At 37.4% G+C, this 121,896-nt stretch overlaps 3 protein-coding genes and 1 long non-coding RNA gene across 4 annotated transcripts; 3 read left to right on the forward strand and 1 right to left on the reverse strand.

Moving 5' to 3' along the window:
- Positions 1 to 3,940: 3,940 nt before the first annotated feature.
- On the forward strand, positions 3,941 to 4,520 carry LOC307056876 (programmed cell death protein 5). Its single transcript, XM_079709861.1, has one exon. It carries the CDS (start codon positions 4,003 to 4,005, stop codon positions 4,378 to 4,380), a length of 378 nt encoding a protein of 125 aa, XP_079565987.1. The 5' UTR covers positions 3,941 to 4,002; the 3' UTR covers positions 4,381 to 4,520.
- A 22,737-nt stretch (positions 4,521 to 27,257) lies between these two features.
- TNFAIP6 (TNF alpha induced protein 6) lies at positions 27,258 to 44,880 on the forward strand (the record flags this gene model as incomplete). Its single annotated transcript, XM_079709950.1, has 6 exons — positions 27,258 to 27,351; positions 32,092 to 32,229; positions 33,870 to 34,031; positions 38,390 to 38,618; positions 41,361 to 41,401; positions 44,711 to 44,880. The coding sequence occupies 6 exons, from the start codon at positions 27,258 to 27,260 to the stop codon at positions 44,878 to 44,880; spliced, it is 834 nt and encodes a 277-aa protein (XP_079566076.1).
- LOC307056976 lies at positions 34,203 to 70,675 on the reverse strand. Its single transcript, XR_013811035.1, has 3 exons — positions 70,598 to 70,675; positions 34,836 to 34,881; positions 34,203 to 34,265 (listed from the first exon to the last, which is right to left on the reverse strand). It is a non-coding gene; the product is annotated as an uncharacterized lncRNA (long non-coding RNA).
- On the forward strand, positions 70,676 to 121,584 carry RIF1 (replication timing regulatory factor 1; the record flags this gene model as incomplete). Its single annotated transcript, XM_079709948.1, has 35 exons — positions 70,676 to 70,779; positions 71,526 to 71,604; positions 74,084 to 74,180; positions 75,499 to 75,626; positions 75,720 to 75,814; positions 76,689 to 76,878; positions 78,629 to 78,721; positions 81,216 to 81,354; positions 83,592 to 83,743; positions 86,949 to 87,066; positions 87,704 to 87,868; positions 88,359 to 88,469; positions 89,148 to 89,210; positions 89,698 to 89,798; positions 91,285 to 91,386; positions 94,271 to 94,344; positions 94,569 to 94,749; positions 96,083 to 96,190; positions 96,555 to 96,704; positions 100,144 to 100,243; positions 104,661 to 104,925; positions 106,063 to 106,105; positions 106,659 to 106,861; positions 107,447 to 107,546; positions 108,691 to 108,810; positions 110,213 to 110,364; positions 110,732 to 110,812; positions 110,894 to 110,948; positions 111,321 to 114,545; positions 116,888 to 117,034; positions 117,357 to 117,434; positions 117,524 to 117,639; positions 118,160 to 118,313; positions 120,097 to 120,205; positions 120,688 to 121,584. 35 exons carry the CDS (start codon positions 70,676 to 70,678, stop codon positions 120,900 to 120,902), a joined length of 7,413 nt encoding a protein of 2,470 aa, XP_079566074.1. The 3' UTR covers positions 120,903 to 121,584.
- Between the last annotated feature and the right edge of the window lie 312 nt (positions 121,585 to 121,896).

Consider the following 121,896-nt stretch of genomic DNA (forward strand, 5'->3'; position numbering starts at 1 on the left):
GGGTTTTGTGACTGGCTTCTTTCACTGAGCATATTTTCAAGGCTCATTCATGTTCTAACAAGTATCAGTACTTTGTTCCTTTTATGGCTGAATAATATTCCATTATATAGATACAGCACATTTTGTTGATCCACTCATCAGCTGATGGACATTTGGCTTGTCCCTATCTTTTGCTATATGGATAATGCTGCTATGAACATCCATGTACAAGTTTTTGCATGAGCATATATATGCATTTCTCTTGGGCATATACCTGGGAGTGGAATTGCGGGGTCATATGGTAACTCCATGTTTAAATTTTTGAGGAACTTCAAATGGTGCAGCCACCTTGTTTTCCAAGGTGGCTGCACCATTTGTCATTCTCACCAGCAGTGTTATAAAGGTTCTGATTTCTCCACATCCTCATCAACACTTGTTATTATCTGACTTTTTAATTCTAGCCATCCTAGTAGGTATGAAGTGGTATCTCATCGTGGTTTTGATTTGCATTTCTCTGATCACTAGTGATATTGAGCATCTTTTCATGTGCTTATTGGCCATTTGTATATCTTCTTTGGAGAAATGTCTGTTCAGATGCTTTTCTCATATTTTAAATTGGGTTGCCTTTTTATTGATGAGTTGTAAGAGTTCTTTATATATTTTGGATACTAGATCCTTATCAGACTTTGCAAATATTTTCTCCCATTCTGAGGGTTGTCTTTGCATGTTTAATTTTATAAGATACCACCAATCTGTTTTCAGAATGGGCTTACCATTTTATATTCCTACCAGCAACGTATGAGCATTCCAGTTTATATGCATTCTCATCAGCATTTGGTGTTGTCATTATTTTTAATTATAGTCATTCTGATAGATGTATAGTGATATTTCATTGCAGTTTTAAATTTGTATTTTCTTTTTTTTATATATAAATTTATTTATTTATTTATTTTTGGCTGTGTTGGGTCTTTGTTGCTGTGCGCGGGCTTTCTCTAGTTGCAGTGAGCGGGGGCTACTCTTTGTTGCAGTGCCCGGGCTTCTCATTGTCATGGCTCCTCTTGTTTCAGAGGACGGGCTCTAGGCGCAGGGCTTCAGTAGTTGTGGCACGTGGGCTCAGTAGTTGTGGCTCGTGGGCTCTAGAGCTCAGGCTCAGTAGTTATGGCACATGGGTTTAGTTGCTCCGCGGCATGTGGGATCTTCCCCAGCCAGGGCTCAAACCTGTGTCCCTTGCTTTGGCAGGCAGATTCTTAACCACTGTGCCACCAGGGAAGCCCATAAATTTGTATTTTCTAATGGCTAATGATGTTGAACATCTAAATGTGCTTATTTGCCAACTATCTACTTCCTTCAGTGAGTTATACATTCTGTTCATAAGTTTGCCTATTTTTCTAATTGGATTATTTGGGTTTTTACTATTGAGTTTTGAGAGTTCTTTATCTATTCTAGATACTAGTCCTTTGTCAGATATATGAATTCCAAAGTTTTCTCCCAGTTTGTAGCTTGCCTTTTCATCCTGTTAACAGCATTTTTCCTAGAGCAAAGGAAAAAATTTTTTCATTTTGATGAGGGCCAATTTACTAGTTTTTCATTTTTACACATAGTGTTTTAGGGTCCAATCTAAGACCTAGTCCTTTGATTCTAAAGTCTCTGCCTAGTCTTAGATTCTGAAGGTTTTCTCATGTTTTTGTTTTTGTTTTGTTTTTTCCCTAAAAGTTTGGTTTTACATTTTGCCTTTGAGTACATAATCCATTTGAGTTAATTTTTAATAAGATGTGAGGTTTAAGTCTCGGTTCCTTTTTTGACCTATGGATATCCAGTTGCTCTAGCACCATTTTGGGGATAGTCATTAGTTAAATCCATTTCCCCTATAACATGCCTTCACTAATCAAGGGATTTTAATTGTTGCTACAAAAGACTTGCATGTCCTCCAAGCTGCACATAGCCTGAACAGAAAGATGTTTGCCTGAGTAATCATTCCACAAACTTGGAGTCAGCTGCAGGTAGTTTGAGTCAAGCCAAGAGTCAGCTGTGTCTAGTTCCAGCTGAGCTGGTTAAGACTGGATGGGACCACCAACCCTTCAACTGGGCCCACAAAAGTGTCCACTCGGTGACCTCTGGGATGTGCAGAGGCCTATAGCTTAGTCATGCTTGTACAGAACCACGATTATTACACCTTTTCCCAGTCACCTTTCCTCACACTCCCCACGCTCCCTATACCTCAGACTACCCTGTTTCTTTATTCTTTACCCTATAAATGCTCCAAGCCCCCGGCCTTCGGGCAGGTGGATTTGAGATTTGTCCTCCTGTCTCTCCTCCCTCGGTCTGCCTTGCAAATAAACCCTCTCTTTGCTGCAAACCTTGTTGTGCATCAGGCAAAACAAGCCTGGTTCAGTAACAAAAGTCTATTCCTGTTTTTCCTCAATTGAATTACTGTTTCATGTTTGTCAAAAATTAGTTGGACAGGGCTTCCCTGGTGGCACAGTGGTTAAGAATCTGCCTGCCAATGCAGGGGACGTGGGTTTGAGCCCTGGTCCAGGAAGATCCCACATGCTGCAGAGCAACTAAGCCCATGCACCACAACTACTGAGCCTGCGCTCTAGAACCCGTAAGCCACAAGTACTGAAGCCTGTGCACCTAGAGCCCATGCTCCGCAACAAGAGAAACCACTGCAATGAGAAGCCCACGCACCGCAACTAGAGAAAGCCTGCGCACAGCAACGAAGACTCAATGCAGCCAAAAATAAAATAAATAAATTTATTTAAAAAAAATTAGTTGGACATATTTCTGTGAGTCTATTTCTGGCTTCTATTTATCTGTGTGTCTACCCCTCGGCTAGTACCACATTGCCTTGATCACTATAGCTACTTGGTAGGCCATAATATCAGATAGAGTGATTCCTCCCACTTTATTCATCTTCCTCAAGATGCTTTTAGTTATTTTGGGACTGTGCCTTTCCATATAAATTTTAGAATAAATTTATCTAGGTCTCCAAATACCCTAATTTTTAAATTAATTAAATGTATATAATTTAAAAGAGCTATCTAGACAATACTATTTCAGTCATATTTTTGTCTTTTTAAATTACTTTGTGACATATAGTACAAGTTGGACTGATGCCTATGGCTGGCACTGATTGACTCCTTGACATTGCAGTTTAAAAAGTTGAGTAAGCCATTAGGCTTTTATATTGCTTCAATTAAGGCAAATGTGGGTAAGGAGGTAAAACTGCCATTTGTTTACAGACTTCTACTGCACAGAATGAACATGGTTCATTATAAATATGTTTTTCAATCAAATCAACAAGAAAGAGATAACCAAGCCAACAGGAAAGTGCACAAATAGTATAAACAGTTAATTTCACAAACAAAGACATGAATGAAGATGCTCAAACCCACTAGTAAACATAGAAATGCAAATTAAAGTCATAGCAGATCTTTTGGGGGGGCAGGATCTTTCAAAGTGTTAAACATGCACAGCCTTTAACCAACAATTCTACTGCTGGGAATAGTTTATCATACAGAAAACTTAAATGCATATAGAAATATAAAACACAGGATATCCATGTTAGCGTTGTTTGTATAGAGAAAAATCAAAACAACAAAAGTTCATAAATGTGGGACTCACCAAGTTAATTGTGTTTAGCCATATTATTATTATTATTATTATTATTGTGGTACGCAGGCCTCTCACTGTTGTGGCCTCTCCCATTGCGGAGGACAGGCTCCGGACGCACAGGCTCAGTGGCCATGGCTCACGGGCCCAGCCGCTCCGCAGCATGTGGGATCTTCCCGGACCGGGGCACGAACCCGTATTCCCTGCATCGGCAGGCGGACTCTCAACCACTGCACCACCAGGGAAGCCCTAGACATATTATTTATACTCTGTAATCATTAAAAAGAATGGAGGAGTGGGGAGGGCGGCGGGCGCGCTGAGGGGCTGCCGGCGGGCGCGCTGAGGGGCTGCCAGCGGTCTCTTGAGTGGGCTGGAGCGTGGCCGCGGCTGCTCTCTCCGGACGGCCGCACCATGGCGGAGGAGGAGCTCGAGGCGCTGAGGAAGCACAGGCTGGCCGAGCTGCAGGCGAAGCACGGGGACCCTGGCGATGTAGCACAACAGGAAGCAAAGCAAAGGGAAGCAGAAATGAGGAACAGTATCTTAGCCCAAGTTCTGGATCAGTCAGCCCGGGCCCGATTAAGTAACTTAGCACTTGTAAAGCCTGAGAAAACTAAAGCAGTAGAGAATTACCTTATACAGATGGCACGGTATGGACAACTAAGTGGGAAGGTATCAGAACAAGGTTTAATAGAAATCCTCGAAAAAGTAAGCCAACAAACAGAAAAGAAAACAACAGTTAAATTCAGCAGAAGAAAAGTAATGGACTCTGATGAAGATGACGATTATTGAATTTAAGACGTCTAGAGACTGGAACTTAATGGAGCAATTCTAGGACAGATAACACTTGGCTGAAGTTTAAGATCTCGATGGGATGTTTACTTTGTTTACTGTCTATATGCCTTTTAAAAATAAACTTGTTATGCAAAAAAAAAAAAAAAAAGAAGAATGGAGGAGATCTATATGTATTTACATGAAAAGATCACTAAGATGTATTGGATAAATGAAAACATGTCACAGAGTAACACGTATAATAAGGTTACAAACATGTAAAAATGTGTAGATCTACCAAGGTGTGTAGAGGTATGTAGGAATAACATATATATTACGTATGGCAAGGGAATGGGATTGGAGGTAGATTGGGGAGAATGAGGATTAGGGAAGAGGCCTTTCTGGTTTCACTTTATATATTTCTGTATTGTTCAAATTGTTTTTACATTAAGCTCGTTTCATGCATTTCTTTAGTACTTGTAATATTTTAAGATGTTGTGTGTGCGTTTTAGATTGCTGCCAACCTCAAGTAACTCTTATAAGTCAAATTGAACGTATTTAACTGAATGTATAGGAGTAATATAATATTGGCCGACCAAAAATGACTTTTGTTTCCCACCTAATTTATTACGGACTCTTTTAGATTTATACTATTTTTCAGGGATTATTCCCACATATCACTAAACAACTCTCTTGGCGTTTTAGACAAAGGCAAATCTGGTGCTCATTAGTGAGTCATTTTCTTTGGCTCTGATAAAACTAACATGGGGTTTTAGAGGCACAGAAGTGAGCATTGATCTACTCTTAGACTGTAAGCAGCAGAGATTGTAAAAAGTCGACCATCATTTTCATAGGCAGGGGATACTGGCCATCCATTCCTAATGGGGCAAGAATTTTCAATTTATTTTCTGAAGACTTGTTGAACTTGTGTCTATCCATCCCAGCATCCAGCCTCCAGTGGCACTTGCAAATAGCCTTCCTTTTGTTGCCATGTTTATCAGTCAAGGGTTTTGTCTGCAAGTGACTGAATCATGGCTGGCTATCTTAAGCAAAAAAGAAATTTATTAGAAGGTCATCAGGGCTGACCGAATTGATGAGAGGCCAGATGGCCCCACTTGAGAAATGGGAATAATCTCAGGGTGGACAGTATGACCAGGCTGAGCAACAGAAACCATGGCAATGGTCACCTAAGAGGACAACAAGGCCTCGGCCTCTGTGATAGATCTGACCTCACAACCTTGCATGACAAAGTGCAGGACAGTGTCCAATAGGAAGATCCAAAGCCATATGTCCCCTGAATCTGTCAAGGCCAAGTTGGCTACTGTCTCCCACTGAAAATACATGTATTGGGAGATTTCTCAAAAGGTAGATGAGAGTGCTAGAACAAAATGCCACAGTTTGCATGGTGGCCATGGCTAAGGGCAAAATTGTGGACTATTATTAACTTGTTAATATGATATTCTCACAGTGATATCAGAGCACAGTTCTTGAGTTACCTTGCTTTTTCAGAAGATCACTCGTTTTCATATAAGAATAATATATCTTACCAGTATCAACAATTGTAAAGTGGTCTTGTTTCATTAGCAATCAATAAACAGCCACATATTGGGGAAGGAAGTGTTTTAAAGTATATAGAAGGCAAACAACAGGTTATTATGGATCTCTTTTTTTTCAGCAATAGAAAGTTATAATTAGGTTTAAATAGGTAAACATGGTGGATTTAACAAATGCATTACTATTCTCTCCTTCCTGAAATCCCACTAAAATGACACTAAATGGGTATATTTTAAAAGATCTTTATCTAATATGAAGATTTTGGATGCTAGAAAACAGACGTGAGTGGCAACTACCTTAGCAGAACAAGGAAGCTTGATCCTGTCTTAGTAGTGAGGGAATCTGAGAAGTAACCATTACACTGTAGAGAAAAAGAAAAATGCTCAAAAATTGATAGTGTCATATACTTGCATAAGTGGTAAAAAATGTGCGAATTGGTTGAAAGTGTGTCGAGTAATCATCATAACTCCCAGATCCATACCCCAACTCTGATCAGCTTAATCACTGCTCTTCTCCTCCTATAGAAGACTCAAGGGTTGTTTTCCCCCTTTGAAGAGGGCAAAATAGAGGATCTCTGGACAGGACAAGATCAGTTACAATAGAGAGTAGAAGTAATGTACTCAAAACAGAGGTATTAAGTGGATATTTTCATAATGAATGATGAGGCCCTGGTTTCTTTCCCCACTCGGCTTCCAGGTAATGGCAGCCAGACTATCTCTTCCAAGCAAGTTATTGGAAGATTCTTATCTGGGGAATAGGACCAGTCTAAGAGCTCAGACTTAAGCTACCTTTCACAACAACACAGCCCGGCCAAATCACCCTAAAATGAAGATCCCGGCCAACAAGACTCACCTGTGTACTCTGGGTCTTCCTTTTTTTACTTCCAATTCTTAAGTATGAGCAAACACTCAAGGGTCACCAGAAATTGAGAAAGCATCTAATACAAAAAACAGTGATGAAAACAAATGAACAAAAGGGACTTGGAGGCAACAGAGACTAAGTAGAGAGAAGAAAATTTCAAAATCCAACAAACCAATATCCTTATACAGTCAAAAGGACTGTACATCCATGAAATATAAATATCTACTTTTAAAAGGGTTCATTCCAGGAGAATAAGAGCAATCTCAGGGGGTTGGAGGGTGGAGCAGGGAGAGGAATGATGGCAGAAATGAAAAACTGAATAGAAGTGTTGGAAGATAAAGTTAGGTAAATCTCTCAAAAAGTAAACAAAAAAGACAAGTGTGAAAGACAGAAGAAGAGATCAGGAAAACTAGAGGATAAGACAATAAGTTCCAACATCTAATATACAGTAATATGAATGCTAGAAAGAGAGAACTTGAGAAACAGAGAGGAGAAAACAGCAAATAAATCAAGAAAAATTCCCAAGGGACTTCCCTGATGGTCCAGTGATTAGGACTCCACGTTTCCACTGCAGGGGACATTGTTCGATCCCTGCCTGGTTGGGGAACTAAGATCCCGCAAGCTGCACAGCATGGCCAAAAAAAAAGAGAAAAAAGAAAAATTCCCAATATTTGAGTATTCCAGATGCTAGGAGCCCACCATCCAAAACAATGGTGGGGAAAGTCTCTCGAAGAACATACAACTTCATGAAATTTCACAGCACCAGGGACAAAGAGAAGATTTAACAAGATTCTGGGGTTGGGGAGAAAGAAATTCAGGAATCAAAATATCATCAGACTTCTCAACAGCAACACTGGAAAGCTTGATGCAATGAAGCTTTGATGTCATTAAAATTCTGAGGAGGATAATTTCTAACTGAGAATTCTATAAATTATCAGTCAAGCATATCAGCCAGGATCCTGGCCGGAAAAGAGAGAGTGCACTCCAGGAGAAGCTTTAATAAAGGAACTGGCTGTGAAGGTTTTTGTTTTGTTTTTTTTTTTTTGCGGTATGCGGGCCTCTCACTGTTGTGGCCTCTCTTGTTGCGGAGCACAGGCTCACGGACGCGCAGGCCCAGCGGCCATGGCTCACGGGCCCAGCCGCTCCACGGCACATGGGATATTCCCGGACCGGGGCACGAACCCGCGTCCCCTGCATCGGCAGGCGGACTCTCAACCACTGCGCCACCAGGGAAGCCCAGCTATGTAGGTTTGAGCGGAGCCTATTACCACCAGGGCACAAAGGGAAGAATGAATTCCTAGCATGCAGAGGGTAGATTCTCGCAAATGGTTACAAGACAAGAGCTGCATCCTTTAGCAGAGGATGCGGATAATTGCCTCAAGCTGAGGGAAGGAGGCCAGGAAATATAGGCCCCAATCTCCCTCCTCTTGCCTCCCTCCAATCTCCTACCTGTTTCCCACTGGCCAGACACCCTAAAGGCCAGATGGCAAGTGACTCCAACAATGTTGTTTGTAAACCTCAGCTCTCAGGAAACTGAGTAGGCTGGAGATGGGTAGATTAAGTTATAAAGACTAAATCTGCTAAAATGTGTAAAGCCTTTAGAATAATGTCCATCATTTTTTTTTTTTTTTTTTGCCCACGCTGCTAGGCTTGGAATCTTAGTTCCCCAACCAGGGATGGAACCTGAACCCTTGGCAGGGCAAGTGCAGAGTCCTAACCACTGGACCGCCTGGGAATTCCCAATGCCCATCACCTTTTAAACACTCAATATATCTTAGTTATTATTGTTGTTGCTGTTATTGTTAGTCCACTATCACTAATGCCATTAACAGGGAACTATTAAAATTCACGTGAAATCAAATACTGACAAACTTTCTAACCATTTTCTAAATCCACTTCCTCTTTCCCTGATAAGGTTCTTCAACACAAATACATAAAATATATTATAAAATTTTATTAGCATAAAAAATATTTCCACTGATTCCAGGGACTTTTCAAATTATTTCCAGATTTATTAGTGATACTTCATTTGGAATAAATTTTTATTGGACTTACTGGTAGTGATGTGTAATTCAGAAGTAGTGTGACTGGGCAGAGATAACCACAAAGAATTAAGTCAGCACTGCTGTTTTCCAGGAAAATATTATGGCCTTAATAGTACTTTCCCATGAAGTAACTTAATCAGATCACCATAGTGCGATGTTTTGCAAATAAGTACTATAATCCCCAGAAGGGCTAAACAGAATGGGGTAAGAGGTTGGGGTGGGTGGAGTGCTTAATAATAAAATAACAGAATTGAATTGAGCTCAAAATATGACTAGTTCAAAACACAAATAGCCATTATTACACAAAACATATTGTTCAGTGTTTCACCACATGTGATGTAAGTTTGAATAATAATGAGATGCCAGTTTTGGTCTACCAAATTAGCAAAACTTTAAAAAATTATTCTATCTAGTGTTTGTTGGAGTGGAAGAAAAATGGTACTCATACTGATGGTGGAGTGTTTATTAGTGCATACCTTTCTAGAGAGCAAGCTGGTATTATGTATTAAAAGTCCTTAAAACATTCAGACCCATCACAGTCTACATGGAGGAGACAGAAATGAAAAGGATACCATAGTATGCATGGTAGAAATGTGTTCCGTGCACTATGGGAACAGAGAAGTAGAAATGATTCAAGAAATAAACTGCTCAAAAGAAGCAAAGATCATTTCACAAGAGATGGCATTTGGATAGGATTTTGAAGAGTAATAAAAGTTCATCTGTCAGAGAGAAAAATTTCAGAAGTTAGTCACAGTTCTCCAGAGTTACATATCACTATGCAAAAACACAGCAGCGTGGAAAGGCATACTCATCAATAGTGAGACCTTTGATGTGTCTGGAGAGGTGGGAGACAGTTCCTGACATTGCTTTTAAAATCGTAACATAGAGACAAGTTAAACAATTGCCTATCTGCAGCACTCCCTCCCCCCAACCACCAAAACCCCCTAATCTGGCAAAAAAGAAGATGAAACAAGAAGGCTGACATAGAGACAAATATTTAGGAAGCTAAAGTGGAATTTGTTCCAAGCAAAAGGGCAGCCAGGTTAGCAAGGAGTGGGCATGAGCTGGTAGTGGCAAGTAGCCTGAGATGTCACACTACCACTTATAATTGTATTAAATATTTAAGAATAAAATAACTCTATTTTATAATATATTGACTATTTTGAAAAAAAATCAATTTTAATAAAGAAGTCATGTTTGCCGCTTTTACTAATGAACTTCTATAACCACAAGCACGCCAGGAAGGATGACAGAAATAAGGAAAATTTGAGATACGTTTTAAAAAAATATTTATTTATTATTTATTTTTGGCTGTGCTGGGTCTTAGTTGCGGCATCCAGGATCTTCATTGTGGCGTGTGGGCTTCTTAGTTGAGGCATGTGGACTCTTAGTTGTGGCTTGCATGTGGAATCTAGTTCCCTGACCAGAGATCGAACCCGGGCCCCCTGCACTGGGAGTGCAGAGTCTTACCCACGGGACCACCAGGGAAGTCCCTGAGATACACTTTTTAAAAACCCAGGAAGATCTGAATGCAGCAGTAACAGCTGGCAGTAACTGTTATTAACTAAAAGAAAAGAGAGCAGTAGACGTCTGCCTGCATTCTGAGTCTCCCTGCTTCCTTTTCCCTGGTTTAGAGTAACCTTCTCTGTCCTCCCTTAAAAATTTCTTCTTCCATCTCCTCATCGCTTCTTAATTGGGAAATCCCAGGCAGAGGAGGGGATGGGCCAGCAGTCAGAGTATACAGGACTCCCCCGCCTCTCACATCCAGCTGTGCACATTTTCTTTGACTAGCTGAGAGGGATAAAAGCCAAGAAGGGAAAGAGAGGAAATTCCACTTGCAGAGTCCTAAATGTACACTATTTCTTGAAATGTCTTTCTTCTCTTTATTTCCTCAAGCCGTGTGTGTGTGTGTGTGTGTGTGTGTGTGTGTGTGTGTGTGTGTGTCAGACAGAGGAAGAGAAGAAGAAGGAGGAGGAAGGGAGGGAGAGTGGGAGGGAGAGGGAATTTGAAGTTATTCAGTTGCCAGTTGGTTTGCACCTCTGCTGCCATCTCCACCCTGCTCTATTGGTGAGGGGGAGAGATATAAGGATAATGACAATTTAAATGGAAGACCTTTTAAAATACAGATTTATGTTTTATTCTAATTTGCAAATTATATATTCTGGGACCGGTAGTCATGTACCATAACTAATTTTCCAAAATTAAGAATGTCACCTGGATTGTGATACTCCAATGGAATAATCAATGTGGACTTCTTTGAAAAATATGCTATAAAGCACCAAGGGAATTGGCATTTACTGAGTGCCTGTTATATGCCTGGTACTTCCCATGTGTTAGCTCACAGAAATCTCACAGGAACCCTGCAACCTATTTACCCACATATTACAGACAAGTAAACTGAAGTTCAGTGAGATAAAACATGCTCAGAAAAAAAAGAAAAAAACAAAAAACATGCTCAGGGTCATAGAGCTAATCCATCTGATTTCAAATCTGTTCTCTTCTCAGTACCACACTGTCTCTCTCTTACAAGTTATCATTATTATTATGATGGGTACGCTTCTGAGGTTGAAGGTGAATTCAATGGAATAACTATGTTTGTGGCAGGGCTTTACCAAAACAGGGCTGTTTTCAAGAATATATTTGTTCATTTGCTCAACAAACCTTACTGATGTGCCAATGATATGTCCTGAATTGACTCTTGATTCAGAAAATGTTATCATAAAAATGAACTCTTAAGATAGTCTGAGAGAAATTCATTCTACCTGTGGCGGATAAAGGAAGGTTTCATGAGGGAGAGGGAACAAAATTTTGAATAGATTGTTTTCTGGTGGAGGAAGGGGAAACATAGATGTATGTGGTACATTTAGAAATGGCAAATATCAACGCCCAATGAAAGATGGCAAAAGTTGTGTGAAAAGCAATGTGCAGGTCTCTGGCACTGAAACTCTGAGCAGATCCAATGGCACAGCAAAAATGAAACATGGAAATATGTCCTTGTAGTACTTGAAATGACCATAAAGTAGACTCATGAGTGCTGATGTTCCTGACTTTCATTTCTTCCTCTCCAAGCCAAAAAGGGATAACAAGCCCACAGTTCTGGGACCTCCTGATCTGAGGAATTCCACATTCTTACAGGTAGCAGAGATGACCAAACTTTAGACACACTTTCATGATAACTATGAGGTGCATTAGAAAGGAGCATCCCTACAGTATCGTATCCTTGATCTCAGACAAGTCTGAGTCACCATTCTTGCCAATCCTTAAAATCCACCTGGTTTTAGTAGTTCAGCCTAGCATAAAAAGAGAGTCCCAGAGTTAGAAATACAAATGATCAATAAGCATACAAGAATATATTCAACCTCATTGTTTTAGGATCTACCTAAGTAAATGTGAAATCTAGGGGGCTATAAGACACTTCTCAATGTTTCTCATACTTTTCATGTTTCTGTCCTTTTGCATTATTAGGCTTCGAGATAATTTCTCTTTTCTATATCCCAGGTCTTATTCAGTCTTCAGTTGTCTCCATTCTGCTATTCAGCTCATCTGTTGAGGTTTTGTTTCAATTATCATATTTTTCATTACCATCATTGTTCATTGGATCTCTTTCATAATATTCTGTTCTTGTTTCATGGTTACAACCCACTCTTACCTCTTGCTCTATAAATTCAACTTCCACAGATGTTAGCTGAGTTAAGTACTTCCCTTTCACGGTTGTGATTATTCCTTTAATGGTTGGTGATGCTTGCTTTTCAGTTCCTCCATGTCTTTGAGATACCACATTTGCCTGTCTGAGAATTCTGCTTCTGTTCAACAGAGTCTGCACCAGTTATTGCTGGGAAAGAGTTGAATCTGATGCCTATTGGGAATGTTACAGTAGCTTATCTTCTGGAAATACCAGCTCCTTTCTGAGGGTAAAAAGTCACCCAGGGAGCTTCCCTGGTGGCCCAGTGGTTGAGAGTCCGCCTGCCGATGCAGGGGACGCGGGTTCGTGCCCCGGTCCAGGAGGATCCCACGTGCTGCGGAGCGGCTGGGCCCATGGGCCATGGCCGCTGGGCCTGCGCGTCCGGAGCCTGTGCTCCGCAGCGGGAGAGGCCACAGCAGTGAGAGGCCCGCGTACCGCAAAAAAAAAAAAAAAAAAAAAAAAGTCACCCAGCGTAGTGCCCTGCCTCTGGCCCAAGTGCTTACCCTCACTGTTCTAGTTAGGAGGGAACAGTTCTGCTGTCTCCCTCTTGCCTGGCCAGGGCTGATCTGGTTGACCACTCTGGATGCTTCCCCAATCATACTAATGATTGCTGAAGGGACACTTTCTATTCCTTACAGTCACTGCTATGTGTTCAGAGCAATCCCGAAGCCAATCCCACCTTTAGCAGAAGCACTTTCCTGCTTATGTATTTTCCTCTACTTAGCTAACCATATCTGTTTCTCTTTGGAATTTTTCAAAATTTCTGCTTGATGATGGCGTTTTCCTGATTTTTAGTCCTTCTATGAATGCATTTTTCTCTTAAATTTTTTAATTTTGTGGCTGCTGTGGAATTTCTATAAAGAAGAGAGTTAAGGGCTACAATCTGTTCCTTATGGAGGAGACTTTTTTAACTTTTTATTTCATATTGGAGTATAGGTGATTAACAATGTCATAATTAGTTTCAGGTATACAGCAAAGTGATTCAGTTATACATATATATGTATCTATTCTTTTTCAAACTCTTTTCCCATTTAGATTGTTACATAATATTGAGCAGAGTTCCCTGTGGTATACAGTAGGTCCTTGTTGGTTATCCATTTTAAATATAGCAGTGTGTACATGTCAATCCCAAACTCCCTAACTATCCCTCCCTCCCATCCTTCCCCCCTGGTAACCATAAGTTCGTGCTCTAAGTCTCTGAGACTGTTTCTGTATTGTAAATAAGTTCATTTGTATGTGTTTTGTTTTTTGGTTTCATGGATTCCACATATAAGCGATACCATACGATATTTGTCTTTGTCTGACTTACTTCATGGAGGAGACTTTTAAATCTAATGTTATGCATTGAGTGCTATTGAAACATAGGTAAATAAATAATTATTTCAAAAATGTGTATATATGTGTGTGGTCTTGTATATATTTATTTCTATTTATTTATTCTCCCAATAGCACCTAATGGCAAGGTATACTAAATATATGGTAATACAAACACACACACACACACACACACACACACACGCTTTGCCATTAAATTAAAAAGTCTCTTCCTTCAGAACAGATTGCAGGGACTTCCCTGGTGGTGCAGTGGTTAAGAATCTGCCTGCCAGTGCAGGGGACACAGGTTCGAGCCCTGGTCCAGGAAGATCCCACATGTCGCAGAGCAACTAAGCCCGTGAGCCACAACTACTGAGCCCATGTGCCACAACTACTGAAGCCTGTGCGCCTAGAGCCCGTGCTCCACAACAAGAGAAGCCACTGCAATGAGAAGCCCTCGCACCGCAATGAAGAGTAGCCCCTGCTTGCCTCAACTAGAGAAAGCCCGTATGCAGCAACGGAGACCCAATGCAGCCATAAATAAATTTATTTTAAAAAATAGATTGCAGTCCTTAATTCTCTCAAATAAATGAATTTATTTGGACCAAGGAGTCATAGAAGTTCATGAACTAGAGGACTCCTGAAAAGAGCCATGAAAGTTGAAGTAATTATGGAAAGAAACATGCTGTAGACAGTTTCTTGGCCCTTAAGAGGTGCCCTCTAACTTCAGGATAAAAATTCAAACTCCTTAGGTTTGCAAAGAAGACTTGGCTCGTGCCTCCCTCTGGTCTCATTTCTGATCACTTCCCCATCTCCTACCATGCCCCTTTCCCCTGCTAAACTGAAGAACGTGCTGTTCTCCAAAGGAATCAGCTGTTTCAGTTTCTGAATTTCCACATGTGTATTTTCCTCTGCTTAGAACATTTTGGCCTTGGCAAGATTATCACATCCAAATATTAACACTGTTTAAAGATAATTCCTTGTTTAAAGACTCCAACTGATAATGTGTTTATTGCGATTAGCTACCATGTTTCATCCCATTATATGCAAAATTATCTTCCTTTTCAAGGATGCCACAGCATGATTTATGTGTGTCAGCCTCCCCTTGACCCTAAGGCCATCAATATCTCTAAGCATTGGCCGTGCAGTGCCAGGGTATTAGATAGGTATAAAGGTTCAGAAAACACCATATTTCCCTTCTCTGGGAGAAAACATGTTGGCTTTATTAATGATGTGTGAACAAGAATCAACAGACTTGGGTCTTAATCCAGATTCTGATAAATATGACCTTGACAAGCCAAGACAGTTTATTGGGTTGGCCAAAAAGTGCTTTCAATTTTTAAGTAAAAATAAAAGACACATTTTCACCAAGAACTTTACTGAACAACGTATTCTCCCTTCTGTTCCACTACACTCTGACATTTTTCAGGCAACTTCATAATTCCATCTTCCCAAAATTTTTACCTTTTTGAGCAAAGAACTGTTCCAGGTGCCTTTTACAGTCTTCCAGGGAATTAAAATTTTTTCCATTAAGAGAATTTTGTAAAGACTGAAATAAATGGAAATCTGAAGGTGCAGTGTCTAGCGAATATGGCAGATGAATCAGAACTTCCTAGCCAAGCTGTAACAGTTTTTGCTCCGTCATCAAGGAAACATGTGGTCTTGTGTTATCCTGATGGAAGATTATGTGTTTTCTGTTGACTAATTCTGGACTCTTTTCATCTAGTGCTGCTTTCAGTTGATCTAATTGGGAGCAGTACTTGTTGGAATTAATCGTTTGGTTTTCCAGAAGGAGCTCTTAATAGAGGACTCCCTTCCAATACCACCATATACACAACATCACCTTCTTTGGATGAAGACCAACCTTTGGTGTGGTTGGTGGTGGTTCATTTTGTTTGCCCCACAATCTTTTCCATTCCCCATTATTATACAGTATCCACTTTTCATTGCCTGTCACAATTTGTTTTAAAAACAGAACGTTTTCATTATGTTTCAATAGAGAATCGCATGTGGAAATAGGGTCAAGAAGGTTTTCTTCGCTTAACTTATGTGGAACCCAAACATCAAAGCGATTAACATAACCAAGTTGCTGCAAATGATTTTCAATGCTTGATTTGGATATTTTGAGTATGTCAGCTATCTCCCTCATGGTATAAGGCTGATTGTTCTTAATGAATGTCTCAATTTGATCATTATCAACTTCAAATGGTCTACCCAACTGTGGAGCATTGTCCAGCAAGAAATCTCCAGCATGAAACTTCGCAAACCATTTCTGACACATTCTGTCAGCCAGAGCACTTTCTCCGTATACTGCACAAATCTTTTTGCATTTCAGTTGTGTTTTTAACCTTTCTTGAAATAATAAAGCATACTATGCCGGAAATGTTGCTTTTTTCCTTCCATCTTCAATATTAAAATGGCTATACAAAAATTCACCAATTTTGATTTTTTTAAATGCATTTTGATATGACAGCTGTCACAATACAAACTAATAAAATTGTTTCAAATGAAATTAAAGACAACTAAGTGCTACTAGAGCCATCTTACAGGAAAAACCGAACGAACCTCTTGGCCAACACAATAATTTCTCTGGGCCTCTGTTCCTACATTGAGGATACACTCTCCACAAGAGGGTGTTAAAAAGGTGCTCCTCCACCTCTCTCCCAGGTTTCAAATTTGGTAAGAGATCAAATAAATTTTAAAAATTTTTTCTGAATTAATTTAATTACTCAGTAACCAACATTATTATTATTTTATTTATTTATTTATTTTGCGGTACGTGGGCCTCTCACTGTTGTGGCCTCTCCCGTTGCGGAGCACAGGCTCAGGACATGCAGGCTCAGCGGCCATGGCTCACAGGCCGAGCTGCTCCGCGGCATGTGGGATCCTCCCGGACCGGGGCACGAACCCGTATCCCCTGCATCGGCAGGCGGATTCTCAAATGCTACGCCACCAGGGAAGCCCACCAACATTATTATTTAAATACTCGAATAATAATACTAATGAAAAATGTTTCCCATCAGTCTTGGAATTCTTCCTTCTCATTCTTTACACTGTTGCACAGTATTCCAAGATATGGCCAAACCATCATGTATTTAATCATTCCTTTGTCGATTTACATCACAGTTGCTTCTAATTTGTCTTATTATACACGGTGTTAGAGGGAACATCCTAGTAAGAAGTTGTATAGTTTCTAATGTATCTGCTTTACTTACAGCAAAAAGTCTGTGCTCTGAGCTTTGTTCCCACCATACGTTGGCTAAGAAGCATTAAAACAAAGGTCTCCAGTGTATGCAGATAAAAGCCCCCTTGAGATGGAAGCTAGGGAATAGTGACAAAGCATTTTCACTTGAAATCTCACAACTGTAACCTGGAGCTAGATGAACATCAGCTGTGGGCAGTGGTCCCTTGGATAAGTATGTCAGGGCTGACATGTAGGGTGCTGACTCTCTTGAGGTTTTGAGCACTAAAGGGGGCTCAGAGTGGGGAATAAATCCTTGAGAGAGCCCAGAGCCTCACAGTAAGGTGAGCTACTCAATTTGCTGAGTCACTGGAACCATAAAGACAGGAGACCACAGAGAATCCCTTATCTTGCTCCTCATAATAGCACTGTGGGTCTTGTGAAAGAAACACGTGTAATTACTGGCCAGAGCAGGAAGAAATCTGGAAGCTTCTTCTCTCTTCTGCTAGTATGGAGGCTATTGAGGGAGGTCACTGATCACCCTGACCTGAAGAGTTGACACTAGTGAGAGAGAAGCCCTGGACCCGTGGAGGGCAGCACCGCAGAACAAAATAGCAAAAGTAAAAATAAGACCAGTCTAACTGAAAGTGCCAAACAGGCCAAGGAAGGCTGATGAACTGACTTCACAGGAACTCTAGGTACTGAACACTACTAAATGCCAGCATGATGCTAGGGGCTCTTAGAGTCAACATCTCCTCTCCTCCTCTCCTCACGAGTACTCTAAAAGGGATGTTATTACATACCCCCATTGGACATACAAAAACATATGTCAAGCAAGACCCAAAGAGGTTCTTCCTTCCTCCCTCCTTCCCTCCCTCCCTTCCTTCCTTCCTTCCTTTCACAAATATTTGTTCAGAATCTGTGATGTAACAGGTACTATTCTCGGCACAGCATACAGAGGTAAACCAGGAAGATAAGGTCCCTGCTTTCATGGATCTATATCCTTGCAGAAGATGACAAATAATAAAACAAACAAATGAGTTAAAATATAAACAAATATGTAAATAAACAAGAAAAATATTAGATCGCAATAAGTGTATTTAAGAATATTAGGTTGTGATAGATCTAAAGTAGGGTGATACTGGGGAAATTTCTGGGGTGATGGAGATGCTCTACATCTTTTTTTAAATTTTTATTGGAGTATAGTTGATTTACAATGTTGTGTTAGTTTCAGGTGTACAGCAAAGTGAATCAGTTATACCTATACATGTATCCACTCTTTGAGATCCCCTACATCTTGATTATGGTGGTTACACAATTGTATATGTTTGTCAGAATTCATAGAATGGTACACCTTATAAAGGGTGACTCGCCCTATGTAAATTAAATCTTGAAAAACTTGACCTTTAAAAAATAGGATCCTAGGGCTTCCCTGGTGGCACAGTGGTTGAGAATCTGCCTGCCAATGCAGGGGACATGGGTTCCAGCCCTGGTCCAGGAAGATCCCACATGCCACGGAGCAACTAAGCCCATGTGCTACAACTACTAAGCCTGCACTCTAGAGCCTGCAAGCCACAACTACTGAAGCCCGCAGGCCTACAGCCCAAGCTCCGCAACAAGAGAAGCCACTGCAGTGAGAAGCCTGCACACCGCAATGAAGAGTAGCCCCCGCTCGCTACAACTAGAGAAAGCCGCATGCAGCAACAAAGACTCAATGCAGCTAAAAAATAAATAAATAAATTTATTTATTTTAAAAAAATAGGATCCTACAATAAAAAGCTATAGGAGGCTGCTTTAGATTGGGTAACAAAGTCCTCACTGAGAGGGTCATAATTAAGTTGAGATTTGAATGTAAGGAAGAAGATGAAGAGAAAGGCGTGCCTTTTTGAAAAATCTCTATGGTGGGAATAAGCTTGGCATGTTCAAGTTAGAGCAGGGCGTGTGAGGTTGGAAATGTGAACAAGAACCAGAACATGGGGGAGGTTAGAAACCAAGATCAGGAGACTGACGTTATTTTCGTGCCACAGGAGTACTTAAGTTTTTAAGCAGGGGAATTACAAGTTCTGATTTATGCTTTTGAAAGATCACTCAGGCTGCTATGCAGAGAATGACTTGTAGAAAGCAAACATGGAAGGACACAGGAGTCTATTGCAATAGTCCAAGCAAGAGATTATGGTGTCACGGACTAGGGTGGAAGCATAGAGACAGAAAAAGGCAGATATAATACAATATAACTGTATTATATGAGTTAAGGTAACAAGTAAATCCCAATCTCAGTGGTTTAACAGAGTAGAATTTTCTTTGGTCTTCCTGACTGGTGTGCTTCTTTCTATCTGGTACAGAGAGAATGGGGCTCCTTTTACCTTTTGACTGCACTCTCCTCCAGGGCCATGAAAGTCCTCCTCATTCAGTCATGAGATGGCAAATGCATGACCACCTGTGGGAAATTGTTATGGGCCTGGTCTGAAACTGCTATACATCAAGTTAACCCACACTCTATTAACTAGAAACTAGCCACATTCTCCATGCACCTAACTGCAAAGGAGGCAGAGAAATGTAGTCTATGACTATGCCCAGGTAGAAAGGGAACCTGGTTTGGTAATCATCTAACAATCTCTGCTGCCATTTTGTTTTGGACGTAGAGATCACAGGTTGTGGGAATGGATGGGGTGAAACTGATGAAAGGAAGAGAGGAATCAAGAAGGAAGCCTCAGCTGTACACCTGAACAACACAACATTGCAAATCAACTATACTCCAATAAAAATTGAAAAAAAAAAAAAAGAAGGAAGCCTCAGAATCTCTCACTAGTGATGCTTGGTAACAGGGGTCAAAGAAGATTTAGGATATATGCTTGATCCCTCACCTTTCTTTGAGGGAGGATGAATGGAAGGAGACAAGAAGATTTTGCCCATAGCAATTGAGCAAAACATAAAGGCAGAAAGGGAGGAAGTTACCCTAAAGGGAAGCTGTCCCTGATGATATAAAGTATTTCTTTGAAGAAGGGTGTACTCACCTAATTATACCTAATACTTAGTGAGCAGAGCCACCAATCTTGGTGGCAGCAAGCAGCAGCTAGTCTTGCCAGCATTATCAGTACTGAAGATGCTAAGACCAAAAATCTTCCTGGTAGATCCTCCCTTCACTGGGTTAGAGAATGTGCAAAGACAACGGGCATAGTATTACCTTTAACTACACCCCTTCCAAAAACTCCCAGGTAAAGAATCAAGCCTGGGGCTTCCCTGGTGGCACAACGGTTAAGAATCCGCCTGGTCCGGGAAGATCCCACATGCCGCGGAGCAACTAAGCCCATACGCCACAACTACTGAGCCTGCGCTCTAGAGCCCGTGAGCCACAACTACTGAAACCCGCACGCCTAGAGCCCGTGCTCTGCAACAAGAGAAGCCACTGCAATGAGAAGCCCACGCACTGTAACGAAGAGTAGCCCCCGCTCGCCCCAACTAGAGAAAGCCCGCGTGCAGCAATGAAGACCCAACTCAGCCAAAAATAAATAAATTAATTAATTTAAAAAAAGAATCAAGCCTACTTCATAACTTTTTAAATAGGAAATTGTGAACTCTTTGAGATCATCTCTTATTAATCTTTATATCCCCACATAGTACACAGTATAATGCTTAACATAAACTATGCCCTCTGTAAACATTTGTAAAAAATTAAATATTTATGGGTTGGCTAAGGTCCAGATTGATTTTATACATAACAAGTTACCTGAAAGCAAGCACGTATGCCATGTGACCTCAGTACAAATTTATGAACTATGGTTTGGCTTCAGTTTTGATACCATTATGACTAAACTCATTCTCCTTGGAAAGACTGTTTAATCCTTTCACCCATTTACCTGGTTAGATGCACGATACTCAATTTTCTTAGAATTTATATTCTTTTCCAGTCATGATTTTCTTGGTATTCTTTATCAGTTTTCATTGCCATGTCAATTAAGTTAATGCCTTTAAATATATGTATATGAATCAACTTTTTTCATTATACAAATGATACATATTTATTGAACAAAAATTTACAAAATACAAAACGAAAAACAAAAAGAAGAAAATAGAAAATAGCCATAACCCAACCATGCAGAGATATCTGGCATTTGTATGTATAGCTTTCTGGACTTTTCATTTCATATATATTTATACATATCTCTCCTTTATCAAGATAGGATCACTCTGAACTTAATATTTCTGGATCTACTTTTTTTTAAATTTATTTATTTTATTTATTTTTGGCTGTGTTGGGTCTTGATTGCTGTGTGTGGGTTTTCTCTAGTTGCAGTGAGTGGGGGCTACTCTTCGTTGCGGTGTGCAGGTCTCTCATTGCAGTGGTTTCTCTTGTTGTGGAGTACGGGCTCTAGGTGTGTGGGCTTCCGTAGTTGTGGCTCACAAGCTCTAGAGCACAGGCTCAGTAGTTGTGGCGCATGGGCTTAGTTGCCCCTCAGCATGTGGGATCTTCCAGGACCAGGGCTCGAACCTGTGTCCCCATTGGCAGTTGGATTCTTAAACACCGCGCCACCAGGGAAGCCCTCTGGACCTACTTTAAAAAAATATTTAGAAAGCAAATTCTAAGTGAGTATATTTTAAATTTGTTTTCAAATTTGTATTCTTTGTTCCAGCTTCATAGATCATGGCAATTTTTCCTGAAAGCAGATATAGGTAAGACTTATTCCGTGAACCTCGAGAACACAAATGAGTCAAAGTTTAACTAAAAGGATTTCAGGTCAACATAAGTAAGGACAGCATAGCAGGGATTCACAACACAGGTAGAATTCGAACCAGTTGGTCTCTAAGTCCCCAGCAATGAGTTCTGTGATTCTCTAACTAGAATAAGGGAAGAGAAGAGGTAGGGAGGAGGAGGCAAGAGTTTTCAAGATTTATCAGAGGTATAGGGAATTGTTTGATTGGAATGAATGCATAAATAAATTTGGAAGGCAGATCATAGGCAAACTGGGGAGTTGTGTGTTATAAGGAGGTGGGGTGGGGAGAATAAGGATATTAAGTACATTAATCATTATCTCCTTCTCTTTGCTCTTCTCTTTCTCCTTCTCGTCCTGGCTTCAGCTTTGGCATCTGAATGTCCCTAGACTCCCAGACTTCTGAAGTCATCCTTTGCTTTAAGTACCCATACACACTCACTTCTTCCTATAAATCAGGACAGATTAAGTTATGCTAACAGTAATGAACAACTCCCAAATCTCAATGACTTAAAACAATAAAGGTTTATATTTCATTCATGCTGCATAACATCAGGCTCAATCAGGGATCCAAGTGATAGAGCAGCCACCATCTCAAATAGTTCCCTCCATACAGGAGGGAAAGAGAGTTCTGGAGAATCAGCAATCAAATGCTCATCTCTGAGATAACATATCTAATTTCTGCTTACATCTCATTGGCCAGAATTAGTCACATGATCCCACCAAACCACAGAGGGTCACAGGGTACAATGTTACCAAAGTGCTGCTGGAAGGTGGAGAACCAGAAATACTTGGTGGGTATTACTAATGAATGTCACACCATATACCTACGGGAAATCCAATGTCAGTTTCAGATCTCTTTCTGACTTCTGTTTTCCCATAAACTTGAAAGCCCATTGTTCTGTTCAGTGCCATATTCACTTTCTAAAAACTTCTTGATATAAAATAACTAAATGTTTCACTTTTCCATATATTTCCCATTGTTCTACATAGGCTCTATCCAGACTACTGGCCCTGTAAAAGTTTGCAGCATTCCATGTGAAGATTAAGTATTTATTGAATGAATGAGTGGAATGCCACACATTTCTTAAAACTTGCTCTATGCCATGCATTAGAATTTCTCTCCAATTGTTTTAAATCATGCACTAGGGAAGTGAGCTTTATTTCCTTTTATACCTTTATTCATACCATAGTGAGCTTTTATTACCTTTATTCATACCATAGTCCATATGGAGCTCTTGGGGTGGGTAGGGCATTCCTGTATTGTAATTTTTTTTTTTTTTTTTGCGGTACGCGGGCCTCTCACTGTTGTGGCCTCTCCCGTTGCAGAGCACAGGCTCCGGACGCGCAGGCTCAGCGGCCACGGCTCAAAGGCCCAGCCGCTCCGCGGCATGTGGGATCTTCCCGGACCGGGGCACGAACCCGTGTCCCCTGCATCGGCAGGCGGACTCCCAACCACTGTGCCACCAGGGAAGCCCCCTGTATTGTTATTTAATGGCCTTACTGGCAGTGTTCTTAAAGATGTTCTCTACTGACATATTTCGTAATTCACTGAGCTCCACACTTTTCTTTTCTTACATTCTCCTCTCTTTCCTTCACTTTCCAAGATTACAAAATATATGATATAATCAATAAATGATATAATTTATGTTTTAGTTTTCATACTGTATGCCAAAGAATTGCATTTTCCCACAATGTCTTGCTGGGAAATTGAAATCCAGTCTTTTTAAAGTATAATCAGACGTGAGATCTCTTAGAACGTGTTTCTCTTTCCTCTCTTCCTTTTTCTCCCCCTCGGTCCACATCCACCTGACACTTCTCCATACCTTTTCCCGGTCAGCTGAGGCTAAGCATATTGAAAGGATTTTAAATGTCTTCTTCTTCCTCTGACAGATATTTGAAACTCCACCCTAGAGTCTCTTTTTTTTACTTTAAAGTTGTGGAATAGTGACATCACTAAACCACTGTGCCAGCTTAGGAGATCTTAAAGCTTGTTCAGTGCAGTCTTAGCCCAAATCAAGTGTAGAGTTGTCCCTACCTTGTCTTTAGGTGTCTAGTAGCTGCTTAGACTTATGGGCATTGGAACACTGTGGGGAAGCAGCTGAAAGGGGAGGTACTTCTGCATAAAAGCAGTCCTGCTGGGTTTTCAGCCAGTGACTGGTGGGTGCAATCAAGAGATTGGGGGCAGGGGGTGTTGGTGGTGACATCTATCCCTGAAGACAGAGCATTGGACTGGCCAAGTCTTCTGAGCCCTTGAAAGGAATTTTCATCCGTGTATCTTCTCTCAGCTCCTTAGACACATCCTGGGTAGTGTGTACTGGGGGGTGGGCAGGGAGTGCTTATTATCTTGGGCGACTTCCAAGGTAAGTTCACAAACAAAACTCCCACTGCTCTCCTCTCTCCTCCCTCTGGTTCTCCTCTGAATTCCCACCCACATCCCCTGCATCTTTTCCATACAAAACCCTCATTCTCCTCTTTTCTGAACACCCCCTCAAAACCAGAGCCCACACGATTAGGCACTGTTTTCTCTTTGCTGAATGATAGGGTTTCCAAACATTGCACAGAGGTGGGGGGAATTGCATGGGGAAATGAGAGGGGGAGGAAGAAATCCTCCACCCTAGATGGGGTTAATCCATCAAAGTAATCATTAAATGTTATGTTAAAACAAGTTGAACATTTACACCCTGTTATACTTGGAGCTTTGTTAAAATGCAGATGAACAAAGAAGGGTATCTCTTGTTCATTATTTGACCTAAGTAAAGATTAATTTCCAACCCCTTGGGCTTCCCTGGTGGTGCAGTGGTTGAGAATCTGCCTGCTAATGCAGGGGACACGGGTTCGAGCCCTGGGCTGGGAGGATCCCACATGCCGCGGAGCAACTAGGCCCGTGAGCCACAACTACTGAGCCTGCGCGTCTGGAGCCTGTGCTCCGCAACAAGAGAGGCCACGATAGTGAGAGGCCCGCGCACCGCGATGAAGAGTGGCCCCCACTTGCCACAACTAGAGAAAGCCCTCGCACAGAAACGAAGACCCAACACAGCAAAAAAAAAAATTAATTAATTAATAAACTCCTATCCCCAACATCTTAAAAAAAAATTTTTTTTCCAACCCTTTCCTGAGAGTAATTTTTGATAAATGTGACCTAGAGGGAACTGAGTACTTTAGAGAGATGCAGAAAGCACATGGGCAGAGAATACGACCAGGAAAAGAATGGGGAAGGCTGTGATGGTTCTGCTGTAGGCTTGCACAAGTAAAGTTATATTTACTTCCTAAACCACGAACTTAAAATACTCATATAGGGCCTCCCTGGTGGCGCAGTGATTAAGAATCCACCTGCCAATGCAGGGGACACGGGTTCTAGCCCTGGTCCGGGAAGATCCCACTTGCCGCAGAGCAACAAAGTCCGTGCGCCATGACTACTGACCCTGCGCTCTAGAGCCCGCGAGCCACAGCTATGAGCCCGTGAGCCACAACTACTGAAGCCTGCGCGCCTAGAGCCCGTGCTCCATAACAAGAGAAGCCACTGCAATGAGAAGCCCGTGTACTGCAACGAAGAGTAGCCCCTGCTCGCTGCAGTTAGAGAAAGCCCGCACGCAGCAACGAAGATCCAACGTAGCCAAAAATAAATAAGTAAACTAATTAATTAAAAAAATACTCATATAATTCCACTTTCCAGAGAAATATGGTTTGTTCCTTCCAACTCTCTATTTATCCTATTCCCGCTGACCATGCCTATCTTCTTCATAGTCATGCCTACCTGGTCTAGACTAGATCCTCTTTTGCACCAAACTTAAACCCTCTAATTCTGTCAGTGAACTGGGATATTATAATCCCCTCATCTCTCATCTGCTGTGGGTCCAAAATAGAGAGGTTTTTTTTTTTTTTTTTTTTTTTTTTTTTTTTTTTTAATTAATTAATTAATTAATTTATTATTTTTGGCTGTGCTAGGTCTTGTTTCTGTGCGAGGGCTTTCTCTAGTTGTGACAAGCGGGGGCCACTCTTCATCGCGGTGCGCGGGCCTCTCACTGTCACGGCCTCTCTTGCTGCGGAGCACAGGCTCCAGACGCGCAGGCTCAGTAGTTGTGGCTCACGGGCCCAGTTGCTCCGCGGCATGTGGGATCCTCCCAGACCAGGGCTCGAACCCGTGTGCCCTGCATTGGCAGGCAGATTCTCAACCACTGCGCCACCAGGGAAGCCCCCAAAATAGAGAGTTTTGAACGCTAACAGCTTTATGCGCATCTCATTGAGTATCCAGTAAATTCTGCACCTTCAGCCTACCCCCCGCAACTGCTCTTTCCAGGAGAGATAAGATCAGTCTAAGCCTTTGATGTGCAACACAAAGATGCCTAAGGGATTCAAGGCTAACTTTAGATCAGAGCAAATCCAGATTCCAATATCAATGGCGGAACTAAGAAAGCACGAGAGAAATGAATATAATGGGAGCAAATGGGAAGTAGTTTGGTAGCAAGAGTAGAGACGCTAAGTAGCGAAGAACGACAAATGAGAAAGAGAAGCCAAAGCTGCCAAAAAAAAATGGCTGTCAATCAACAGGAAATGCCACTAGCATCAGAGCAGTGGGGTATTACCAGACAGGTTCCCCAAGGACCCTGCACAGAAGGAGAGGAAATTTGGGGGTATTTCAAGGCATGGTGACTCTTCTATGATAACTGTTACCTATGATTTCGATCATCTTCAAAGTTAGAGTGGTTCGGGGAACCTAAGGCCATATTTTAATTAACTTTATGACTATCTACCCACCCACCTTCCTCCCAAAAAATCAAGGATTTGTGGCCTGGAAAAATTTGTATTATAAGATAGCCCCAAAATGCTGGAACGTCCTAAGTCTCTGAAACTGAACTACTTTTCTGGAAGCTGACGTATTTACCTACTGACCACAATAAACCAAGGACTGCAACAGACCCCACCCAGGACAAAAGCAGACAGAGGAGAGGGTAAAGAAATGCTACATCACTGGAGACAGTTTAGAGTTTGCCAGCTGTGCACACTTTTTGGTTCAAACTTTCTGTACAAGCTTGGCAATGTTTAAGGAAAACTAAAGTAACATTACCAGGGTCAAGTTCAAGTGTTTAACCCCAAACCCCATACCACATAATTGACTTACTGCAAATAAGATATTCAGGGTTTCTCTTAAAATTCCTACTGGTGTCTTTCTTTTGTTGTTTTGAAACCACTGCTGTATCTGCACCAAGTTAAACAAACTTCCTAAGAGAAAAGTGTCCATGACAGATAGAATAAATGATCCCCTTTCAAAGTAAGTGAATTTTAAAATGTAGATGATCATTCTATATCCTTAGTTTTGGTTGCCAATGCAAATGAGTCAGAGAATTTGCCTCAGACAGTGAGTTAATTGTATAACTCTACAGAGGAAAATGTCATTGGAGAGTACTTGCTGACCTCACAGCTAAAAAAAAAAAAAAAGAAAAACCATTTAAAGATGTGGAAACCAGATGTTTCAGACACATTTCAGCCTCTGCTCTGGGGATTTATCCTGAGCAGCCCCTAACAGGCTATTCCTTCTCTACAACTGAGATATGATCATCTTAATTTACTTATTTGTCTTGCTGTGGGAAGAGGCTCACGGATGGGGATTCAAGAATGGAATTTTTCATAACTCCATATGGCTTGGTAAGAAACTTCACTCATGAGCTTCTTGTTGGGAAAGTCGCTTCTTTGAATTCATGGAGAAGTGAATCAAAGCTGTAAATTTTTCTCTTCTGTTCAAGGCTGATGTTTTCAAAGAAAATGCTTGGGAAAGATAGCTACTGGAATGCATATATCATTTTTTAAAAAGTGTTTCTGCCTTCTAAAATTTTAAAATAGCTTTTTATAAAGTGAACAGCTCAGTAGAAAATAGAGGTTAATATTTATATTCCATATGAAAATATGCTTTAAAAATTTCAAAGAAGATGTGGTGGTATAGTGCAGAATGTTTCCTTAACAAAATAAAACCACCAGTATATTATTTTGTTTGCATTTCAATGCATTTCTAGTCAGATTTCATAGCAGGTAACCATAAGAGAATTACAACAGGTAAATTGGAATATACAATAATTTTATAATCATTGCTCCATGTACTCTGACCTGTAGTGTATATCATGCTTTTTCCAAACATCTTTTGACAAATTTGACAAAGCCAGCTTGTAATATAGAAAAAAATGAAAAAAGCTTGTATTTCTGGATGCATTCTTACCACTTGATTTCCTTTGTTTGAGCTATCCATTTAAATACTTTTCTACCTCTTTTGTTAGACAAGGAAAGTCTCTTTTGTTGTTTTGTTTTGTTAAATGTAAGGAATGACATAGACCTAACTGTGAATATAAACAACAGACCAAAAAAGGCTAAATAGAGAAAACCCAAAATACCCCATATAGTACTCTAAACAATGCTTTAATTCTCATGATACAAATTAATACTGCTTTATGTTCACTGTTGTGTTTGATAGTGAAAAAAATTTGAATTGCTCAAGAAGAAAACTGACAGATCCTTGTATAAAATAGAGAAATAAAGAGAAAGCAAAATTAACCTAGATCTTGATGTTATGCTTGCTAAGCAGCACATAGTTATAGAATATTTTCCCTTTCAGCATGTTTCTCTCTGGTAATAACTGCAGCCATGCGGATTTCATTAGAAAGCTCGATTGCAATGCACAGCCTTGCAGCCTCTTTTTTCAGTTTGAGCCAGTGAACAGCTTTCATGCTGAACAGTGCAATCCATTTGGCCAAGATGGGGTCTGGAATTTACTAGAGGAATGAGCAAGTCTCTTTATTTTCATTGCACACCATCAAACTTGGGAAATATACACCTATTTGTCAGAAATGACAAAGATGATCATAAAGCTAGTAAGAGTTAAACCCACATGGATAAACTTTGAAATGCTGTCAAATTTGCTAATGATCAAGTAATTTGGAGTTTTTTTTTTGTTTTTTTTTTTAGGTGATGTTGTATATCACCAAAATATAAACCTAGACAATAGGAGTTCTGTCCTAGAGATAGAGAGGAACAAACCCAAATGTTTGTTAATAGCATACTGCACATTTGAGGCCCGGAGTGATTGCACAGTGCTTCATGCTTCAATGTGAGAAAAATTATTGATCAGTCAGCCTAGCATAAATTGTTTACAGTTGGTTAGGCCAATGTAGTATTAGAAAACTATTTAGGGAGGGAAGAGAGTTGAATTAGAAGGCAGGAATCTGCTAGCAACTATCAAGAACAAGGCACTTTAAATTCTTGGTCTCAGTCCCATACTGGTAAAATGAGAAGTCTGAAGTAAGGGACCCCTAAGGTTTATTTTTAACTCTTGTATCCTCTAATTCCTTAGATAGTAATTTTTTAAAAGACACTTAAGGACAAGAGACTTCAACTAGTTTAAATGGATTATGAAAATCAAAAAATGTACAGATAAGCAATTCTTTTTAGCCATTGTATTGAATCCAAAAAAGGAGAAGGGAAAAGCAACATTATCATGAGCTCCTACTAGGATACAGAAGCTATGCTTATGGGTCTTATGGTTTATATATTCCAAAAAATAGCTGTCATTATTCTCATTGGATAGATGAAGAAACTGAAGCTCAGGCAGTGATTTATACAAGGTCACACAACTGGTCCACTGTAAAACCAGAAATAGAAATCAGAGCCAACATAGTATTGTGTCACCACTTACTAAAAGGAAAAGGAAGTTACTGGTTAAATAGATTTTTAATTTCAGTGAATGACAGCTAGAAAAATTAATAAATTATTACTTCCTCTGAAAGGTGAAATTTTTTAGATTAGGACTCCTTGTACAAAGGACCATCTTAGTAGTTTAAAATTCTGAATTGAGAAATACTTTAAAATAAATGTGTGCTTAAAACTGTCAAGTACACATGCCAAGGGTTCTCAACTTGTTCATAAGGCAAAATAATGGGAAGTTTGGGTCTCTTTCAGGAAGTGTGGAATATTAATATTATTTAATAAACTAAAAATTATAGCATAGACATTTCTGCTATTTAAGTTACTATCTTATTACTAGACAAGTTTAAGAGGTGCCAAAAGTTTAAGAAACACTACCAGGAAGAAAACTTAAAATTATTTAAAAATTTTTTTCTGTTAATTAATTTTTTTCCTGCAAACATCTGTTAAAAGAAAAACTGAAGCACACTTAAAATTTTGAGTTTATCTGAGCAAAAATCCATTTGAATTTGGCAGCATCCAATCTAACAGATAGAAAGGAGCTCCGAGGAGTGGTACAAAATGCAAGACTTTCATAGGCAGAAGGGAGCAGGCAGAAGGAAGTTTTACTAGGTGAAAAAGCAGGTTGGTTATGGCAAGGTTACTTTCCTTCAGGGGATGGCAGGGGTCTATCAGGCAGATGACCTAACTGGTGGTGATCAGGAGATTTCTGACTGACTGGTTTAAGATTCCATTTCTGGGTGAGCCGAAACCATACTTAAGTCTTGGTTTGGTGATGTGGGGCTTAGCATAAGGGACTCCATTTGGAGCTTGCTGTCATGTTTTTAGTACATCATATTTTTATTTCTGGAGTAAAATATCACGGAAATCTTAGTTTGAGAAACCTTGGCAGACAAAATAATTCCTACAAAATTTTTTTCAAATAAAGATCTTTTAGAGAACAGATACAGTTTTAACATTTTTAAAAAGTAACAATAATCTCCATCACAATACACTAGTAAGCACTACATGTCTCCTTCTCTGCTAAAAGCCTTAGTACCCCTGTACTTCAAAATATATGTACCTGCATTGCCCACTAGTGCTTGAGTTGCTTGAGAATAGGGCTTGATCCCCAGCACCTATCAAAGTACCTCATGGTATATTCTTTTTTTTTTTTTTTTTAAAGAAGATGTTGTGGGTAGGAGTTTATTAATTTATTTATTTATTTTTGCTGTGTTGTGCCTTCGTTTCTGTGCGAGGGCTTTCTCTAGTTGTGGCAAGCGGGGGCCACTCTTCATCGCGGTGCGCGGGCCTCTCACTATCGCGGCCTCTCTTGTTGCGGAGCACAGGCTCCAGACACGCAGGCTCAGTAGTTGTGGCTCATGGGCCCAGCTGCTCCGCGGCATGTGGGATCCTCCCAGACCACGGCTCAAACCCGTGTCCCCTGCATTAGCAGGCAGATTCTCAACCACTGCGCCACCAGGGAAGCCCATGGTATATTCTTAAAACAGCCAAATTGGAAACGAGTAAAAGTTTAGTTAATGAGGCTTTACCCTATGAAGGACACTTGGGAAGTAGGTGACTCTCAAAGGGGAAAATGACTTTGATGTTCCTTGTGTTCTCTGACCTATAAGTATCAGATGCACTAAGGTACTGTGTATTAATGACAGGCTTTTTCCATATAAGGTATAAGAGCAGTATTCCTTGGGAGTCCAGAAAAATGCCAAGCAGCATCTCCTATTGAATTGTGGCATTGTCAACTTCAGCTTGGGGAAGAGAGTAAAGAACAGTATTTCTAATACTGCTGGATTCATATCTTGCTGCATGCCAAGAAACATACGTTCTCGTTGGAAATGGTCTTGATGGTGGCTGATTGCACAGGTCAGGGGACAAAGACTTAACAATAATCTGACAGTCAACATAGGACTATTAGAGCTATGTTATGATTATTGTCTTGGGAATCTTTTCACATTGTTTCTATGGCAAAATGCACTCCAAACTTAAAACAATCATTTTAAACAGTGATCTATTGGGAGACAGCTCATGTATGACTTAACACTATCTGAAATACGTTGGGAACAAATGTGAACTGAAAAAGACAAACCAGATAAAGAACTTAGGAACTGGTAGTTAGGTGTGTCCCACTTTTTCTCTGCTGTATTTAAATCTATTTTTCTTTTCTTCAATGTAATATTTGCTTGCTTTGGATTCCTTTAAACTTTTCCTCAGTTTTTGATTTGTTTACTAAATTCTCAATTATATTGCATTAGTCATTTCCCTCAAATGGATATTTTGGCTTACTTTTCTCCTTCATTGTAAGCCAATTTTCATTGGTTTCTTTTGCCTTCAACTCCTTTTCTTTTCCTATTGCTTACCTTTCCAAGTTTTTAAAACAAAGCCCCCCCCCAAAAAAAGTCAAAACTCTATCACCTTTGGATAATGCAGAAATACAATGTTGTGTTAAAACTTTCTTTCAGGTTATCAGTTCAAAAAATAATTTAGCCTCAAGTTTCTATCTATGTCCCCCCAAATTCCCCTCATTCATATTTTTTTTCCAAAGCTTTCTAACAATGAAAACTTAGCCACTCAAGGCAGCTGACCCAGGGAACCCTTTGGCAGGAACAATAGCTGATGTAATCTTCCAGCTGAGGCCACAAAATTTCCCTTGTTCCACAAGAATGGATAATAGTGCATTGACGACATTTTGTGAATTCACAGAACAAGCAGCAGGCGTGTACCACAGAGAAGCGCGGTCTGGCAAGTACAAGCTCACCTACGCAGAAGCGAAGGCGGTGTGTGAATATGAAGGTGGCCGTCTTGCCACCTACAAGCAGTTAGAGGCAGCCAGAAAAATTGGTAACAGCTTTGACAATAATCTTCTTCTTTTTCACCCTTGGAAAAAAATTTTTCCACCTTTCCTGCAACCCCTTATTAAGACTTTTCTCTCCACCCCTGCTAATAGTTCCTCCAGCTCCTCCCATCTTCTCTGCGTAGAGCTGGTAGACAATTCCTACTACTAGTAACTTAGTTGGGGTCACACCCCATTGGGAGCTCATAAATAAACATCAAAAGAAAATGAAGACATCATTATCTCGATATCATTTAAACCCCTCATTAATTTTAATGCCATGGCTATTCATTTTTAATATCATTCTATCTCTGCTTGACGTCTGTGTGTCATTTTCCTCAGCTGTTAAATGATGCTACTATGTTGTGTCTTACAAAGAAATTTACTTGGTAGAAGAAATAGTGAACTTAGTGGATTTTTTTTCCAATTATTTTCAATTTTTTCCTTTTCTTTTTTTTACATTAAGTGGGAGAATGCATTTGTACTTTAGGATCAAAAGCCATGAGAAAAGGAGGATAGGCAAGTTGTAAGGTGGCAGATGAAAGAAACTGGGAAGATGATGTCAGGACACCTGGTGAAAACCCAGTAATTAACAAATGCTGTTTGCTTCTTTATATTAAAAAAACCGGGTTGCTACTGTCTCTTCTGGACTTTCAGGAGAATCCAAAAGGCCACCCTAATTCAGAATTTTCTTCTCCACTGAAGATATCCCTTTGCTGATAGGAACATACCTGGCAAAGCTCATACTATTATTATACATTACCCAAGACAAAAATAAAGGTGTTCTCGAAAATGCCCCAAAGTCTCCCCAGATGACTGCTCAGTCTATACCCTTAGGGCTGTGTGTGACGCAGTAAATGGAATGAGGTATACAAAGGCCAGAGACATTACTAGCCATGGGGGACTTGTAGTCAAATCGTTCTTGGGTGGCATTGGCAAATATTAAAACAGCCTCCAAAGTTGAGTAAGGAAAACAAGGCTGAGGCTTTGTTTGAAATGTATGAGTACTTTTATCCCTATTCAAATTTTTTAAATATTAGTGATATCCTGATTGATCCTGAAGGAGAAATTATCATCTGAAAAAAATTTTTTCAGTATTGATGGTAATTCCAGAAATTAACTCATGGCACTAGCTCGGTCATTTGTGAAAAGAAGCCAGCTCTGAAATTGGATTGTTTTCATATCCATGGTATTATTATTTCCTAATCCATCTGCTTTTTTTTGTTTTCCAAGTAAGATGTCATTTTCTAGTAAAAGTCAGATGTTACAAGAACTTTTTTTTTTTTTTTTTGCGGTACACGGGCCTCTCACTGTTGTGGCCTCTCCTGTTGCGGAGCAGGCTCAGCAGCCATGGCTCACGGGCCCAGCCGCTCCGCGGCATGTGGGATCTTCCCAGACCAGGGCACGAACCCGCGTCCCCTGCAACGGCAGGCGGACTCTCAACCACTGTGCCACCAGGGAAGCCCACAAGAACTTTTATATATGTTCAAACTTTATTTTTTAAGAAAACAGTTCTTCCCCTTTTATATGAAGTGGATTTGGTCAGTTAAGACACTGTCCCTGTTGCAAGGGGCCATCTTGGTTGAGATGACATTCGCTCAGCTGAGGGAATAACCAGTTAAGCCATTACCCTTCCATTCTCTTGCAGGATTTCACATCTGTGCTGCTGGGTGGATGGCCAAGGGCAGAGTTGGATACCCCATTGTGAAGCCAGGGCCCAACTGTGGATTTGGAAAAACTGGTATTATTGATTACGGAGTCCGTCTGAACAGAAGTGAAAGATGGGATGCTTATTGCTACAACCCACATGGTTTGTCAAAAACAATAATTTTATACTATATAAAAACAGGTACAGGGGGCTTCCCTGGTGGCGCAGCGGTTGAGAGTCCGCCTGCCGATGCAGGGGACACAGGTTCGTGCCCCGGACCAGGAAGATCCCACATGCCACAGAGCTGCTGGGCCTGTGAGCCATGGCCGCTGAGCCTGCGCATCCGGAGCCTATGCTCTGCAATGGGAGAGGCCACAACAGTGAGAGACCCGCGTACTGCAAAAAACAAAAACAAACAAACAAAAAAATAGGTACAGGTTGTTAAGAGGTTAGTAAAAGAAATGACTTCTTCTTCCAGAGAGAGAGCAATTTAGTAACGATAATTATTAATAACAACTACCATTCATAGAATGATTATGCTGTGCCACACACTGACTTATGTCTCTTCATCCACACTGTCACTTTATTGTTATACCCTTTTTAGAATTCAGGAAACTAAAGTTCAAGAGCTTAAGTAACTTTCAGACAGCCAGTAATTAGCAGGCAGGTGAGATCACGACTTAATTCTTTTCTGTGCCAGGGAACTTCCTGATTACAAAGGACAAAAAAAAAAAAAAGATTATAAACTTGTCACCGTTAATTAGCTAAAACTATGAAGTAGTACTACCAAATGTTAACTGTTCAAAATTATCCCTTTAATAGAATGAGAAAAAGGAGACAATAAACAAAGTTTTTCCCTAATTTCTTCTTGGGCATAAATTCTTAAACTTCCAAACTAAGCAACCCTCACTCTGTGGTTTGTTTTAACAAATATATACTGGATATGCTAGTTATTATTGTAAGTACCTGTTTATTCATATTCTTTTTCCATGGTTGATTGCAGCTAGGAAAACTTTAAAGAGAAAATTAACACATTATAATTATTATAAACAGTAATTCTTGGTCAATGCTGTTGGAGAAAAAAGTAGACTGTTGTTCTGGGATGTATTTCCCCCAGGATAATATTGCAAAGTGTTACAACATGTTACAAAGTATTTCCCACATATATGATCATAAACATCCTCAGGTGGTATCCCATTTGGATCTACCTTAGAGAATGTCCATGACAAAGTAGGAGATTACAGTGAAGTTCTAGCATATTATTATAGAATTTATTATTTAATAATATTAACCATTGGAGAACAGTTTCTCACATTTGCAACCAACCTATACCTCACAATAATGTATACTCCAAGTAGTAAAGAATTTTTCCTAGAGCTGTTACCTATTCCCACTTGAGACAAAATATGAATAAATGGGGGGGTGGGATGAATTGGGAGATTGGGATTGACATATATATACTAATATGCATAAAATAGATAACTAAGAAGAACCTGCTGTATAAAGAAAATAAATAAAATTCAAAAAATATGAATAACATGTGCATTCATATAGACTATAACTTTCAAATCACTTTGACATACTTTAAGCCTACAGTATACTATATTTAGTCCTATATTTAGTCATTGTTAATAATTCATATATCTTCTTTTCTTCTCTTTCTCTCTTCCTCTCTTCCTTTTTCTTAAATATATTTATACAGGCAACTCTCTTTTTATTCTTAAGAGTAACTTCTATTTCCAAATATATTATCTGATTCTTTTGATTGATAAACTTCAGGATCTCTGAGCATCTACTCAATCATTTCCAAAGGTCAAAGTCTAAGGAAGATGTAGAAGTATAAATGGAAAGATTCTTACAGTATTTCATTGCCCTTTTATAAGAATGCCACCTTAACTTACACATTTTTATAAGCTGCTTTTGTTTCTCATAGAGGCTGAATGCTTTTTACTCTGGGAATGTGTGTACAGAATCCTGGGAGACTTGTGCTTACTCAAGTCTCAGCTTACTTTTGGATTCAGTGATATACTGATTATTTAGGATGTGGTCAACCTGAAGGGGACTGGGGGCCCCCTGAACTAGCACTGGGAGAACAGTTCATTGAAAAATAATTGGAATGAAAAAAATCATAATGGTATCAGAAAAATAAAGCAATGATTATTAATTAATCAATACCACCAAGTTAGAGTTGATTGAAGCAAGGAAGAATAGGGTCATTCAGAAGTGTTCAGAAGTCAACTTGCTCATTCAAGTTCCGAATGTGTGGCATGATGCCGACTGCCTCCTGCATGAATACTTCTTAACCAATTAGCTGTCAGTCCTCAGGGACCCAGCCTGCTTTATAAATCTGTCATTTTCTAAATAAGCAAGAGATGAGGCAATAATTATATGTAACATGAAGTATAGAGTTGAACAGATACAGCTAAATATAAAAAAAGTTAGTTCAATATTTGAATATTTTTCCTAATCTAATGATATATACATCAAAGGTAAGATGTTATGGGACAGAGAAAATCACTCCCAAAGAGGGCACTGTATATGCTTATGTGCACATATAAACTATGTATTATATAATATTTAATAATACAATAAGAATAGCTTACACTTTGCATAATACTCTTAAGCTATCCTTTATATTTTATTCTCAGAATAGTCCTGTGAGGGAGGTAACAGGGGAGGCATGACTATATTTATTTTACCAATGAAGAAACTGAGGTATAGACTGGACGCAGAGCTCAGACTAGATCCCTGACCCTCTTTTGTCACTTCCTTACCTTTCTAAGAGCCTGTTCTGCCCTGGGGTGATAAGCTTCCTTTACTTCTATGGTGTTAAGGATTCTAACACAATTTTTTATTGTAATAGTTATTATAAAGGAGAATATTCTTGTAAAAAAACTTCTAATTGGGGAATTCTCTGGCGGTCCAGTGGTTAGGACTCGGCACTTTCACTGCCAAGGGCACAGGTTGGATCCCTGGTCAGGGAACTAAGATCCTGCGAGCTGCGTGGCACAGCCAAAAAAAAAAAAACCCTCTAATTGATATAATAAAAAATACTTTTGAATGCTATCCAGAGTCACCACTACGATCACCACCACTCAGATTATTTTTGAGTTTCCAGTTTGTATCTTTTTTTCAAGACACTAGACATTTAGGTGATATGGAATTAAAATTAACTGGGGCCCTTCCACAGCTTTCTCTCTAGGAATACTGTAAAATCACTGTTCTGGTAGAGATTGTTTGTTCTTATAACAGGTTATGGGACAGGACAGAAATCTATGAAATGGTAAAAGACTTGAAAAAACCAACATGGATATCTCCACCAAATCCTCAAATAGTATTAGGATTAAGGTGCTAATTTAAACCAGTAAAAGGAGTACAGGGTGATTATAAATTATTCCCTTTAACTGGATTAGAGTGACCTTCAAATTCCCTAAGTGACCTTCATATTCTATACTGATTTTCCAAACAGAATTTACTGGACTCATTATTCTAAGTGTCTGAGTCCCTGAAGACACAGTGGTGACACCACAGAACAAAATCCCTGTCATCTTGATTGGGCTGTTGGTAATATGGGCATATGTATTTGTCAAAACACATTTAAGTGTACACATAAGACATGCATCCTATGCTTAAAATGTAAACAGAGCAAAAGTGTCAACAGGAGCAAAATTATTATTCTTTCTTGCTGTTTTACTTTTTAAAAAACTCACAAGTGGGGACTTCCCTGGTGGCACAGTGGTTAAGAATCTCCCTGCCAATGCAGGGGACACAGGTTCGAGCCCTGGTCCTCGAAGATCCCACATGCCACGAAGCAATTAAGCCCACGCGCCACAACTACTGAGCCTGTGCTCTGGAGCCCACCTGCCATAACTACTGAAGCCCACGTGCCTAGAGCCCGTGCTCCGCAACAAGAGAAGCCACCCCAAGGAGAAGCCCACGCACCGAAACAAAGAGTAGCCCCCACTCGCTGCAACTAAAGAAAGCCCGCGCGCAGCAACGAAGACCCAACGCAGCCAAAAATGAATTAATTTTTAAAAAGTTAGAACAAAAAAAATTAACAAGTGGTCTATGTTCATTTTAGAGAATTTAGCAACTATTAATGAAAAAACATTTATTCTTTAGCTACAGTTACACACAATATACTATGGATGCTATATATTAAATCATTTTATTTTTATTTCATAAGAAGTACTAAATAGATGGACACTAAGAAATGAATATCATGGGGCTTCCCTGGTGGCACAGTGGTTGAGAGTCCTCCTGCCGATGCAGGGGACACGGGTTCGTGCCCCAGTCCCGGAGGATCCCACATGCCGCGGAGCAGCTAGGCCCGTGAGCCATGGCCGCTGAGCCTGCGCGTCCGGAGCCTGTGCTCCGCAACGGGAGAGGCCACAATAGTGAGAGGTCCGCATACCGCAAAAAAAAAAAAAAAAAAAGAAAGAAAAGAAATGAATATCTTTTTTAAAGTAGGAATCATTTTTTAAAAATGCTTTCTTATCATTTTTTTTTTCTCTTTTCAGCAAAGGAGTGTGGTGGTGTCTTCACAGATCCAAAGCAAATTTTTAAAACTCCAGGCTTCCCAAATGAGTATGATGATAACCAAATCTGCTACTGGCATATTAGACTCAAGTATGGTCAGCGTATTCACCTGAGTTTTTTGGACTTTGACCTTGAAGATGACCCAGCTTGCTTGGCTGACTATGTTGAAATATATGACAGTTATGATGATGTCCATGGCTTTGTGGGAAGGTATGTATTGTTTCTCCATACAGGAAGCTAAAGAACATCCAATATTTTGAATGATGTTTCTTTTATTTCTCTCCAACTGTCCCTACAACACTGATTTTCCAGTTTATCTATTCTCCTGCAACAGAGTATCCTTTTTTAAAAAATTAATTTATTCATCTATTTCTTTTTGGCTGAGTTGGGTCTTCGTTGCTGCATGTGGGCTTTCTCTAGTTGTGGCAAGCTGGGCTACTCTTTGTTGTGGTGCGCGGGCTTCTTATTGGGGTGGCTTCTCTTTGTTGCAGACCACAGGCTCTAGGCATGTGGGCTTCAGTAGTTGTGGCTCACGGGCTCTAGAGCGCAGGCTCAGTAGTTGTGGCGCATGGGCTTAGCTGTTCCGCGGCATGTGGGATCTTCCTGGACCAGGGCTCGAACCCGTGTCCCCTGCATTGGCAGGTGAATTCTTAATCACTGCGCCACCAGGGAAGCCCAAGAGTATCCTTTTTTTTTTTTAATTTTATTTATTTATTTATGGCTGTGTTGGGTCTTCGTTTCTGCGCGAGGGCTCTCTCCAGTTGCGGCAAGCGGGGGCCACTCCTCATCGCGGTGCGCGGGCCTCTCACCATCGCGGCCTCTCCCGTTGCGGAGCACAGGCTCCAGACGCGCAGGCTCAGCAATTGTGGCTCACGGGGCCAGCCGCTCCGCGGCATGTGGGATCCTCCCAGACCAGGGCTCGAACCCATGTCCCCTGCACTGGCAGGCAGACTCCCAACCACTGCACCACCAGGGAAGCCCAGAGTATCCTTTTTTAACCACAAATTTTTTTTGCTCCGTTACTCATAACAAGCCATAGTCAGCTGCTATGTCTACTTATTAAAATAGTTATAGCTGCTTTTTGATTTGTTAAGTTGTAACAATTAGTTACATATTCTATTTATAAACCCCTCAAGATTTGACTAACAGGAGAAAGAAGATATATGAGTTGGGAAATTTTGGGGGGGGGTTTAAATGTTCTGATTTCTGTCAACCTCCTAAAAATAATTATAAATTAAATAATTGTTGCCTTTCTTCTGTGTACAAAGCAGTGTACTAAGCATTATGGATATAAGGCAAATAAGTAAACTATAGCCCCTTCTCTCATATAGTTTAGCTAAATATACAATGGATATCTTTTTTTTTTAGTTCTTTTTTTTTTTTTTTTTTTTAGTTTCTGCTTTATAACAAAGTGAATCAGTCATACATATACATCTGTTCCCACATCCTTTCTGGATATCTTTTTAAAAATAACTTTCTTTGCCATAAAAAACAAGTATTTCTTTCCTCAGTATTTTTCCCTGGGTTTTTTTAACATGCTGGGACACATTTTTTTTGTGTTCCCATCCATATCTTTAACATAGTTTAAATTTTACAATACAAAAATTTGCAATATTTTACAAAATATTGTAAATTAAAGAGTGTACAGTTAAGGTGTTTTATGTATTCAGGTCCCCACTTAATAATGTATATTTTAGACTATCCATTATCAATAGATTATCAGTTATCAATTCTCTATTATCCATAATAGTAATTTAATGAAAGAAAATAGTAGTGGGGATAATTAAAAATGACAGACAATATCTTTTTTTTTGACAATATCTTTTTATTGACTTTGAAATCTGTAACTTAAATACAAAGAAAAACAAAGGCATTTGTTGCATAAATGAACAGCAATTTTTGGATGGAAAGTGGTTTTTGTTTTGTTTTGTTCTTTAGCTGAGACTACTACTATAGAAAAAATATATAGTTTTTTAAAATAGTTTGAAGAAGACTAGAAGTAGGGTTGGAGGAATTAAGAACAAAGTCTTTTTCGAAAGAATGGACCTCCTACCTTGGGAATTAAGGTAACATTTTTATTCTAAACCTAGTTTCAGAAATCAATTACATCTCTAGACAAAATCACAAATGGGGCTTCCCTGGTGGCGCAGTGGTTGAGAGTCCGCCTGCTGATGCAGGGGACACGGGTTCGTGCCCCGGTCCGGGAGGATCCCACAGGCCGCGGAGTGGCTGGGCCCGTGAGCCATGGCCGCTGAGCCTGCGCGTCCGGAGCCTGTGCTCCGCAACGGGAGAGGCCACAACGGTGAGAGGCCCGCGCACCGCAAAAAAAAAAAAAATCATAAATGATTTTTTAATCTACAGGCTAATTTGTTATTTATTGGATTATATTGTGTGATTTACCTTTAGAATAGACTTTCTCCTTCTCAGGAATAAATTACATTGTTTTAGAAACTGATAAAAACCCTTACTTTTTATATTATCATGTGCAAGGGAATTCCTTTCAAGCCATGATTCAGATAAAAATCACACCTTCTTATGTCTATAAGGTCCAACGTAATTCTTTCCCTTTTAAATCAGTCATACACCCATTCTTCTCTAACTGTGAAGAAAACTTTATGAGATTTATCAGAAACAAATTTTTTAAATTTCCAAATAGATTCAAATTGTCTATCACACAAAAAGCTTTGTAGACACACAGTAATGCCACAAATTCTTTCTTAAGAATCTCATTAATACTGTGAGAAGGATATTTCAAACAATGTTTTAACCTCTCTTCTCTCTTACAAATTCAAGTAAAAATAAATAAATATAACAATAAAATGTTGTAAAATAATAGAAAAATGAGCCATTACTTAGGGGAAATAAAGTACGTCAATTATCAGTAAGAGCCACTTGCAATAGCTATATAATAATCATTCATGTGACCTCTCTTTTTAAAAAATTCTCTTTCAGATACTGTGGAGATGAGCTTCCAGAAGACATCATTAGTACAGGTAATGCCTCTAAATTGAAGAACAAAACTATGATTTGCTTTCTCAGTATCAGTGAAAATGAAGGACCCAGTAGTTATTACTATATACTTTATAAAGTTGAGAGAGCTGAAGACAGATATAGCTTGCTAGCTTGTGAAAGGCAAAGAAGTGCTTATTTATACTTAAAGACTTTTACCAACTCCTTGCACTAAAAATGTGTACTCTGGTTATTTGCAGGAAATGCAGTCTGAGATAGTCTTGAATCTGCAAATCCATAAATACTGCTGTAGCTTATAATTCCCATAAAATGTGGTAATAAAAGGTCCAAACTTTTCATTGATAAAGGATTGAAGTAATTTGTAAAGTTGTTAAAAATACCTTCTATCACTGAAAAAATTTTTACATCATACGTATTGCATTTTCACATTAGTACAGCAATCCCCAGAGAGTCTTGTGAAGAACACAGTTCTGTTAGATGTTTTTAATAGATATTACATGAGAAAAGGGCTCTAAGGTCAAGTAAATTTGGGAAATATTGGATTAAACAATGTGAAACAGGTTTCTTTATTAGAAGATGTCAGAGAATTTTTACTATGCTAATTATGCATAGTAAATCTAAAAAGGCTAGCTATAGTAGGCAATGTTTTCCAAATCTTTTTCCTCTTGCTAATTATTTTGTGTGACTTTGTTCCTTGAAATGTACCCCAAGATATGTCCCTGTAGCAGCATACATTTATCTCAATAAGCAATACCATTGTTATTGCCTCAAACTGCTACTTTCTATGAACTTTTACTTTCTTAGATGTCTTCATTTCATTTTTATTTTCATCACCAGCACCAGTAATTGGCATTCTTTTTTTGTTTTTAATTTTTTGAATTAATTAATTTATTTATTTTTGGCTGCGTTGGGTCTTCGTTGCTGCACGTGGGCTATCTCTAGTTGCCGCGAGCTGGGCTACTCTTTGTTGTGGTGTGGGGGCTTCTCATTGCAGTGGCTTCTCTTGTTGCAGAGCACGGGCTCTAGGCACGCTGGCTTCAGTAGTTGTGGCACATGGGCTCAGTAGTTGTGGCTCGCGGGCTCTAGAGCACAAGCTCAGTAGCTGTGGCGCATGGGCTTAGCTGCTCCGCGACATGTGGGATCTTCCCGGACCAAGGCCTGAACCTATGTCCCCTGCATGGCAGGCAGATTCTTAACCACTGCACCACCAGGGAAGTCCCTGGCATTCTGACTTGCTCTATTTTTCCTCCACATCATAAAATATTATCACAATACTTCTCCAACTAAAAACAACAAACCTACATTGAGTTGCAATTTCTAAGCAGTCCTTAAGCTGAGATACTACTAGCTAAAATTAGTCCCACACCCTAGCTTTGCAGTGCACGCAATTCTCATTTATGAATCATTACAAGAGATGGAAATTCTTGTTCAGTCTTGGAATGCTTAAAATTTATGAATTCATTACTCTGTTACAGCCTCCCTAGGAAGAGTAATCTGTTAAACTTTTTATTTATCTTTTATTCTTTACTTGAGAACATATTTTATGTTAACAGAAAACTAAAAGAAGACATTTTATGAGATGTAGGAGGTAGTTGGGGGGTGAGAATCCTATTTTTAAAATAAAAACAAAATGAAACAGAGGAAGAGTCAAAAAGAAGCTTGAAACTTAATATTTTTCTTGTTTTGTTCAAAACAGACAAAACTTACTCCAAATGTAACACCAAATCAGTGTTTTTCTTGAACAACTGCAAGGAACTAAAAAAAGAAAAACCCACACAATTTATTATTCAAAGAGAAACAAATCAACAGAAAAGAGCATAGTTAAATAAAAAGCCAAAGATTTAGCAAAACAGCAGGAAGAATACATTGATACAAAGTAATAGAAAAAGAAGATATAAAATATGTTTAAAGTATTATCGTATCAGTCAAGCGTAATGCTGTTAACATTTTGATTTAGTTTTCTTCTTAAATATATACTTACTCACCCCTGGATATTTATATTAAAAAACAAAAACAGAAAATAAATAAACTAAAAATTACCCATTACTGTACCACTTTAAAAAAAGGTATATAAAGAAAGAATCTCTTCTCATCTCTCCCCACCCAAGAAAGGCATTGTATAACTATGTGGTGACCGTCCTTCCAGATGTCTTCCTGTATTATACAAACATTATATATCAATACATGGAGACCATGGAGCTATTTTCAAGTCAGGGTATAATATTTAGATCATTCTAATTCTTTTTAATGACTACCTTATAGGTACCATAATTTGTCATATACCAATATTTAACATCCTGAAGGTGGTTGTTTTTGATTTTTTTTCTTTTGCTATTGAACATTTCACTAGCCATTTTTAAACCTCTATTTTGTAGTGCTATTTTATTTTTAAAAAGTAAATTTCTAGAAGTGAAATTTTGGGATCATAGGTGATGTGCACTTAGATGTGGATAGATGTCACCAAATTAGCACTAGCCCTACAGTGCCAATTTGTATTTTAACCAGTTGAGTAATCTGAAAAAAAAAATTTTTTTTTTTTAAATTTAAACAACTCTTTCAAGTTTGAGAAAAGTACAGTGAACCGCAGGATGAACTCTGAACTCAAACCTGGTTCTGCCATTTATAACCCTGTGGCCTTGGGCAAGCTACTCACGTTTTCTGTGCCTCAATTTCATCTATAAAAATGACTATTTTAATAGTATCCACCTCATAGTGTTGCTTTGGAAAATAAGATGAAAGGCACTTAAAGCTGTGCCTTTCATCTTATATATATGGGGTTTTTGTAATGAATTCTGGATTTGTGATCTGGATTAAGAAGGTCTTTCCCTCCTGAAAAAGAAAAATATTCCTATATTTATTTTATACAATAACATTTTTCCTTTTTGTTTTTGGTACATTTTGGTCTTTAATGCAGGTAAAATGTAGTTAGGTGCTTTGTGTAAAAGGATCTAGCTTTGTGGGCTTTTTTTTTTTTTAAGAAATGCAAGGCTTGTTGCCATCATTTAGTAAATAATCCATGCATATCTTAATGGTTTGAACTGCCTGCCATTCTCCTGTAATTCTATGGATGTACCTTCTACAAAGAATACCTTTGAAAACAGAATAGACAAAATTTCCTCTAGGACAGATTGGAGAGCCACAGGAAAAAATATGACAGTCCTGGTCCCAGTTGGCAGTGAAACTACAGACTCTACAGCTTGAGAATCTAGTTCTGAATTCTGGGAGTCTTGTTCATGAATTTTTATATTCTCCTATGAGAATGAGTCTTTGAATTGTCAGCCAAATTGAAGGAGAGTAACATCTTGGTTCTTTTGCATCCTCCTCCTCCCCAGGAAATGTCATGACCCTGAAGTTTCTAAGTGATGCTTCAGTGACAGCAGGAGGTTTCCAAATCAAATATGTTGCAGTGGATCCTCTATCCAAATCCAGTCAAGGAAAGAATACAAGTACTACTTCTCCTGGAAATAAAAACTTTTTAGCTGGAAGATTTAGCCATTTATAAAGCAAAGAAAGACATTCCGCATTTATGTTTCTATCTTTTGGAGCCCCTTTGATCTCACTTTTATATTATTATTAACATTTATTTATTATTTTTCTAAATGTGAAAGCAATACCTGATAATTTGGGGAAAATTGGAAAATACAGAAAACTTTAAATGAGAGAATAAAATCTCCCATAATCCCATTGCATAAAAATAACAAGCACTAACATTCATATATTTTTCTTTTAGTCATTTTTTGATGTGTGGTATATGTATATATGTATCTATATGTATTTGTATTTCAAATTTTGGAATGCTGCTTATGTACAATTTGATATCTTGGATTTTTTACCATTGAACTTTACGGTGTACACGTTTTCCCCTATCATTGAGTATTCTGCAAAAACATGATTTCATTTACAGTATTCTGTAAACTGTCCATGCTATGATTGTTCCATACTTTATGTAAGCCTGTCTTTATTGTGGGAATTATAGGTAGTTTTCATAAATATTGCTTCAATAAACATCCTTGGACATATATGTATTTGTATAGCTCTCTAATTATTTGGGATAGGGTCCTAGAGGTAGAATTACTGAGTCAGAGATTAATTAAAATAAAAAAATGTTTTTGAGGGAGATAAGCTGGACTTTACGGCACTAATGGGGTGGGGTGGGCTGGATGGCTGGTGGGCTGCACTACTCACTCAGCCTACAAAGACATCCTCTAGGGGAGTGAGAAAGTGAATGGACTAGGAAAATAGCAGGTCATTAACCAGCAGCATTAAGGGTCCATTTGACCTTTGTGGTATGGACTTTAACAGGAGATTGGTCAGCGAGTCTCTTTTCCTCTGGCCATGTTCAGCTACAGGGGGCAAAGACAGATTAGTGAGAGAGCAGGAGTCAGCAGGGTCAGTTTTGCCAAGTGAGTATAAGACAGGGGCAAGGCAGTAGAGGATATGGGTAAGAAGGGACTGCAATGATAACCCAAGGAATTTAGTGCGATAAGGGGTGAAGAGAGGACAGTAAGGAAATGAGAGACAGTAGAAAAGCGGTGGGCTCAAAGAATTGTCAAATCAGAGTATGAAAGGGGACGCACTGGAGAGATAGTAGGTAGTGGTCAGAGAATGAGATATTAAATATAACCTTTTGTGGCAGGCAGAACAGTGTTCCTTCCCAGGATGTTTGCATCCTAATCCCCAAAACCTGTGAATATGTTACCTTAGGTGACAAAAGGGACTTTGCACAAGTAATTAAGTTAAGGACCTTAAAATGGGATATTGTCCTGGATTGTCCAGGTGGGCCCAATGTGATCACAGGGGTCCTTAAAAGTGGATGAGGGAGGCTTAAGAAAAAGAGAGTCAGAAAAAAGATGTGACAAGAGAAGCAAAGTCAGAAAGATGGAACATTGATGGCTTTGAAGATGGAGGAAATGTGCCATGAGCCAAGGATTGTGGGTGGCTTTTGGAAGCTGGAAAAGGCAAAGAGATTCTCCCCTAGAACTTCCAGGTGGAATGCATCCCTGCTGACTCATTGATCTTAGCTCAAAGAGTCCCATTGGACTTCTGAACTACAGAACTGTAAGATAATAAATTCATGTTGTTTTAAGCTACTATGTATGTTACAATTTGGGGGGAGCAGTGATATAAAGGTGATACACCTTTTAATCAGTTTCATGCAGGGTTAGACTTAGAAATAAAAGTCTAATTCTAGATGACAAAGCATAAACAATAAGAAGCTGTAAACAGAAGATAGCTATTTTCTAAACTCAGAGAAATTAATTTAGGGGAATATTATTTAAGGCTAGTATAACATTTCTCTGTTCATACGTTTTCCTGCCTACATGTAAACTTTTTTTACTTCCTTGATCATGAATTTTTTTTTCCACTATTTTTTTTACTCTTTTCCTCCCACCCATAGTCTTTTTGGTCTTCCCCCCCCCCCACCCCAGTTTTTTAAAATTGAAGTGTAATTGACTTACAATATTATATTAGTTTCAGGTGTACAATATTGTGATTTGATATTTTTATACATTACAAAATGATCACCATTTTAAGTCTAGTTACCACCTGTCACCATACAAAGTTATTACAATATTATTGACTATCCACAGGCTTTTTGGTCTTTATCAGAATTAACTTTTTTTTTTCCTTTGGAAATTTTGATAATGGAATTTAAATAGTAAATTGAAGAATGTGTATTAACTTGAAAATTACAATGCACTCTAGGATATAAGGTATTATTATTGATGATAATGAATATAAATCCTCTAAGATTTTCCTGAAAATAATATTCAGATGTATGAAATATTTAGAATGATGTTAAATGTTATCTGTTACCACTGACCCAGATTCCCCTATATCTCAATGGTGTAGTGAGAGTATTATATGAGAATATTATACACAGGATCAGAGATGGGTTATAATGACTTCTAGAGATTTGACTGAATTATTTACAAGCCTTCCTACTGAGATTTAGGGTACATTATGATCATATTCTAAGATCTATAGAAATACTTGGAAAGGAAGAATTATAATATATATATAGATAATCTTTAATAATAATTTTAGTAAAAAAAAAAGTGACCTTGGGCTTCCCTGGTGGTGCAGTGGTTGAGAGTCCGCCTGCCAATGAAGGGTACACGGGTTCGTGCCCCAGTCCGGGAAGATCCCACATGCTGCAGAGTGGCTAGGCCCGTGAGCCATGGCAGCTGAGCCTGCGTTTCCAGAGCCTGTGCTCCACAATGGGAGAGGCCACAATAGTGAGAGGCCTGCGTACCGAGAAAAAAAAAAAAAGTGACCTTGTAGAACATTTTTTAAAACTTGATTTTCTTTATTCAATTTAGCATCTTTTGCATGTCTACTCTAGTATTCTTTATGTCTCAGCAATTCCACTTCATTTGAATGTTTTCAGTTTAATACCTGCTTAGATGTATCTGTAGGTTTTTTTCTCTATTTTTTTTTTCTTTGTCATGTTTATGTGTGGGTTTGGGAGGTTTCTTTTTTTTAAGTTTTACTTACTTTCAATTGAATGTGATCTTGATATCAATATCATTCTCTGAAAATAAAACAAATTGACTAATTCTTATACATGTACATACGTACATATTCAATACTTTATTTAATATAACATTTGAGTTCAGATTTTTTTGAAGAAAATTTTTTGGAAAGGAAGTTTTTTCAGAATATGTTTTACAACTCATTCCCCTCAAAAAAAATTTATTTTGAAGGCAAATTGTTTTCATGTCTTGTGCTGTTTTTAAATGTCTAAAATATATATCCACAGCTATTTAATTTCCTTCTGAACAAATCCCCAGCAAAGAAAACCACAAGAAGAAATCACATCCCTCAAAACCTCAATATATAAAAGTAAACTCCCTAAAAACACAGGCTCTTGGGCCTCCACTGAGAAAGCCACATCCTTAGCAGTATTCATAAAATATAAAACAGTTTTTGAGCACTTATTTGACTGTCAAACAATTATAAATAGGACTATTACTTGCCTAAGTATTAGTAACCTCACAGTAGTTCTCATGATGTCAAAAGAAAAGTTACATGGTATTAGATTTAACTGAGTCAAGATGTTCATTTAAAATAAAATTACATGTACAATACAGTACAAAAACTAATTTTCATATTGCTTTTTGCAGTTCTATCCCTGCTACAGTGAATAGGAATCACTTAGAGGTATGTTTATATACCTGATAAGTATGCCTCATCAACAGTTTATTCACATATTGTAGGCAGAAGTAGGAAAAATTGCTTCAGTATATGAGCTGTTTCTTGCAAAACCAGAAAGAGCAATGTTAGAAGGTAAAAATGATTAGAATTGTAATGAGTTGGGTTTTTTTTTTCAATTTAAAAGTTACAGGTAATCAAGTTTAAAAGTGCTAAAGAGGACAATGCAGTGCTAGATAAACATCAGTGTTCCAGCTAAAGTGTTATTGCTATGGGGAAAAGCAACATGTATGCTCTGCCTAAACGGCAGTATCTTCAGCACTGTTGATCATCTACTTAATACAGCTCTTCATCTAGTCAACTAAGATTTTTCTTTTTCTCTTTTTGCTTTCAATTTAATTTAATTTTGGGCTAGTTTATCTGCTCATATTAACAAAACTTAAGAATTTACAGATGATGTATTATGAATATTCTTCCTCCTATCCTGTTTCTCCATCTACCCATTTCTGGTCCTCAAGAGCTATTTCCAGTGTCTTCAATATCCTTCAAAAGACAGTGTATGTAAATGCATATTTTTTCCCTTCCCCACTCAACTTTTTTTGTAGCATATTATACACACTCCTCTCTATCTTAATTTTATTTATATTATACATAAAATACAATTCATCAAATTTATGTGTATAATTCAACAATCCTTGATAAATATATATACTCATATAACCACCACAATAAACATGATATAGAATATGTCTACCTTTTAAAATTGTGACCTTGTGCCTCTTTGTAGTCAATCCTCTCCTGCCATCCCTTGGCCCCTGACAATAACTGAGTTTTTTCTTTTTGTCACTACAGTTCTGTCTTTCCTAGAATTTCAATGACATGGAATCATAGAGTATGTAGTCTTTTGTGCCTGGCTTCTTTCATTTAGCACAACGATTTTGAGATTATTTCATGTTGTTGTTTGTATCATTCCTTTTTATTGCTGAGTACTGTTCCACTGCATACCACAAATTGTTGGTATTCACCAGTTGATGGACATGTGCTTTTTCCAGTTTTTGGCTACTATGAATGAAGCTGTTATGAACATTCATATACAAGTTTTCATGTTGACAGATATTTTCATTTCTCTTAGGTAAATACTTAGGACTGAAATTCCAGGGTTGTATGGTAAATTTACATTTAACTTTTTAAGAATCTACCTACTGTCTTCTAAAATGTCTACTATTTTGCATTCCCACCAGCAATGAATAAAATTCTAGCTGGTCATATCATCATCAAAACTTGGTGTGGTGGGACTTCCCTGGTGGTCCAGTTGGTAAGAATCCACACTCCCAGTGCAGGGGGCCTGGGTTTGATCCCTGGTCAGGGAACTAGATCCCACATGCCGCACCTAAAGATCCCACATGCCTCAACTAAGACCTGATGCAGCCAAATAAATAAATATTAAAACAAACAAACAAACTTGGTGTGGTGGGGGTTTTTTCTTTCTTTTTTTAAATTTTAGCTATTCTAGCAAATATTGAGTGGTATTAATTTGCATTTCCCTAATGGCTAACAATGTTGAGCACCTTTTCATGTGTTTATTTGCCATCCATACACCTTTTTTTAGTGAAGTGCCCAATTCTTTTGCCCATTTAAAATTTTTATTTCTTTGTCTTTTTTATTATTGAGTTTTAAGAGTTCTTTGTTCTGGATATAAGTCCTTTGGTATATGTTCTGCAAATATTTCTATCAGTCTGTTCTTTCATTCTCTTAACAGTATTTTTGGAAGAGCAAAGTTTTATATTTTAATGAGGTCTAATGTATCATTTTCCTTTTATAGTTTATGTTTTTTAAGTCCTATTTAGGAAATATTTGCTTATTCCATAGTTACTAAGATTTTCTCCTATATTTTCTTCCAGAAATTTCATAGGTTTTATTTTGACCTTTAGGTCAGTTAATATGAGCTAATTTTCTAAATGGTATAAGGTAATGGTCTTCCTTCCTTCCTTCCTTCCTTCCTTCCTTTTTTCTTTCTTTCTTTTGCATATGGATATCCAATTGTTCTAGCATCACTCTTTAAAAGAGTATCCTTTCTCCCACTGAATTGCATAGGCATCTTTGTGGAAATTCAATTGACTATACATGGGTAGGTCTATTTTTGAACTCTGTTCCATTGATCTATAGGTCTATCTTTATACCAATACCACATTCACTTGGTTACTGAAGCTTTATTTTTTTTTTAATATTTATTTATTTATTTGGCTGTACTGGGTCTCAGTTGTGGCATGCAGGCTCTTCGTTGCGGCACACGTGATCTTTAGTTGCAGCGTGCGACCTCTTAGTTGTGGCATGTGGGATCTAGTTCCCTGACCAGGGATTGAACCTGGGCCCCCTGCATTGGGAGTGCGGAATCTTAGCCACTGGACCACCAGGGAAGTCCCATGAAACTTTATAGTAAGTTTTGAAATCAGAAAGTTTTACAAATTTCTGCTTATTTTTCAAAGTTGTTTTGGCTATTCTCGTTTTCCCTTTGATTTGGCCGTGTTTCCCTGTTTCTTTGTATGTCTTGTGCTCATCTGTTGAGATCTGGGCATCTGAAAAATGAATCAGCTTAGCTAGAGATTTGGGAACCTCTCAAACCTCTTCTGGGTATGCATCTTCTCTGGACTTGTGCAAGTGATTTCCCAGTTAAAGTTTGCCTCTGCTGCCTAGAAGCCCATAATCTCCTTCTCTCCCTAGTGTCTGTCTGCAGTACTGCAGTCTCTCTAGTGTAACAAGCTATTGTGCTGGCCATTGTTCTCAGCTGCCCCCAACCTGGTATTCAAAGTACACATCCATTCTTTTCCCATCAGCACAATGAGTCAGGCAAGACAGAAACCAGTCCCTTGGGCAGCCCTCTGAAAAGCCAGAACATTGGATGCACATTCCACTTTTCTGTTTCCCTCCCAAGGGAGAATCTGAGAGTTGGGAGTGCCTGGTGCTTTACTGGGGGTGGGGGTGGGGTGGGGGGGGGAGGAACTAGGACAGGCAAATAAGAACTTTCCTACCTGCTTCCTTATGTCTATTCTTGGCTTGCATTCACTTGGCATGTTGCAACCTCTTACCTGGTTTCTGGAATTCTCATAAAGGCAATTTGGCACCTATGTTGTTGTTAAGTCAGTGTCTCCATGGGGAACAAAGGCCTGGAATTTCCTATTCCACCATTCTGCTGATGTCACTGCTCTTGTTTACATTTTTTAATTTTGAAAAATTAAACTTATATAACAGGGAAGAGCTAAATTGGACTCCATGTTTGGTCTGTTTCTTCTACTTTAACCTTTGCTTTTCATTGCTTTTGTTATTATAATCATACATAATGGCCTGCCTCAGGGAACCCTGCCCCTCTGCCTCAATGTTAAACTAAAGTGCCTCTGTTCAGCTCCCAGGGAGAAAATCTGACCCTGCCCACCTGTGAATGGCTGCTAGAAAGAAGAAATTAACACATCCCCTCATCTAGGCTGGTCATTCCAGATGTTTTGTAAGAATGATGACCCTTTTTACTTTACTTTCCCACCACCTCTCCCTCTCTATTCTGCCTTTTTACTTTACTTCCTCACCACCTCTCCCTCTCTCATTCTATAAAAGAAACTGGCATCCAGACCCCGATAGGATGGTTTATAGGAGACACTAGTCTGCCATCTTGTCAGTCTGCCAGCTTTACGAATAAAGTCGTCTTCCTTGCCTCAACACCTCGTCTCTGACTCATTGGCCTGTTGGGTGGCGAGCAGGGCGAGGTTGGACTCGGTAACACTTACAGAAGAGTTACAGGCTACTATAATGAATGCTCACCTAGATGTACTCAGAAAATATTGTTAGTATTTTCACCACATTTGCTTTACCTCTCTGTCTCTGATATAAACAAATATACTGAACCATCTGAAGTTAAATTGCAGACATCACGTGTTTTACTCTAAAATCCTTTAAAACAGCGTGATATTTGTCCAATGATGATACGACCAACACTCGATATAATAGTGTTGAATTTCTTGCTTACTACAGGAAGAGATTTTTTTTAGGATGTTTGGGATTGGCAGGCTTTCAGAAGCGTACGTGCATAAACGTCAGCAATTGAAGTGTGGTGACTTAGCGAGGCTGTTGTTGACTGGCGCTATAAGTTATGTTTACTGGACTGAGCTCATACCTGGCTGGCTGACTGTCAGAAGTGAGGACCTGACATTGATCAGTTTGTTGTTCACTGAGGTGAGTAGCTGATCAATTGAACAGGTTTAAGACCAGTTCTGATGGTTACTTAGTATCATGGCTTCTGAGTAAGCAGTGTTTTCCTGCATTTGTGGGGACTCCTTTATTCTCAGTCTTCACTTTTCGTCCTCATTCAGCCAAAGCTGAAAGAAGGACCAAAAGTCCAGATTTTCACCATTGTTGTTCATGGTTCTTGAATATCGAGGTTCCCTTTATGGAGATATGATTTTCAATTTGCACATTCATCATTGTGATTTTATCTTGTTTTTGTCTTTGAATCATTTGTTGAATCACTGTTAGCCCAGTGGCTGTGTGGAATCATTTTAAAGTTTGGACAACAGACACTGAACAACAGTGAGACAAACAAGTAAAACTATAAGTACCTGTAATATTGGTAATAAAAGGGAAAGGAAGATACTCCATAACTGTGAACCAAGATTTTACAAGCCCGAGGAATAAAACAAAGCCTAACAACTCCCTGAGTCTACCTTAGTCAGTTTGTTTTTTCTTTTAACTTGGCTATAGATTGTTTTATCTCACCCAAAGTGTTATTCCCTGTATGAGAAGTCTTAGTAATGGCACAGACTCCCTCCTGGCTGACCAAAAAAAATTAAGGCTATGTTGTTCTATTGCCTGTCGGGCTAGTGTGAAGGGACAAATTTTTAATTACCATCTCAAGTTGTGCTTGTGGGTGGGGGGAAAATATTTAGGGGAATCTTTTGCTACAAAGGGTTTTATCTTTCAGATTCTTTTTTAAGAAATGTAGTTCATTGAGAGTGTTGGGGAGTTAAACTCATGGAATGATCTCACAAAAAGCCCCACAGAACACTTGTACAGACTTGGTTCTGGGTCAGCACTGAAGAGACTGATTTTCACATAGGAAAAAGAATCCAGGAGGTGCCCAAAAGGTACAATCAATCTTGAAGTTATAGATATACTGTCTTTGGGTGTAGTGATGAGAAACAGTTACTGCTACAGCCCAAGAATAGTTATATCCCTCTCTTGCAGCAAAAGAATATGTTTCTTCATTACTATATTATAGATAATATTGTAATATAATTTAATATAATATACTATCTTAAATATTGTTAACTGATATATAGTTATTACTTTAATATAATTATTGATATATAAAATATATTTTATGGGCCTCCCTGGTGGCGCAGTGGTTGAGAGTCCGCCTGCCGATGCAGGGGATACGGGTTCGTGCCCCGGTCTGGGAGGATCCCATATGCCGCGGAGCGGCTGGGCCCGTGAGCCATGGCTGCTGAGCCTGCGCATCCGGAGCCTGTGCTCCGCAACGGGAGAGGCCACAACAGTGAGAGGCCCGCATACCACAAAAAAAAAAAAAAAAAAAAAAAAAAAATATATATTTTATAATCTATAATATAAATTATTATAGTTTTATTATGTAACATACCTTCAATTATTTTCAAACTGGCTGTATTAGCCAAGCTTAGGAGAGCTCAATTACAGAATTAGAAAAGTGATCGTTTTTATTTTTAATTTTTTTCTTTTCCAGCATTAAAAAAATATTTATTTATTTATTTAATTTGATTCTTTTCCAGCTTTATTGAGGAGAGGTGGTGACTGTTTTTGGTAAAGCTTACATATAAGCACATCATTATTATTGGTTAGGGTAACATAACAGACTGAGTCAAAAGCACACAACTTTAAATCACTAAAGAACAAAAAGCATAATTATATAAAAGTACTTTTCTTAAGTGTGTTATATAGAAGAATATTGTCCCAGAAGTTTGGGGAATTATTATTATTATTATTTTTTAGCCATGTGGCTCACAGGATCTCAGTTCCCCAACCAGCGACTGAACTTGGGCCACGGCAGTGAAAGCCCAAAATCCTAACTGCTAGGCCACCAGGGAACTCCCCCAATGGTCTTGTGAAAACACATTTCACAGTGTGTAGTTACCAGCTTATTCTTAATATCTTGAAACAGCAGTCCACTTTCAGGAACCATCAATTTCTGGAGGGTCTCTGGAGAATGTCAGTTTAGGATCTCCAATAGATGTAACTTTTCAGTTGTGTCAAGGTCCTTTATATTTTTCTAGAGGATTGTCAGTGATACAGACAATAAGGTTTTGGAGTAAGCAAAATCCTGTGTTACTAAAAAATCATGAATAACTTCTAATTAAATGTATCCCCATACTGCTGGATAAACAAGACGAAATGTTCTACACAGGAAATACAAGATCTAATGGTAAATATTTTAACCATGGTGAATGCTGTGGCTTTTCAACAAGCAAATGTTTTAACCTACCCAGGAAACAAATGTACTATTAATAGTATACATTCATAAATGATAGAGGGAAGCAATTGCTACAATTCATTCAGTGATCTCAAAGGATCTTTTAGGGCATGATCTTAGTCTTTGCCTTATCTTTACAACTTTTCCAGGTTAATTGGTTTTCAGATAGGGCATGAACTGGCTAAATCCTCTGTTCCTGGAAGTGTTCTCATAATGGTTTGATTCTGTGGCCAATTTATCCCAACTGTGGATGGGTTGTTTGAGGGAAGATTTCCACAAGTGTTCATTTGGGGTGTTACTGGGTGCTTATCAGGTGGCCATTGTGGATTTGCCAGATTTTATCCTCATAGATCTTGTAACTTAATCATTCCCAGTGTTTATCTTCAGAATTCGGGTATCCAGATTTTGCCCATCTGTGATGAAATCTTTGAACTTCTACATCAATTTATTGTTACTATTTTTGTTTTTGATGTTTTAATGATGTCCCTGCATAATGATTTTAATCAGAGAAATCTGCTTAGCATGACAATCTGTTAATGTATTTCTGTATATGCAAAATATTTCCATAATGATTATAGTATAGTATACTAACTTCTGTAATATCTCTTCTACTATGAGTGTCTGGCTTTATGACAACAATTGTTTTAACATGAAGACACCAGGTAATTGATGTGTTTGTTATTCAATTTTACAGGATACCTTAGAAATCTTTGCATTTGTATATCCTTTTAAAGAAGTGAATTATTCTAAAAGCTACTAATCTTAGTGTAATATATATATATATATATATATATATATATATATATATATATATATACACATTTATACTAACCATTTAATACACCCTAGAAAGAACCATGGTTCAGATATGTGAACAATTTGGCTTTTGGTAAGAAATTTTATAAGAGAAACAGGACTATTTTTTGTATATTAGCCTGATATTTTTTCATATTTTTAACATAAAACCCTTCAACAAACAATACTGAGTAAGGATTTGATACTATAGTGTCAAAAATTCTGTTCTGATCATGGTTGTCTTCTTGATTTACAGGAACACAAGTACGGGATTCTCCTTCACAGGATTATGGAGTTGCTGGATTAAGAGTGCTACACCAGTATTTGGTTACATGAGAAGGAGAAAGTGATGATAATTCATAATTAGTTAATCAATAAGTAAAAAACGAGTGGTTTCTGCTAGCAATAGTGATTGAGTACGTGAGCCACCATTAGACTAAAAGGTCTAGTAGAAGATCTGAGGCTATTTTGACTTATTAGTTGAGGCCTGTAATTACTCAGCGGGACAGAGAATTATTTATTTTGCTTCTTTAAGAGATAGGTTTTGGGTTTCACTGGTGGCGCAGTGGTTGAGAGTCCGCCTGCCGATCCAGGGGACGCAGGTTTGTGCCCCGGTCAGGAAGATCCCACATGCCGCGGAGCAGCTGGGCCCGTGAGCTATGGCCGCTGAGCCTGCGCGTCCGGAGCCTGTGCTCCAAAACGGGAGAGGCCACAACAGAGAGAGGCCCACGTACCGCAAAAAAAAAAAAAAAAAAAAAAAAGAGATAGGTTTTATAGGCAATGGTGTTTTAGTGAGTTAAAATCCATAGAGCATGGCCTAACATTTTCATGTTTGTACAAAATAAATAAATAAATAAATAATGCAATTAAGGGAAAAAAATCAATCTGTAATCTTATGGACTCTGCTCCAAGTTAATCTGCCTATATCAGTGGAATCTTTCATCCATAAGAATTCTGGTACCATAGCTATCTTTTTGGTACTTTCTAGAACCACATACATTCCCATATCTAGATGAACTATAATCCAATCAAGTATAAGAGCTGCAGTATATTTTTGTCTAAAAGTAGATCTTACTTACTACATTTATAGATGTTTGGGTTAGAGATCCCCAAGACCACCCCAGGTAAAATGATTCACTAGGACTGAGAGGACTCAGCATATAGTTGTATTCATGGCTAAGGGATATAGACAATCTAGAACAAAATCAGCAAAGGGAAAAGGCACTTAGACATAGTCTGTGGGAAACCAGATGTAAGCTTTCAAGGGTCCTCTCCCAATGGAGTCATACAGGACATGCTTAATTTCCCTAGTGATGAGCTGTGACAACACGTATGAAATGTTGTGTGAAATGTCACTAACCACAGAAGCTGGAGACTCAGTACCCTGGGTTTCTATTGGGGGCTAATCACATAGGCCCCACTGTCTGGCATGTACCCAAATTCCAGACACCCAGAAGGAAAAGCAAGGTTCAGCAGAAACCATATTGTTTGTACAAACAGTTTAGTGAGTCATTCTCATCAGTTGATGTTGGGAACCCTCCTGAAATTTAAGTTCCTGGATGCCAGTCAAGGCTCAACCTTGCAAAAAGGCTTTTCCAAGGATAGCAGTTCAGGCTTGCTCTGTTGATTATTTTCTTCACAATGTTGTATCACAGAGAATAAAGAATATCCCTCTGATAATGATCTCAAAATATCAGTTATAGTTGAGACACTGAATTGTTAGAGATTTTGACTACCTGAGTGGTTCTATTAAACCAAGGTAAATAAAGTTTATTTCTTCTCAAGTCCTCCACAATTTACTATATACATTCAAATTTTTCTTGTCTTCTTTTAAAAAGACCAACATGGCACTATCATTTTTACTTTAATACAAATTTTTTTGTTTTCTTTTTTCATGAGAAGTCAATTTGCCTTTCTTCTTGCTTTTTAGATAATCTTTTACTCTGATATAGAGGTGGAACTAATGATAAAGTGATAACTATATAAAATATAGGGAAATAGAAAAAGGATTGCTAATTGTTGGGTGCTCTTGTTTACGCTGGAGCCATATCACTGGATAGATTTTTGAATAGCTGTCCTATTTCTTACCTGGCATGGTACATAGTTTCTTTAATGGTCCTTCTATTCACTATATTTACACGTATCCTTATCTGTAGGCTCTCACATCTTAGAGAACAGAGACACTTTGGGGTATTTCATCTATAGAGCCATACGATATATTGATTTCTAGCCTGTTTACTTTTTAAAGCTATCTGGAAACATTGAGCCGCATATTAGATATTTTCTAAACTAGCAATTTTACATTTTAATTAATTTATTTTTTATTAAATCTACAAAAAAGAGAAGACAAGGCTTCTTTAATTCCAGATACTGAATGTAACCCAGAATACTTTTTGAAAGTTTCCTGAAGTCTGTTTAAGTTACAACATTGAATCTTTGTCCAGTCTACCCTTAAAATAGAGGCTTCTATTAATTGCTTTATATTTTTTCTTTTTATATTTAAAAATTTTTCACAGCTGAGTTTTAAAAAATCTCCTCTTTCATGCCTTGATGATTTTAGACATTTTTCCCTTCGGAAGGGCTTATAAGTAATTAAATTAGTTGGTACAGATCTGTAGCCCATGATAATAAGTATCTTTAAGAGTTCCAGATTCTATAGCAAAAATTTGCCTGTACTGCTGGAGATTAGGAAATTCTTTAATTACAGGCATACCTCATTTTTTTGCACTTCACTTTATTCAGCTTTGCAGATACTGCATTTTTTACAAATTGAAGGTTTGTGGCAATCCTGCAGTGAGCAAGCCTATTGGCACCATTCTTTCAACAGCATTGATTTTTAATTAAGGATGTGCATTTTTAAAAGGTATAATGCTATTGCACACTTAATAGACTAGTATAGTGTAATTATAACCTTAAATGGACTGGGAAACCAAAAAATTCATGTGACTTGCTTTATTGCAATATTCAGTCTACTGTGGTGTCTGGAACCAAACCTGTGATATCTCCAAGGCATGCCTGTATGGCCCTTAATTTAGCTCTAGACCAGGATTTTTTAACTGAGATGTAACTGATACACTAGGATTTTAATTTAACTTCAAATATGTATCAACTGATAAATGCATAAGCAAAATGTGGTATATCCGTCCAATGGAATATTATTTGGCCATAAAAGGGAATGAAGTACTAACACATGCTATATAATATGGATGAACCTAGAAAACAAAATGCTAAGTGCCAGAAGCCAGTCACAAAAGGTCATGTATTATGTGATTCCATTTAAATAAAATGTCCAGAATAGACAAATCTATGGAGACAGAAATTATATTAGTGGTTGTTTGGGAGTGAGAGGGGAGTGTTTGGGGGAGAGTGGGGTGATAGTTAAAAAGTATAGAGTTTTTTGGGGGGTGATGAAATGTTCTAAAATGGATTTTGGTGATGGTTGCACAAATTTGTGAATATACTAAAACCACTGAATTGTACCTTTCAAATGGGTAAATTGTAAGGAACGTAAATTATCTCAATAAAGCTGTTAGAAAAAAAAGGGAGAAATGAAAGGCACGACATCTATTTCACAAAATAGAATAAATATGAAAAGTTGCTCAAATTCATTTTCAGAAAAATGCAGGGGCTTCCCTGGTGGTACAGTGGTTAAGAATCCGCCTGCCAATGCAGGGGATATGGGTTTGACCCCTGGTCTAGGAAGGCCCCACATGCCATGGAGCAAATAAGCCTGTGCACGCAACTACTGAGCCTGCACTCTAGAGCCCGTGAGCCACAACTACTGAGCCCGTGTGCCACAACTACTGAAGCCCACATGCCTAGAGCCCATGCTCCACAACAAGAGAAGCCACCACAACGAGAAGCCCGCGCACTGCAAAGAATAGTAGCCCCCGCTGACCACAACTAGAGAAAGCCTGTGTGCAGCAACGAAGACCCAACGGAGCCAAAAATAAATAAATAAATTTATTTTTATAAAAAAGAAAGAAAAATGCAGATCAAGACCACCACAAGTTACTCTTTTATGCCAATGTTCAAAACTATCAAATGATGGAAAAAATGTTGAGCTCTCCTATAAGATTGCTTGTAGGATTGTAAATTAGGAATAGTACTTTGGAAAATAAGTTGTCATAGCCTTATAAAGTGAAATGTTCTCATTTCCTGTGACCCAGGAATTCCACTAAGTATATACCAATAGAAAGAACTTTCTGATGAGATTAGTAGTGATATTAACAAAGGTGATATTTGGTAACGTATAACGAAATGTGTCAACATTTGGAAAGATGCACATTATTCAATGACAATATTTTTCAAGTGACCAATGCATACTAACATAAAATCATGCATGGGTAAAAGATCCATTCAAAATTCAAGATACACCAAAGTATTTTAATGTAACAGAGTATAAAAAGTTCACTGGTATGATTTCAGATTCCGCATTGCAATTAATCTTTGAGAAACTACTGCTTGTCAAATTTTGGTGTTACATAAAAGGAGAATATCCACAATTATCTGAAAAGGCTATTAAAATACTGCTTCTTCTTCCAACTACATACCTATGCCAGGTTGGATTTTCTTCCTACTCTTCAACAAAACTACACAGCACAATAAATTAAAGGTAGAAGCCTTTCGGAGAACTTAGCAGTCTTCTATTAAACCAGACAAAAAAGTAAAACATAATGTCATGCTTCTAATTTTTTTCATAAAATCTTGTTGTAATTAAAACATAATATTTACATTAACATATAGTGGGCTGATTATTGTTTTTAAATGAATTCTAAAAGTAAATATTTAAAAATTTCTGAAAAACAAAACAAAACCAAAGTAAGCAGCAGGAGAATATGCAGGTTAATGGCAAACATTTTTAAATGGTAGACCTCCAAAGCAAAAGGTCTATTAACCTTATTAAACTTCTCAGTGTAACTACCAAATGGCTCTATTCCAAACCAAAAGGTCTAATTACTTAGAACAAAGACCTAAGTGTAATGATCTTATGCAAAAAAACTACTTGGTTATACATCCCAGGCTAAAAGAATACACACAGTAATGAGAATTCAATGAAAGGAGAGCTCAGGTGGTTAAGACTGACTCATCTGGCAGCTGACCTAATGGCAAAGTTTGGACCAGTAAGTGTACCTGTTGGCCCAGAGCTTACCTGGAATACTGTCAAACGAGTTTTGGAAACAACCTAAGTGTCCATCATCAGATGAATGGATAAAGAAGATGTGGCATATATATACAATGGAATATTACTCAGCCATAAAAAGAAATGAAATTGAGCTATTTGTAATGAGGTGGATAGACCTAGAGTCTGTCATACAGAGTGAAGTAAGTCAGAAAGAGAAAGACAAATACCGTATGCTAACACATTTATATGGAATTTAAGAAAAAAAAAAAAGTCATGAAGATCCTAGGGGTAAAACAGGAATAAAGACACAGACCTACTTGAGAATGGACTTGAGGATATGGGGAGGGGGAAGGGTAAGCTGTGACAAAGCGAGAGAGGCATGGACATATATACACTACCAAACGTAAGGTAGATAGATAGTAGGAAGCAGCCGCATAGCACGGGGAGATCAGCTTGGTGCTTTGTGACCGCCTGGAGGGGTGGGATAGGGAGGGTGGGAGGGAGGGAAGGGATATGGGAACAGATGTATATGTATAACTGATTCACTTTGTTATAAAGCAGAAACTAATAAAAAAAAAAAACCTTGGTGGAAATTCCAGAATTACCAAAGGATAATGAGACTGCCATTCATATCTGAAATAAAAAGACAAAGCTGAAATTTACTGCTTACTATAGTAATCTAGAGCTATGCTGGTCAGACAGAGTCTGAGCAAAGCCAACTACTGGACTCATAGGGTTTTTGGAAGGCGTGGAGTTCAGGATGGGTGGGCTTTGAGAGGCATAAAAGGGTTGGCATGATCCTTAAAAGCTTGGTTACTTGAGTGACAATTGTTGACTGGTTGGTACTCAAAGGCATCTTTTCTGGAGTGAATTCATGCCTGATCAGCTGACTGTAATACGCAAGAGGCTAATGATGATCAGTTGGCTTACAAAAGCAGGTTCATGGAGATGAGTTGTGCTTATCAACTGAATGGGTTCTGATTGTGACTTTTGTTCTATGGCTACAGAAAAATCGATCTTTCCCTAAATTTGTGAGAATTTCTCATTCTGATTTTCTTACATAACTACAATACAGTTATCAAACGTATTTGTTGGGGCTTCCCTGGTGGCGCAGTGGTTGAGAGTCCACCTGCCGATGCAGGGGACATGGGTTCATGCCCCAGTCCAGAAAGATCCCACATGCCGCGGAGCGGCTGCGCCCGTGAGCCATGGCCACTGGGCCTGCGCGTCCAGAGCCTGTGCTCCGCAACGGGAGAGGCCACAACAGGGAGAGGCCCGCATCCCGCAAAAAAAAAACAACAAAAAACAAACAAAAAAACATATTTGTTGTAACAAATCTTTGTTCAAATTTCACTACTCCTTTAAAGCAAAAAAAATTTTTTAATTGAAGTATAGTTGATTTACAATATAATATTAGTTTCAGGTGTACAGCATAGTGATTCAATATTTTTATAGATTATACTCCATTTAAAGTTATTACAAAATAATGGTTATATTTTGCTGTGCTGTACATCTTTGCTGCTTATTTATTTTATACATAGTGGTTTGTATCTCTTAATCCCATACCCCTATCTTGCCCCTTCCCTTTTCCCTCTCCCCACTAGTAACCACTTTAAGCACTTTGTTCTCTATATCTGTGGATCTGTTTCTGTTTTGTTATATATATTTGTGTTATTTTTTAGATTCCTCATATAAATGATAACATAAAGTATTGTCTTGCTGTCTGACATTTCACTAAGCATAATACCCTCTAGGTCCATCTATGTTATTGCAAATGGCACAATTTCATTCTTTTTAATGACTAATATTGCATTGTGTATATGTATATGTATATATATATATTACATCTTATATACTACATCTTCTTTATCCATTCATCTGTTGATGGACACTTGGGTTACTTCCATATCTTGGCTATTGTAAATAATACTGCTATGAATGTTGGAGTGCATGTATCTTTTTGAGTTAGTATTTTTGGGTTTTTTTGGATACACACCCAGAAGTGGAATTGCTGGACCACGTGGTAGTTCTATTTTTAGTTTTTTGAGAAACCTCCATACTGTTTTCCATAGTGTCTACACCAAATTACATTTCCACCAACAGTATACAAGGGTACCCTTTTCCCCACTTCCTCGCCAACCTCTGTACACTTTTTTTTTTTCTGTAGACTTTTTGATGGTAGCCATTCTGATGAGTGTGAGGTCATATCTCATTGTGGCTTTGATTTGCATTTCACTAATAATTATTCAATGCTGAAAATGTTTTCATGTGCCTGTTAGCCATCTATATGTCTTCTTTAGAAAAATGTATTTTCAAGTCTTCTTTTAATCAAGTTGTTTGTGTTTTTGATATTGAGTTGTATGAGTTAAAGCAAAATTTATTGTTTCCAAAATGTACTGATCCATGATCGTGCATGCATTTAGTTGTCATGGCTCTTGTATCTTCTTTATTCTGAAATGGTTCCTCTGCTTTCCTTTGTTCCTCATGACCTTGTCATTTGAAGAATATAGGCCAGTTTGTTGTTTGACTTTTTTTTTTTAATTAATTAATTTATTTTTGGCTGCATTGGGTCTTCCTTGCTGCGCACGGGCTTTCTCTAGTTGCGGTGAGTGGGGGCTACTCTTCGTTGTGGTGCACAGGCTTCTCATTGCAGTGGCTCCTCTTGTGACAGAGCACAGGCTCTAGGCGTGCGGGCTTCAGTAGTTGTGGCGCACGGGCTTAGTTGCTCCACGGCATATGGGATCTTCCCAGACAAGGGCTCGAACCCGTGTCCCCTGCAATGGCATGCCGATTCTTAACCACTGTACCACCAGGGAAGTCCCTGACTTTTGTTTTTATTGGACATCCTTCAATATGTATTTTTCTGATTCTTTCTTCATGGAGAGATTCAGGTTATGAATTTTTGGTAGGCACACTGTAGAAGTGATGTTGCTTCCCCAGTGACTTGCCTCAGGGAATCTCAGTGATACTAGTTTGTGCAAGTTTTGGTGATTTTCATAGGTGTCTCCATTGTAAAGCTGCCATTTATCTCTTCTTATTTGCTTATGAGGAGATACTTTGAGACTGTGCCCCCCATGAGACTTTTGCTCAATGGTTTTAACACTTACTGATGATTATTGCCTTAATCAATTATTACTATCATGGTTGCAAAATCGCAATTTCCTAACTCTGTCATTCCTTCTCCTCTCTTTATTTATTTATATTTTAAGTATCAGTATGGGCTCACGGATTCTTTTTTTATTCAATGGTTTATAAGCCACTGTTCCAGATTCAGCCAGTGGGAGCCTTTCAAGCTGGCTCCTGAGTCCTTTAAACGTGTTCCCAACATTTTTAAGCACTGTATACTTTCTGGCACAAAAAAGATATTCCAGGCTTTTCTTATACTTTCTCATCCCCAGCCCTCGTGTTAGTCATTTCTCTAAGGATGTCTGATTCCTTTTAGTGAAACATTTTTTTCCATTAAAATATTTTGGATTTCACTACATATTAGTAAGTATATAGTTAGCTGACTAGTATTATACAATATAGATGGACCATAATCTATTTAACATGTCCTCATTGGTTGTTTCTAATCTCTTTTTTTTTTCAAATCAAACAATTCTGCAATGAAATGTCTCCAAACTTTATTTTGTTTATGAATGAGCATATTTGTAGGATAATCGCTTAGAAGTGGAATTTTTGCATCAAAAACTCTGGAAATTTGTAATTTTGATAAATACTGCAAATTGTCCTTCCAAGAGATTGTACCAATTTACATTTCTACCAGTATCATATGAGGGCTGACAAGGAAGCTTACAAATTTAGGTCAAAATTCTGTTTTATCCATAGTATACTTCGAGGATTTAAATTTTTCAGTTATATTAGCTTACTAGAATAGGCAGTTTAAGAAAAATTTCCTTAATCCAGTGATCAAGAAAAGTAGAGCATTTAATCATGCCCATGAATAGCCCTGGTGATGAATTTGAACTGGATTAATTTTCTAAATTTGTGATTATGTTCCTTCTCCAAAAGGGCCTAAAGCATAACAATCAGTCATATCCCTTTTGGCTCCTCAAGGCTGTCAGTTTCAATTATCTTTGTAGCTCTTGAGCTTCTAAAGACTTGTTTTCTCTCCATGAATCTGCTTTGAAATATAGGCAAACAATTTCTGCCATACATGGGTGGGTTTTTTCAAAAATAGATTTTTGTATTCCAATTACAAATAATAGTTAAGAGCTGTCCTACAAAAGTTAAAGAAAACTTGTGCCTTGAACACAGTAGCAATCTCAGACTTCGGTATTGAAAAGAATCATTCAGGTGCATATTAAAAATGCAGATTACTGGACTTGTCTAAGAACTTCTGATTCAGTAGGTCTGAGAGGTATAGACCAGATATTTGCATATAGAGAAGATTTCCAGTGATTTTGATGCAATGATCTTGGAACCACACTTTGAGAAATATAACATTAAATTATTGCTGATGGACTGTAGTCTCATACTTCTAATGTGGGCTAGGAAACCCATTTCAGTGAAAAAGTGGTGGTTTTTTTTGGAGGGGATGGGAAGTATTCATGGTTTTATAACATGTTGTTTTACTTAAACCTGAGGAACCAATGTTTCTATGGCTAACATTTTCTGAATATTTATAGTATGTACACACTCATTGTTTAAGCAGTTTCCATGAATTGATATTAACTTACATATGCCTCACAAGTCCATGAGGCAAGTACAATTACTCTCATTTTGCAGCAAAGGAAACTGAGGCACAGAGGTTGAGTGACTTGCCAGTCACACAGCTAAGAAGTTGTAGGGTCAGGATTCAAACTGTAGCAATCAGCCTCTGTTATACTATGTTGACCCTCTCTTTTCATTTTAACTTGAAGGGGCTCAATTTTCTCATCTGAAAAGGAGTTGGCTTGGTCCTAAATGGTAGGAACTCTGCACAGCTCACTGGAAAGCATGTATCTATATGTACAGATAAAGCCTTTGGTCTGTTAAAGGATTAAAAGCACCTCTTAGTTAATACAATTGTATAATTTTGTGGGGTAGGTCTGAATGCAAAGGTAGTAGATTTCGTGATGGTCATGGGGTATGTTATTAGCTATATATTTTTATTGTATCTGAACTAATGATGGGATGAAATAATCTTAAAAAATTTTTTCTTTTACCATCTATTAACTGTTGAAAGGTCCATCATGGGATCTTTTAGCAACACAGGACTAAAAAGCTAAAACAATCTCAAAGACTACCTTTCTTTAAATGAATCCAGTAAAATAGTTATCATGTTGGGTAATGTTTCAAATGTCTCTCAGAACCCTCATACTCCACAATTTTTAAATGACAAACTTTAAACTAGCTCAGGTATTTCAGAAAAAAAACTGATTTTTCAATTAATGTAATGTATTCATGTAATAAACACCAATTAAATACTTACTATGTGCCAGGATTTGTGCTAGGCACTAGGTAATAATGTTTATCATTTATTGGACTTTGATGTTGCTGTTTTTCTTCTCATTTTACTGATGTAGACATGGCAAAGTTAAGCATTTTGGGGGGCAGATCTTAAATTGCACAGTGGCAAAGCAGTATTTCAATCCTCACCAATTTGACTCCAAAACTGGGTGCACTGCATTAACTTTAGTAATTTGGATTACAGATGGATACTTTATTTTACTAAATGATTACTATAGTAAATAGTGAGTTTTCATAGGACTCTTTATATTGAATTTTTCTTACAATGTTCAAGAATAAATCTACCAATGAAAACCATACCCCACAGGGCAGAGCTCATTAAATGTTGATGAATGAATGCAGCTTAAATAGGTTAGTTTTGGGTTACACATGACTACAGTAAAGTTCCCTAGTTTACTCTTTAAGCTTCACATTGCTTATTTGTAAATCCAGGAAAAGTACTTCATCTTAGAACCACTGGGAGGAATATATCTAGCACTCAGTAAAAACAGTTAAAAAAAAAGCAATATTATAATCCTGAAATGATATGTTTAGGCTATAAACTGGGATCCTAGTTGGACAGATCTAAGAATTATGAGGTAAGAAGAATTATTAGGACCACTGGGGCAAGTAGGAGAAAGGAGTCATTGATAGATATGAGATTATAGGCTTGATCTTTGTTGAAAAATGTGTGATTAAAGACAAGAATGGGGAAATTAGGCAGGAATATGGGACTGAGGTTGCAAAACTTTTCATCCCGAGGGAGATGTTCTGAAGAGAAACAAAGATATAGGATTGGGAGAGGCAAAGCAGATAGATATTAGTTGAGTGAATATATGAAAGGATAGATGAATTAATGCATGGACAAATAAACAAATTAACTCAAAATATTCATTGAGTGTCAGGTAGTACAAATTTATTGCTCAGTGGGAGCAGGTCCATGGTGGTGGCTTCAGAATTCCTATAAAAGAGAAGCTTGGGAGTATCAATCTGGTTGGAAGGGTGTCTGGAGAAGGGTCTAGGTGGTGAATGAGATTTGTCTAGACTTTATAATCTCTTAGTACTTTAGATCAGAAAATACTAAAGAACAGGGAAGGGGCCCTGATTGAGACAATGGCTGGAACTAATTTCCCTCAGGCTAACCCTCAACTCTGCCACTGCAGACGCATAAAACCAAATCAATGGGCTACTCATTTTAACAGGTCTATGTACAAAGCGCTATGTCAGCATGGAGGCAGAAACATTTAATTCTCCATTGGGATAGAGTAGATGAGGGAAGGATTTCATTAAAAGGTGTGATTTTAGTTGACTCATTTATCACACTTGAAAAATTGACTTAATATTCTAAACACAAGGAACGACATAGACCTTCAAAGACATAGAAAAGTTAGAGATCCTGGCAGACTGTTCAGAACCTGGCTGAAGTGGGGGTCAGGCTGGAGATGAAGCAGTGGCCCAATAATAATAGGCTTGCATGTTATGCCAACAGTTTTGAAATTCATCCTCTGATTGATGGCAACTGCTAAAGAATCTCAGGCATGGGAGTGACAATGATAAAATATTACATAACATTTTAGGAAGATCACTGTTCTACACATTTGAAAGAGGATCAAGATGACCACTCCAACCTCTTCTTTATAAATGAGAAATTAGAAAAAAAAATGAATAGAACAAAGGCCCTATACACAAGGAATTTACATTACAGTGGGGAGAGGCAGACAATAAAAAATAGATATACAATGTAATATCAGATTGTGATAAGTGCTAGAAAAAGAGTAAAGCCGGGTAAGGCACACAAGGATTGAGTGGAGGTACTTGTCTAAAGGCAAACTCAATGTTCTTTCCACTTATCTCATAGCCACCATAAAAAATAATAGGGTTTCAAGATCCTCTCTCACTTTCCAACACAACAGCTCCACTATACTGAAATCGCAATGTTGCAAACCTGTCCATGTATTTCATTCATTGTTTAATAACCTCTTTACCTTCTTAAGTATTGTCTTGCCAAAGTCCAGAAAATGAGGAGCAAATTCCCCTCCGAAGGTTAAAGAACTTGTTATCAGGCTAAACTGAAAAGCTGTGTCTGCCATTACTTCTACAGTGTCTCTACACCTCACCCAGACACAGCTCTTCACCATTTCTTGAGTCTTTAATTTCCAGAGGTAAGCTCTGGAAAAACAAAAACAAAAACTTGCAGGTCTCCTTCCCTCTCTTCCTTCATCTTTTTATTTGATACATGTTCTGTGTTGAGTGCTTGGTTTTGCAGACATTTTGCTAGATGCAGATAACACAGAGGTGGGCAAACCACAGCCTGAATTCTGGAACTGTGTTGATAAGCAGTTGTACTGTGTGTGGATAAGTAGAGGCTCAAGCCAGGTGCCTGGAACCTGTGAGGCCACAGTGGAAGGACCAGTTGCTGTTGGGCCTTAAATGCCTGGTTTAAAGTTGATACAATTCTGTGTGCTGTGGAAAGTGCTCAGAGGTCTATAAAAAGGTAAGAATTGACTTTCATTAAGGGTATACTGTATTATTTCATTAAGGGTATACTGTATGTATTATTTTCTTCTGACAATTTCAAAGGACTTTTACAGGCCATTTAGGAGGGGATTATTCAGCGTTCCTGTTCACTTTGTTGTCTTCACTCAGAGTCATGCACATTAGATACTGAAAAAAACATAACAGCATCATTTTGGTTCTAACACTTTCGTTATCGCTTGCTTGCTTTACTTGTCATTTGCCACGAGCTTCATTAGCACCGCGGGTTAAGCCCACGGCGGCAAATGCATTTTGAGAGGTGGAGTATCGATGTGCAAGGTTTTATCTGCCTAGAAGTCCAGTGCCCTCCAATCTAATTGCACAAGATTCAATCTGTATCTTTCCGTATTAACCATAATCAGATTTTCATAGAGTAAATAGTTATCGCACTCACTGTTATGAATTAAGTCACACGTATACAACTGATGGAAAACTTGTTCCCTATGAGTACTCAATTTCCAATTCGTTCAAAACACCAGAAATTTTATACAAATCTTTTCGTGTATTTTCTGCATTAAAGTTCTCTGAAAAACAAACGACAACAAAAAACAAAAACAAAAACAAAACGGGTATACTGCAGTTTCTCCAAGTGTTAACTGTTAGCCAAGTCCCACCCTTCAACATCTGAGGCCAATTAAAAGAATGCAGATCCTAAATCTATGGAATCACAATGTCTAAAGGCGGGGCCCAGAAGCCAGCAGTTTAATCATGAATATCCCCAGACCATTGTTATGTATACTTAAAACTTGAGAGCCTCTGGACTCTCCAAACTTTTTTCAGTTAGCTTTCACCTGAACCTGAAGTAGGTACTATTATCATCCCTATTTTACAGAGGAGGAAGTTGAGGCATAAAAAGGTTGACTAACTTGCTAAGGTCACACAGAACTAGGGTTGGAATCTAGACCAATCTAAACGCAACTCTTAAACATCACAGTACAGTTATCTCCTGTTGCTAAATGATTTGTTGCTAATACTTCAAGAAGTACTGGACTTGCAGTTTGAAGACCCACTAAATTTAGTCTGGTAAACTTGGGCGATTCACTTACATTTTGAATTTCAAGTCCCTCGCGGGTTAAATACGGGCCAAAACACCCCCACCTGCAAGGTGACCTGAGGGGCAGGGCGGGGCAGCAGGCGGGGAAGGGAGGCGATCGATGACCTCGGCGCGCCGCTGCCTGTTGGATTGGCTCGAGCCTCTCCCACCAGGCCTGTCCTACTCCCGCGCGCTCCGGGGCCCGCCCCCGCCGCCATCTTGGTCTAGGAGGGAGCGGGCCACACGCGTGAGTAAACAGCCGGAGCCGGGAAAGTCGAGGTCGGGCAGCGTCCGGGTGCTGCAGGGCAGCAGCGGAGAGGACGCAGGCCTATCTTCGTACGTGGGGGGTGAATATCGGGGTCACGGTGCTAGGCGGCGGGGAACCGTCAGCCTGGCGCAACCTCCGCCCCCTCGCGGTGAGACGCCTCGCTCCCCGGGCTTCTCCCGCCGCCGCGCTGGTCTCCTCCCGCTGTTGAAAGCTGCCCGGGAAACTGGTGGCGGGAGCGGGCCCTGGGCAGAGCGCGGCGTGGGCCTGGGTGCGTGTTGCGGCGCGCAGGCGGAGGTTAGGACCTTGGGTTTGTGCGCCAGGGGCCCGGGGCGTGGACTCGGTGGCTCTGGGAGGGCGGGGGCGGGCGCGCGGGGCTGGGGCCCGGACTCACGCGGGGCCGCCGCGGAGCTGTTTCCATCGATCACTGGATTGTCTCCTCTTCCGGTCCGGGCCTCAAGGGGGGGCCGACATGACGGCCCCGGGCCACAGCCCCCTCGTGCCGCTGTTGGAGACTTTGGAAGACCCTTCCGCCTCCCATGGAGAGCAGACCGACGCTTACCTGACTCTGACCAGGTGAGGCCTGCTGGGGGTATGGGGTGGGGCGCCCTGGCGGGTCTTGGGGAGGAGATAGTCCGGGTGGGGCACGCGAAGCGAGTTTGTGTATTCTGGAAGTTTGGCAGCTGCGGGGACGCCGGGGTGCGGCGTGCTAGGTGACGTTCCCGGCTGCGGGTGCTGCTGCTCTTAAGGTGCAAGTTTGGAATGAGGAAGCCTGCACGTGTGTCTTGCAAGCGAAGGGTTAAGAAAAGTTTGGTTGGAAGGGAGCGTGCTGGAGTAGTGGTTTTTCATCGTGAGCCACCTGTGTTTCGGGACAGTGGGGGGAACCCACAATTGGTTTTTTAATAGAGAGCAATAAACCGAGTTCTCTTTTAAGTGCAAATACTTCCCACGTTTTTTTGTTTTCCTCCCTGCAGACCATGTTTTTCTAGTTAAACGTAGTTTGGAAATTGAAAGGAAAGGGTAACAACTGGTACAAAACGATAAAGATTTAGTAAGTTTCTAAGTTTGTAACTAGGGATAGATTTCCCTGTTCCCTCTTCACATAGGGAAGCTGTCAAAACCTGTGTACAGTGTGGATGCACAAGTTATTCTGAGGGTTTCTTCGCATTTATATTCTTATATGTTCTTAAGCATCTTAAGCACTGGGTCAATTAATTTGCCCGTGTTCTAACATAATGTTTAAAAAGATTATGCAGGTATTTCATAGTTCATTTTTGTGTTTGCTATTTGCATAAATTTGTGTTCTTTCTGCTTTTCTGAAGTCGTATGACTGGAGAAGATGGAAAAGAAATCATTATAGAAATTGAGAAGAAACTTCCTCAGCTATTCAGAGTTTTAAAGGTATGTATCTTTGTTGTAAATAGTAAATAGTTTTTACTTTGTGAGGAAAACAGGTTTTGCCAATTAACTCAAAAACTTTGAGTCTAAAATAAAATAACAGCAGGGTTATTATAGTACTATTTGAGGACTTACAATGTATCAGGTGCTATCTTAATTATCTTGTTTTCTCTCACTTAATCCTCCCTGTCCCAGTGAGGCTAGTCTTTAATCCCCACTTTGCAGAAGAAATTAGTTTAATGTGCCTAAAGTCGGCTGTGGCCACTTGAATCCAAAACTTGCACTCTTAATAGGAAAGCAGTGATCAGAGATTATTTAATCTGTTTTTTTTCTCCTTTTGTAGCAATGTACTTTTAAATAAAATGAATCTGTAGTTTTGTCATTGGTCTACTGTATGGGTAACATTCATTTTTTTTATCTTCACTCACCCTTAGTTTTTGCCACTCTTGCTTAGTTAAAAAACCGCTTATGGTTATCTTGTTTATCTTTGCTTGTTTATAGGGAGGTTGTGTAGTTTAACATCAAACTGAGGACCTATGCTCTTGTCGTCACTTGAGTACACTGTGCCTTTGTGACTTGACTTTCCTTAACACGTAACTTAATTTCCTTGTTTTAAGAATGAACAGGTTGAACTAAATCTCTGAAGTCCCTTTGAGTTCTTATTTTTGTGACCCTGTTTTTGTGCTTTTAAATGGAATTATTCTGTCAAGATGTTCATTATACATTTTACCATGATTTCGGGCCGAATGTTGAGGCATTGGGGGTACTACCTTGCCTACCCTTAAATATTCCTGTTATAGTCATCAGTGGTTTTTGTTCACGTAAGCAAGAACTTTATTGTGTAGTAGGTCAGGACTTGTTAATAGTATAAACAATATTAATGGTATTATTTATTGTCCCATTTTTCTTTATTGTCATTTTCCACATTCTTGTAGTGTATTTGTTGTGATGAAGACATGCATAATGTATTTGGTATTTGAGAGCATGGAGGATCAGAAACTCAATTTGCATGCGTTTTGAGTCAAGTTGCATTGTTTGTAAATAGGGTTTGTAACTAAAATGCCTAATAATTATTTAGAAGCATGTGGGTGGTTAATGATAGGAAAATCAAAAGTTGATCACACACATATTAGCTACTATCTAGGAGATATAGTAGTAGCTCTCATCGTCTTAAGTGTTTAAGACTGTATCTCAGGGTGTAGTATTTTGTATGTTTGGTTTGATTAATTATGAAAGGGGTGCTCCAAGGAAGTGTCTGTTCTTATATTTGACTACTAACATTTACCATTCTTCTCTGTCAAGAGTAGCAGATAGTCAAGGATTCCTTGGATATTGGATTCAGAGAAATGGGGGGATTTGAAGATAAATCACTTTGGAATGGGAAATGGTACCAAAAATGCAGGGTTACAAGTAAATGTAGGGTTGGGGCATATGGCAAGACTCCCTTTGACAGGTTTGGGATTTTATAACTTTTACATATAGAATATGCATTGGGCTTTGAATTCCAGATGGTCATGGACTCAAATTCTCCTGTCTGTGAAGTATTGAGATAATGTTTAAAGGTCCTAGCACTTTAGCTACTTAGTAAATGTTACATTCCATCTCCTTCCCTCTCTGTGTTAGACGTGTTGCTCCACTCCATAGCTAATACGTCAGCTTTTGCCTTTGAGTCTTGCTTCCTTTTTGTGGAAGGGTTTTGCTCCTACTCTTTGTTTCCTGTCTAGTGTCTTCAGCATCTTCCATTTGTTGGCTTTTTTTTTTTTTTTTTTTTGGCTTTCAGATGTGTGGAGATGTTCTTTTCCTTTTAAGAAAAATATTCTTTGTTTAGCTGATCTCTACCTAGTTTCCCTCTTTCTTTGCCAAGGTGTATCCGTGGCCTCTTGATCTTACTCCTTTTTATTTTTTATTTTTTTGGCGGTACGCGGACCTCTCACTGCTGTGGCCTCTCCCACTGTGGAGCACAGGCTCCGGACGTACAGGCTCAGCGGCCATGGCTCACGGGCCCAGCTGCTCCGCGGCATGTGGGATCTTCCCGGACCGGGGCACAAACCCGTGTCCCCTGCATCGTCAGGCGGACTCTCAACCACTGCGCCACCTGGGAAGCCCGATCTTACTCCTTTTTCTTTTTTCTTTTTTTTTTTTTTTTTTTGCAGTATGCGGGCCTCTCACTGTTGTGGCCTCTTCCGTTGCGGAGCACAGGCTCCAGACACGCAGGCTCAGCGGCCATAGCTCACAGGCCCAGCCGCTCTGCGGCATGTGGGATCTTCCCGGACCGGGGCACGAACCCGTGTCCCCTGCATCGGCAGGCAGACTCAACCACTGCGCCACCAGGGAAGCCCGATCTTACTCCTTTTTAATCTGCTCTCAAAGATTTGTTGATTGTTGGGATTAAAATGTAATTTTGTTTTTAATCAACTTTTGCTGTCTAAAAATTAATTTACAGTTGTACTTGTTTGTAACAAATGTTATTTTGTTTTCGAAGACTCACATTGCCAGTCAAAACTCAGAGCTCAGTAGTGCTGCTCTGCAGGCCTTGGGGTTTTGCTTATATAATCCGAAAATTACCTCTGGATTATCAGGTAAATTTATTGTGATATAGTATTTTTAGAGTTTATAGTTTGATGCTGTTAAAAGTACTGTTACCTGTCTATTAGTTTCATAACCTGTAGTTTAGGATTTGCTTTTGAGAGTGTTTAGGTTATATCATTGTTGGAAGGTTTCTTTTCCTTAGATGTAGTTCTGACTTTGTTACCATAAAGTTTGCTGTAAAAGAAAATAAAATAAGCCTATTTAAAAATAATTGTTGAGAAAACTGAACCTTGTCCTTTATAAAAACACACCTGCTTTGGAAGTTTATAATTAGATGGAATTAATTTTGGAAGTTAGATGGTCATTTATTTTACACAAGCATGTGTTAAGGAACATGCTGTAATTTGAAAAATTCTTTCACCTAGTGGTAAATGAGATAATTTGAAGCTAAAAGTGGTAATGAAAGCACAGGATCTGATGCTTTTCTGAGTTTTCAAGCATCCTTGGCCCTCTATATCCTTGGATGCAGAACCCACGGATGTGCAAGGCATAAGGGACTTGAGCATCTCTTGGATTTTGATATTCCTGAGAGGGGGTCCTGGAACCAGTTTCCCATGGATATCAGGGGAGGGTTGTGATCTTAATTATTGTTCTGTAAGTAGCTTGTCATGGTAAAGGAAAACTGGGAGGTGATCTTTAGAGAGAGGAAATTAGGAATAGGGATTAAGGATATCAGAAAGTTGTTACCATCTTTTTTTCTGAGGAAAAAGTTTCCACTTTTTTTTTTTTTTTTTTTTGCGGTATGTGGGCCTCTCACTGTTGTGGCCTCTCCCGTTGCGGAGCACAGGCTCCGGACACGCAGGCTCAATGGCCATGGCTCATGGGCCAAGCCGCTCCGCGGCATGTGGGATCCTCCCAGACCGGGGCACGAACCCGTGTCCCCTGCATCGGCAGGCGAACTCTCAACCACTGCGCCACCAGGGAAGCCCCCACTTTTTTTATATAGAGAGATGTTAGCAATCTAAAGTAGGAGTTGTTCATTTTGGAGCAGAGATACAGGATTCATAATGTCTTGCCAAAAATTGGCTTGTATGTTCATACCTAATAATAAGACCTTATAGAAATATTTTAGTTGAAAAATATCTGATTTGGAGGCTACTATCTGTTTTCTCTGAGAATACCTTCCCTCTGACCTGAGTTTTGTGTTTTGGGAAGAAGTTTGATATCAACATTGGTTCTCTGGTCCTTTTCTCTGGATATGCATTTAACTTTTTGACACTGAAGGGAACAGGATTTTTCTCTATTTTTCTGTTAGAGATTTTAAAGGATGTAAATGATTCCACATAATTAAAACTGCTTATTTTTCAGAGACAAATATTCAAGAACTGCTTTCAAAACTGAATGATATTGTTAAGAATTCAGATAAAAATGTACGTACTAGGGCACTTTGGGTGATATCCAAACAGACGTTTCCCACTGAAGTTGTTGGCAAAGTAGTGAGTATAGTTTTTGTATATGTCTTCTTAACCACATGCCAGTTAAAAAAATCAGACTTATTCGATTTGTATTTATTTGGTTCTGTCTTTCAGGTATCTAGTATAATTGATTCATTAGAAATAGTCTTTAATAGAGGAGAGATGCATTCTGCTGTTGTGGATTATGAAGCATTAAATGTCATCATAAGGTATGAGTTTGTATGCTGTGGAATTTAGAAGAGCAGTTTCAGTAAATTTAGAATTTAAGGAGTAGTCTTTTGGGACTTGAATTTGAGTCAAACATTAAAAGAAGGAAATGTCTTCTAGACTGAAAGTCAAAGAGTAGCAGGAAGAAGGAAGTAGATGTGCATAAATTACTAGGTTTCTTTATTTTTACTGAGACAGTCTTTAAAATACAGCCTTGGTTCTGCTGCTGCTGCTGCTAACACAGTTCTGGTTTTAAAAATTATCTCTGTTAAAGCTTTTGCAAGAGTTTAAAAAATAATACAGACTTTTACGTGAGCTGTAACAGGCATTTAGGAAAGCATTAAGTAATTCCTAGCAGCAGATGAGGGGAACAGGAAAATCCCCTATCTTCTTCCTACACATCCTTGCTTTTCATAATGGACGTGCTGACAGCATAAACCGTTGATGTGCTTTGTCTTAACTTGTTTTTCATTCTTTGAAAGTTTTCTTTAGTTATTGCGCTATATGTTTTAACTACTTAGTGTTCTGATGCCCTGATTGATGTTCACAGTGTATCATGGTTCTCTAGCTGTCCTGTCCTATAAGAATATTGAATATAATTCTGTAAAAATAATTAGTATTTAAATTTTTTTAATCTGAAGGAAAGATGATACGTTCTCCTTATTTGAAAAGTTTATAAAAATAATAGGGAAGTCTACAAATTAGCAATTAAAAATTAGATCTATTTTTGTGTGTGTACATATGTGTATATAGTATTGTAAAACAGTTGGACCATACTATGCATATTTCTGTGTACTTGTGTACTGTATATTTTCCTGGTACTTTAGATGTGAAAGGTGAGGTCAAACTAATTTAGTCATTGATTTCTCTACACAGGCTAATTGAACAAGCCCCAGTTCAAATGGGAGAAGAGTCAATTAGATGGGCAAAATTGGTCATACCTTTAGTGGTTCATTCAGCCCAAAAGGTACATTTGCGGGGAGCTACTGCTCTAGAGATGGGAATGCCGTTGTTACTTCAGAAACAACAAGAAATAGCATCTATCACAGAGCAGCTTATGACTACCGTAAGTAATACTTTAAGGATTTTTTGGATACTGCATTGTAAGGTTTTGCACCAAGCTGAGGGCTCATATTGATATAATAGCTCTATGATCTGGAAGTTCCTCTTTGAATTAAAACAAAGAATTGTTTAAGTTAATGTAGTCACACTGATCCTATATTATAGTAAGGAAGGGAGCTGTCTATTCAGTGTTATTACAATCCAGGCATTTTACCCCATCCCCAAAGAAGGGTGATTGCAAGAAATTGCATTTTTGGAAGAGGGAGAACATTAACTGATGCATCGCTATCTGGATTGTTATAGCATAATCCCAGTAGATACAAATTTAATGCACACAAGTGCATCTAGTGTGTACAGTTTTCCTAAAGTTATTACTTGCCTCAGGTTTTAGGTTTTTCAACCTTTCTCATAACATTTATTGAGCACCTGTTATATACTGGACATTGTTTAGGTACTGTGTATATAGCAGTGAACAAAAGCAACCTGTGGAGCTTATTTTCTAGTGGGAGAGATAAGTATATAGTATATCTGGTAAAGAGCATTAATGGAAAACAGCAAGGACTGGATGCAAAGTGCCATCGGAGAGGAAGGGTGAGGTGGTCAGGGAAGGGAAAAGAATAGGTTATTTGAAAGGTGATTTGAAGGCGATATAGGAGTTAGCTACCTGAATAATATGCAGTAAGCTCATTTGAGGCAGGAGGAACCATGAGCGCAAAAGGCCTTGCTCTGATATGAGTACTTGGTTGTGTTCAGCAAACACTGGGCAGTAGGTTAGAGCGATGAGGATGAGAGGAGGAGGAGAAGATACCAGAAACAGGGCCAAATCACATAGGACCTCGGGGGCCATTGTAAGGCATTTGGTTTTTACTCTGGGTTATATTGAAAACCATATTTGAAGCTTTTGAGTCTACGAGTGATATGCATACTCACTTTGGTTTTTAAAGGGATCACTTTGCGTTGAGAAAAAGCTCTACGTAGGAGCAGGGAGACTAGTTGGGAGACATTACAGTAATCCAGGAGGTGGTGGAGACGTCCAGATTCTAAAACCTGTGGTTTTGTTTATTTTTAAAAATTCAGGACGCCTCATGGTAAGGTTTGGAGTCTAAAAGTGACGCCAGTGTCTTTGTAAGTTTTTTTATTGATAAATTTATTAATTTCTTAAGTGCGTATACAGTCAGCCCTTGAACAACTTGAGTTTAATCCTTGTATAATTCATAGTCGGCCCTCTGTAATCGTGGTTCCTCTGCATCCTTGGATTGACCAACCACGGACTGTGCAGTGCTGTAGTATTTACTACTGAAAAATATCTGAGTATAAGTAGAACGCACAGTTAAAATTCACATTGTCCAAGGGTCCACTGTATAAAATTCTTAATAAATTTGAACTTAAATTTTCTCAGATGTGTTACCCATGAAGCTATTAATTTTTAAAGTTAGAGTGAGTGGTTAAAGCATTATCATTTGAACTCTAATGATAAGCAAGCTGAAGTTTTTAGGGTAAAGTATATTGGTAGGGAAAAAAACTGTTGATGGTTGGAAGAATGGCCAGATATGTGATAAGACAAGCATAGTAAAATGTTAGTGGTATTTATACTTGGATATTTACTGTAAAACTCTTATCAGCTTTGCTATATATGTGAAAGTTTTCCTGATAAAATACTGGGAAAAGTTACTTGGCTGAGAAGATCAATTTAATAGTGTATTCTTTTTCTTTCCACGAGTCTTTTTGGTAAATATTTTTGCTTTGGTTTTTAGAAATTACTTTCGGAACTCCAGAAGCTATTTATGAGTAAAAATGAGACTTATGTGTTAAAATTATGGCCTTTGTTTGTCAAACTTCTTGGGAAGGTAAGTACACAGTTAATGAACAGTTTTTACATGCCAGACCCTTTAATTTCTTAACTTTCCATAGTACAGTTGATCCTCATTATTCATGCATGCTGTATATGAAAATTACTAAAATTTATTTATTAACCCAACATCAGTATTTGTGCTGCTTTTGCAGTCAGTTGTAGGCATGTGTAGTGGCAAAAAATTTGAGTCCTGCAGCATGCGTGTTCCCACCTGAGGTTGAGCAAGGTTACGTTCTGCCTTTTTGCTTCAATTCTTAATGTCCTTTAAACAAATGTCAATTTCATGGTCCATTTAATGCTACATTTTTCACGTTTCATGCTTTTTCTTGGTGATTTCAGTTTTAAATGGCCCCAAGATGTAGTGCTGAAGTGCTGTCTGTGGTTGCTAAGCAGTGGAAGGCTGTGATGTGCCTTAGGGGGGAAATACATGTGCTAGACAGACTGTTCAGGCATGAGTTACAGTGCTGTCCGCTGTGAGTTCAATGTTAGTGAATCAACAATATATATTAAATAAGATGTCTTTAAACCAAAACAAACATAAAACAAGGTTGTGTGTCAAATGGTTGATGAAAATGTGATCAGAGGCTGGCAGGAACCTAACCCTGCATTTTCCCTACAAGCCATGGCTCAGTATTTGCTAATACAGTGTCAAGGCAACTTTATAGAACGTAACTATGGTGAATAATGAGAATCAACTGTATGTTCTGTCTTTAAGCCAGGTTTTTTTGAGGGGCTGGAGTTGTGATTTTCTTTATTGTGGTAAATAAACATAACATAATATTTATCATAACCATCCTAAGTATACAGTTCAGTGGCATTAAAAGCATTTACAGTTGTGTAAACATCACCAATGTCTACACCCAGAACTTTTTCATCATCCCCAACAAAAACTATACATGTTACATAAACAGTGACTCCCTCTGCCCCTCCCTCTGCAGCCCCTCGTCACCTCCATTCTGCTTTTTCTCTGGATTTGCTAATTCATAAATTTTGATCTTTGATCCATTTCGAGTTTATTTTAGTATACGGTGTAAGGCAAGGGTCCAGCTTCATTTTTTTGCACATGGATACTCAATTTTCCAAACACCATTTGTTAAAGAGACTTTTTTTTTTTTTTTTTTTTTTTTTTTTTGTGGTACGCGGGCCTCTCACTGTTGTGGCCTCTCCCGCTGCGGAGCACAGGCTCCGGACGCGCAGGCTCAGCAGCCATGGCTCACGGGCCCAGCCGCTCCGCGGCATATGGGATCCTCCCAGACCGGGGCACGAACCCGCATCCCCTGCATCGGCAGGCGGACTCTCAACCACTGCGCCACCAGGGAGGCCCCAAAGAGACTTTTTTGTTGAATGGTCTTTGCACTCTTGTTGAAAATCAGTTGACAGTGTATGTGAGAGTATTTTGGGGATCTCTATTCCATTGGTCTATTATGTTTCTCCTTATGTCATTACCATATGCTTTAATTACTGTACTGTTGCAGTAGGTTTGGAAGTCAAGGAAGTGAGTCTTCCAACTTTATAATTTTTTTTTTCACAGTTGTTTTGGCTATTTGGGGCTCTTTGCAATTCCATAATGAATTTTTGAGGATCAGCTTTTATTTTTCAGTGAAAAAGGCTTTTGGAATTTTGATAGAGATTGTGTGGAATTTGTAGATTGCTTTGGGTAGTATTGACATTTTAATGATATTAAATCTTCCTATTCATGAACACCGGATGGTTTTCCATTTATTTGGGCCTTTTCAAATTTCTTTCAACAATACTTTGTAGGTTTTAGTTTAAAAGTCTTTCACCTCTGATTAGATTTATTTCTAAGTGTTTAATTCTTTTAGGTGCTATTGTAAATGGAATTGCTTTCCTGATTTCCTTTTTAGATCATTCATTGCTGTTGTATAGAACCACAGCTGATTTTTCTGTGTTGGTCTTGTACTCTGCAACATTGCTGAAATGATTTTATTGGCTCTAGTAGCTTTCTTGTGGATTTTTGTGAATTTCTAAGCCAGTTGTTTTTGTTACATTTCTGTTCAGATTATGTGTGGACTATAGTCACTTATGACTATTAACATTCTTTTTGTGTTTTTTTTCTTGGGATGCATTGTTTACTTGTCATTTATCCATCTTTTACTTAACTGTTTTTCCTGCCTGTTTCAGTGTATTTGAAAAGATTATTAGTTTGAGTTTCTTATTTTTCTTTAATATTCAGATTTTTTCATATGAATACTTTTTTTTACTATGTTGGTAAAATTTGGGATTTATCACATTTCTGATATTCTCTAATGTTTTAGAAATGTTGTGTATTATGCATTACCTATTTCATGGAGCTTTATATTTTGTGATGTAGAATTTTGAATATGCATACAAAATTCAGTACTTTAAAAAGTTTAAATTCCTTAGATTTTACATAGTTAACACTGGGTAAGTTAGATAAATGAATGATGATAGTGCCTATATATTGTTTCAGGCAGGTAAGTAACTTCTTAATGATTCTTCCTTTTTAGACCTTGCATCGAAGTGGGAGTTTCATCAATTCTCTGTTACAGCTAGAAGAACTGGGATTTCGTAGTGGAGCACCCATGATTAAAAAAATAGCTTTTATTGCTTGGAAGAGTTTAATAGATAATTTTGCTTTAAATCCAGGTAAGTAATATTTAAAAATTCGATTTTTTATGACTTAAGATGAAAAACAAAGCTTTTCTGATTTGGGGGGGGGGCTTTATATTGAATATTTACCTCTCATTGAATATTATTTTAGGAGAATAAATTTGTAGCTAAAAGTAGAATTCAAAGGCCAGGCATTATTGAAAATCACAGATATAAAGTCTATTTTACACTATTTCAAAAACTGAACAGTGACAGATGCTGTTTGTGGCTTTCTTAGTGAATTCCAGCACTTAGTTGAGCATTTTACATACTTCTCATTTAATCATCACAGTAGACCTTAGATGGTAAGCATTATCACTATTTTCGGAAGATTAAGTAGTTCATCAAAGGTCACATAGCCAATAGATGATAGCAAACAATTTTGATTGCTATGGAATCAAAGTATCAGAGACTGAGGAACTTTTTTTCAGGATCTTCAGAACAGCGCCTGATAGTGGGCTAACATTAATATGTAGTAGTGATTCCTTTTGATGTACCTTACCCTTTTTATTGTCCACTGGAGGAGCTTAATATATATATGTGAGAAAGTGTTTCACCCAAAAGTGGGTCAGTATGAGTACCTACTTAACTGGGTAGTTAATCTTAGGTATAATTGATAGTTTACAAGATCTGCTAAATAATGTTGATTTCATCCTATGTTTTCCCTTGCCAAAGACCATTAATCCCTTTTAAAATGTGTTTTGTAAATAACTATTTGCATTAACTACAACTAGTTTTATTGAAAATATTGCCAGACACAGATTTTAATTGGAAATGTCACCTTTTTTTGGTTATTGTTTATGAACCTCAGCGTGAGGTATCCAGGATTAAATCTGGTGGAATTATGTATAGTTGTGTTAAAGCGTAAAATAGGAGTGACTTAAAGAAGATAAATAAAATGCTGTCTTATTTGAAATAAGTTAAGAGCTAGAGAGTCTATGACTGATATTATGGATCCAGGAAGTCATTAAGGAATCAGATGCCTGTCTTTTTCTGTTGTCATCTTCAGTATGCCTTAATTGCAGACTACAGGAAGGAGGGGAAGGCAAAAGGGGCAAAAATGAGCTTCTTCGCAGCTGAGTCAGCCATCTGTAAACAACATTTCAGAAATTCCACATACAGTTCCACTTAAAAATCTCATTGGGAGAATAGCTAAATGGGAAACTAGATGAAGTAGTCAAAGAGTAGATACCCATCACTGTTCTGAGTGAAAGCAGATCTTGTAACTAAAAGAGAATGGAGTATTGCACAGCAGTTGTTGGTATTCTCCTCCTCTCATAGATAGGAGTTCAGAAAGGATTAGAGGATTTGTTTCCACAGTGGTCTGACTTTATTTTCTTCTTATAAAAATGTTAATTTTATAAAAAAAGCTGAATGACAGAATATTTGTAAGAAACATTGATCAATGTTATTCCACCAAATACATGACTTGACAGATGCTTCACAATCCTTTTAAGTCTTTTTGATAAGTTGATTGAGCACAGACTGTATTATTTTATATATCCTCCCGTCACTGATATAGTAAACACTTCTGGTATAAATATTTTGTTTAAAGAAGTGTATTTAGTGTTTGTGTGGAATTTAAGCAATCTGATTATCGCTAATGTAGAGTAGAACTAAATCTAAATGAATATTTAGATTTCCAAAATCTCATTAATTGCACCAACAGTTAAAGTGTTTGATAAAATAAATTACTAGTAAATTTTTTAAATGACAACTTTTTTTGAGGTAAAAATATGCCTCTATTTTTTAATCTGTAAAATGAGGATAATGAGAATGCTAAAGCAGCTTAGAAAGAGTTTCTCAACATTTTAGCATATTAGGCTGGACAGTTTGTTGTGGAGGACTGCCCTGTGTGTTAGAGGAAGTTTAGCAGCATTCCTGGATGCAGCCCACTAGATACCAGTAGCAGTCTCCGTATCCCTGCCTCTCAGTTGTAACCAAAAATATTGCAGACACTGCTGACTGGTGAAAAAATCACCCCTGGCACACAGTATCTAATAAATATTAGTTATTATTTTTTAAAATAAGCCTTAAGTATTGTGACCTGATTGTACTAAAGTTTGTCAAGATAAAACTTTTGGGTAGAACAGGAATAGCTGGTAATTAAAAAAAATTTTTTTTTTAATCTATTCTCTTGCTATAGTAGGCTGTTGCATACTATCATTCTTAAAGTTTAATCTTTACCTCTTTAATGTTTTTATCTGGGTGCTAATTTTTTTTTTTTTTTTAAGAAATACTATGTAGTGCAAAAAGACTGAAGTTGTTAATGCAGCCTTTGAGTTCTATCCATGTGAGAACAGAAACCCTAGCGCTGACAAAACTAGAAGTCTGGTGGTATTTATTGATGAGACTAGGACCTCATCTTCCTGCTAATTTTGAACAGGTAACATTAAAGTGTTGACTACAATACTTTATGTGGTTTTTTTTTTTATTAATGTGTTCGTAGATTCTTACCAATCTAATCTTTCAGTGCTGTTTTTGCTGAGTTAGCAGAGCACGTTATATAAAAGATTTTTTCACCCAGACACAGAACTTGAGTTCATTTTCCTCAAAGGATATTCTCCAATCGTCTGAAATGGAGCATCTAACTTTTTAATCAGTAACACTCAACTATCTATTCTTACTCTAGAGGCATTAAGAAAGACTTTTTTTAAAGGAATTGCATGTGACTTAGAATATAATTGAGAGTAGAGTCAGCATTACTGAAATAGAAATCATGTGCTACACAGAGTTGGATCAATTCTAATTTTTTGTATCTCCTTTTTCTAGGCTACATAGTGATAACCAATCATTTAATCCCATTGTAGCTTTTCATTATTGTTAGACGTGAGTTTTACAGATTCCTTTAGATTTTGATATCCTTGCTGCATTTAAACATAAAAGCTTAATCTTATTTTTGTTTTAAGTAAAAAAGGGTAGCCCTGATAACTTTTATCTTTTTGATTTATTTTTTATTGAAGTATAGTCGATGTACATGTTGTATTAGTTTCTGGTGTACAGCAAAGTAATTCAGTTATATACATATATATATTTTTTATATTTTCTTTTATTGTTTAGTACAGGATATTGAATATAGTTCCTTGTGCTATACAGTAGGACCTTGTTGTTTATCCTTTCTATATATAATAGTTTGCATCTGCTAATCCCAAACTCCCATTCTTTGTTGTCTTTTCATTTTGTTTATGGTTTCCTTTATGGTACAGAAGCTTGTAAGTTTGATTAGCTCCTATTCGTTTATTTTTGCTTTTATTTCTGTTGCCTTGGGAGACTGACCTAAGAAAACATTGCTACAATTTACATCAGAGAATGTTTTGCCTGTGTTCTCTTCTAGGAGTTTTATGGTGTCATGTCTTGTATGTAAGTCTTTAAATTATTTTGAGTTTATTTTTGTGTATGGTGTGAGGGAGTGTTGTAACTTCATTGATTTACCTGTGGCTCTCCAACTTTTCCAACACCACTTGCTGAAGAGACTATCTTTTCTCCATTGTATATTCTTGACTCTTTTGTCAAAGATTAATTGACCATAAGTGTGGGTTTATTTCTGGACTCTATATTCTGTTCTGTTGATCTATATGTCTGTTTTTGTGCCAATACCATGCTGTTTTGATAACTTTGTAGCTTTGTAGTATTAGTCTGAAGTCTGGGAGGGTTATGCCTCCTGCTTTGTTCTTTTTCCTCACGATTGCTTTGGCAATTCTAGGTCTTTTATGGTTCCATGTAAATTTTAAGATTATTCTAGTTCTGTAAAAAATGCCATGGGTAATTTAATAGGGATCCCACTAAATCTGTAGATTGCTTTGGGTAGTATGGCCACTTTAACAATATTAGTTCTTTCAATCCAAGAGCATGGGATATCTTTCCATTTCTTTAAATCATCATTAATGTTTTATAGCTCTTGACATATAGGTCTTTTACCTCCTTGGTCAGGTTTATTCCTAAGTTTTGGGTTTTTTTTAAAATTAATTAATTTATTTATTTTTTATTTTTAAGTATTTATTTATCAAACAACCCATACATTGTTAGTATAGACATCGTGCAAGGTTAAAACATATTCAAACATCAAGATCCACATTCAGGGCTTCCTTGGTGGCGCAGTGGTTGAGAGTCCGCCTGCCGATGCAGGGGACGCGGGTTCGTGCCCCGGTCCGGGAGGGTCCCATGTGCCGCGGAGCGGCTGGGCCCGTGAGCCATGGCCGCTGGGCCTGCGTGCCTGGAGCCTGTGCTCCGCAGCGGGAGAGGCCACGGCAGTGAGAGGCCCGCGTAAGTTCTAGAGCCTGGAAGTCTGGGGTCAAGGTGCCAGCGTGGTTGGGCTCTGGTGAGAGCTCTCTTCTTGGCTTGCAGATGGTTGCTTTCTTGTTGTGTCCTCACATAGCAGAGATTTCTTGTTGTGTCCTCACATAGCAGAGAAAGAGAAAGAGGAAGAGGAGTAAGAGAGAAAAGGAGAGAGAGAGAGGGAGCAATTTTGGGGTTTTTTTTAACTTTTTATTTTATATTGGAGTATAGTTGATTAACAATGTTATGATAGTTTCAGGTGGACAGCAAGTATTTTATTTCATTTTTTGATGTGATTTTAAAAGGTGTGTTTTTTTTTTTTTACTTTTCCTTTCTTTTTTTTTTTTTTTTTTTTTTTTTTCCGGTACGCGGGCCTCTCACCGCTGTGGCCTCTCCCGTTGCGGAGCACAGGCTCCGGATGCGCAGGCTCCGGATGCGCAGGCTCAGCGGCCATGGCTCACGGGCCCAGCCGCTCCGCGGCATATGGGATCCTCCCGGACCGGGGCACGAACCCGTATCCCCTGCATTGGCAGGCGGACTCTCAACCACTGCGCCACCAGGGAGGCCCTACTTTTCCTTTCTGATATTTCAGTGTTAGTGTAAAGAAATGCAACAGATTTCTGTGTCAGTCTTGTATCCTGCATACCTTGCTGAATTTATCAGTTCTTCCTCAAGTATACTTGGATTTTTTTAGCAAGTTCTCTTTAAATTTTTAATTGATTAATACATTAAAGTTTTTAAACTTGATAGAGCATGAACTGATTAAAATTGGGCATTGATTGTAACTTGGGTCATAATTTTTTCAAATTCTACCATTTTAAGTTCCTAGTAGGCTGATCTTACCCAGTTGTCCCACCCATTCATTCCTTGGCATACTCATTGGCTACATTTGACAGGTATTGGAATGATCTTAGAAATAAGCTTGGAGTTGTCTTAGTTCATATTTTCTTAAGGTGTTTTTTAAAATGTTTAAAATGGTCTGTCTACCAGTAGCATTAAAACTCATGTAGATGTTATTTGTAAAAGCTGTAAAAGCTATTTATGTATATAATTTTCCATCTGGAATGTAGAGTTGAAATTTATAGATAGTACATATTTAGGGCAAATATATTTGTAATAAAAATTTTCACTTTTCCAAGTTTCAGTTTTTACCCTGTGCATCAAAAAGGCCAATAAAATTTCAACATATCAAAACAATTGAGATTGCTTCTTAAGGATATTTAACTGTATTATACAAGACTTTTAAAAAATATGACAGTTATACATATTTACAGATTCAGTTCCCTCCATCTCTCTCTCTTTTTAAACCCCAATAGGTCTGTGTGCCTCTGATTCAAAGCACAATAAGCATTGATTCTAATGCTTCACCTCAAGGCAGTTCATCTCGTGTAGCTACATCTCCACCTTTAAATCCTGCGACCCCTGTACACAAAGGTAAGAGATAGACCTACTTGGGTTTTTTTTCCTTTATTTTTACAAAAAGGTTTTGAATCAAGTCTTTGCTCTGTGTAATTTTGGCTGCCTTATCACAAAATCGTTTTGTTTTCTGTATGTGTTACTGTGTACTGCTGTCATTGCGTTATCGTGGTTGGATAAGATCAACTTTTTTCCACTACATTATGTGAAGTGCATTACAGACTCTTAACGTTTGTTTCAGAATTAGAATATTAGAGTTATAATTAAAAATATCAGATCTTAACAGATGTAAGGAATGTGGCTTAGTATGTATATCAGTGAAAGAAAATTATTTGCTGTTCCTATTTTACGTTAACTATTCTAAGTCAAATTTTTATATTTTAAGTTTTAGGAATGCCTGCATATTAATGTTAAGGTATGGATTAATGTCTGAGAATTCATTTAAATTGTGTGTGACACTAGTCTTAACCTAGTAAGATTAGTATTTAATTAGGAACTCTGTTGTGGGCTTTAAACAAAAACTCTTCAACTTTTATTGAAAAGCAAATTATTTACTTTTAAAAGTACATTGCATTGAAATGAAGTAAACAAACTATTTATTTGGGTAACTAATTTAATCATACATAACTTAGCAATTTTGTTTGTTTGTTTAAAGGTGCTTCTCCATATGGAGCTCCCCGGATGAACTTGAGTTCAAATTTTGGTGGAATGGCCACAATCCCTTCTATACAAGTTTTGGGGCTTGAAATGTTGCTTCATTTTTTGTTGGGTCCAGAAGTCTTGAGTTTTGCTAAGCAAAACAAACTTACGCTGAGCTTAGGTATTTAATTGTTTTAAAAATCATTTCAATTACTAACACAGTTCAGAACACTGTACTTTGGGGTGAGGAAAGAGATTTTCTATATCTTCTTTTTTATAAATTTATTTATTTATTTTTGGCTGCGTTGGGTCTTCATTGCTGTGTGCGGGTTTTCTCTAGTTGCAGGGAGCGGGGGCTACTCTTTCCTTGTGGTGTGCAGGCTGCTCATTGCGGTGGCTTCCATTGTTGCAGAGCACGGGCTCTAGGCGCGCGGGCTTCAGTAGTTGTGGCTGAGCGCGGGCTTATTTGCTCTGCGGGATGTGGGATCTTCCTGGACCAGGGCTCAAACCCGTGTCCCCTGCATTGGCAGGCAGATTCTTAACCACTGCGCCACCAGGGAAGTCCCTAAATCTTTTTCATAGAAAACATATCAGACCACCTAACATTTTACATCGAGAAATTTATTTCATAAAGCTTTGGTTTTGCATAATTGTCTTTTTTTCTCTTTTAGAGCGACTTGAACATCCGTTAATCAGCAGCTCTTCTTTTTTTTCCAAACATGCGAATACATTTATCACTGCTGTTCATGATAGCTTTGTTGCAGTTAGAAAAGATGCTTCTGGTAAATACTTAAGAGAAGATTTTTATTATTTAAACCTGTGTTTAAAAAGAAAAAATAGTAAATATTTATATAGTGCCACCTGTTTCCAGATTGTGCTGCAGGAGCTTTACATATAATTCATAGAATCCTCACAGCAACCTTCTGTGTTAGCCTATTTTGCATATAAGGGATTGTGTTGCACTGAGAAGTAAATAACTTGTGCAAAGTTACATAGTAAGTGATGGAGCTGTGATTCAGGCCTAGGCTCTGTGATTTTAGTATCTACACGTAAACTCCTGTGTTTTAAAGCCTATCAAGTAGTGATGACAGGTTTTAAAAATTAAATAGTTTGCTATTGTACTGGTTGGAGAATTTTTTTCTAGTGGCTTTCAGGTATCCTTCTCAGTCTTTAATCCTTGTCTCAAAAGTGAAAGGTATTCAATACAGAAAATACAGTCGATGAAAAAAAAGAATTACCCTGAGTATGTTAACAGTCCTTTTGAAAAACATTTCTTTCTTTAAACAAAAATGAGGTGAATAGTATATTGTAAACTGATTACAAGGTTGACTATTACAAGGAGAATTATATTTTAAATTTTTAAGTATTGCTCAATTTATTTCTGTAGTATAAGCTTGAAAGGGAGAGCTTTTGTAGTCATATCTATTTCATTCTAAAGTACCTTTTATTTTGTTTGGCAGATGCAATTGTCAATGCTATTTGGAAGGAGCTGGTTAGCTTGGTGAAGTCAGTTATTGAATCTGGTAAGCACTATAATGATCAAAAGATTTTTATAGCACTCAGTGAATTGTTTGGCTTTCATATATAAAATTAATTTTAAAATCATTTTTTGAAGTATCTTATCTTCCAGACTTTACCTTTAAACAAAGCACTTTAGTAAGAACAAACAAAAAAATTACTTTTTTTTTTTTTTTTTCTTTTTTGCGGTACGCGGGCCTCTCACCGTTGTGGCCTCTCCCGTTGTGGAGCACAGGCTCCGGACGCGCAGGCTCAGCGGCCATGGCTCACGGCCTAGCCGCTCCGCGGCATGTGGGATCTTCCCGGACCAGGGCACGAACCCGTGTCCCCTGCATCGGCAGGCAGACTCTGAACCACTGCGCCACCAGGGAAGCCCCCCAAAATTACTTTTTAATAGCTCTCTGAGTATATGTTTTTACCCCTGAAAAGACTGTATTTTCACCCCTAAAAGTACATGTTTAGAACTGTACCCCTCCTTTTCCTTTTTGATAGGTAACAAAAAAGAGAGACCAGGTTCTGAAGTTTTGACTCTTCTATTAAAATCTTTGGAAAGCATAGTGAAGTCAGGAGTATTTCCTGTATTGAAAACACTGGTAAGTATAAGACCTATATGTGCTGGAATTTTAAAACCATATTCTGAAATTGAATTTTATATTGAAGGTACTACCACAGATCAGGATTTGGGAAGATATTTTATATCAAGTACTTATCAGCAATTTGGCCCTGTAATAAATGCTGTTCCATTGACTAAATAGAGTCATTTGAAACCTTCTTAATAAAGTAAATGATGACAGTGGCAACTACAGAAATCTTCTAGTGTGATAGGAAAAAGAATAGGCCGTACAGAGAAAATGGGATAAGGGCCATGAAACTTGAACTGAAGAAACTCGGATGAACACTAATTTTGTGACAAGATTGCTGAGCTCCACTGATTGTTAGTATGTACATTTAAAAAAATATCTGGTAATAATCTTGGAGAGCTTTTGCATTTTAAATATGTCCTACATAGTAGAGAGGGGAAAAGTGAATTGGATATATTTTTTGTAATAGTGAGTTTCCCAAAATGAACTGCAGATGGAACAAACCACACCCGTAGGTAGATTCTGAGTGATTCCTTTATGTGCCATGACAACCATATCTACTGTGGCAGTAGAGGATAGTGGTTAGTAGCAAGGGCTCTGGTACAGACTAGGTTGAACCTCAGCCCAGCTATTAACTGCATGAACTTAGACACTCTGTCTACTCTTGTCTCTCTATAAAGAAGAGGTGTAGTAGTAGTTCATAATGAAATGCAGAGCATTATGGAACTGGGACAAAATAAATGTGTCAACAAATGCTAATTATTATCTTTAGTGTCTGTTCAAATGAGAATACGTGAAAGCTTATTTTCACTAAGTTATTTTTGTCATTCATTTATGTTATATAATTCAGGTTAATACCAGTATAATAATATTTTTGGATGGCAGTTTGGTAATCTCTGTCACATTTGAGAGGCGTGTCTTAGATACAGCTTCTAGTTAGCAGTTCTTTGAAATACTTGCTTCTGGCACTAGTGAGTACATAATTGATTGCAGAATTTCTTTTTGTAGTATAAAAAATGAAAATAGCTTCAAGGACCATTAATTTTTAAAAAGTTTGAACAAACTGCACATTTGTTTATCAGTTAAGAATGTGTCTACATAGACTGATGTGAAAACTCTGTAACACAGTCAGGTGAAGAAAATTAGTTCCAAAGTATCTTACAGTACAATATCATTAATGGTATAAAACAATAGGTACAAGACAGCCAGCCTAGGAAGTTACGTTTCTCTCTGTACTTACATGTATGGAAATTTAGGTCTAAAAAATAAACTCCAAACCAGTAACGTTGATTATTCCTGGAGATAAGAAAGGACTACATCATTTTATTATTTATATTTCTGTATTTGAACATTTTAAGCTAATGAGAATGTATTTACATTAATGAACGAACATTACTTGTAATAAATTGTTAAAAATATAGTTAATACTATAAGATTTTTACTAAGTAAGGTACTACTTTTATGGCTAATGTACAGTAAAACCTTTTGTCTTTCTTAGGTTCTCATGGAAATTACAATTAAAGGACTTCCTCAGAAAGTACTAGGTTCTCCAGCATATCAGGTTGCTAATATGGATATTCTTAATGCAAGTATCTTAAATGTAATGATACTAAAACTAAATTAGCTAATAAACAAAAAGATCCATGGTATTTTTTTTCTTAAGGTAGTGAAACTTAGATTGCAAAGTTCCAAGAGAATTGAATTTGAATACACTGATTATGTTAAAGGAAAAAATGATAGACAAAGTACAGGCATACCTCAGAGATACTGCAGGTTCAGTTCCAGACTGCTGCCAAGAAAGTGAATATCACAGTAAAGAAAGTCACATGAAATTTTTCATTTCCCAATGCATGTGCAAGTTAATGTTTACACTATACTGTAGTCTGTTAAGTGTGAGTAAATAGCATTATTACTATAAAAAAAAACAAAAAAAACCCTTAATTTAAAAGTACTTTATTGCTAAACAGATGCTACCTATCATCTGAGCCTTCAGTGAGTCATCTTTTTACTGCTGGAGTGTCTTGTCTCCATATTGACGGCTGCTGACTGATCAGGGTGGTGGTTGCTGAAGGCTGGGGTGGCTGTGGGAATTTCTTAAAATAAGACAACAGTGACGTTTGCTGTGATTGATCCTTCCTTTCACAAATGATTTCTCTGTAGCATGTAATGCTGTTGGATAGCGTTTTATCCACAGTAGAACTTCTTTCAGAATTAATTAGTCCTCTCAAACCCTACTGCTGCTTTATCACCTAAGTTTATGTAATATTCTAAATCCTGTTGTCGCTTCAACATCTTCACCAGGAGTAGATTCCATCTTAAGACACCACTTTCTTTGCTTATCCATAAGAAGCAACCCCTCATCTGTTAAAGTTTTATCATAAGATTGCAGCAATTCTTTCACATCTTCAGGCTCCAATCCTAATTTAGTTCTTTGCTGTTTCTGCCACATCTGTAGTTATTTCCTCCACTGAAGTCTTAAACCCCTCTAAGTCATTCAGGAGGGTTGGAATCAACTTCTTCCAGACTCCTGTTTATGTTGATATTTTGACCTCTTCCCATGAATCATGAATGTTCTTCACGGCATCTAGAATGATGAGTCCTTTCCATAAGGTTTTCAGTTTACTTTGCCCAGGTCTATCGGAGGAATCACTCTTTATGGCAACTATAACCTTATGAAATGTATTTCTGAAAAAGGCTTGGAAGTCGACATTGCTCCTTGATCTGCAGAATGGATTTTGTGTTAGCAGACATGAAAACAACATTAGTCTCATTGTACATCTTCATCAGAGTGCTTGGGTATCCAGGTGCATCATCAATGGGCAGTACTATTTTGAAAGGATTCTCTTTTTTTTTTTTCCTGAGCAGTAGGTCTCAACAGTGGGCTTAAAATACTCAGTAAACCATGTTGTAAACAGATGAGCTGTCATCCAGGGTTTGTTCCATTTATATAGAGCACAGGCAGAGTGGATTTAGCATGATTCTGAAGGGCCCTAGTATTTTTGGGATGGTAAATGGCATTGGCTTCAACTTAGAATCACTAGCTGCATTAGCCCCTAATAAAAGGCAGCCTGTCATTTGAAGCTTTGAAGCAGACATTGACTTTTCCTCTCTAGCTGTGAAAGTCCTGTATGGCTTCTTCCAATACGAGGCTGTTTTATCAACAGGTAGAAAATCTGTTGTTTAGGGTAACCACCATCATTATTAATTAAATAGCTAGATCTTCTGTATAACTTGATGCAGCTCCTGTGTGAGCACTTGCTGCTTCACCTTGCACTTTGATGTTATGGAGAGGGCTATTTCCTTAAATCTCGTGAACCAAACTCTGCTGGCTTCACACTTTTCTTCTGCAGCTTCCTCACCTCTCAGCCTTCACAGAATTGAGGAGTTAGGACCTTGCTGTGGATTAGGCTTTGGCTTAAGGGAATGTTGTAGCTGGTTTGATCTATCTAGACCACTAAAACGTTCTCCATGTCAGCAATAAGGCTGTTTTGCTTTCTTACTATTACTTGTGTTCACGGAAGTAGCACTTTTCATTTCCTTCAGTAACTTTTCCTTTGCGTTCACAACTTTGCTAACTTGCACAAGAGGCCTAGCTTTTGGCCTTTCTGACATGCCTTCCCTATTAAGCTTAATTATTTCTAGCTTTTGATTGAAAGTGAGAGACGTGCAACTAATCCTTTTGCGTAAACATTTAGAGGCAATTGTAGTGTTATTAATTAGTCTAAATTCAATATTGTTGTGTCTCAGGGAATGGGGAGGCCAGAGGAGATGGAGAGAGACAGGATAATGGCTGGTTAGTGGAGCCGTCAGGACACATAATGTTAAGTTTGAAAAATCGTGAGAATTACCAAAATATGACAGAGACATGAAGTGAACAAATGCTGTTAGAAAAATGGTGCCAATAGACTCGGTCGACATAGGGTTGCCACAAACCTTCAATATGTAAAAAAGGCCATATCTGCAAAGCACAATAAAACAAGGTACACTAGTTATAATTAATGTGAAGAATTAAGTATGGCACTATTAATGGAACTGTTTTCCTGGATTAAACAAAGGGTTCTAGAAGGAAAGTTTTCTCTTTGCTTTTATATAATAATAGTTTTGGTTACTGTTACAAATTTTGGAAGCTTAGTAGCATTGGGTTACATATGGTGAAGTATATTTAATATCTTCTGGATGTAGGTATTGTTGATCCAGCAAGTTATAAGTCAACATTTTTTTTTATATCTGGAATCTCTCTCTGTTCTTTAATTGCTCACATAGATATAACAGCTATGATTAAAATAAAAGAGCTTGCTTTTTGTGTGTAGTTTGTGGAAGTACATTGGCTATCATTTTTGTCATTTCCTAAGTAATTTCGAAAGTTAAATTTCTCAAGCTTAAAACGGTCGTATTTCACATAATTGATTGTAGAAAACAAGTATAACAAGAAGGTATACTGTTTGTAACAGGAAGATTGATTGCCATCTCCCATCTTTTTTCAGGGAACTCCTGCTTTGTTCTTAATTCAGTTAATTTTCAATAATAATCTATTGGCCTGTGGTGTAGAAGATGAAAGGTAATTTTAAACAAACAGTTTTGTTTATCTTGGAAAGTTTGTCATGTGATGAATGATATTCTTTTGACTTACTCTAAATTTTTTAAAAATGAAAAAAATCAAAATAAGAGTTGAGATTCATTTTTTGTCTTTTCTGTCAGTTATTTTTATAACCTTGCTATAATGTAATTAATGTATTTTCGAAGAAAGTACAGTTAATGCATAGTTGAAAATTTTTTTTCCAGGTTTTTTCTCAACCTGGAAACACTTGTAGGCTGTGTTCTTTCTGGTCCAACTTCACCGCTAGCTTTCAGTGACTCTGTCTTAAATGTTATTAATCAAAATGCAAAGCAGTTGGAAAACAAGGAGCATCTTTGGAGAATGTGGAGTATTATAGTCACCCCATTAACTGAATGGATAAATCAGGTATGATATTTTAGCTGCATGTTTCCCCCAAATTTAATATCTTCACTTTTTTTCTTCCTTGTTAGAGCACAGGGATATATGAATAGAAGTTTGTATTTGAATGGAAGATATTGCATATTTTTTTCTGCAGGATTGGTTAATTTTCTACTCTTTAGATTAGTTGATTTCATCATGTTTCTGCCTTATTCAAGAAAGTATAACTTAGTGGGGACTAAACAGTCCATTTTCTCCAGTAATTAGAAAGCCAGAAGGCTTACATGGTATATACAGATTCCCCTGTTTATATCTTGGATTCTTTCATTTGTACTACGGGGAATAATATGGGTATCTTGACTAGACTGTATATTCTTAGGATCCCATGGTCAATAGGATCCTATGTTGGTGATTACCTCAGAGCCATATTGTAGTTCCTAAATCATTAATTGTTGAGAGTTGACTAACCCTTACGTTTAATTACTTTAAAAAGTGGCAATATTGTCAGGGTATGGAGCTCAAGTTCTGTCACTATTAATAGTTCATCAGCTGCTTTATCTGTTCATCAGATAAAGCATCTGTTATAACTCTCAAATGGAATGAAGACTCCAAAGAATTTGTTACGTGGTTATACAGTAGCCCTTATTTTGGCTGCTCGAGCCAACACTCCATTAAACGTATTCTTCCCAAAGAAAAAAAGTTTATGTTCCTAAATAATTTCCCACTGTTTAAAGGATGCTAGAGGCCCTTTTTATAAGTCCTTGCTTGAATCTACCTTCTGTGTATAGTAAAAGATTTTGGAGTCTCCTTTGGGATTCTTTTTTAGGACTTAAAACACAGTGCGTTGTTTCCCAGGGTTGCTTAAAAAATTACCATGAACTGATGGCTTAAATCAATAGGAATTTATTTTTTTATAGCTCTTGAGGCCAGAATTTCAAAATCAAGGTGTTGGCAGGTTTGGTTTCTTCTGGAGCTCTGAAGGAGAGTGTGTTCCATTCTTCTCTTAGCTTCCAGTAATTCTTGATGTTCCTTGGCTTGTCGATGCGTCACTTCAGTCTCAGCCTCCATCTTCACGTGGCATTCTTCAAAGTATCTTCTGTCTATTAAACTTCCCCTTTTGTTATAAGGATACCAGTTATTGGGTTAAGGCCCACCCTAAACCGGCATGACTTCATTATTGCATGATTACATCTGCAAAGACCCTATTTCCAAAGGTTACAGAGGTTAGGAGTTCACCATCTGTTGAACATCTCAACATTAGAGACACAATTCTACTCACTACACATAGTAAGATGTTACTACTTCGGGCTAGAATTAGATGGTAATTTGTCTAACTTTTTCATTGTTTTTCTTGTTTCAGACCAATGAAGTGAATCAAGGTGATGCCTTAGAACATAATTTTAGTGCCATCTATTGTGCACTGACTTTACCGATAAACCATGTTTTTTCAGCACAGAAAATTCCAGTGGTAAGGCAAAGTTTTACTTGATGAATTTGCATTTTTCTGAAAATATTATGTCACCCTTTATAATGAACCCCTACAGTAATTTTACCTAAAACAAGACTTTCTTATGACCTATAATCAGCTTAGGAGAAAGGAAAGTGGTGAAGGAAGAGAGAAGCTCCTCTTGACCTTTGATAATTGCTGGTATTGTGGCATTATTACAGTTCTTCAGTTAGAGCTCTGTGGAGGTGGGCAAACTCACTACCCTATACTAGTCTCCTCTTTGACACCTTAAACGTTACCGTGTTTTAAAAATGTTAAAGATGTATTCTGTTAGGTGTTTTGATGTGTAGATGTGTTTTCTAAATTTCTTTTTTATTGTTACTAGGCCACCATGAAGACCTTACTTAAAACTTGGTCAGAATTATATAGAGCATTTGCTCGCTGTGCAGCTTTGGTGGCAACTGCAGAGGAGAATTTGTGCTGTGAGGAACTTTCTTCCAAGATAATGTCCAGTTTGGAAGATGAAGGCTTTTCAGTGAGTTTATCCTGATGCTGACCTTTTTTGCATGTAAAGGATTCTTTTCAAGTAAATAGAGATAACATTTGTGAACTGTCATTTACTAATGCTTTTAGTTTATAAGTAATGAAGTTAGTGTATAAAACGAGTAACAGCTTTGCAAAAAAGTTTTGTGTCTTTGGACTCTAAGGTCCATGTATCAGGACCATTTAACAGTGATATGCTTTTACTACTCTGTGGTGTGTGTGTGCCATTCTAGATGAACCGTACAAGGACCTTACTGTCCTGGACCTTGCTTTATCATATCTGTTAGCTCTTTAAAGTCTATCCTCTAGAAGTTTGTAGATCTAAAAATATAGGTTCCTATTCACTCCTTTCCCTTACTCTATAAAAAGAACTGCTGTCAGCAGTTTGGTATGTATCATTCTAGAATAGACCTCTTTCTTTCTACCCATAAGTTACATATTTATGCTCACATATGTACATGAATACAGTGTTCTTGCCAGTTGAAATTTATTTATTACTCTGAAGAATGCTTTTTTCCATCTGAAAAGATAGATTTTCTAGCTCTTAATAGTGGTTACCCCTGCGGAGAAGAGTAGAAGTATTTATAATATTCTCTTTTTAAAAATATTGGCATAATTCTGATTATGGTATTTTGGTACTATAGTATTTGTCAGAGCGACTTTAAAAATGTAAATGAGATTAAAACACTTCTGTAGCTTTTTGTTGCATTTGGAGGAAAAATCTGAACTGCTTACCACTGCCCTTGAAGTTTGTGCTTCCTTCTTCAAAGAATCTTATTTAATTTAATTAGTCTTGTTAATTTCTGTCTGAGCATCTTGTTATCAAAATCATTTGTGTACTTCATTCTGTAACTTCCCCCACACTCCATGAGGTTAGGGACTTTCTGTCTTGTTGATGTATATCCCTGGCTTTTATCTGGCCACCTAGACAGTGAATTTGTTGAAGGCTTTTATAATTGTTAGGGAGAAGCTTGACCCTCAGTTTTCACCTTTAAATTATTGTCTTGGATAGGCTTACATCTTTGTTCTCTTCTGCAAGAAATGTAGAATCTATCAAGTTTTATAAAATACCCTGTTGGGACTTTGCTTGTCATTGGTTGGTTATATTGCATTTATAGATTAATTTGGAAAAGAATTTACATCTTTATAATGTTGAGTTTTTCTATTAAGGAATATTTATTTAATTCTAAACTTAACCAAGCTTGCTTGAGTTTTTGGAAGTTTTAAAGCTGTTTTTCAGCTGTTGTGTATGGTCTCTTCGCTGCCCATATTTGGTTGCTGCTGGAGTATATGAGATCGGTTGGTAATGTGCATTTCCGTATGTTAAACCAAACTTGTGTCCTTAAGATGCCCTTCTTTGTCACAGTGAAAATCTTTTAAAACATTGTAGATAAGTGTTTTAAAATTTTTTGCGTATATCTTCATTAGTGAGATTGGAGTTCCTCATTATCCAATTTTTGTATTTTGGGAATAACAGACATGTATGTGACTGATAACTCCTTGTCAAATATGTAACTAAGTAATTAACAAGTTTTAGCTTTCAGAAAAATTTTTATCAGTTTTGAAGATACTGTTCATTTGTTCATTTCTGTAAAATTTTTTTCATTTTTACAACTTATGCATCTAAGACTGTTCTTATTTTTCTTACTGCTACTGTTACAAATGCATTGTTTGATAATAATTTTTTTATATATATAGTTTTTAAAACATTTATTTATTTATTTATTTTGGCTGCATCAGGTCTTAGTTGTGGCATGCGGGAATCTTTTAGTTGCAGCATGGTATGCGGGCTTCTTAGTTGTGGCATGCGAACTTAGTTGCAGCATGCACGTGGCTTCTAGTTCCCTGACCAGGGATCAAAACCAGGCCCCCTGCATTGGGAGCGTGGAGTCTTACCCACTGGACTACAGGGAAGTCCCACTAATTTTTAATTTTTTTGTTATTAACCTCTTTTTTAGTTTGTAAAGTTTTTGGGTTTTCCTCTTGCCTTTAGAATTTAGACATTTCACCATGGTGTGTCTTGAGGCATCTTTTAAACTGTTTTAAGTACTTGGTAGACCCTTTCAGTCTAAAGAGCTGTGCCTTCATCTCAGGAAGAGTGCTTAGATCTTCAGGTGTCATCTTCTGTGTCTGTTACTTTTCTTTCTTTATATCTGTTTGTGTTTTGCTTTATTTTTGGTACTGCTTTCTGGGACCTTGATACTTCTGTTTCCATTCTTTCTCTGTTTAAATGCTGAGGTGTTTTATAATAGTTTTATTTTTACATTTATGTTTTTAAGTGGATATGATTTCCTCTTTGAAGATAGTAGTTTTCTTCTGTTTCTGTTATTACCTCTTTCCTCGTGGATTAGTTCTATTGGTATTTAGCACACCTTCTTCATATTTGTCAATAAAGGTTAATATTGAACAGTATTGGTAGCTGGAATGTGTTTTCTAACCCAGGAGAGATCCCCTGTTTTTCTGGCTTTGATAGCCAATTGTAGTTACAAGCAAGCTTTGCCTTGTAATTGTGAGCAAGAAGGAAGCACTGGAGCTTTAACATCTTTTCTATATGGATGTATCATCTGTACTGAACCTTCCATGTGGTTTTCTTAGGTTAACTGGGGGCTCTCCCTTCCTCCTCTTGGTCCTTAACACTGACAGGGGGAGGTTGTCTTTAGTGGCAGACATGTGAATTAGTCCAGTGAATTGGACAAGTGACAGGTAGTGGAGAATAAAAGAAGAGCAACTGTGTTATAGAACTTTAATTTCAGTAGTCTTTTAATTACCCATTTGATTTTTCTAATGACCATCATATCTTTTTCTCAGAACCCTCCCTGTGTCTTCTGTTACTCAGTTTCTTATAGGAAAGCTCACTATTTTTGAGGTGTTCTTTGATCATGGTGCTGGGATTTCCTTTGTTCTATTTTCAGTCTCCCTTGCCCCCCGTGTCTTTAAAAAAAGTTTGCAGAAAAATGTCTGATGCTTCTAAGGGTTTATTTTTATTTCATTTGGATTTGAGGAGGGAGGAGGAAAGGGTATCAGGGAACTTTAGCAACATTTCACATTTTGTTTTGTTTCTGCTGGGTTTAGTGAACACTTCTGTAATTTTGAAGAGAAATTTGGTAAAGAATCTAATTTTGAACCTAGCTCTTCGATTCTCAATTTATTGGTTTATATGCTGAGTTTTCTGGGCATCTTAAAGCTGAATTGTTTTCCATAAATATTAAGAAACAAAAAAAAAGGTATATTACTTGGCACACAGCAGTTAACTGGGAAATATTCATAACCATATACTTAATGTACCTTAAATGATATAAGCTATGACATGTGTGTTATTATATGTTATATGTGGGAGTTAAAGTCTTATATTTTTGTTCATGCTTATACTTTATATAAACCATGCCAGTAGTTAAAAGATTCTAATATAATACTTAACTATTCTTTCCTAGAATTTATTGTTCTTGGATAGGATCACTCATATTATTACTGTTATGGTTGATTGCATCGACTTTTCACCATATAATATTAAGTATCAGCCCAAAATTAAATGTAAGTATTTTATTTGCATACCTAATATATCATAAACATGGCTGTCTGAACTGTTGTCAGGGCAAATCCTAATAGCTTTTCCCGTCTCGTTTTACCTACTTCTGATGCTGTGTAACCATGTTAGTTACTATGCTAGTAGCTCACATGCTTGCTCTCTTTCCTTCTGTGTGTGTGTGTCTCTCTCACCCTCCTGCCCCAATCTAACTCCTTTTTATTATGCAGAAACATAAATATTGTCCTATTTAGAGATTGTCTAATAATACAAATGATTTTACTTACTCCATCTGGTACAAGGGATTATCTGGACAAAAAACTTTGACGTTTGTTAAAATGTTCTTATTTGGTAGGCTGATTTGAAATAATCATTGAGTTGACATTCAACTGCACAGAAAATTGTGGCAGTGATTAATCAGTTATGGTTTTACAGGAAATTTAAAATGATGCTAAAAGTTTAACTCAATTTTTACTGTATAAAATTGGACAATTGAAATCATAACAAGTCTTATTTTTATAATTATGTTCCTTGGTTAATTCTAAATTGAAATAAATACTGAGCTATTTTATTCTACTAAGTGGTTCTTTAAACTTACATATTTCTACCAGTGATTATATATTTTCATATTGTATAGGAAAGAACCTTCCAGTAATGAAAAATGTGGATGTTTAAAGGTTACTTTTCCTGTTGAAAGATTGGGAACATACTCAGTTTTCTTTTTTTTTTAAGGTTCATATCCTTTTTTTTTTTAATTTATTTTATTTGTTTATTTTTGGCTGCATTGGGTCTTCATTGCTGCGTGCGGGCTTTCTCTCGTTGCAGCGAGCAGGGGCTACTATTTGCTGCGGTGTGCGGGTTTCTCATTGCGGTGGCTTCTCATTGCGGAGCATGGGCTCTAGGTGCGCGGGCTTCAGTAGTTGTGGCACGCGAGTTCAGTTGTTGTGGCTCGCAAGCTCTAGAGTACAACCATAGTAGTTGTGGCGCACGGGCTTAGTTGCTCCATAGCACGTGGGATCTTCTCAGATCCGGGATTGAACCCGTGTCTCCTGCATTGGCAGGCAGATTCTTAACCACTGTGCCACCAGGGAAGTCCCTTAGTTTTCTTTTAATAAGATCTATCTTTGATGAATTAGTGTAAAGATTACTAGAACATAAAATATTTTTAGGGGTTTTTGGGCGAGTTTTTGGCTTTTTTGGGGGGGTGTTTCAGTTTTAAATAGTAATGTAGAGAAACATGTTATGTGACTAAAGTGTATTACAGGTCAGAGCATCCCGGCCTCGATGCCACAGAAATGGATGTGCTTGAATTTTTTGTTTTTAATCTCAGCCCCCTTTTGGGCTGAGCAACACTTAATCTGATTACCTCTTTGTCCGAAAAATAAAGTTCTCTAAATATCTTAACTATAAAGGTTATATAACCAATGATATCAGAAATTTTTTTGTGGGCTTCCCTGGTGGCGCAGTGGTTGAGAGTCCGCCTGCCGATGCAGGGGACATGGGTTTGTGCCCCTGTCCAGGAAGATCCCACATGCCGCGGAGCGGCTGGGCCCGTGAGCCATGGCCGCTGAGCCTGCGCGTCTGGAGCCTGTGTTCCGCAACGGGAGAGGCCACAACGGTGAGAGGCCCGCGTACTGCAAAAAAAAAAAAAAAAGGAAAAGAAATTGTAAGCCACCGAAGTTTGATAAGGCAAGACGATGAGCTCCAGGTGGACATAATTTTACCTATTTTGTTACTTCTGAAAAATTAGAATTAACTGAATATCCATTCTATCCATGATCTATAAACCCAGAATTAGAAGTCTTTTGTCTTCATTCCTTGTCTTGCAAGAGGTGTTCTTGCTGTTTAAATTTATGGAAACTAGGGGAGATTTCTAAAAGCTGCCAGCAAAAGTTGAGGGAGAGAGAAAACAAAAATTAGAACTAGTTGAAAGAAAATTATTATTATTCATAAATATGCATAAGGATCACTTTGAGAGTTTTTGGATAACTTATTTTGTAACTTGTTTTAGAGAAACATTGCAAAAATTATACACAGACACTAAACATTCTCTACTCAGATTTCTCAGTTATCAGTTGATTGCTTTTGTCATCATTTTCATCCCCCACCCCCTTTATACTTTTTATTTTTATTTCCTGGAACCATTTCAAAGTAGTTGTAGACAAGTCTTTGATCTAGAACATTTCCCAAGTCTTGTCTTTCACAACCTTTAAAAGTGAAGAGTACAGGGCTTCCCTGGTGGCGCAGTGGTTAAGAATCCGCTGGCCAATGCAGGGGATACGGGTTTGAGCCCTGGTCTGGGAAGATGCCCGTGCGCCGCAACTACTGAGCCTGCGCTCTAGAGCCCGTGTTCCACAACAAGAGAAGCCACTGCAGTGAGAAGCCCGCACACTGCAACAGAGAGTAGCCCTGCTCACCGCAACTAGAGAAAGCCTGTGCGCAGCAATGAAGACCCAAGGCAGCCAAAAATAAATAAATAAATAAATTTATTTATTTTTTAAATTAATAAATCTTTTTTTTTTTTTAAAGCAAAGAAATACAAACAAAGTTACTTTTTGAGAGTCTCTCAATTGGGCTCTGTCAATATTTCCTCAAGATTAGATTGAGATTGCATTTCTTCACTGGGATACTACAGGAGTATTTTTTTCAGTGCATTATGTCAACAGGCACACACGTCAGTTTGTCCCATTACTAATGATGTTAACATTTACTATTTGGTTAAGATGGTATCTGCCAGGTTTTCCACTGTAAAGTTAATTAGTAAATACTTATAATTAATAAGTTAATGTTTTGTGGCAGGTAATTTGAGACCGTGGAAATACCTTGTTAACCCAGCATACTTTTACCCATGAGTTTTTCAGCCACTGATGCTTCTTGCTTAAAACACTATGATGTTTCCCCAAAGTGGTAGTTCATATTGTTTCATTTAATTACGTTATATTACTTTGTATCAAGGAGTTTATCTCCTTTGCTTTAATTACATTAATTCTAAAAGCTGTCCCCATTTTAATTATTTATCTCATTATGTTCCCATAATAAACCATTCTACAATTATTTATCAAGCCACTAAGCACCAGACACTTACAGGTACAAGTGACATCCTAATGTAAGATATAGCTTCCTTTGTCCCCTATTTATTTTGTTTTTATCAGCATGGATTTCTGTTATTCAGTAGGCTTTAATTTACTGGTGTCTATTACCTTTTCATGTGTTTCCATTATTCTTTGAGAACTTTGACATAAGATGTTTATATTTTTCCCTGCCTCCGCCTGGAACCAGCCATATCTCCAAGGAATATGGTTCCTTTTAGCTGAGAATGGCATTTAGAAGCCAAAATCTGTTCATTGCTATTAAGGTGTCACTGCTTCTGGATCTCTGAGTGGACAGAGGTGGGAAATACATTGGTGTGTTTGTGAACTACACAGTTATGTTTCTCTAGATTTACTTTCAGTTATTTTCTCATATCATAAGGTTTATTCTGGTCTTGGATATCCCTTTTCTCTATTTACCTGCCTCCGTATATATACTGTTTGATCAGTCTCTTGTATGTAACTGCTGACTACAGGCTGTCTTCAGCCTCAGCATACTAGCCAAGAATTTCTGGGTGGCCTTTCCAGTTTAAATTATTCATGTATGGGAAACTGATTCTAGGGAAGAAGGTTGGCTTCCTTTCAGTAGCAACACTTGTTTTTCATTTCAGCACATGATATTTTTAATTAATAAGCCCTGAATTAGAGTTTTCTCTTAAATCTGAGATATCTTAACCTTAAAAGAATGGATTCTTTGAGGGAAACAAAGGTAATTTTGGAATAGGTACGATTTTCTTGACAAGACATAATGGGTTTACCCCTGGAGAGAGATGCAAAGGGTGCAAAGGAAAGTTGGACAGATACATCTTTTTCTTTAAATCTAGGCTTTTTTCCTTGTATTATTTCTGAGGATTTGGATCTCTGACTTGTTCAGTATTAATTTGTGGGGTTTAGTGTACTATAGATGAGCCAGGAAGCAATGATTCTAAGGGAAATCTTGTTTCTTATTTTTTAAATGGACTTTAAACTTTTAATTTTGGAGCACAGCTTATATAATTTAGTGTTTTCTTACAAATTAGTTGTTGAAATTCTGAGACTATAAAATAAAAATTTTAATGCATTTAAAAATTCCTTAGAGAAAATAGAGTCATTTTTCTGGAATTCTTATTCTAGCTCTGCCAAACAGTTTTCCCTTATCTCTGATTCTCTTTTAGAGATAATGTTGTAGTGATGTTTATCCACTAATGGTATTTCATTTTAAGATTTGTGGGTATCACTCTACAGAAACACATGTATTAGATGTAGATGTCATGTAAATGTGAGACATAAATTGTAAAGATGAACAGTGACACTTTTCAACACACTTGAGTTTTTAATAAGTTTAATTTTATCCTAGCACCACAGAGACCTTCAGATTGGTCCAAAAAGAAGAAGGAGCCCTTGGGGAAATTGGCTTCTTTATTTAAACTTATTGTGAGAGTGATCTATTCTTTCCATACTCTGAGCCTCAAGGAAGTACATTCTGATACTCTCCTCGCTATTGGCAACTCAATCACCAGCATTCTTTCCAATGTACTTGGACATATTTCTTTGCCTTCTATGATCCGAAAAATATTTGCAACTTTAACAAGACCTCTGGCATTATTTTACGAAAAGTCAAGGTAAGTATTTTGGCTTAATAACTTTGAATTAAACATATATGACTAGATTTAGGTAGCAAACGTTTATTGTTTTCATATCAGCTTTGCTGTTAAAGATCTTAATCTAAAGTTTAGTGGAAAGGGTAATATATGAAACTATGCTTTTGTTAAAAAGATAGTTCAAGTAATAAATAAGTATGAGATAGAAATTGGGAGTCACTTTATTTTTCATGATTAATCCAACCCTCTTTTTACTTTAGTGCATGTCTTTTCAGAACTGTTAATACAAAAAGCATACCTCTTAAATGTATGATATATATAACTTGACACACTGCTTTGCAGTTAAGTATTATATATGGTATGCACTTAGTATATTGGATGCATCTTGCATCATACACCTAAGAATCTCATTGTTTTTAATGTCTGCGTAGGGCTTCATGAAACTTCACCCAATTTCCTGTTGGTGGACATATGTTTTCTAGTCTTTTTCCTTATAACTAACAATATCACATTTGAACATATGTGTACATAAATCATTTGCCGCTAAATAGCAGAACAGGGCCCTAAAATTGAAATGGTTGGTTCAAAGGGTATATGAATTTAAATTTCTGAATTACCCTCCAGAAGTTTGTATTAATTTACATTACCTTTTACATTTGAACCAAAGAAAGCGGTGCCTAAAAAACAACATGAAAAAATCCCAAGTAACATACTTGAAAGAAGCATTTTGGAAGAATTCATTATGTTCTTTATAGCAAGCTTGTGTGGTTCAGTTATAATACAGCCTGTCTTTCATAAATTCACAGAGAAAGCTTTAGGAACAGATTTTATAAACTACAAAATGGAACTCCAAATCCATTAAGTTTTTGCAAATCTTTTTTAGTCCTTAAGCTTCATCAAAAATAATAATGCTTTTTAAAAAGCATGGAAACAAGTGACTAGTATTAATACTTTGAGGTCTATTCCAGATGTTTTTCTTTAACTCCTATTTTAAAGACAGGTTTGTTTCATGTTTAAATGTTTGCAGTTTGACAATTTTTGTTAGGTCTTCGGGCACCTTTGTATATCACTACACGTGTCTCATTTTTTTGTGCTGCATTACGATATTTCTAGGTTTAATGTTCTAAAATATAAATGGTACTCTGTTTTTCTTCATAGGTTTGATGAAGTTCCTAAAGTATATAGTTGTATGAACAACAAGGTAAAAATAGACATTGTCCATAAAACACACTTTCATGAAGAAAAATTTTAGGATTTAAATAATTGTCTTCCTTAAATATAATTTTACTGATTTTTTTTAAAAGGGTCATTACACCTTAATTTTAATGAACTTTTAGTAACAAGACTTGGATATAATCAAAGGATAGTTTTTTAAAGAAAGATTTAATATTGCTTTAAATTCATATAACTCATCTCCTGTCTCATCCCTTTATATATGAAGGTAATTGGTTCCAAGGTTTTATAGGTAAAACTTGTGTAGGCAACTATTAATCTCCTATAATTTATGTGAAAACATAATTTTTTCTGTTAATGGAGAATAAGCTTGAATTCAAGCTGTTGTATCGATAAAGTAAGTCCTTGCCGGCCTATAAAGAGTGTTATATATTAAAGGTGATGGGAGCTTTTAAAAAAAAAAAAATTGAAATAATAACATGTTTTGTGAGTTTAATTTAGTATGCTTTGTGCTTTTATTTTTTCTGTTTGAAAAGTAACATTTCTAAGTGTTATCCTAATGAACTTTTTCTTTTTCCTAGTTAGAAAAGCTACTAGGAGAAATTATTTCTTGTCTACACATCAGCTACACTGGGACTTATGACAGTGAACTTCTTGAACAGATCTCGCCATTATTATGCATTGTATTTTCACACAAGAATAAACAGATTAGAAAACAAAGTACTCAGTTCTGGAATGCCACATTTGCTAAAGTGACGATGTTGATTTATCCTGAGGAGTTAAAGTATGCTAACAACAAAACTCTTTTATACAGTTACTCTGTTCTGATTGTGTATTGACATTTTGGTTTTAACATGAAATTTCCTTATGAGGGATCATTGCAGAGGATTTCTTAGTTGAAATATTATTATTTGGAGTACATGGTGATTATTAAAATTATTTGACCCTTTGCTTTGGTCCTTAGAGTAACCTTAGTTTTAGGAACATAAAAAGCAATTTCAGATTATCCTTAACAAAAGAAATTTCCAGCAAAAGGCAGGAAATTGATGGCTGTTAAATCTAAGTGACGTGTACTTAATGTAACAGTCTACTTTTGCTCAAAATTTTGATTTAAAATTTTGCTCAAAATTTTATGATTAAAATTTGGAAAATTGGAAAACTTCTTAAAGAATAAAATTCAGAAACTGAAGAGTTTAGTGAAAAATTCAAATATTGTCTGTAATTTCTCCCAGTTTTATATATGTGGAGTAAAAAACGGTCTTTAAGTTGGCTGTATTTTGCCACTTTAAAATTATAATTAAAGTGTTCTTGTTAATATGTCATCGTTACTGCTTACTTAAGGCATATATATTTATGTATTTTTTTGAAGACCAATACTAAAACAAGCCAAACAGAAATCTCTGCTTCTGTTGCCTGGTTTGGAAAATGTTGAAATTATTGAGGAATCCAGTGGACCATATTCAGATACAGTAAGTTGGGGGGGGGGTGTTGTTTACTTTTGCATGATGTTTGAGTAGTTCTTTTATTGCGTTTCAGTGTAGTTTTAAAAAGGACAAAAGCTTAGAATGTTTTACTGACGTGATAAACAAGTAAAACCTGAACAGAAGTGTTCCGTAACAGGAGTTTTCCATAAAGTTAGTTGTGTGGCCTAGAAAACTTAGGAATTAAGGGCAGTCAGTTTCACCATGGAGTCTCATTTAAATAATCTCTGGTTCTTGTTCATTAATGATCTTTTTTATTTAACTATGGCACCTCATGTATTGTTTTGCAGAGGTTGGAATTATTGAAATATATGGTTAAATGTTGCTTTATATAAACTGGGAATACTAGTTATTAATCCCTATGTAAGCAAGAGCTACACTTCATTTTCTAATTTCTTTGCATTGAATCTCATTCATTCTGCCAGAGAAACACATCCTTGATATCACATTATCCATTTGGACCAAGGTTACTTTGGCTAATAGTACTTGATTACTGTCTAAAGATTAAGGAGTAAAGATAGAAGCACTATATACTCATCAGGTAGAACACCCTTAGGCACTTTTTTCCTATTCAACAACAAATGAAGTCTCACGGTTTTTGTTTAGAATCTTAGGAGAAAAAGTGTTATAGCTAGCTAAATGCTCTTACTTAGTTTTGGTTTTTGGGTAAAATAAAAATTCTTAGCAGATAATTATCTAGACTTGTTTAGACTCCTTCAGTGTAATTTGGCCTGAAAAAGCCATATATTCTGTTGGGAGGGACCTGATAGTATTTTCTGTCATGTATGTTTTATTGTTTAAAGATTTATGGCTTTGGTTTTTCTTTTTAAAAAATTTCCAGTAATAAGAGGGATATTTGAGTTCAGTAATTCGATTCATTTTTATAGTGTTTATTTGATATATGTTATTTTCAGGATGCAAAACAACTCTTGCTATATAAGTTGGAGACAACAAATCTTTGCTGTTACTGCATCAGATGGTGGCTTTCTTTTCTTTGACATGATCTTAGTAGATATGAATAGTCAAAAGAAATTTGAAATGAGTATTGATTAGACTGTAATTATCAAAATGTGAAAAGGATAAATAAAAAACATTTGCACATAGTGAAATTGTTTTACTTTTACAAAAACAGACAGAAAATTCTCAGTTAAATATGAAGATAAGTGGCATGGAAAGAACCTCAAGTGGAAAAAGAGATTCTTTTTTGGCACAAACAAAGGATACAAAAGACAATATGAAACCACCAGCTAAAGTATGTTTTTCAAAGTGTATTTAATAGAACTTTTAAAATTAAAGTATATGGTAGCTTGCAAATATACAACTTCTGATGGGAAGAAAAACCTGTTAAAGACTAAATAAAAGATGGGATTGTAGGGAAATAATAAAGTGTGGCCTGGGAAGACTATTAAGATGGCATGGTAATCTAGAAGCCTTGGGAGATGATTACTTCTTAGTAAAGTTAAGTCTGCATAACACTGAGCATTTGTTTAGTTACTCGAGGCAGCAGCCCCCTTGAGATGGAATGAAACTAAATAAGATTAACTATAACATAGGTAGCATGAAAAGAGAATGTTTTAGAACTTCTGTTAATGAATAAGAAGAGAATGCATCTGCAAGACATCTGTTGTAAGCTCATATATAAAACTAAATATCTAGTAGCTAGTGGCCAATTAACCAATTTTCAGGTAATAATTCTTTCTTCCAGGACCTCCAGTAAAGGGGTGTTCTGGAATCTTGAGACCATGGCCCTGGCAAAATGAAAGAAATAATGTTATTTTTAAAGAGTAACTTTGACACAGTCTTGTAGCACCTGAAAAGTAGAATGAAAACAACTGTGCTGAAAACTTGTAAAAATGACATTATGATACCAATATTATTGGTATGTAGGACATATTATTTTGGCAACTTTTACTTAATTTGAGTAGTTTGTGCTTCAACTTGAAACTGCAGATATACTTTCCTCCTGCCAAAACACTTGATTTCTGTGTGTTGGCCTGAAAAACATTTGCCCATGCTTTTTTGGTAAGCACACATTTGCCTACCTTTTGTTTTTTTTAAAGGAAATGGAGATCCATTGTTTGTTTTTTTAAATAAATTTATTTTATTTATTTATTTTTGGCTGCATTGGGTCTTCACTGCTGCACGCTGGCTTTCTCTAGTTGCAGCGAGCGGGGGCTACTCTTTGTTGCGGTGCGTGGCCTTCTCATTGCGGTGGCTTCTCTTGTTGCAGAGCACAGGCTCTAGGCGCATGGGCTTCAGTAGTTGTGGCTCATGGTCTCCAGAGCACAGGCCTCAGTAGTTGTGGTGCACGGGCTTAGTTGCTCCGTGGCATGTGGAATCTTCCTGGACCAGGGCTCAAACCTGTGTCCCCTGCCTTGGCAGGTGGATTCTTAACCACTGTGCCACCAGGGAAGTCCTTGCCTACTTTTTAAAGAGGTATAATAATTTTTATTTTCTGAGTATTTAACAGAGGCAGAATGAAAGTTAAGGACATGGTACTAATTGTTATTAACCAGGAATATTGTATGAGTTTGAACTTCAGACTTCCTAGTCATTATCAAAAACCTTTATCAGAGTGCCTGAAGAGTGATTGATTGAAGTATTGGAAAATAATTTGGAAACTCAAAATGCGCATTAACGTTTTCAATTTGCAGTTGAAACTAGAGTCTTCAACTCCAAAAGCAAAGAGTGAAATGCCTTTGGAAGAAGAAAAGTCTACTGACTTTGTGTTTATACCTCCAGAAGGAAAAGAAACAAAGGAAAGAATACTAACTGAACACCAGAAAGAAGTACTCAAAACAAAGAGGTTTGTAATACTTTTATCTTGAATTGATTATTCCATATTTACATTTAGATGTGGCAAACCATAATTTTGAGTTTATAAGATAATTTGTATACTGTGCTATATTTTAAGTGTCAAAAAGACTGTGCATAACTACATTTCATAATGTATAAGGCTGCCTTGAAACGTGCTAAATGTTTCTAAACAATTCCTTTATTGAGGTATGGGAGGAAAAGGTAGGGGAGATGGTTTCATGGAAAATCTAGAAAATAAGCATTTAAACCTTGATTTTATATTGTTGTTAAAATGTAACTAGATGTAGAATTGTAAGTTTAATTTCTAGTTGTAGCAATATCAGATAATGAAGTTGCTTATGAAAAATCCTTTTCAGGTGTGATATTCCTGCCATGTATAATAATCTGGATGTTTCACAAGATACTTTATTTTCTCAGTGTGGTCAGGAAGAGTCTATGTAAGTATGGAAGTTGTTGAAGTAACTGGTTTTCTAATTTTTAATTAACAGTGTTCTAATTTATGCACTTATTTATTTCAGGGAAATTCCTACTTTAACTGAAAAATCCAAGGAAGATTCCAAGATGATATTTAAGGTATATTTGGTATTTCACATTTGGGGGTTTTTAGAATCACCCTTCCATTATTATGGAGTCTCTTATATTAATGTTAAGATTTATTGTATAATCTCTTAACTTTCCTTAGCGGACTTTAGCAGAATTATAGTCATTATATGTGTGGGTCTGCATCTGTGTGTGAGTGCATGTGTGTTTAAATGTATTTGGCTTTATTGAATACTTACAATTGGAAACACAAATTAATGGGCATCTACCATCACCTTTGGAAAATTTGAAAAATATTGCAAGTCAGATTGCCCTTTGAATTACTAAAGCTTTACACAAAAATTTCCCCAGAAAGTCAGACTTGTTTGCTGGTTAATCTATATGTATATGTACATTTCTGTGCAGGAGGAACAAAAGGAGAGTGACATTGTCATTCCTCAACATGTCACGGAAAACTGTGGTATGGATGAACACCTTGAAAAGGCTTCCCTTTCGAATAATGAGTGTGGTTCTATTGAGGAAACCAATCCAGAAATACTGAGCAGTAATGATGCCAGAAAAAAGGCTTTAATTGTATCAAAGAAGACGCCAACTGAATGTGCATCTAGTACAGAAAATACATTTGGTGTCAGCAGTAGCTCGGTTTCTAATGCCACTATTTCTGGAACTCCTCCCCCACAGCTTACAAGTCGAAGGCAATCCTTTATTACTTTGGAGAAGTTTGATGGCTCAGAAAATAGACCCTTTAGTTCATCCCCCTTGAATAATATGTCATCAGCTGTTATAGTGAAAAATAACCAGGAAGGCATGGCTAAAACAGATAATCCACCAAAAGCAAAGAAAAGAGAAGTGGCTCTTTCAAAATCTGACTCTGAAAAAACAGTGCATGGGATTAAGAGATCAGGCCGAAGGTCGAGTAAGCCTGAACCAATAGGGAATAAAAAGTCTAAGCCCTTGATGAGATCTGATCAGGAGAAAAGTATTCGGGAATCTGTTGATGGCATGGTAGCCTTAGAAAATAACCCACCTGGTTTGCTTAATCAAACAGAATGTGTATTAGATAATCAGGTTCATCTCTCTGAGTCTTCAGTGGAGTATGAGGATACGATGCTTAAACCAGCAATAGAAAATACTATACTATTAGAAAACAATACTGTAGAGGAGAAAACCGTAGAAATTAATTTGGAATCCAAAGAAAACACACCCCCAGCCATAATAACAACAGACCAAACAGTAAATGAGGATAGTCATGTTCAGATAACTCCAAATCATAAAACCCTTAGACGATCTTTAAGGCGACGTTCAGAAACAGCAGAGCCAACCACTGATAGCCAAGATAAAGAAAATAATCAAAAAAGGGAAAGACGTAAGGAAGAAGAAAAGACTCTGCAGAGGAGTCCATTGCATGTAAAAGATGATGTTTTACCTAAGCAAAAATTGATTTCTGAACAAACTGTACAGGAAAATTTAATTGAGAAAGGAAATAATTTACATGAGAAGACTTTTGGGGAAACCAGCGCTAATGCTGAAATTGATGAAAATAGAAGAAAGCCAGATCTTGAGACTACTAAATCTGAGGGAGATGGTGCCCAGGACATTGCAGATAAATCCTCTGAGAAAACAGTAAGGGGACGAACACGGTATCAAACAAGAAGAGCATCCCAGGGTTTACTTTCCAGCATTGAAAACTCAGAATCTGATAGTTCTGAGGCAAAAGAAGAAGGTTCTAAAAAGAAAAGATCTGGAAAATGGAAAAACAAAAGCAGTGACAGTGTTGACATTGAAGATCAAGAAGAGAAAATGGTAAATATAAAGGTTGAAAGTCAGACACATGATTATAAAGGGAATTCTGAAGTAAACAAAGATACACAATCTCAGATCTGTGAAAAAAGAGAAGAAAGTAATACTGTAACTCTTCAAGATTCTACAATATCTTCAGAATTATTACAAGTTTCTGATGATGTATCAAATACTTATGAGGGAAAAAGTAAAACTAACAAATGTGCAGAACATTCCTTTTCAAATCCTTCTGTACCGGAATCAAATCTAAGGACTAGAAATGCCAATAAAAGATTACATAAGCGAGACTCTCTAGAAAATAGTGTGGGTGAATCCTCAAAAACAGAAACATCAGACATTTCTTTGCTTTCTGAAAAAACTCTTCAAACACTTGAATGCCAACACAAGAGAAGTAAGAGGGTGAGGAGATCTAAAGGTTGTGATTGCTGTGGAGAAAAATCACAACCTCAGGAAAAGTCATTCACTGGGTTAAAGAATACAGAGAATTATGATGTAAAAGTCAGCGAAACAAAAAAGACAGATGCGGAGACACCTGTAACTATATCAGAAACTTCTAAAGCTGATCTGTGCTCAGAAGTAAAACTTTTAGATGAGCATGATAGTGTGAATTTTCATTTGGATCTCAAGGAGGAGAATGATACTATTAATGATTCATTAATTATATCTGAAACTGAGTTGAAAGAAAATACTATTCAAGACTTTCTTCCTTCTGAAATGGTAAATTTTAAAGAAGAAACTTGTGATAGGGATTCTGAGGTAGCAATATCTCTTGAAAGCCAAGAGCCATCTAATAAAAAATGTAAAACTATTGACCCATGTTTAGGTGACTCCAAAGATATTTCACTGGAATGTTTTACTTTGGAGACCAAAGAAGAAAAGCCAGAGGCTGTCCCCAAAAAGGAATTGAGTATTATAGAGAACCTTGTTAATGTTGAAGCAAATGCAGAATTGAATCCAGGAGAAGTAGATGCTATGGAATTGAATGCAGAAAATGATAAATCTGAAGCTAGCTTCTCTGAACAAACGAGTGTCAAAACTGATATTTCAGAGGAAGAGGTAACAGAGGAAAACAGTCAAAAAACGGATGCACCTGAAGAACTCAGTGCCGACAAAGCAATAACTATGGAATTTAATTCAGGTATTGGTCATTCTGATAATACGACACCTGTAAAAGTGAGTGCTCAGTTAGAGATTTCTGAACAAATAGCAGTTGGAGAACTAGACAGAGGAAATGATGAATCTGATCCAGGCTCATCTGGAGAAATGAATGCTGAAATGGAAAATTGTGAAGCAACAGTGATTGGTGAGGTGACTACTGAAACTGACCGTGTCAATGAAACAGAGGATGAGGACTTAACTACCAAAGCCTCTAAGCCTATAGAAGCTGAAGCAAAGAGATTGAATGTAGAAATCGATAGCTCTGTTCCCAACACACTTGAGATGAGCACTGAAGAAAGAAAGGTTGACTCTAATAAAACTGAAACAAATATTGAACCTAATAAATTTGAGGAAACAAAATTAGGTGACAGTCAGATGGTAGCAGGAAATGATGGAATTTTACCGGAAGTTCACCATACTTTCGAGAAAGTGGAGGAGACACCACAACCTCTGACAGCTGAAACAGCTGTTTCTGAACTGGTATCAGAAGACAATAATACATCTCCTCAAAAATTAAGGGATCTTGATCCTTTACTCATGTCAGCAAATGACAGTCCTAGTGGCATGCAGACACGCTGTGTCTGGTCTCCTTTGGCTTCTCCATCCACCAGCATTTTAAAGAGAGGACTAAAAAGACCCCAAGAAGATGAAGTCTCATCACCTGTTCACAAGGTAAGGGGATTGAGGCTGAATATTAATGAGTCCGTGTTTAATTGGAATATTTTGACCATATGGTGATACCTGGTGAATGATAGGATTTTAGGTTTATATGACCATTCATTTTGAGTATTTACCATGGTGGCTAGGGAAAAGGGCAGGTAGAAGGAAAGGTTGAGAAAGGAGACTGAAGCCCTTTAAATTTATTTATTTATTTATTTAATTTATTGCTTGCTTGCTGCGTTGGGTCTTTGTTGCTTCCCATGGGCTATGTCTTGTGGCGAGCGGGGGCTACTCTTCGTTGCAGTGCGCGGGCTTCTCACTCTGGTGACTTCTCTCGTGCGGAGCACGGGCTCTAGGCCTGTGGGCTTCAGTAGTTGTGGCACACGGGCTTCAGTAGTTGTGGCACGCGGGCTCAGTAGTTGTGGCTTGCAGGCTCTAGAGCGCAGGCTTAGTAGTTGTGACGCACGGGCTTAGTTGCTCCGCGGCATGTGGGATCTTCCTGGACCAGGGCTCGAACCCCTGTCTGCTGCACTGGCAGGCGGATTCTTAACCACTGCACCACCAGGGAAGTTCCTGAGGCCCTTTAGATATTCCTTTATTTCAGGACACTAAGCTACAGATCTTCATACAACCATCACCATTGTTCATTTTTTGCAAACTTGATAATCTCTCATGGTGATTTTTTTTCTGCTCTTCATACCATAATATATGAGGAAACACTTAGAAACTGATAAAGTAGCTTCAGGTAGCACTTACTATGTACTAGGACATTATGCTGTTTCACATTTAAGTATTTATATAAACTTATTTTCAGACATTGCCTAATTAAAAAGAAAAAAAAGGGGCTTCCCTGGTGGCGCAGTGGTTGAGAGTCTGCCTGCCGATACAGGGGACACAGGTCTGTGCCCCAGTCCGGCAAGATCCCACATGCCGCGGATCGGCTGGGCCCGTGAGCCATGGCCGCTGAGCCTGCGCGTCCGGAGCCTGTGCTCCGCAACGGGAGAGGCCACAACAGTGAGAGGCCCGCGTACCGCAAAAAAAAAAAAAATCTCTTTAGGCTGTGCGTTCATTAATTTCTGGATATGATTTCATTTGTAATTACTTTGTTTATGTCCCCATCTTCTTCACTAAAGTTTATCTACTTTGGTTTGTAAACATATGGATTACCTATGTATCTGCTTTAACCCACGGCCCTGTGACTTGCACATAATTTGTTGCATAAATACAATATAAAAAGGAAAAGTTGCATGTGCTTACATAACTCAACTTGTCCTCTCTAGTAAAGTAGATGTTTTGAAAAAGTACAATGTAGGCATTCCTTAACTTAATTTTGAAACTGAACCTACCGTTTACTGTAGAATACATGTGTTTATGTATACAAATGTGTATGTATAAATATAATTATACTGGCACTTAATTTTGCCTTTAGCCAGCACATTTTGAAGACTTCCCCAAGATATACTGAAAATTCTAATATTGAGAATTCAGAGATTAGTTCTTGGGAAGACTTAACACCACTTGAGGTTTTTTCAGTTTGGTCTTGGTTTGCTTTTGTTTGGGGGCTCTTACTATTATTATTATTTTTTAATCTTAAGTTTAAATAGGCCATAAGGTAAAATGTATTTGATTTCTTCAGTATACTTTAGATTGTTAATATCAGTTAACTAGTCATGTTTTGTTTGATAGTAGCTCATTTAATTTTTATTTAGGCAACAGTACAACATACAGTAGTTTTCTGTAGCAGATATGTACAAAATCTGCCCAGTCTTTTGGGAGTCAAGACCAGGAGGCGTTTATATACATATTTAATGGTTTAAGTGCTCTGTTACTGATATCAGATAGCTGAATGAGTGAATAAAGAGTTTAGAAGAGGCCAAAATGACTTCAAGCTGGGCTAAGAAAGACAAAAAAAGCCACCCAATTGCTGTGATTCTTGAACCCTCAAAGAGTTAAGAACTGAGCTTAGTAAGATACACCAGAGGCCAGTTGGTACTGCCTCTGCCTCTTTACCTTGTTCTTTACAGTCCATAGTAAGCCTGTAAGGTTAATAGAATTTGATTATACAGTTTTAACTGTCACATGCAATTTCATTAAGTTTCTGCTGCTATCCTTCTTTCACTCTGCTTGTTGCTGTATTATGCAGTTTAGACCATAGATAATTGGAATGACCCTTGGTCTTGAGTAATATCTATGAAAGCAGTCACCAGGAAGAACTACAACTATGTGCAGTTGGCTTCTAGTGAAATAAATTAAGCTTCACATTCTATTTTTGGCTAACCTTATAATGAGAATTTACAGTGTTTTTTTTTTAAACTTTTAATTTTGTTAAATAAAAACATGGCCTATGTTTTCAGGTTCGCCGTGTCTCCTTTGCAGATCCTATATACCAGGCAGGATTGGCAGATGACATTGATAGGCGATGCTCTATTGTTAGGTGCCATTCTTCAAATAGTTCTCCCGTAGTAAAAAGTGTTAAAACTTCACCTACTGCGCAATCTAAGGTAAGCTGTAGGCTTTAAAAAATACACATGCAGACAGAATTGTGTTGGGTAATTTGTCTTAAAATTAACTATTTAAGAAACAAACTTACTTGGTTTGGTTTATTGTTCTTTTGTCTGCTTACTTGGTAAGCAGATGTGAAGAGAAGAGGTGGTAAGAGGCAATGATGATCCAGCAAGTCATTGATCCAGTAATATTGTTACCTTTTACATTTTCTGAAAATTTTAAGACATTACTGCAGGCTTAAGTTGTGAAAATAAAGTTGTAAAAATTTACAGTTATCTAGGGTTCTGAGTTTTTTTTTTTCTCCTTTCTTCTATCTAGCATAATACTACTTCAGCCAAAGGATTTCTGTCCCCAGGATCACGTAGCCCTAAATTTAAGAGCTCAAAGAAGTGTTTAGTAAGAAGTGCTTTAGTTTTCATGCAACTTTATATTTTCATGTTCAGTCAGGTGACCTCTATTTAACAGCTTTTGAAATTTATTCTAAGATTGCAGAAATGGCTAAGGAATCTGTGCCATGCCCAACAGAAAGTGTTTACCCTGCTTTGGTGAACTGTGTAGCACCAGTTGACATCATTTTACCTCAGATTACGTCCAACATGTGGTAAGTGGTTATTTAGGCTTCTGGCTTATACCTAGAGATGCCACTTACTTAAGAGGGATATTTAAATGATCAAGGTTCTCATGTTTAGAATTGATTTATATGTACTTTCACACACTTTGTTTTAGAAATAAATGAAAATGCAGCTGGGAAGATGGGTGAGATATGGCAATAATAGAAGCATTGATCATAATACAGTAATGGCTAAGATAATTGTGTGCTTAATATTTGCCAGGTTTTGCATACATTATCTTATTTAATCCTAATATAAATACTATAAGGAGTATAATTAGTTCCACTTTATGTTTGTAAAAGTTAATCTTGCTTAAGCCAGGTATACACATCAGATTCAAATTTTGTTTTAAAGTAAATGCAATATGCCTGTCCTCAGAGTGGGCTAGGTGGGTCTATATAAATTCAGTTATGATTGAGCTTAAATGAGGAAATTCAATTGGATAGGTCCTTACAAACAGAATAAATATAAAACTATATGACATTTTTCCTGTTTCTGTCATCTCTTTAGGGCAAGAGGACTGGGACAACTCATTAGAGCCAAGAATATAAAAACAATTGGTGATTTGAGTACTCTTACAGCATCTGAAATAAAAACTCTTCCTATCCGTTCTCCAAAAGTGTCTAATGTAAAAAAGGCTCTCAGAGTATATCATGAGCAGCAGGTAAAAACTTAGATGTTAGTCATAACATCATGTATAAATAAATGATCAAGCAATACAGTTACAGAAGTTTGCATTTAAACTATTCTTGCTTAAAAAGCTCATTTTATATGATACCTTATCTTCCCTTCCCCTGCAGTTAAGAGTAACTTAAAAGATTCATTTATAATTCCATAGATTTGCTCATTTTGTACTGTTACTGTGTATAATACCCCTTTATTCTTTGAATTCAATTTTCCTACCCTCTTATCTCTTATTTCCACCAAATAGGTGATTGGTTTCATGGCTGCCATTTCTAAAACCTAGATGTTCAAATCTAAACATTTACAAAAATCTTGCAGATTTGTAGTTAACAGTATTTTGATTTGATATCCAGCACAATTGTGGCCAATTTTTTTTACTTGTTCTTCCTATCAGCTTTTAACACAAACATTTTAGGTCATGGACATTTCTCAAGATTCTTATGAAAGCCAAGATTCTTTTGCCGTATAAAAATGTATCAATATACGGAAAATTTTGTATATCATTTCAGAAGAATTCACAGACTCTCCTGAAACCCATTATGTATTCATTGATACTATGCAAAACTGTGAATATATGAAAAATAGGGTTTGTTAAGGGTGAAAGCCGGTATTCTATTAGAATTTCTGGGACTGGAGTTTGCAGACTACTGAAGACTTCTGCTGTATTCGTGAAAGTCCTTGATTTAGTATTAATTTTACTTGATCTTTAAAAACATTTAACCAGTGGAACAAAAAAAATGATTAGTAATTTTCAGTTTGATAGCTGAAGTATTTCAACTGCTTGAGATCCAGCCACATACCATAAAATTCACCCACCCAAAACACACAATTAAGTGGTTTTTTAGTATATTCACAAAGGTACACACCCCTCACCAAGACCTAAATTTAGAACATTTGTTATTACCCCGAAAAAAAAACCCTGTACTCATTAGCAGTCACTCTGCATTTTCACCCCCAAGGCAACCACTAATCTTTGTAGATTGCCTATTGTGGACAGTCCATAAAAGTGGAGTCATATAACCTGTAGTCTTTTGTGAATGACTTCTTTAACTGAGCATAATGTTTTCAAGGTTCACAGGTATTAGTACTTCATTCCTTTTTATGGTTAAATAATATCCCATTCTATGGCTATACAACGTTTTGGTTATCCATTCATCACTTGAACATTTGGGTTGTTTACACACTTTCTTATTATGAATATGCTATTAGGTACATTCATATACAAGTTTTTGTGTGGACATAACGTTCTTTATTTCTCTTGGGTATATATGTAGGAATCTAATTGATCAGTCATATGGTAACTCTAACGTTCTGAAATTAGTATTTTCTCAATCAACAATCAGTAAGCCCTGGGGATACCTTTGAAAATAGTGTTCTTTTTAAAAAAAGAAGTCCATATATTATTTAAGCTTGGAAATCTCTGCCTTAGATTTGCTTTTCCCCTGTTCCTCAACCTGGGGAATACAGTGTAGTTTTTCATGGCTACCATTTGCAATATTTCTTGACAAGCCCATTAGGAAATATTATAAACCCCATAACCACCTCTTTGAAAAAATAGTGCTATGTAATGCTATTTTTGTGTTGTTAGTAGAACATGGGTTCTTAGCAGTATTAGCTAAGCTTATCATGTAATGGGCTGTGAAACATAGTATGTCAGATTGTTTTCCAGCATTAGTGGTCCTGTTACTATTAGTACTATTAAAAATTACTTTCAATTTGTCGCTTTTGTTTTTGTTTTTACTGGTCTGAATGTATAAATCAAGGTGAAGTCTCGTGGACTAGAAGAGATTCCAGTTTTTGATATTTCCGAAAAAACAGTAAATGGAATGGAAAATAAATCTATTTCTCCTGATGAAGAAAGACTTGCCTCAGGTATATTTTAGCAAAGTGGGACAATTTTATAAGATCAGCTGACTTTATTGAAGAAATATTTTGTTATTGTGCTTTTAGTTTTAATTTGACCACGCCCTGTGAATTAGACAAGTATTTTTTTGTGTAATAGTTGGCAAGTATGTGAAAAAAATAACTGATACGACTTCAAGTATGTCTAGTTGCTTTTTCTCTCATTGTCAACTTCTACTCTATCAAGGTCTCAAATGAGGATATAAACTATAAACATTGCATTCCAATTATGTTGTTCATAAAAATGAAGTAGTCATGATTTCTTTAATGGCACAGAATAAGCTATGGTAATTTTTCTGTTGCCTGTTCTCTTCATCTTGAGCAGGTATACCTCAGCCTGCACTCTTAATTTGAAACCTGGGCACTTAAATTTTTATTACCTTAAAAGGAGAGAGATATAATTTAAGATTTATCTGGAATAGATTTAATTGTGCTTTTTTCCTTTCTTTTAGATTTAATTGATCCTGTTGCTTTAGAGACTCCGTTATCTAAAAATCTTGTGGCCCAAATTAGTGCACTTGCTCTTCAACTAGATTCAGAAGACCTCCATAATTATTCAGGAAGCCAGCTATTTGAAATGCATGAGAAACTTGGTAGCATGGCAAACTCCATAATTAAAAATCTGCAGTCACGTTGGAGGTCACCAGCCCATGAAAATTCTATTTAGTGTTTTAAGAGAAAATTGAAGTTTAAAAAAATCACTGGATTTGTTGATTCATAAAGTAAGTTCTAAAATATAGCACAATTTCAGACTGAATGTTTGCAAAGTTGGTAACATTTCAAACGCTGAAGGGCAATGTCTTATTAAGTTCAGTTTTGTAAGTGAGATCATTTTTTCCTGTATAACATGTTTTCTTGGCTGCTATGCGTAGTTTTTCCAAAAATTTAAATATTGAAATGTGAAAGCAAAAACTAAATAGCATACATTTTATTTCACTTACTCATGCGTATTTTAATGGAACATTTTATGTAATATACCTGTTCTAAGTAAGTAAAAATGAAAAGTTTTATTTGAACTTTTTGCTGAACTGATAAGGTATTTATACTTGATTTCCTTTTTTAAAATTTACATTTGTTGTGCCTGAGGTTTAAGAAATTTGTTCTTGGTAAAACACCCCAAATGAGATGCAAGAGAATCTTTTGGAACGCTTTCCACAGACATCAACGTTATTTGGACAAGAAAATATTTATATTTCAAGAAAAATATCAAAAGTTTCAACTTCTGGGGTTAAATATTAAAGCAGAATTTACTAAAATTCCATTCATTTGCGTTAGCAAATATTTGTTCAGCAGCATTTGCCTGTGAAATATACTCTTATGAGACATATAATATTCATCTAAAAATGCACGACTATTTGTACATTATGTATAGATTAAGTTTTTAATTTATAAATTTCAGTCTTCGTTAATTGCATGAGTTTTTTTTCTGCAGCTTCTTGTGAATACCTTTGTTTAATAGAAACATAATTTTGTATATATTGAATACTGAGATATCAGTATGGATGGTAGAAGTGCTTCATGGGCTTGCTGCAGATGTTTGTAGGATTCAGTCTCTACAAATAAAACAACAAATAGTTTTGTACTTAGTTAATAGTGTTAGTTAAAACATATGTTTATTTTCTAAAGTAACCAGAAAGAGTAAAGTAATAGAAATGAGAAAG

This window comes from Hyperoodon ampullatus (genome assembly GCF_949752795.1).
Source record: "Hyperoodon ampullatus genome assembly, chromosome: 8".
Lineage (NCBI taxonomy): Eukaryota > Metazoa > Chordata > Mammalia > Artiodactyla > Ziphiidae > Hyperoodon > Hyperoodon ampullatus.

What these genes read in the sequence shown, in the direction of transcription:
- LOC307056876 (XM_079709861.1), top strand. Translation starts at nt 4,003, where the DNA reads ATGGCGGAGGAGGAGCTCGAGGCGCTGAGGAAGCACAGGCTGGCCGAG.